At 38.0% G+C, this 144,179-nt stretch overlaps 1 protein-coding gene across 3 annotated transcripts; it reads right to left on the bottom strand.

The window, feature by feature from the left end:
- Nucleotides 1–44,959: 44,959 nt before the first annotated feature.
- Nucleotides 44,960–119,789, bottom strand: XIRP2 (xin actin binding repeat containing 2). Of its 3 annotated transcripts, none has more exons than XM_055396958.2 (9): nt 119,626–119,789; nt 91,680–91,840; nt 86,046–86,183; nt 63,988–64,098; nt 63,536–63,608; nt 62,463–62,593; nt 52,495–61,801; nt 49,989–50,122; nt 44,960–45,097 (listed from the first exon to the last, which is right to left on the bottom strand). In XM_055396958.2, the coding sequence occupies exons 2-8, from the start codon at nt 91,734–91,736 to the stop codon at nt 50,028–50,030; spliced, it is 9,912 nt and encodes a 3,303-aa protein (XP_055252933.2). In that variant the 5' UTR covers nt 91,737–91,840; nt 119,626–119,789; the 3' UTR covers nt 44,960–45,097; nt 49,989–50,027. The 3 variants fall into 3 exon arrangements, with proteins under 3 accessions (XP_055252933.2, XP_055252934.2, XP_055252935.2); XM_055396959.2 differs by having other exon boundaries at nt 91,729–91,840; XM_055396960.2 differs by lacking the exon at nt 63,988–64,098.
- Nucleotides 119,790–144,179: the final 24,390 nt, after the last annotated feature.

Below are 144,179 nucleotides of genomic sequence, written 5' to 3'. Positions count from 1 at the left end.
AAACTGGTGGGGTGGATAAACTCATAAACCAACTTAATTGACCAGGTTTCTCAATTTATTTTTAAATTGTCTTTCCTAATATGCAATGGCCAGAGTCAAGTTTGTCAAAACTTTCAGTTCAGTTCAGTTCAGTCGCTCAGTCGTGTCCGACTCTTTGTGACTCCATGAATCACAGCACTCCAGGCCTCCCTGTCCATCACCAGCTCCTGGAGTTCACTCAAACTCATGTCCATCGAGGCGGAGTCACCAATTTTTTAGTCTTCTGCTTTTCATTTCTACTTATAAAACAGTCAATTTGTAACTAATTTTAGTACTTTGCTAAGTTTGCTGCTGCTGCTGCTAAGTCGCTTCAGTCGTGACCGACTCTGTGCGACCCCATAAATGGCATCCCACCAGGCTCCCCCGTCCCTGGGATTCTCCAGGCAAGAACACTGGAGTGGGTTGCCATTTCCTTCTCCAATGCGTGAAAGTGAAAAGTGAAAGTGAAGTCGCTCAGTCGTGTCCGACTCTCAGCGACCCCATGGACTGCAGCCTACCAGGCTCTTCCGTCCCTGGGATTCTCCAGGCAAGAGTACTGGAGTGGGGTGCCATTGCCTTCTCCATTGCTAAGTTTAGCTATAAGCAAATAATATACACTATTAAAACTGCATTTTCCAACTTCTCTTAGTTCTAAAGAAAACCTCAGTGACTGTTTGGTATTGCTTATCAACAGCAATTTCCCCAAATATTCTGTCTGCAAATGGCATCATTCTACATATTCAAACTCATAGTATTAATTATTTTGTAGCCTACCACCCAACTCTTGGAGGGCACAAACAAAACCTTGTGCACACCAGGACCCAGGAGAAAGGAGCAGTGACCCCACAAGAGACTGAGCCAGACGTCCCTGTGAGCATCCAGGAGTCTCTGGCGGAGGCATGGGTCAACAGTGGCCTGCCATGGGGTCAGGGGCCTGAATATAAGAGTCTGGGCATAAGTCCTTTTGAAGACTGTCACCATTACCGCCATTACCCCTACCATAGTTTGGTTTCAGGCCAAACTACAGGGAGGGAACACAGCCCCACTCATCAACAGAAAATTGGATTAAAGATTTACTGAGCATGGCCCAGGCCATCAGAGCAAGACCAGATTCCTCCACAGACAGTCCCTCCCATGAGGAAGCTTCCACAAGCCTCTCATCCTTATCCATCAGAGGGCAGACAGAGTAGAAACCACAATTACAGGAAACCAACCAAACTGATCACTTGGATCGCAGACTTGTCTAACTCAGTGAAAATATGAGCCATGCCATGTAGGGTTACTCAAGACGGATGGGTCAGGGTAGAGAGTACTGACAAAACGTTGTCCACTGGAGAAGGGAATGGCAAACCACTTCAGTATTCTTTCCTTGAGAACGCCATGAAAATTATGAAAAGGCAAAAAGATCTGACACCGAAAGGTGAACTCTCCAGGTCAAACAGGAGCTGGCAAGAGTGAACATCAACATTTTAGTAATCAGTGAACTAAAGTGGACCAGAATGGGCAAATTTAATTCAGATGACTATTATATCTACTACTGTGGGCAAGAATCTCTTTGAAGAAATGGAGTTGCCCTCACAGTCAACAAAAGAGTCCAAAATGCAGTACTTGGGTGCAATCTCAAAAAGGACAGAATGATCTCTGTTCGTTTCCAAGGAAAACCATTCAATATCACAGTAATAAAAGTCTATGCCTCAACCACTAATGCTGAAGAAGCTGAAGTTGAATGGTTTTATGAAGACCTACAAGACTTTCCAGAACTAACACCGAAAAAAAAAATATCTAAAAACACACACACACAATGATGTCCTTTTCATCACAGGGGACTTGAATGCAAAAGTAAGAAGTCAAGAGATACCTGGAGTAACAGGCAAGTTTGGCCTTGGAGTACGAAATGAAGCAGGGCAAAGGCTAACAGTTTTGCCAAGAAAATGCACTGATTATAACAAACACCCTCTTCCAACAACACAAGAGACGACTCTACACATGGACATCACCAGATGGTCAATACCAAAATTAGATTGATTTTATTCTTTGAAGCAAAAGATGGAGAAGCTCTATAGTCAGCAAAAATAAGATCAGTGGCTCAGATTATGAAGACCTTATTGCAAAATTCAGAGTTAGATAGAAGAAAGTAGGGAAAGTCACTAGGCCATTCAAGTATGAACTAAATAAAATCCCTTAAAATTACACAGTGGAAGTGACAAATAGATTCAAGGGATTAGATCTCATAGAGTGCCTGAACTATGAACGGAGGTTTATAACATTGTATAAGAGTCAGTGATGAAAACCATCCGCAAGGGGAAGAAATGAAAAAAGGCAGAATGGTTGTCTGAGGAGGCCTTACAAATAGCTGAGAAAAGAAGAGAAGCTAAGGGCAAAGGAGAAAAGGAAAGATATACCCATTTGAACGCAGAGTTCCAAAGAATAATAAGGAGAGATAAGAAGGGCTTCCTCAGTTATCAGTGCAAAGAAATAGAGGAAAAGAATAGAATGGAAAAGACTAGAGATCTCTTCAAGAAAATTAGAGATATCAAGGGAGCACTTCAGGCAAAGATGGGCTCAATAAAGGACAGAGACGGTATGGACCTAACAGAAGAAGAAGATATTAAGAGATGTGGCAAGAATACACAGAACTATACAAAAAAGATCTTCATGACCCAGATAATCACAATGGTGTGATCACTCACCTAGAACCAGACATCCTGGAATGTGAAGTCAAGTGGGCCTAAGGAAGTATCACTACAAAGCTAATGGAGGTGATGGAATTCAGATCCTAAAAGATGATGCTGTGAAAGTGCCGCACTCAATATGCCAGCAAATTTGGAAAACTCAGCAGTGGCCACGGGACTGGAAAAGGTCAGTTTTCATTCCAATCCCAAAGAAAGGCAATGCCAAAGATGCTGAAACTGCACAGTTGTACTCATCTCACACAGTAGCAAAGTAATGCTCAAAATTCTCCAAGTGAGGTTTAAACAGTACATGAACTGAGAACTTCCAGATGTTCAAGCTGGATTTAGAAAAGACAGAGGAACCAGAGATCAGATTGCCATCATCCATTGGACCATAGAAGAAGCAAGAGAATTCCAGAAAAAACATCTCCTTCTGCTTCTCTGACTATGCTGAAGTCTTTGACTGTGTGGATCACAACAAACTGTGGAAAATTCTGAAAGAGATGGAAATACCAGACCACCTTACCTGCCTCCTGAGAAATCTGTATGCAGGTAAAGAAGCAACAGTTAGAACCGGACATGAAACAACGGACTAGTTCCAAGTTGGGAAAGGAGTATGTCAAGGCTGTATATTGTCACCTGCTTATTTAACTTGTATGCAGGGTACATAATGCAAAATACTGGACTGGATGAAGCACAAGTTGTAATCAAGATTGCAGGGAGAAATATCAACAACCTCAGATATGTAGATGACACCACCCTTATAGCAGAAAGCAAAGAGGAACTAAAGAGCTTCTTGATGAAGATGGAAAAGCTGACTTAAAACTCAATGTTCAAAAAACTAAGATAATATTATACGGTCCCATCACTTCATGGCAAATAGATGGGGAAACAATGGAAATAGTGACAGGCCTTATTTTCCTGGACTCCAAAATTACTGCAGATGGTGACTGCAGCCATGAAATTAAAACACACTTGCCCCTTGGAAGAGAAGCTATGACAAACCTAGATACCATATTAAAAAGTAGAGACATTACTTTTCCAACAGAGATCTGGGTAATCAAAGCTATGGCTTTTCCAGTAGTCATGCATGGGTGTAAGAGTTGGACCATAAAGAAAGTTGATCACCAAAGATGTTTTTGAATTGTGCTGTTGGAAAAGACTCTTGAGAGTCCCTTGGACTGCAAGGAGATCAAATCAGTCAATCCTAAAAGAAATCAGTCCTGAATATTCATTGGAAGAACTGATGCCAAAACTGAAGTTCCAATACTTGGCCACCTGCTGCGAAAAACTGACTCATTGGAAAAGACACTGATGCTGGGAAAGATTGAAGGCAGGAGGAAAAGGGGATGACAGAAGATGAGATGGTTGGATGGTATCACCAACTCGATGGACATGAGTTTGAGCAAACTCTGGGACATGGTAATGGACAGGGAAGCCTGGCGTGCTGCAGTCCATGGAGTCATAAAGAGTCTCTAAGCTGAACTGAACTGAACTGCCAACTGCTAAGCCAGTGCCACATATTTTAAGTTTTTGCTTTGTAGCATCCCATTTCTGACACCAGTTTCTGTGTTAGTCAAGGTAACACCAGTTGCTATGACAGAGAAATCTAGAAATATCATTGGCTTAAATTAGTGGATGTGCATGTCCTGCTCACATAAAGTTAACTAGGTGTGGATTATGGTGGAAAATGGCCGAGAAGGAAAGTAGTAAATTAGAAAGGATATAGATGAGGCACTGGGTGCTGTTGAACATGGAAACTCCTAAGAAGAAACCAGCCAGCTCTCGTGCAAAGAGGGCCAGGGTGACAGAGAGTTCTGCCACCAGCCTGCAGAAAGGAACGAAGTTGGCAATACTGGATCCATTCAAGAATTCAGACTGATGGAAACCCAGGGGGAAAAAGGGAAGGAGATTACCCAGCTGATGTTTATGAGCAAGGCCTGGAAGTAATATGTAGTTATGGCTTATTAACTGTAAGGTAGGCTGAGAAACAGCTTCCCTGGTAGCTCAGTTGGTAAAGAATCTGCCTGCAATGGAGGAGACCCTGGTTTGATTCCTGGAGTAAGGGATGGATACTCACTCTAGTATCTTTGGAATTCCCTGGTAGCTCAGATGGTAAAGAATCCGCCTGCAGTGCAGGAGACCTGGGTTTGATCCCTGGATTGGGAAGATTCCCTGGAGGAGGGCGTGGCAACCCACTCCAGTATTCTTGCCTGGAGAATCCCCATGGACAGAGGAGCCTCCAGGCTACATGCAGTCCATGGGATCACAAAGAGTTGGACACGGCTGAACGACTAAGCACAGCACAGTCTGAGAACGTGGTCAACCTGTCCAGAGGAAAGGGAGACGGGTTTCCTGAACAGCTTAGTAGTTCCTCATGAGTTTACCTCAGTTCTTAACTGATTTTCATTACACTCACTGTGACACCATCGGAGATGCTTTTTCATCACACCAGGATCTATATTTGTGTCAATTCTTCCTCATCTCCATCCAAATGAGAACTGTTTATATACAAACATAAAACATATAGTTGATTCCTATTTCTGTATCGATAGTTGAGAAAGCTTAGGCTTTTGAATCAGTTAGTCCTGTGTTCAAAATCTAGCTGCACCATAAATTAGCTGTGCCATTGGGTTACTGAACTTTTCAGAGTATCAGTTCTCATTTATAAAATGGGAATAATAATAGCTACTTTGTAAGGAATTTGGGAAGATTAAAGGATATAATGGCAAAAGATAAGGTATATTTTTCCCCCAGGTACAGAAAGTGAAAGTGAAACGGTTAGTCTCTCAGTCATATCCAACTCTTTGCGACCTCATGGACTCTAGCCCACCAGGCTCCTCTGTCCTTGGAATTCTCCAGGCAAGAATACTGGAGTGGGTAGCCAGTCCATTCTCCAGGGATCTTCCCAACCCAGGGATCAAACCCGGGTCTCCTGCATTGTAGGCAGATTCTTTACTGTCTGAGCCACCAGGGAAGGTACAGAGTACATACTAATTTACTTGATTAAATTATAAGAATTGAAAGGCAGTTTGCTATAAAATCTAAAGTGGAATAATAAATGTAAGCCTTTAATTTACAGTATATCTTTGCCCTGACTATTATCAATCAAGGGTAATCTAAGGGACTCAAAAGACCCATAACCTTGATCTTGCTTGTAAGTTTTACCTTTTAAAGATAAAAATAATTCAGTGACGCTATGATTCAAATTCATTCCCAAGTTTTTTTCTTTTCCTCTCTGAAGTTCCATTCTTAGATTTTCAAGCCTTCTATTTTATACCTCAAAGAACTAGGCTATACTTTTAGAAGCATAACCAAAGACATGTTGACATTCTGATAATCTTTAAGCATCCAGCTTGTCAGTGTCACAGAGGTAGCAGCAGAATAGAAATTAAATTAAGAAGAGATAATCAGGAAAATACAGAGACTATAATGGGAGTTGTGTGTCAGATGACACACTCATTTATTCATAAAACCAAAAACAATTTTTTTGTACCAATTTTCTGTTTAATGATCTTAGAAAACATTTCTTTAACACTCTTTTCTCTGTTTGAAAGTGTTTTGTTTTTTATTCTGGATTTTCAAACTATAAGAGTATATTTATTAGCAAGGAATATGCTCAAAATGTACTGTTAAGTGGAAACAGCAGGTCAAAAACAACAAGCTTGATCCATGAAAGAGAAAAATTGATGTTGGACTTCATTAAAGTTAAAAACTCTGCTCTGTGAAACAGCCAGGAAAAAGAATGAAAAGACAAGCCAAACACTGGGAGAAAACATTGGTCAAACACATATCTGATAAAAGACTTTTGTATGCAAAATATACAAAGAACTCTGAAATCTCAGCAATAAATTGATACCCCTATTTTTTAATGGACAAAAGTTCTGAACAGATACCTCAAAGAAGATATAGAAATAGCAAATAAACATTTGGAAATATCCTCAAATCATTTGCTACTAAGGAATTGTAAATTAAAATGATTAGGAGATGCCTGTACATGCATGTTACAAGTGACTAAAATCCAAAAACCAACTGCTGGTGAAGATGCGGAGCAACAGGAACTCTCATTCACTGCTGCTGGGAAAGTAAAATAGTGCAACCACTTTGGAAGACAGTTTGGCAGTCTCTTACCACACCCGACATAGCTGTGCTTTGTTTGACGGTACGGTAAACCCCCATACAATGTTTATGCTTACACGCTGTGCAAATGTTGATGGTGTCTTTATTCATAACCACAAACACTGAAAGCAACCAAGATGTCCTGCAATAGGTAAGTGGATAAACGAGTGTAGTAATCCCTAAACGGAATAGTATTCAGAGAGGAAAAGTGAAAACGATGAACCGTGAAGATACACAAAGACAAACCAATAATGCTACGTGAAAAAAACCCAGTCTGCAAAGGTTACACACCGTGTCATTCCACTTATGTGGCTTTCTAGAAAAGGCCAAACTGTGGCGATAGTAGACAGATGAGTGGGTGCCTGGGGTTCAAGGTGGAGGGTGCTGAATAGTTGAGATACAGGGGAATTTGGGGGATGGTGAAACTATTCTGTACGATTTTATAATGATGGCTATATGACATGATGCATTTCTCAAAACTCATAGAACTTTGTAGCAGAAAGAGTGAATATACTAAACTAAAAAAAAAAAATCACTGAGGGTTGGCGGATCCCAGGATGAAAGTCATTTAAATATTTACCTAGAAACAGCAATGATTATCTCTTGACATTGACTTTTAAAGAAAGTTATTCTAATTATATCAAATGGGAGGAATGGACACCATTACAACATTTCCAAATCTTGCTTGAGGCATTCCTTGGCTTGTACACAACTTCTACCACTCAGAATGCAGACTTGAGGAGACTTCCCCAGCCCCCATCCTGAGGCAAGTGTAACACATTTTATACCTTCCTCACCCAGAACAACATGCTCCAAGTGAGTTTCCACAATCAGAGCCACTGCACTCATTTCTGTCCACATCTTCAAAAGCTGTAAAACAGGAAAAGGTCTTCCCAGCTATGTTGCCAGCTCTCACCACCTGGGGTCATTGTCACTGAGTAAGTTCTGTCTAGGCTGCCAGTTGGCTTCCGCTGCGTAGCAGCAAACAGCAGTTGCCAAGATCATCCTTGCTTTCCTTGGTGCCTGAGCTGCTGGACTGTTCCCTACTCCGATCTGTCCTGACTGCCTTGCTGCTTTGGGCAGGTAGTCCTCACTTCGCTCAACATGTCCTCTTTACTCAAAGTGTATAGAAGTCCCTTGACTTTTTCTGTTTCACTCTTATCTCTTAAAAATGACAGAGCTTTTTGGGTTGGAATGAATGAATACACTCCCGCTATTACTGAGGGTTCTTTGGCTCCAGAATTGTTCATCCCATCTTTAAGACAAAAACCTTTTTTGGTGATTCTGTCAATTTTTTTGTATGTGAATGTATTTTTAGAAAACTTTCAAGGAAAACTGATGGAATAGTGGAGAGAAAGATTTATAAAACATGGTATTATATTTTAAAGCTCGAATTCACTAGCTGTGTGCCTTGCAGCAAGCCACTAAACTCTTACGAACACATGCATAAACTCATCTATAAAATGGACATAGTATCTCCCCTATCTCTTTCACAAGGCTATTTTAAGGCTCAAGTATGATCATGAGTGTGAAAATGCTTTAAAGAGCATGATACTGTTAATGTAAGGGATTGTTTTTAAATGGAAAATAGACTCTCAAATGTTAATAAAGGAATGAAATTCAGGTATTTGCCTAATTTTTATGGTCTTTCTGCTATCTATATTAGACAGAATAATGTCTCCCCAAAGATATACACATCTTCGTCCTCAGACCCTGTGAATATTTTATTTACATGGCTAAATAATATTTACATTTACATTTGCAGATGAGATGAAGTTAAAGATATTGTGATGGTATGCTTATCCTGGATTGCTACTCTGCTGGCATACATGAGCCAATGAATGCCAGCGGGCTCCAGAGGCTGGGAAAGGCAAAGAACCTGCTTCCCAAAGTCGCTGGAAGGACCACAGTCCTGTTGATATCTTGATTTGGGGACTTGTGTCCTCCCAAAAGAAAAGATTATAAATTGGTACTGTTTTAAGCCACTAAATCTGCAATTATTTATTATAGCAGCAATAAGAAACTAACACATCCTCATTCATTCAGAGTCTAAACTTAAAAAGTGAAAAGGAATCATCCCACAAACATTATATCCCTTATTGTATTATTTGGAAATTTGATGACTGTTGTTTTAATCCTAGTCTCACATGTTTTAGACATGCACATTTATTCTTTATCTGATTATCCTACTCTGATTTTCATAATCAATATCCTATTGGCATTCCCCACTCCAATATCTTATCCAAGTCTCCTCTTCTTGGTTTATCCAATTATTTCCTCAAACCTTGCTTCGTATTTTGTCAGAGTGAAACCAGAGTAGTAATCTCTACAAGACTTTGGGTGACTCTCATTCTTTATGAATTATGTTACTCATTGAGCATGTGTATTTTCATGCTCCTGTTTTATTTGGTTGTGGTTTATTAGTCTGTCAACATCCAGTGTTATTTGTCTTAAATCTTGAGCTCATAGGTACTACACATAAAGCTCAATCATTTATTTTTGCACACAAAACATATTGTCATGCTCATGCACGATTCTAATGTTTTCAATTCATCAGTCCTTATATATTCTGCCTAGGCAATTTCATCCATACCCATATCCATTTTGTGTGGATGAATCCCAATTTGATGCCTCTAGTTTTCAAGCCCTGACTTACTTTATTCCTATCACTGAGAATATAGACAGGATAAAGACACATTTTTCCAACCTCAAGATGTTTGACAGTTTGTTTTAATTCCACACACACAAACAACAGGGTATAAAGGATAGGCACCTAAGTCAGTCTAGGGTGGTAAGGATGTTTTCAAAATGAAGTGAAGCTCAAATTAATCTTAAGAGACATGTATGAGATATGAGTTAACCTAGCGAAAGGCAGAGAAAGGGCTTCCAGGGGGAAAGGACAGCATGAGGAAGACAGAGAGAGGGAGCAGACAGACCAACAAGACAGAGAGACAAAGAGAGGAAGAAACAAAGGATGGTCACTAGCTTGCTTTGTTGACTCTTAGCATGACCATCTCCCTCAATTAACACACCATGAAACACAGACAAATAATCACATACACTAGAGGTCAATGTCTGCGCAGAATATACCAACCTACTGTGTTGAAGGTCTTTGTGGAAGACCAACCAATTAGAAACAAGGAGCCAGAGCTCAGGAGGAAGGTCCGGTCTCGAGAGCTGGAGACACAGCTGTAGGATTTACTCATGCAAGGTGAATATGGAAGTGAATAGACTGGGTCTGGGCAGAATGTACAATGGAGAAAGCTGAAAAGTCAAGTCTGGGGAATACACATTCAAGTGAGAAATAGAGGAGGAGCTGGAGAAATGGCAAGGGATGAATACCAAGAGATTGGGAACAGAACCAGGAGAGATGTGTGTTGCTGCTGCTGCTGCTGCTGCTAAGTCACTTCAGTCATGTCCGACTCTGTGTGACCCCATAGACGGCAGCCCACCAGGCTCCCCTGTCCCTGGGATTCTCCAGGCAAGAACACTGGAGTGGGTTGCCATTTCCTTCTGCAGTGTGTGAAAGTGAAAAGGGAAAGTGAAGTCACTCAGTCATGTCTGACTCGTAGCGACCACATGGACTGCAGCCTACCAGGCTCCTCCATCCATGGGATTTTCTAGGCAAGAGTACTGGAGTGGCTTGCCATTGCCTTCTCCGGAGATGTGTGTTAGGAGAGCTAAAGTAGATGGTGGATTCAAGGAGGGAGCCGTATTCTTGCCTGGAAAACCCCATGGACAGAGGAGCCTGGTGGGCTATAGTCCAGGGGGTTGTAAAGAGTCAGACATGACTGAGTGAACTTGATCAGAACAGGATGAAGATTAGGTAGAAGTTCTGGGAGATAGGAAGTATCATTGATAGAACAAGATCCCCGAAGAGGCAGGTGGATGAAAACCAGAAGAGAGAAGGAAAGTTTAACCATAAATTAGCTTTTGAGATTTTTGATATGGGGCAAAAGAGAAAAACTTCATTTCCTCCATTTTTCAATAACAATGTTGAAATTAAGGAAAATATAAAAGCATAGTGTGAAAGCCTTGTTACAACCCTTAGAGAAGTTTATGCACAATATATTTATACCTGTAGATACAGTGCAGCATGTTTTTCAAAAATAGTATATTAAAAAGCACAGACATTACTTTGCCAACAAAGGTCCGTCTAGTCAAGGCTATGGTTTTTCCAGTGGTCATGTATGTATGTGAGAGTTGGACTGTGAAGAAAGCTGATCGCCGAAGAATTGATGCTTTTGAACTGTGGTGCTGGAGAAGACTGTTGAGAGTCCCTTGGACTGCAAGGAGATCCAACCAGTCCATTCTAAAGGAGATCAATCCTGGGTGTTCATTGGAAGGACTGATGCTAAAGCTGAAACTCCAATACTTGGGCCACCTCATGCGATGAGTTGACTCACTGGAAAAGACTCTGATGCTGGGAAGGATTGGGGGTGGGAGGAGAAGGGGACAACAGAGAATGAGATGGCTGGATGGCATCACCGACTCGATGGACATGAGTTTGAGTGAACTCTGGGAGTTGGTGATGGACAGGGAGGCCTGGCGTGCTGTGATTCATGGGGTCGTGGAGAGTCGGACACGACTGAGCGACTGAACTGAACTGAATTGAACTGAAAGCTCATTCACTATGATAGATCAACAGTTTTAAAATCAGCACAAAGTCAACTCTCTAATAAGTTGACAGCAGTTCAGTTCAGTTCAGTTGCTCAGTCGTGTCCGATTCTTTGCGACACCATGAATTGCAGCACGCCAGGTCTCCCTGTCCATCACCAACTCCCGGAGTTCACTCAAACTCATGTGCATCGAGTCATTGATGCCATCCAGCCATCTCATCTTCTGTTGTCCCCTTCTCCTCCTGCTCTCAATCCCTCCCAGCATCAGAGTCTTTTCCAGTGAGTCAACTCTTCACATGAGGTGGCCCAAGTATTGGAGTTTCAACCTCAGCATCAGTCCTTCCAAAGAACACTCAGAACTGATCTCCTTTAGGATGGACTGGTTGGATCTCCTTGCAGTCCAAGGGACTCGCAAGAGTCTTCTCCAGCACCACAGTTCAAAAGCATCAATTCTTCGGCGATCAGCTTTCTTCACAGTCCAACTCTCATATCCATACATGACCACTTGAAAAACCATAGCCTTGACCAGACGGACCTTTGTTGGCAAAGTAATATTTCTGTTTTTTAATATGCTGTCTAGGTTGGTCATAACTTTCCTTCCTAGGAATAAGTGTCTTTTAATTGCATGGCTGCAATCACCATCTGCAGTGATTTTGGAGACCCAAGAAATAAAGTCTGACACTGTTTCCACTGTTTCCCCATCTATTTCCCATGAAGTGATGGGACCAGATGCCATGATCTTAGTTTTCTGAATGTTGAGCTTTAAGCCAACTTTTTCACTCTCACTTTCATCAAGAGCTTTTTAGTTCCTCTTCAATTTCTGCCATAAGGGTGGTGTCATTTGCATATCTGAGGTTATTGATATTTGTCCCAGCAATCTTGATTCCAGCTTGTGCTTCTTCCAGAGTAAATCATGAGAAATGTTGGGCTGGAAGTTGACATCTAAATCTGTTAATTATATTCTATTTCATGCATCCTGTCACTTATTTATTTTATGGGGAAAAATAAACAACTCCTCTTTCAGAGGTGAATGTATCCCTTTGTTTTTCCTTGATCCTTTCAACCTATTACTCGCAGTGGGTGCAAGTAATTTCATATCCAATAGAACTGAATTAACTTGTTAGTTAACATGTTTGAAGTGTATTTCAGCAATGAGAATTCAAATAAGCTTTAGAAAACACCTGTGGCCTACTAGATATGAAAGCCAAGGATCTCTATAAACATTACTGCATTTAAGACTTGAAAAGAAAGATAATGTAGTCATATACCTGTGCACACACACACATACATACTCATGTATATAGAAGAAGAGTATGAGGACCCGGATGGAGAGAAAAGACTACCCCTGCCAAATTATTCCCAGGTTTTTGCATCCATGAAACAGCTAGGCACTGATTTGAATATCTGCCAGGAAAAATATTATGAAGAAACACACAAAACACAGAGAGAGAACTACAGGACTAAACTAAACTGCCTCATATGGCCAAATACCAAGAGGTACCCAGGCAGAAGGAGGAGGCAACAGCAGTAACTTGGTCTGTGATCCATGGGCCTGTCGTTTGCCATTGACCGTGTTCCCAAAGTATGGAACTATCCATCATCTACCCCAGCAAAAATTCAGAGGTCAAGATAATGCAAAGCAGTAGATAATGCCAGTGCCAAACCTGTTCATTTTGGGATTTAGAATGCCTTCTCCCTAGCACATCTATCTAAAAACACTAATGATTGACTTTGGAAATCCTCCCTTTTTTTCTCAGAGATTGGAGCTGGTGCTGTATCTTTGCCTGCCCATCTGTAATCTTTAGTCTCATCATTTTTTTGCCTCTTCTATTCTTGTAGGTTTAGCAGCAATCCTCCAGTCTCTGGCAGGGAGTCTTGAAAAATGCCTGCAAGCAAGGCTGAGAACAGTAGTCAGTCCTTTCCCAGGGCTCACACCTGGGCTCTCAGGTTGTTCTAAGTGAGTGATATTCTGCTTTGGGTCTTGGCCCTCAGAGTTGAGTCATTATTGTAGTGTCTGCCACGTGCCTTCCACTGGTGCAGCTTCTTGACCTTTCTATCCTTGGGGGTGCTTTGAACTCTCAGGTCTTCCAAAGACCCATGGTGGTTTGAAATGGCCCAGTCTGCATTCCTGCTTGAAGTTCTGGGCTGTAACTTTCCTGCCTGCCTGGTCTCCACTTTGCCTGATCTTAACTCCTGAACCAATGAGCTGCAAGCCTTTTGAGATGACCCTGAGCCCAGTGCTCGACCTCCCAAAGGTGGTCTTCTTGTCTGTTTTGACTTAGATTTATCCATCCATATCATTACTCAGTCATTAAAAAGAATACATTTGAACCAGTTCTAATGAGGTGGATGAAACTGGAGCCTATTATACAGAGTGAAGTAAGTCAGAATGAAAAACACCAATACAGTATACTAATGCATAAATATGGAATTTAGAAAGATGGTAACAATGACCCATAGAAGCCTCCCACTGCCAAACTGCACTCCTGCTTTTCCTCTTTTTGCTGCGAGACAGCAAAAGAGACACAGATGTATAGAACAGTCTTTTGGACTCTCTGGGAGAGGGCGAGGGTGGGATGATTTGGGGGAATGGCATTGAAACATGTATATTATCATATGTGCAACAGGTCCAGGTTCAATGCATGAGGCAGGGTGCTCGGGGCTGGTGCACTGGGATGACCCTAAGGGATGGGATGGGGCGGGAGGTGGGAGGGGGGTTCAGGATGGGGAACACATGTACACCCATGGCTGATTCATGTCAGTGTATGGCAAAAATCACCACAGTATTGTAAAGTAATTAGCCTCCAATTAAATAAATAAATTAAAAACAAACAAAAAAACCCAAAAAATATTTATGGTGGATTTCTAAATGAAAGGCTATAACCCATACAGGTACAAATTTTAAAGAATAACGTTTAGTATAAAGGTTCTGAAAAATAGATGTGGTTGGGTGTCTAAAAGTCTGGACTTCCTTATATCTCACTGTGGCAGATGTTCAGATATAAGCATGTTTTTATTTTCTTCCTGGGCCCAAAGTTGAGTACATTTCCCAGGCTCCCTTACTGGCAGGTGTGGCTATAGCATGGAGTTCTGGACAATGAAACGCAGGTGAAAGTGATGCGACCCACTTCCAGGCCTGGCTCATAGAAGCCTCCCACTGCCAAACTGCTCTCCCGCTTTCCTCTCCGTCTGCCGGTTCATGACGCTCCAGGGCTGTGCAGGAGGGCAGAGCCAGGACACTAGGTTCCTGAAGGCCTGTTTAGAGCAGAGTTTCTTCCTCACCAGCTCCCAGTGGATTGTGATAGAAGCAAGAATTAAACCATTCTTACCGTACACCACTGAGATTTCAGGGTCTATCTGTTACACCTGGAGTCACTGACAGTAACCAATACGTTCCTCCAACTGCCTTCCTGGCTTCTGGGGTTTCAGTCCTAGAATCTGAACCAATCTGTTTTTACTGACTGAACCCCAGTTATGCTGGTAAACCCATTATTTTTCTGTCATCCGCTCATGATCACCCACATTTAAGTACAAAACAAATAAAAACATATATTTTTTTCATTTATTAGTTTATTGAAGGATAATTGCTTTACAGAATTTTGTCTTCTGTCAAACCACAACCTGAATCAGCCATAGATATACATATATCCCCTCCCTTTTGAAACTCCCTCTCATCTCCCTCCTCATCCCACCCATCCAGGTTGATACAGAGCCGCTGTTTGAGTTTCTTGGCCCAAATTCCCATTAGCTGTCTATTTTACATATGGTAATGTAAGTTTCCATGCTATTCTTCCCATACATCCCACATACCCTGAGGAAACCAAAATACATATTTTTAAAGCTGTTCCTCTGGGTAAGTTTCTGTTTTACTACATACCTCTACTTCTCAGCTCTCCCAAATTTGGTTTAGGAATACTAATTTTTGGCCAGTGTTCCCATGGTCTTTCATCATTTATTGTGATCTGCCACTTTCTAGGTGGGTGACCTTGAGAAAATAGTTTAATTTTCTTCAAGATGTAAGTTCTTTACATAGAGATAATAATTTCATCTCAGAAGTATGTTGTTAAAACTAAATGAGCCTCAATTGGTTACCTCAATTACAAAAACATGATACTAAAATATATGCCAAACATTTAAATATAAGTAACACTTGGATATTAACAGATATTTATTTTGGAAAAACTGAATTTTGGCAAAATGTAGACATCCACCTGAGTTTCTTCCCTCCTTTTCTTCTTCCTGCTCCCTTAACTCTCCATTATTAGCTATATTGGGGAACAAAGATCTGAAGGTGCTTTTGCAACATGCTACCATTTGCTGTCCACAGGAACATACGCCATTCATTCATTCTTCTATCAAGCATTCACTGAACACTCATCCTGCCTTAGTATTAAGGGAGACAGAGACAGGATGCCATGGTTAATGAAAAAAAGCCGGAAAAAGTCGTGTGGAAGTAAATGGATGCATGCCCTGGGGGCAGGAGAAAGAGGGAAAGGAAGTCCATGGGGACTGTCTTTAGCAGGATCTCGTGTAAGATTGCCATTGAAAGCAGAAGCAGCAGAAATCCAGCCTGTGTCATTTATGCTTACAATTCTCTTCCTTCTTCTTTGGCATAAAAATATCAGAGGAAATTATTCTGTAAATGCTGCCATTATGTTTTACTTCTGCTGATATTGAAGTACGTTCTTATTCCCGGAGGGCACAAGTGAAGGTGGAAGGGAGCCAGTGGTCTGGGTAGGGTGGAGACGCCAGCCTGGAATTGAACATTTTCTGTAGGCAATCTCTTCATGGGTAATTGAAAGTGGGCTCTTTGAAATACTAGTGATTTAATAACTTTCTTATGAATTAAAAAATAGGCACATGTTCTTCCTTTCTTCTTTATAAAGTAGCCATTTACACATCCTCCTGTGTTGGAAGTATTTCTAGCTTAAATATTTCAGTACTTTGAAAATTAAAAGGTTTGGTATTTAGGGTGAACAGTTCCTGTCCTGTTTCACATGACTGAGGCTGAACCTTTCACATCCTGACATTTCCTGGCACAGGAGAAAACGCTGCCATGTTTTACAGCCACACGGAGAGTGAGGTAATCAGTAGCAGCAGAAGCCTTGATGTCTTTCTCTAAGTTATTCACAGTCTTCAGGTCCCACATGTGCTGATTCCTACCTGACATCTCCGCTCTGCCACATGCAATTGCTTTTGTTAATTTCATCGATTTAAAAAGAGCAGTTCTGCTTGCTGCTCGGCTTTAAGGTAGGCGGGCGAATTGATGTATTTCCTTCACTTTCATTGCCTGAGGTTGGTGACATTTTCAGTAAGTAATTTTTCTCTACTTTGCATTATAAATGTGTCTTTGGACTGTATGGGCATAAGTACCTGTTAGTAGTCACGTAATAATACATGTGTGTGTGTACAAACACACAATTGCACATAGATGCATTTACACAAAAAAATGCAATAAGTATATGTATAACACATATGTATATTCATTGTAATATCTAAATATAGTTATAAACATAGTAGTTAGGCACACTTGTGCTCATAAGTATGTATGAGAACATTTGGTGCATATGTTTTACACACACAATAAAGGGCTGAAAGGCCAGAAGAAGGCGACAAGGCACAGTTAATGGACTTTTTAGTCAGTTAGGACTAATTTCAATCTGTGTCTCTGTACTCACAAGCTGGATAACTCGGTAAAACTCAGTCAAGAAACTGAACTGCCTTAAGCCATAGACCCTTATTTCATGTCATACCCGTGGAACACTTATGAGAATTAAATGAGATCAGGGACCACGGTGCTTGTCCTTGCTGTGAGGTTGGAACACAGCAAAAGATGAATACTATCTGCAACTAATTTATGTTACTTTTGTGTGGACAAGCATAGCTGCTTATTTTCTAATTAATGGCAATTGCTTCTCTGCCTATCTGTAATTTCTGGTTAAACAATGCTTAATCCAGACTCTTTTCGATTCTTGTTAAAATCTTCCAAAACGAATGTACTCCACAGATAATCTGAGTTCATTAAAATGATCAACACATGAAATTTCTAAATATATTGAAATTATGAGCATTTATATAAAAGCTAATACTTTTCAGCCAAATCATGTGTAGGAGCTTGTTTGAGCAATAGATGCTTCAGATTTGGTCCTAGAACATTAGTATGTGTGCATACACATGTATATGCACACATAGATGTACATGTATGAACAAGTCACACACACATATACATACATCACCAATTATATACAAAGATAAATGAAAGGGCAAAAAACAAAGTCAGAGAATAAAAATTAAATGTTTGGTAGCAAAATCATCAGACTTTCAGAGACTGTTTCAATGGAAGAAAGGGTATGGAACTTCAAACAATAACCTTTTTCATGTTCTTAATGTAATGTAATGAAAGTTGCTCAGTCGTGTCCAACTCTTTGCGACCCCAAGGACTATACAGTCCATGGAATTCTCCAGGCCAGAATACTGGAATGTGTAGCCTTTCCCTTCTCCAGGGGATCTTCCCAACACCAGGGATCGAACCCAGGTCTCCCTCATTGCAGGCGGATTCTTTACCAGCTGAGCCACCAGGGAAGCCCTTTCATGTCCTTACATTACAGTATTAAATGCGTAATCTTAGGTAACTTGATATCTCTAAATCTTGTTTTACTCAAATATAAATTAGGAATACTAAAATCACTTTCTTTTCTAATTTACTGGGTTGAGTGCTAAGTTACTTCAGTAATGTCCAACTCTTTGCGAGCCTATGGACTGTAGCCCCAGGCTCCTCTGTCCACAGGGTTCTATAGGCCTGAATACTGGAGTGAGTTGCCATCCCCCACTCCAGGAGATCTTTGGAAGGACTGATGCTAAAGCTGAAACTCCAATACTTTGGCCACCTCATGCGACGAGTTGACTCACTGGAAAAGTGTCTGATGCTAGGAGGGATTGGGGGTGGGAGGAGACGGGGACAACAGAGAATGAGATGGCTGGATGGCATCACCAACTCGATGGATGTGAGTTTGAGTGAACTCCGGGAATTGGTGATGGACAGGGAGGCCTGGCGTGCTGTGATTCGTGGGGTCGCAAAGAGTCGGACACGACTGAACGACTGAACTGAACTGAACTCCAGGGGATCTACCCAGCCCAGGGATAGAACCCTGGTCTCCTGCATCTCTTGCATTCACAGATGAATTATTTGCCACTAAACCACATAGGAAGCCCTGAATTATTTGGGGATAAATATGTAACCTCTCTGATCCCCAGTTTCTTTATAAGTCAAATGGAATAAAGATTTACTTGACATGATTTACAAGTTACAAGGAACTATATAAACTTCTATAGTTAGTCAAAATAATAGAGATATTACCATATGCATTCTTATACTTTAAATATGCTTTTTAAAATTCCAACTTTAACAGCATTTTATTTATATGTGGGTATTTTTTTGAAATGTGACCTCCAAATCAAGGACTTATCATCATGCCAGCCTTTAATTATCCAACCAGTATGTTCTATACAAGTTATTATACAAAGTTAACTAGTAATACGTGGGAAAATTCATACTTTAATGTAATGAATGAATAATGTAATTAATACAGATTTTAAATATATGTATGTATTTATATGAATGATTTTGTCTATCCTTAGGTATTGGATTAATTTTGTCAGTCTTTAAGAAAATAAACATGTTTTCCTGTTAAAAAAAATCAGCCTAGCCTTATTTGCAATAATAAAGTTTACCCATTCAGCTGTTATTCTAGAAACATGCGCAACGGTGCCACTGACATTTGGATATACAGTCTGGGAGTACAACTGCATTTCTTTCAGAAGTGTTGCTCTAACATATTATCAACATGGTCTGTGATTGATACTTAGTGTTTAATCCAAAGGTGATCCCAGAAAATATCTTTATCCATTTCCATATGTTATTCTAAAACAGAATGTACAGTGGCTCAAGTTTTAGATTTAGATCGGCTCTTTACATTTTTTCTTCAAAATTTATTAAATGCCTACCATATGCCTAACTTATTGCTGGAATTTGAGGAAATGTGGAGAGTAAAATTAGACCTAGTCCTGTCTTTGTAAAGCTTCCAGTCAGTGTGGGAGGGGTGAGTGGAGTGCCACCAGCATTCATCAAATAATTTATTAAAAACATGGAAAATGATCAATACAAATGTGATTTGTGCTAAGAATAGATGAGTTTCCTAAGCAGTAAAAGTCAATTGGATTTGGTGAAAGATTTTAATTGTGAATGGATGAAAAACTAAGAATATAAACTATGAGGCCTAGTTTTTTTGTTTGTTTGTTTGTTTTAGTAACTGGATGTTATAACAGAGTCTGAGATAGGAAATAGCAAGAGACCCAAGTTTAAGGCTGGAGGTACGGAGTGGGTAATGCTCTGATTTGGACATGCTGGATTTAATATGCCGTTGAAATACCCAAGAGAAACCGTCAAACTGGCAGTTGTGTATGATTCCAGCATTCAGAGGAAAACTCAGAATATAAATATAAACACATAATATAAATGTGGGAGTCACTGATACTAAGAAGACGATCGAAGCCATGGGCATGGATAAAACTGCTAGGAATCATATAGGTGAAGAAATAAAAGAAATCAGTAAGACATTTTGAGTAGCTATAGAATGGTTATAAGAATTATGTTAATAGACACACACTTGCTTACCAGTACTACGTCTACATTAACAATAAACCAATGAAGGTATTAACAAAGAAGAGAAGAGTAAAATGCATTGTCTGAATGTTACAATTGGTAACATAAATGTTATCCAAGTGATAAATATTTATCCAAATAATGTTGTTATTAACTTCTAACAATGAAGTATTCAGAGTTGGTGATTTTGACAGCATTAAGATTGAATGTTCTGTGCTAAAAATAGGCTCAAGAGCATAGAAAAGAGCTGATATTGATGTTTTTGAAATTTGGATATTAACTATTAAACACATATTCAGAGGAATCTTGCAACATTTTGGTTACATCAGCCAACTTATCTCCAACCATCTTCTGAATTTCATTTTTTTCCAAACAAGTCCCTGACCTTGGCAAATCTTTAAGCTTCCATAGGGCCCAGCTACTCTTACAATTATGCTACATTTAGCCTTTAATTGTTGATTGATAATTTCAGGTTTTTGTTAATTCCCCCACAGAGTGAAAGTGTTTAATAATGGCCACTCAATTTCATTTTCATTTTGTAGTTGCTATTTTTCCTACACATCTTAAATATCTGACATATGGTACCAGTTAAGCACTTACTTCAATTAGTACCGCCATTCTAGATCAGCAATGCTGGGATTTTTAACAATTGCACTGCCATCTTGTGCCCAGTGTCAGGCAGCAAATATTTTAGCTCCAAAATATCATGCCAGTGTCTGTGTTCTGGGGTCATTCCTAGTACCAGCTGGTCAAGGTGGGTTCTCAGAGACATAGATTCTGCGACAGAGACTGATGTGGTGATGGTGTGATTAATGTGATCAGAATGTGCTCTTGGTACCAATGGAAGGGAAGGGACGGGAAAGAATGGAGATTGGACAGAAGAAGGTGAGTTGTGATGCAGGCTCAGTGGAGAGCTCAGCCAGCTCTACAGGGAGATTCACACTGGAGTGACCCTTCAGAGTTGTGCCAAGTTGTCCTTGAATTCATCACTTATTGAATACAGTCTGTGTTGAGGGAAGTGACTTTCTTTAGCTAAAGCAATCCTGGCATGGGACTGAAAGTGGAGGACTGTCTGTGGGTAGTATTTCTAGCTTTGGGGGAAATAAGTCCTTCTTCCTGTAGGGGGAATCTTGGCTGGGCATCACAGAGTCCACAATTCCATCAAAATAAATTGATTTTGGCAATATGAAGATAATTTACCTTTCAAAGTCCCAAATTTCTCACATGTTTAATTACTATTATTTTGAAGTACTCTAATTTAAGAGACTCTTTATGGTTATACCTTTTCCTAGGTTGGTTCCCTCTACATCTATAAACATCAGTTCTAATTAGTTTTTTTTGTCTAAAATTCAAGTCTGAGACCTTATATGGAAGATACCATGAGTTATTCTTTAAAAAATCACTCTGCCACCATATACTGAGTGTGCTTAGTTTCTCAGTAGTGTCAGCCTTCGAGGCTCCTCTGTCCATGGGGATTCTTCAGGTAAGAATACTGGAGTGGGTTGCCATGCCCTCCTCTGGGGATCTTCTCAACCCAGGGATGGAACCCAGGTCTCCTGCATTGCAGGCAGATTCTTTACCAGCTGAGCTACCAGGGAAGTTCCAATATATACTAAGGATTCTATAATATTTGCAGAATGGCTGTTGACTGGGTCCTGCCACAGTATATATTAGTCAGGCTTTCTATCCATCAGGTTACTTTTACAAAGTACTATATGCAAAGGTAATGGCCACATCGTAGACATTCTATGACTATTACTTTCCTTCGATCACTTCATTTGCATATAAATACAGTTTTAAAGTTTTAAAATTTCTCATAATATTTTAGGGGGGAAAAAATCCATGATAAACGAATCTTGTTAGGGAGCTTAAATTAGTCTTTCCAAAGTACTCTGTCAAAGCTGAGATTAAATTACTTGTGGCTCAGATGGTAGAGTCCACCTACGAATGCACAGATCCAGGTTTGAACTCTGGGTCAGGAAGATCCCCTGGAGAAGGGCATGGCAACCCACTCCAGAATTCTTGCCTGGAAAATCCCATGGACAGAGGGGCCTGGAGGGCTACAGTCCACAGGGTTGCAAAGAGTCAGACACGGCTGAGTGACTAACAGACACACAAAGTACTCTATCAAAGTTGAGATTAAGTTACTTTTAGATTACATTTATCCAAAAATATTTTTTGTCTTTTATGAGAGATAATTTGCAGGGCATTGAGACTTAACTCTTCAGCACTCTCATGTACTCTCATGGGTCTTGTTTTGAATCTGAGTATTACATTCATGGTCTATTTGTGATCTCCATGTAAATTTGATTTTTCTAAAGTAAGATTTTATATTACTGCTAATATATGCAGATTTAAAAATTTTATATCAGATGTGGCAAGAACTCCTGGTTCTCAATAGCATTTCCAGAGAGAAAAAAAGATGCATTGTACTTTTATTTCACTGCAACATCTGTGACTATCTTTCTATAAGTTCATTTTGTTTGAAATGGGGAAAGTTTTCTCCTCCTCCATTGGCTTATAACTAATAGTTATTAAAACATAGCAGAGAAGGTACACTTTTTCTATCTTCAAGTCCTTAAAAAATTAATGTCCCTTTAGAAATTACTCTAGAGATGTTTATAGAAAACTGCTAATCTAGGGGAAATTATGGTGGATGCACATGATTCTCGCACATCAGAGATGGGGTAGTGGGTGTACATTCTGAAGTTTCATTGCACTTTGGGAAAATCATGGTTCCAAACCAAAAAATGTGCTGCCCAGAGTTCCAAATATGTCAAAAGGATTGATTATGTGGAAGTTGCAAATGATAGTTCAGCACAGTTTTCTGGGTAACATAACATTTTTATAATAGTCATTGGAAGGTTCAGTCTTGAAAAATAATGCAAAACCCCTTATATGCTAAGCTCTGCTATCGTACAGATTCCTTTGGTAAAGCACACATCTATCATAAACCCATTTGATTCCTTTGAAAGAGAATTATGTTCCTGGAAATGTTAATTTTTATAGCATAAATCTATGAACAGTTCTTTGAAGACCTACAAGACATTTTAGAACTAACACCCAAAAAAGATGTCTTTTTCATTTTAGGGGACTGGAATGCAAAAGCAGGAAGTCAAGAAACACCTGGAGTAACAGGCGAATTTGGCCTTGGAAGATAGAATGAAGCAGGGCAAAGGCTAATAGAGTATTGCCAAAACAACGCACTAGTCAGAGCAAACACCCTCTTCCAGTAACACAAGAGAAGACTCTACACATGGACATCACCAGATGGTCAACACAGAAATCAGATTGATTATATTCTTTGCAGCCAAAGATGGAGAAGCTGTATACAGTTAGCAAAAACAAGACCAGGAGCTGACTATGACTGAGATTGTAAACTCCTTATTGCCAAATTCAGACTGAAATTGAAGAAAGTGGGAAAAACCACTAGACCATTCAAGTATGACCTAAACCAAATCCCTTATGATTATACAGTGGAAGTGTAAATAGATTTAAGGGACTAGATCTGATAGACAGAGTGCCTGATGAACTATGGATGGAGGTTCGTGACATTGTACAGGAGACAGGGACCAAGACCATCCCCCAAAAAAGAAATGCAAAAAAAAAGCCAAATGGCTGTCTGAGGAGACCTTACAAATAGCTGTGAAAAGAAGAGAGGTGAAAAGCAAAGGAGAAAAGGAAAGATATAAGCATCTGAATGCAGAGTTCCAAAGAATAGCAAGGAGAGATAAGAAAGCCTTTCTCAGCAATCAGTGCAAAGAAATAGAGGGAAATAATAGAATAGGAAAGACTAGAGATCTCTTCAAGAAAATGAGAGATAACAAGGGAATATTTCATGCAAAGATGGGCTCAATAAAGGACAGAAATGGTATGGACCTAACAGAAGCAGAAGATATTAAGAAGAGGTGGCAAAAATACACAGAACTGTACAAAAAAGATCTTCATGACCCAGATAATCATGATGGTGTGATCACTAACCTAGAGCCAGACACCCTAGAATGTGAAGTCAAATGGGCCTTAGGAATCATCACTACAAACAAAGCTAGTGGAGGTGATGGAATTCCAGTTGAGCTATTTCAAATTCTGAAAGATGATGCTGTATAAGTGCTGCACTCAATATGCAAGCAAATTTGGAAAACTCAGTATAGAGGCCTCAGGACCGGAAAAGGTCAGTTTTCATTCCAATCCCGAAGAAAGGCAATACCAAAGAATGCTCATACTAATGCATAATTGCACTCATCTCACATGCTAGAAAAGTAATGCTCAAAATTCTCCAAGCCAGGATTCAGCAACACATGAACTATGCACTTCCAGATGTTCAAGCTGGTTTTAGAAAAGGCAGAGCAACCAGAGATCAAATTGCCAACATCTGCTGGACCATCAGAAAAGCAACAGAGTTCCAGAAAAACATCTATTTCTGCTTTATTGACTATACCAAAGCCTTTGACTGTGTGGATCACAATAAATGGTGGAAAACTCTGAAAGAGATGGGAATACCAGACCACCCAACCTGCCTCTTGAGAAATCTGTATGCAGGTCAGGAAGCAACAGTTAGAATTGGACATGGAACAGCAGACTGGTTCCAAATAGGAAAAGGAGTATGTCAAGGCTGTGTATTGTCACCTTGCTTATTTAGCTTATATGTGGAGTACATCATGAGAAATGCTGGGCTGGAAGAAGCACAAGCTGGAATCAAGATTGCCAGGAGAAATATCAATAACCTCAGATATGCAGATGACACCACCCTTATGTCAGAAAGTGAAGAACTAAATAGCCTCTTGATGAAAGTGAAAGAGAGTGAAAACGTTGGCTTAAAACTCAACATTCAGAAAAGGAGGATCATGGCATCTGGTCCCATCACTTCATGGCAAATTATGGGGAAATAGTGGAAACAGTGTCAGACTTTATTTTTGGGGGCTCCAAAATCACTGCAGATGCTGATTGCAGCCATGAAATTAAAAGACGCTTACTCCTTGGAAGGAAAGTTATGATCAACCTAGATAGACTATGAAAAAGCAGAGACATTACTTTGCCAACAAAGGTCTGTCTAGTCAAGGCTATGGTTTTTCCAGTGGTCATATATGGTTATGAGAGTTGGACTGCAAAGAAAGCTGAGTGCCGAAGAATTGATGGTTTTGAACTGTAGTGTTGGAGAAGACTCTTGAGAGTCCCTTGGACTGCAAGGAAATCCAATCAGTCCATCCTAAAGGGGATCAGTCCTGAGTGTTCATTGGAAGGACTTTTGTTGAAGCTGAAACTCCAATACTTTGGTCACCTGATGCGAACAGCTGACTCATTTGAAAAGACCCTGTTGTTGGGAAAGATTGAGGGCAGGAGGAGAAGGGGACGACAGAGGATGAGATGGTTGGATGGCATCACTGACTCAATGGACATGAGTTTGGGTAAACTCCAGGAGTTGGTGATGGACAGGGAGGCCTGGTGTACTGCAGTCCATGCAGTTGCAAAGAGTCGGATATGAGTGAGCAACTGAACTGATAGCACAAATCTGCATGTGACATAATTCTGTGATATAAATTAGAGAAAATTATTGGGAATTTTGAGTGAAAATTGAATGAAAAAATTATTGGGAATTCATAATATTCAAAGACATATTAAAAGAATCAAGATAAAATGTAATTACTGCTGTTATGGACTGAGTTGTGTCCCCCTAAAACAATATGTTTAAGTCCTAACACTCATTATCTGGAAAAGTGACTATATTTGGTTGTTGGGTCTTTGAAGCGGTAATTCATGTAAAATAGGTCATTAAGATGGACCTTAATCCAGTATATCATGGGAAATAGATGGAAAAACAGTGGAAACAGTGTCAGACTTTATTTTTGGGGGCTCCAAAATCACTGCAGATGCTGATTGCAGCCATGAAATTAAAAGACGCTTACTCCTTGGAAGGAAAGTTATGACCAACCTTGATAGTATATTAAAAAGCAGAGACATTACTTTGCCAACAAAGGTCCGTCTAGTTAAGGCTATGGTTTTTCCCGTGGTCATGTATGGATGTGAGAGTTGGACTGTGAAGAAAGCTGAGCGCCGAAGAATTGATGCTTTTGAACTGTGGTGTTGGAGAAGACTCTTGAGAGTCCCTTGTACTGCAAGGAGATCCAACCAGTCCATTCTAATGGAGATCAATCCTGGGTGTTCATTGGAAGGACTGATGCTAAAGCTGAAACTGCAACACTTTGGCCACCTCATGCGACGAGTTGACTCACTGGAAAAGACTCTGATGCTGGGAAAGGTTGGGGGTGGGAGGAGAAGGGGACGACAGAGAATGAGATGGCTGGATGGCATCACCGACTCTGTGGACATGAGTTTGAGTGAACTCCAGGAGTTGGTGATGGACAGGGAGGCCTGGCGTGCTGTGATTCATGGGGTCGCGGAGAGTCGGACACGACTGAGCGACTGAACTGAACTGAATCCAGTATAAATGGCATTATTACAAGAGGAAGAAATCTGGACACAGATCTATACAAAAGAAGACCATGACAGAGAGAAGATAACCATTTAAAGCTAAATAGAGAGGCCTCAGAAAAAAATTGTTTCCTACTTTATCTTGGACTTCAACCTCCAGATTTGTGAGATTTCTGTTATTTAAATGACTTCAGTCGTGGTACTTAGTTATGGCAGCCCTAGCAAACTAATACCCTGTTTGCAAAAACAAAATAATTTGTTGAATTTGGATTTGTGTGTTTATCTGTAGTTTAGGTCCTAAAGCTTGCTATTTATTTAGCTGAAAGATTTTATCATAATTAGAGTGAACCAATACTCATTACTAAATAAAGCAATATTTGGACTTCTTCAATATATCTGAATTAAAAAAATTTTTTTGGCGTGGGTTTCTTTTTTTTTTTGAAGGATAATTGCTTTACAGAATTTTCTTGTTTTCTGTGAAACCTCAACATGAATCAGCCATAGGTATACACATATCCCTCCTCCCCTTTTGAAACTCCCTTTCATCTCCCACCCCATCCCACCCCTCTAGGTCGATACAGAGCCCCTGTGTGGGTTTCCTGAGACATACAGCAAATTTCCGTTGGCTATCTATTTCACATATGGTAATGTAAGTTTCCATGTTACTCTTTCCATACATCTCACCCTCTCCTCCCCTCTCCCCACGTCCATAAGTCTATTCGCTATGTCTGCTTCTCCATCGCTGCCCTGTAAATAAGTTCTTCAGTACCATTCTTCTAGATTTCGTATATGTGCATTAGAATACGATATTTATCTTTCCATTTTTGATTCACTTCAGTCTGTATGATAGGTTCTAGGTTCATCCACCTCATCAAAACTGACTCAAATGCATTCCTTTTTATGACTGAGTAATATTCCACTGTGGATATGTACCACCCACAACTTCTTTATCCATTCATCTATCAGTGGACATCTAGCTTGCTTCCATGTTCTAGCTATTGTAAATAGTGCTGCAATGAACAATGAGATACATGTGTCTTTGTCAATTTTGGTTTCCTCAGGGTGTATGCCTAGGTATGGGATTGCTGTGTCATATGGTGGTTTTATTCCTAGTGTTTTAAGGAATCTCCATACCATCTTCCATAGTGGCTGCATCAATTTACATTCCCACCAACAGTGCAAGAGCGTTTCCTTTTCTCTTCACCCTCTCCAGCATTTATTGTTTCTAGACCTTTTCATGATGGCCATTCTGACCAGTGTGAGGTGATATCTCATTGTAGTTTTGATTTGCATTTCTCTAATAATGAGCAATGTTGAACATCTTTTCATGTGTTTGTTAGCCATCTGTACGTCTTCTTTGGAGAAATGTCTGTTTAGGTCTTTTTCCCCCTTTTTGATTGTGTTGTTTGTTTTTCTGGCATTTAGTTGTATGAACTGTTTGTGTACTTTGGAAATTAATCCTTTGTCAGTTGCTTCATTTGCTATTATTTTCTCCCATTCTGAGGGCTTTCTTTTCACCTTGCTTATAGTTTCCTTTGCTGTGCAAAAGCTTTTAAGTTTAATCAGGTCCCACTTTTTTTACTTTTGTTTTTATTTACTCTAGAAGGTGGGTCAAGAGCATCTTGCTGTGATTTATGTCATCGAATGTTCTGCCTAAGTTTTCCTCTAAGAGTTTTATAGTTTCTGGTGTTACCTTTAGTTCTTTAAACCATTCTGAGTTTATCTTTGTGCATGGTGTTAGGAAGTGTTCTGATTTCATTCTTTTACATGTAGCAGTCAAGTTTTCAAAGCTCCATTTATTGAAGAGGTTGTTTTTTCCCCATTGTATATTCTTGCCACCTTTGTTAAAAATAAGATACCTATAGGTGCATGGGTTTATTTCTGGGCTTTCTATCTTGTTCCATTGGTCTATATTTCTGTTTTTGTGTCAGTACCACACTGTCTTGATGACTGTAGTTTGTAATATAACCTGAAGTCAGGAAGGTTGATTCCTCCAGCTCCATTTTTCTTTCTCAAGACTGCTTTGGCTTTTCAGGAAATTTTGTGTTTCCATATGAATTGTGAAATTTTTTGTTCCAGTTCTGTGAAAAATGCCATTGGTAATTTGATGGGGATTGCATTGAATTTGGAGAAGGAAATGGCAACCCATTCCAGTGTTCTTGCCAGGAGAATCCTGTGGACAGAGGCACCTGGTGGGTTGCTGTCCATGGGGTCACACAGAGTCGGACATGACTGAAGCAACTTAGAATGCATGCATGCATTGGAGAAGGAAATGGCAATCCACTTCAGTATTCTTGCCTGGAGAATCCCAGGGACAGAGGATCCTGGTGGGCTGCAATCTATGGGGTCGCACAGAGTTGGACATGACTGAGGTGACTTAGCAGCAGCAGCATTGAATCTGTAGATTGTGTTTGGTAGTATAGTCATTTTCACAATATTGCCTCTTCCTACCCAGAAACATGGAATATCTCTCCATCTGTTTATGTTTTCTTCGATTTCTTTCATTCAGTTCAGTTCAGTTCAGTTCAGTCGCTCAGTCATGTCCGACTCTCCGCGACCCCATGAATCACAGCACGCCAGGCCTCCCTGTCCGTCACCAACTCCCGGAGTTCACTCAAACTCATGTCCACAGAGTCGGTGATGCCATCCAGCCATCTCATTCTCTGTCGTCCCCTTCTCCTCCTGCCCCCAACCTTTCCTAGCATCAGAGTCTTTTCCAGTGAGTCAACTCGTCACATGAGGCGGCCAAAGTGTTGCAGTTTCAGCTTTAGCATCAGTCCTTCCAATGAACACCTAGGATTGATCTCCTTTAGAATGGCCTGGTTGGATCTCCTTGCAGTACAAGGGACTCTCAAGAGTCTTCTCCAACACCACAGTTCAAAAGCATCAATTCTTCGGCACTCAGCTTTCTTCACAGTCCAACTCTCACATCCATACATGACCACGGGAAAAACCATAGCCTTGACTAGACGGACCTTTGTTGGCAAAGTAATGTCTCTGCTTTTTAATATACTATCAAGGTTGGTCATAACTTTCCTTCCAAGGAGTAAGCGTCTTTTAATTTCATGGCTACAATCAGCATCCGAAGTGATTTTGGAGCCCCCAAAAATAAAGTCTGACACTGTTTCCACTGTTTTTCCATCTATTTCCCATGAAGTGATGGGACCAGATGCCATGATGTTTGTTTTCTGAATGTTGAGCTTCAAGCCAGCCTTTTCACTCTCCTCTTCCACTTTCATCAAGAGGCTTTTGAGTTCCTCTTCACTTTCTGCCATAAGGGTAGTGTCATCTGCATATCTGAGGTTATTGATATTTCTCCCAGCAATCTTGATTCCAGCTTGTGCTTCTTCCAGCCCAGCGTTCCTCATGATGTACTCTGCATATAAGCAAGGTGACAATATACAGCCGTGACGTACTCCTTTTCCTATTTGGAACCAGTCTGTTGTTCCATGTCCAGTTCTGACTGTTGCTTCCTGACCTGTATACAGGTTTCTCAAGAGGCAGGTCAGGTGGTCTGGTATTCCCATCTCTTTCAGAATGTTCCACAGTTTGTTGTGATCCACACAGTCAAAGGCTTTGGCATAGTCAATGAAGCAGAAATAGATGTTTTTCTGGAACTCTCTTGCTTTCTCCATGATTCAGCGGATGTTGGCAATTTGATCTCTGGTGCATTAGTGTCTTATAATTTTCTGTGTACAGTTCTTTTGCCTCATTATGTAAGTTTATTCCTAGATACTTAATTCTTTTTGTTGCAATGGTGAATGGGATTGATTCCTTAATTTCTCTTTCTGATTTTTCATTGTTAGTATATAGAAATGCAAGTGATTTCTGTGTATCAATTTTGTATCCTGCAACTTTGCTAAATTCACTGACTTACTAGAACTCTAGTAATTTTCTGATACTACCTTTTGGATTTTCTATGTGCAGTATCATGTCATCTGCAAACAGTGAGAGTTTTACTTCTTTTTCGATCTGGATTCCTATTATTTCTTTTTCTTCTCTGATTGCTGTAGCTAGGACTTACAAAACTATGTTGAAAGACAGTGGTGAAAGTGGGCATCCTTGTTTTGTTCCTGACCTTAGGGGGAATATTTTCAGTTTTTACCATTGAGGATAATGCTTGTTTAGGCTTATCATATATGGCCTTTATTACGTTGAGGTAGGTTCCTTCTATGACCATTTTTTTGAAGAGTTTTAATCACAAAGGGGTGCTGAATTTTGTCAAAGGTTTCTTTCTGCATCTTGATGCTTTTGAACTGTGGTGTTGGAGAAGACTCTTGAGAGTCCCTTGTACTTCCAGGAGATCCAATCAGTTCATTCTAAGGGAGCTCGATCCTGGGTGTTCATTGGAAGGACTGATGCTAAAGCTGAAACTGCAATACTTTGGCCACCTCATGCGACGAGTTGACTCACTGGAAAAAACTCTGATGCTGGGAAGGGTTGGGGGCAGGAGGAGAAGGGGACGACCGAGAAAGAAATGGCTGGATGGCACCATCGACTCTGTGGACATGAGTTGAGTGAACTCCAGGAGTTGGTGATGGACAGGGAGGCCTGACGTGCTGTGATTCATGGGGTCGCGGAGAGTCGGACACGACTGAGCGACTGAACTGAACTGATTGAGATTATCACATGATTTTTATCTTTCAGTTTGTTAATGTGGTGTATCACATTGATTGATTTCCATATATTGAAGAATCCTTGCATTCCAGGAATAAACCCAACTTAATCATGGTATATGAGCTTTTTGATGTGTTGTTGAATTCTGTTTGCTAAAATTTTGTTTAGGATTTTTGCATCTATGTTATCAGTGATATTGTCCTGTAGTTTTCTTTTTTTGTGTTGTCTTTGTCTGATTTTGGTATAAGGTTGATGGTGGTCCCGTAGAATGAATTTGGAAGTGTTTCTTCCTCTGAAATTTTTTGAAAGAGTTTTAGAAGGATAGGCATTAGCTCTTCTCCTCTCTAAATGTTTGATAGAATTCTCCTGTGAAACCATCTTGTCCTTGGCTTTTGTTTTTTGGGAAATTTTTGATCACAGTTTCAATTTCAGTGCTTGTAATTGGGTTGCTCATGATTTCTATTTCTTCTTGGTTCAGTCTTGGAAGATTGAACTTTCTAAGAATCTGTCCATTTCTTCCAGGTTGTCCATTTTATTGCCATTTAGTTGTTCATAATAGTCTCTTATAATCCTTTGTATTTCTGCCTTGTCTGTTGTAATCTCTCCTTTTTCATTTCTAATTTTGTTAATTTGATTCTTCTCTTTTTTTTCTTGATGAGTCTGGCTAAAGGTTTGTCAATTTTGTTTATTTTCTCAAAAAACAAGCTTTTAGCTTTTATTAATCTTTACTATTGTTTCTTTCATTTCTTTTTTATTTATTTCTGCTCAGATTTTCATGACTTCTTTCCTTCTACCAATTTTGGTTTTTTTTAAATTCTCTTTCCAGTTGTTTTAGGTGTAAAGTTAGGTTGTCTATTTGATGTTTTTCTTGTTTCTTGAGCTAGGATTATATTGCTATAAACTTCCCTCTTAGAACTGCTTTAGCTGCATCCCATACATTTTGAGTTGTCTTTTTTTCATTGTCATTTGTTTCTTGAATTTTTTTGATTTTCCTTTTGATTTCTTCAGTAACCTGTTGGCTATTTAGAAACGTGTTGTTTAATCTCCGTGTATTTGTGTTTCTTACAGTTTTTTAATTGTAATTGTTATCTAGTCTCATAGCATTGTTGTTGGAGAAGATTTTACTGAGGTTTGATTTGTGACCCAAGATGTGGTCATTCCTGGAGAATGTTCCCTGTGCACTTGAGAAGAAGGTGTATTCTTCTGCATTTGCATGGAATGTCCTGAAGATATCAATGAGATCCATCTCATCTAATGTATCATTAAAGACTTGTGTTTCCTTATTAATTTTCTGTTTTGATGATTGTCCATTGGTGTGAGTGGGGTGTTAACGTCTCCTACTATTACTGTTGCTGTCAATTTTTCCTTTTATGTCTGTTAGTGTTTGTCTTATGTATTGAGGTACTCCTTTGTTGGGTGCATAGATATTTACAGTTGTTATATCTTCCTCTTGGATTGATCCCTTGATCATTATGTAGTGTCCTTCTTATCTCTTGTAATCTTTATTTTAAGGTCTATTTTGTCTGATATGAGGGCTGCTACTCCAGCTTTCTTTTGCTTCCCATTTGCATGGAATATATTTTTCCATCCTCTCATTTTCAGTCAATATGTCTTTAGGTCTGAAGTGGGTTTCTTGTAGGCAGCATATATATGGGTCTGTTTCTGTATCCATTCAGTCAGGGTCTTTTGGTTGGAGCATTTAATCAATTTACATTTAATTATTGATATATATGTTTCTATTGCCATTTTCTTGGTTGTTTGGGGTTGACTTTGTAGATCTTTTTTCTTCTCTTGTATTCTTGACTATATAAGTCCTTTTAATATTTTTTGTAAAGCTGGTTTGAAGGCACTGAATTCTTTTAACTTTTGCTTGTCTGAAAAGGTTTTTATTTCTCCATCAATTTTGAATGAGATCCTTGCCGGGTACAGTAATTTTGATTTAGATTTTTCCTTTTCAGTACTTCAAATATATCCTGCCAACCCCTTCTAGCCTGCAGAGTTTCTGCTGAAAGATCAGCTGTTAAGCATACGGGTTTTCCCTTGTATGTTACTTTTTGCTTCTCCATTGTTGCTTTTAATATTTTTTCTTTGTGTTTAGTCTTTGTTAGTTTGATTAGTATGTGTCTTGGCATGTTTCTCCTTGGGTTTATCCCGTATGGGACTCTTTGTGCCTCTTGGACTTGACCGACTATTTCCTTTTCCAGGTTGACAAAATTTTCAAGTATAATCTCTTCAAAAAATTTCTCATATCCTGTCTTCTTCTCTTCTTCTGGGATCCCTATACTTTGAATGTTGGTGCATTGACATTGTCCCATAGGTCTCTGAGACTATCCTCAGTTCTTTTCCTTCCTTTTACTTTATTCTGCTCTTCACAAGTTATTTCCACCATTTTATCTTTCAGCTCACTGATTTGTTCTTCTGCTTCAGATATTCTGCTATTGATTCTATCTAGAGTATTTTTTCCACAGTTTATTGTGATCTGAAAGAGATGGGAATACAAGACCACCTGACTTGCCACTTGAGAAACCTGTATGCAGGTCAGGAAGCAACAGTTAGAACTGGACATGGAACAATAGACTGGTTCCAAATAGGAAAAGGAGTACGTCAAAGTTGTATAATGTCACCCTGCTTATTTAATTAAATGCAGAGTACATCATGAGGAACGCTGGGCTGGAAGAAGCACAGTCTGGAATCAAGATTGCCAGGAGAAATATCAATAACCTCAGATATGCAGATGTCACCACCCTTACGGCAGAAAGTGAAGAGGAACTCAAAGGCCTCTTGATGAAAGTGAAAGAGGAGAGTGAAAAGATTGGCTTGAAGCTCAACACTCAGAAAACAAAGATCATGGCATCTGGTCCCATCACTTCATGGGAAATAGATGGGGAAACAGTGTCAGACTTTATTTTTTAGAGCTCCAAAATCACTGTGGATGCTGCTTGCAGCAATGAAATTAAAAGACGCTTACTCCTTGGAAGGAAAGTTATGACCAACTTAGATAGTATATTAAAAAGCAGAGACATTACTTTGCCAACAAAGGTCCATCTAGTCAAGGCTATGGTTTTTCCAGTGGTCATGTATGGATGTTGCTTCCTGACCTTCATACAGGTTTCTCAAGAGGCAGTTCAGGTGGTCTGGTATTCCCATCTCTTTCAGAATTTTCCACAGTTTATTGTGATCCACACAGTCAAAGGCTTTGGCATAGTCAATGAAGCAGAAATAGATGTTTTTTCTGGAACTCTCTTGCTTTCTCCATGATCCAGCGGATGTTGGCAATTTGATCTCTGGTGCCTTTGCCTTTTCTAAAACCTGCTTGAACATCTGGGAGGTCACGGTTCACATATTGCTGAAGCAAGGCTTGGAGAATTTTGAGCATGACTTTACTAGCATGTGAGATGAGTGCAATTGTGTGGTAGTTTGAGCATTGTTTGGCATTCCCTTTTTTTGGGATTGGAATGAAGACTGACCTTTTCCAGTCCTGTGGCCACTGCTGACTTTTCCAAATTTGCTGGTATATTGAGTGCAGCACTTTCACAGCATCATCTTTCAAGATTTGAAATAGCTCAACTGGAATTCCATCACCTCCACTAGCTTTTTTCGTAGTGATGCTTTCTAAGGCCCACTTGACTTCACATTACAAGATGTCTGGCTCTAGGTCAGTGATCACGTTATCATGACTATCTTGGTCATCAAGATCTTTTTTGTACAGTTCTTCTGTGTATTCTTGCCACCTATTCTTAATATCTTCTGCTTCTGTTAGGTCCATACCATTTCTGTCCTTTATCGAGCCCATCTTTGCATGAAATGTTCCCTTGGAATCTCTAATTTTCTTGAAGAGATCTCTTGTTTTTCCTATTCTGTGTTTTCCTCTATTTCTTTGCATTGATCACTGAGGAAGGCTTTCTTACCTCTCCTTGCTATTCTTTGGAACTCTGCATTCAGATGCTTATATCTTTCCCTTTCTCCTTTGCTTTTCACTTCTCTTCTTTTCACAGCTATTTGTAAGGCCTCCTCAGACAGCCATTTTGCTTTTTTGCATTTCTTTTCCATGGGGATGGTCTTGCTCCCTGTCTCCTGTACAATGTCACGAACCTCCGTCCAGAGTTCATCAAGCACTCTATCAATCACATCTAGTCCCTTAAATCTATTTCTCACTTCCACTGTATAATCATAAGGGATTTGGTTTGTCTAATGGTTTTCCCTACTTTCTTCAATTTAAGTCTGAATTTGGCAATAAGGTGTTCTTGATCTGAGCCACAGTCAGCTCCTGGTCTTGTTTTTGCTAACTGTATAGAGCTTCTCCATCTTTGGTTGCAAAGAATATAATCAATCTGATTTCGGTGTTGACCATCTGGTGATGTCCATGTGTAGAGTCTTCTCTTGTGTTGTTGGAAGAGGGTGTTTGCTATGACCAGTGCGTTCTCTTGACAAAACTCTATTAGCCTTTGCCCTGTTTCATTCCATGCTCCAAGGCCAAATTTGCCTGTTACTCCAGGTGTTTCTTGGCTTCCTACTTTTGCATTCCAGTCCCCTATGATGAAAAGGACATCTTTTTTGGGTGTTAGTTCTAAAAAGTCTTGTAGGTCTTCATAGAACCATTCAACTTCGGCTTCTTCAGCATTACTGGTTGGGGCAAAGGCCTGGATTACTGTAATATTGAATGGTTTGCCTTGGAAATGAACAGAAATCATTCTGTCATTTTTAAGACTGCATCCAAGTATTGCATTTCGGACTCTTTTGTTGACCATGATGGCTACTCCATTTCTTCTAAAGGATTTCTGCCCACAGTAGTAGATATAATGGTCATCTGCGTTAAATTCACCCATTCCAGTCCATTTAAATTCACTGATTCCTAGAATGTCAGGAAGCAACAGTCAGAACTGGACATGGAACAACAGACTGGTTCCAAATAGGAAAAGGAGTACGTCAAGGTTGTATATTGTCACCTTGCTTATTTAACTTATATGCAGAGTACATCATGAGGAATGCTGGGCTGGAAGAAGCACAAGCTGGAATCAAGATTGATGGGAGAAATATCAATAACCTCAGATATGCAGATGACACTACCCTTATGGCAGAAAGTGAAGAGGAACTCAAAAGCCTCTTGATGAAAGTGGAAGAGGAGAGTGAAAAGGTTGGCTTGAAGCTCAACATTCAGAAAACAAACATCATGGCATCTGGTCCCATCACTTCATGGGAAATAGATGGAGAAACAGTGGAAACAGTGTCAGACTTTATTTTTTGGGCTCCAAAATCTCTTCGGATGCTGATTGCAACCATGAAATTAAAAGATGCTTACTCCTTGGAAGGAAAGTTATGACCAACCTTGATAGTATATTAAAAAGCAGAAACATTACTTTGCCAACAAAGGTCCGCCTAGTCAAGGCTATGGTTTTTCCCGTGGTCATGTATGGATGTTAGAGTTGGACTGTGAAGAAAGCTGAGTGCCGAAGAATTGATGCTTTTGAACTGTGGTGTTGGAGAAGACTCTTGAGAGTCCCTTGTACTGCAAGGAGATCCAACCAGTCCATTCTAAAGGAGATCAATCCTGGGTGTTCACTGGAAGGACTGATGCTGAAGCTGAAAGTCCGATACTTTGGCCACCTCATGTTACGAGTTGACTCACTGGAAAAGAGTCTGATGCTGGGAGGGATTGGGGGCAGGAGGAGAAGGGGACGACAGAGAATGAGATGGCTGGATGGCATCATTGACTCGATGGACATGAGTTTGAGTGAACTCTGGGAGTTGGTGATGGACAGAGAGGCCTGGCATGCTGTGATTCATGAGATCGCAAAGAGTCGGACACGACTGAGTGACTGAACTGAACTGAAATGAACTGAAAATCTTTTTAATTTCAGTAATTGTGTTTTTTGTCTCTGTGTGTTTATTCTTTAATTATTCTAGGTATTTGCTAATTGATTTCTGCATTCTCCCCATTTTGTTTTCAAGGTTTTTGATCATCTTTACTATTGTTATTCTGAATTATTTTCAGGTAGTTTATCTCTTTCTTCTTCATATTTGAACTTCTTTATTTCTAGTGTGTCCCTTCATTAATCTAGTATTTCTCTGCCTTTCCACTATTTTTTAAAAAACTTACTGTGTTTGAGGTCTCCTTTTCCCAGGGTTTAAGGTTGAATTCTTTCTTCCTTTTGGTTTCTGCCCTCCTAAGTTTGGTTCAGTGGTTTGTGTAAGTTTTGTATAGGGTGGGATTAGTGCTGAGTTTTTGTTTGTTTGTTTGTTTTTCCGCTGATGGGAAAGACTGAGTGAGGTGGCAATCCTGTCTCTGATGATTGGGTTTGTATTTTTGTTTTGCTGTTTAGATGAGGGGTCCTGCGTAGAGTACTACTGGTCATTGGATGATGATGAGTCTTGTATTCAAATGGGTTCCTTTGCTTGTGTTCTCACTATTTGATACTTCCTAGGATTAGTTCTCTGGTAATCTAGGGTTTGGAGTCAGTGCTTCCAGTCCAAAGGCTCAGGGCTTATCTCTGGTAAAGAACAAAGATTTCACAAGTGGTTTTTTTATGGCATTGCTGCTGCTAAGTCACTTCAGTCGTGTCCGACTCTGTGTGACCCCATGGACTGCAGGCCAGCAGGCTCCTCCATCCATGGGATTTTCCAGGCAAGAGTACTGGAGTGGCTTGCCATTGCCTTCTTTGTTTTGTGGCATTAAGTGAGATTAAAACAAATATCCAAAAATTAGTAACCAAAGATGAACTCCAGAACAATGGCAGTTACAAAATCAGGAAATAATAATTAAAATAATGGAATATACACATATACATACACATCCATGAGCAAAGTCAGAACAGTCCAACAAAAATAAAATACAGTAGATTGGCCTCTTGAATAAAAGAAATCAGAAATTATATTTACCAGTTAAGAATAAAACTAACTAAAGCACAAACTGGAAAACAAAGCTAATGCAAGGTGCCAAGTGGGGAATAAAGCAATGAAAACAAAACTAACAAATATGTTGAGAGGACAGGAAAGAAAGAAAAGAAAGAAAGAATAGATATGCAAAGTTAAATAGAGGTAGATGAAGAAGATTTATATACATTAAAGATTAACTACAAGGGGAAAAGAAAAGGAAAACAAAGGAATAAATGTAGAAAAAATATAATAGGTTTTAAAAAATTAAAAATTAAAATTATAAAAAAGAGAAAAGAAGAAAAAAAAAAAAAACAGAAGAAGAAATAAAAAAAGGGAAAAAAAGAAAACTTCACACAACTGCCAAAGCCCAGTGCAGCGGCAGAAGTTTATAACAACAATAAAGTGTGACTGAATATACACATATACCTATTCACCGATAAGGAAAATTAAAACAGTCCAACTAAAATAAAGTATAATAGATTGACCTGGCAAACAAAGGAAACCAAAAACTATATCTACCAAAACAAAACTAACTAAAGCACAAACTGGAAAGCAAAACTAAAGCAAGGTGCCAATTGGGGAATAAAGCAATGAAAATAAAATTAACAAATATGTTGAGAGGAAAGGAAAGAAAGATAGAATAGATATGCAAAGTTAAATAGAGGTAGATGAAGAGGATTTATATACATTAAAGATTAACTGCAAGGGAAAAATAACAGTAGGAAAAGCAAAAAATGAATAAATGTAGAGAAAATAATAATAGGTTAAAAATTAAAGTTAGAAAAAGAGAAAAGAACAATTAAAAAAAAAGGAAAACTCTACAGAACTGCAGAAGCTCAATGCAGAGGTAGAGGTTTATAAAAACAATAACAAATGTGATTGAGGGAAAAAAAAGTTCAAAAGCTTAATTAGATTTCATAGTGCCAATAAAATCAACTACTACAATGGGAGGGGGGAGGAAAAAATAAAAAAATTGAAAAGAATCTACAGAACAAGTCAAAACATAAGAAAAATAGTTTTTCTTGAGTCACTGCTTCAGATTCCTTTCCCTCGCTGAGAGTCACAGTCCACCTCAACTCCCTAGGATGCCCTCAAACACTGTGTTGATCTCTGGACGCATTGTGGGGGCAGCTCAGATTCTAATCTGGTTTGACTCCCCCGTGTTCTTGCCTCCAATGTCCACAGCTATCAGAACCAGTGCATTTTCTTTTTTGGGGAGCTCTCAATGACCTTTTTTATATTCTGTAGATACAGAGTCTGCCTAGTTGATCGTGTGGATTTAATCTGCAGCTTGTACAGCCAGTGAGAAGGGTTTGTGTCTTCTTCCTTAGCTACACTGCCCCTGGGTTTCAACTGTGGTTTTATTTCCACCTCTGCATGTGGTTCGTCCACTGAGGTTTGTTCCTGAGGCTGCCCTGGAGGATTTGGGTTTGCCCCTGTGAGGGCCAGTTGTGGAGTTGGTGCAGCTGCTTGGGTCTCAGAGGTTCTGGCAGCCTCAAGTACTCAGGGGAGTTAATGGCTAGGGAAGCAGGAAATATAGTGCTTTAGAAGGGTATGGGAACCAGTATTGGCCAATATGCTCCAGTATTCTTGCCTGGAGAACCCCATCCCTGACAGAGAAGCCTGGCAGGCCACAGTCTACAGGGTCACAAAGAGTCAAACACTACCGACTGGGTGTGTAGATGCAAGACTTTTGCTTGCCTGTGGCAGCTCTGCCCCAGTGAGAGTTGAGTGTGAAGATGGCACAGCTGCTTGGCTTGTGGGGACCCTGGCTGCGCCACGTGTGCAGGGCCACAGACTGCCTCTGCCACAGGAGTTATGGCCCTATCAGATTTTCAAGCCTCCTGTAGCTGGCGATCAGAAGGTCTCTTTGGCCAGTCTTTCTCCATATCTCTGCCCATCCAGGCACTTAGAGGGCTCCCTTGCCTGGAGTCCTTCTCTGTTGTTCAGCATGTCAGGCACATAGAGAACCCCCACCCCCCACCCCAGGCTGGGGTCCTACCCTGTAAATCCGCACATCAGGCACTTAAAGGGGCACCCTGGGTGGGGTCCTACTCTGTAGTTCAGTGTGTCAGGTGTTTGATGGGCCAGCCTCTCTATTGTTCAGCTGCTGATGCTGGCGTGTGGGGAGAGAGAGGCTAGGCTTAGACGGTGGCTTCACCGTCTATGCATGACTCAGCAGTACTGCCTTAGTTCCATGGCTGCCAGACTTTCCTCCACAGGCATTTCCCACCAAAGTCTCCTCCCTCACATCCCACTGATCTGTCTCTCTGCAGTCAATAGCAGCCCTCACCCTGGGATTGCTCCACAGTCCCTAAACTCCAGCTCCCAGCTGCTGTGCCTTCCAGGGGACCTGTGTCCCTGTCTGGGGTATGTATGGCTGCGGCAAGGACTAACTGATTCTCATTCCATTTAGGCTGCCACAGATCAGCTGTTTCACTTTGGGCCTTAAATGTTTCTCCTCTGACTCAGACAGTTTCCCCGATGTGGTTGTATTCCTGTTTCAGTTCCTCCACCGGCTGAAGGCAGGTCCAGTCCTACTAGCACTCCTGTGTTTCACCTAGTTCCTTTGTCCTACCGAGTTTTGCGTGGCTCTATATATACTTTTACACTGGTCAGGTACTCCTGTCTGCTCCCAGCTGGTGTTCTGCATGCACTTCAGTGTCTGAAGGTGATTTCCTGATTTATCCATGGAGAGAGATATACTCCACGTCCACCTACTCCTCTGCCATCTTGTTCTCTCCCCGAATATATCTGAATTAAAAAAAAAATCTTACATGTTACCCAAGCAAGGTGAGGCAGTCAATAATTATTTCTGATAAAGAAGGTTTTAAAGCAACACGTTGTTGATTGAATGAAGGTTAAATAAAAGAACAATTCATATTTTTCTATTGTCTTCCCTGATATCTACCTTAGCTAATTTTAATCCCAAGTTTTAACGTAACTGACAGCTATGTGGACTGGGATACCAAAATTAAATGAGCAGAATCCCAAGGTAGAAATTTTGTAAAGCAAACCACTTTTGTAGAAGTTCAACTGACATTAAGAAACTAAATCTCAAGATATTGCCGTGATCATTTATAAATTATTTTTTCTCTATGGAAACTTCTGTGTAATCTTGCCATATATTATCTCACAAGATGTAATTAAAGGTTATGTGTGCCACAACTAGAATCCCAGATGCCACAACTAAAGATGCTGCATGGTGCAACAAAGATGGAAGATCCCACGTGTCACAATTAAGACCCAGTGCAGCCAAATGAATAATGTGCGCATGCTCAGTGGCTCAGTCACGTCCAACTCTTTGTGACCGCATGGACTGTAGCTCACCAGGTTCCTCTGTCCATGGGATCTCTCAGGCAAGAATACTGGAGTGGGTTGTCATTTCCTTCTCTAGTGGATCTTCTCGACTCAGGAATTAAACTTGTGTCTCCTGTATTGCCAGGCAGACTTTTACCACTGAGCTAACTGGAAGCCAATAAATAAATAATAAAGATTCAAAGAGTAGATCAAAAGTGGAATGATTCAATTTAAACAATGATTTTGCTATTGTAGTACCTCAGTTAAATGTTTTCTTTGCAGATTTTCACAGTACTCCATCAAACTGGGTAAATATATTCCCACAAAATGTATATGTTGAAAACGTATCCCCAGCATGACTATATATGGAGGTAGGGTTTGTATTAGAGGTGATTAAGGTTAAATGAAGTTACTGGAGTGGGACCCTAATCCAATAGGCCTAATATCTTTATAGGAAGAGGAAGAGACATCAGCAGTACACCTGCATAGAGAAGAGGCCATGTGAGGACGCAGTGAGAGGGCAGCTGTCTGCAAGTGAAGGAGAGAGGCCTTAGGAGAAATCAATCCTGCAGACACCTTGATCTTAAATATCCAGCCTTCAGAATTGTGTGAAAGTAAATTTCTGTTGTCTAAGCCATCTAGTATGTGGTACTTTATATGGCAACCCTGGCAAATGAGTGATGTCTTAGAAACCTGTTGAGAACATGCTAACAAGAGAGAATTATGATAATTTCTAAAAAGAATGAGTTTTCAACATTACATTTTGGTTTTATACTTGATAGAAAGGCAATGGTTTGTGCTCATGTAGAGAAATATAGGATAAGGCCTATTTCACATATGTACATTTTACGTCAACATGCCTTTTCATATTCTTGACAACAAAGGACGTTTGCCATCAAAGGTCAGTCTAGTCAAAGCTATGGTTTTTCCAGCAATTGTGTATGTATGTGAGAGTTGGACTATAAAGAAAGCTGAGTGCCAAAGAATTGATGCTTTTGAACTGTGGTGTTGACTCTTGGGAGTCCCTTGGACTGCAAGGAGATCCAACCAGTCCATCCTAAAGGCAATCAGTCCTGAATATTCATTGGAAGGACTGAAGCTGAAACTCCAATACTTTGGCCACCTAATATGAAAGATTGAAGGCAGGAGGAGAAGGGGATAACAGAGGATAAGATGGTTGGAATGTGTCACATTCGATGGACATGAGTTTGAGTAAACTCCTAGAGTTAGTGATGGACAGGGAAGCCTGGTGTGCTGCAGTCCATGGGGTCTCAAAGAGTCGTACATGACTGATCGACTGAACTGAAATCAACATGTAGTGGCTCATTTATATTCACATTATTTTTCTTCTCAGAATTATCACATGTATTTGAGAAAAGGAAAATTCAGAAGTGAAATTTTCGAAAGACAGTGTTTTGTAACAAAAAATTAATATCCATTAAATAGGGTAAGAAAAAAATCTGACAAAATATAGTGATATTATTTATATGTTCACCAATTGCATATATAGTAAGCATTAAAAATGTGTGCCATAATTTTTTAAAGTAACTTCTAAAACTTTTTGAGTTCAGTTGATTTCTGAGTATGGACTTCACATTATTTTGATGAAAAGTGATATTTTTTCATTAAATGTTTATAGGCATGTTCCATGATAGTTTAACATAGGTAAATAAACAACCATAATAGTTCTTGTATCTTTATAAAAAGAGCAAAAAAGAGAAAGAATATTTTATATTTTCTAATAATACTGTGGCTCTGGCTTAGTATTTAATTTTTTCAGGAGTGTGTGTTTGTGTATTAAATACTTGCCGCAAGACAGATATTTCCTAAATCATGAAAACATACATGCTGAATGAAAATATACATTGAGAAAAGAGACAAAAGTGTTTTGGTTTGCACCCCAGGTGATTCAATTTTATTTCAGCAGAAATTATAGAGAAAGTGTAAGAATTGGTGATAAATATCAGAGTACAGAATGTCATCATGATGTTATCTGGCATGTTGAAAAAACAGCAATACACTTAAATACCATTTGACAAGAAAACATTCAAGAATATTTCATCTCTTGATTCCATTCAGACTAAAAGTAGATTCAAACCGATTATGAAAAATATCATCTAGTGTAATACAAGGAATTATCATATCCATTGTGGATCCAATGGATATGTTATATCCATTGTGATAGACATGAGATTTCTGAATGTTTACAAGTTCAACAAAAGGTTATCAAAACCCCCAAAGTGTTCTTCCAGAACATTGATATTTCTCAGTGCCTGAGTGTGGACTGCAAGTGGCCAGAGACATTCTATTCAGTGTCACTGTAGTGTCTATTCCTTTTAATTTGCTCCTCCACTGTGAGTTGTTCAGACTGGACTTCCACTCTGGGAAATGGAGGCTTGGCTGTAAATTCACAGCTCGGAGCATCAAAATCTGTGTCTCTGTTGACGTGTGCTGCTCCTATTGTTTGCCCATTCCAATGTTTGATGTCCTTCCTCAATTCTCTTAAATACAAACATGGCATATTTTTAATATGATCTACAGAATCTGTTAAATTATGCTTAAAAATGTTCTCATTCCTTTTAGAAAAAGCAGCAATTTTCACAGTGTTTGAAAAGAAGATATGTAGGTTTTTATTATTTGAGTGGTTTCTTTTGGTATTTAAAATATTTGTCTCAGAAGAGGGCATGGAACTTTTCCTGTCATTGAGGCCTGACCTGGGGACAGACTGCACAGGACTGCCAGCAGTAGCACCGTCAGTCTGTTTATCTAGAGTCATAGCCAGCACGTTTCTTGAGTAAGTCTTTTCAGATTCAAATATACCAAGTAACTCCGAGAGTTTAGAAGCATTTTCTAAGTTTTCAATTTGATACTCATTTGCAGTATAGTATGCTTCGCTTGACAGTGGCAATAGACTAGGAAATTCTAAAATAGATGTCTTCTGCCTGCAATTATTCAGATATGACGCTGCTACATAATTGTTATTATTATTCTTATTCAAATTCTCTTTATGATTTTCTGGTACCACCTCATCATCAGTGTTAGTAACCTGTAAAACTTCTGCACCATCAGGTTCATTAGCTTTTCCATTTTTCTCCTTCTCAGCACTCTGCACAACCGCATTATTGTTGTCATTGAGATCCATTTCACTTTTCCTCTTTGTCTCTTCAGCCTCAATCACCTCATCTTGTACATCCTCATTTCCTTCCTTCTGCTCTTTTCTTGCTTCATGTGCTTCCATTTCTTTGATTCCTGTAGTGTCTTCTTTCTGACACATGTGGATGGACTGCAGGCATGGCTGCAGGAAAGAAATGTTATCTCGTTCTTGGCTTTTATTTTCCACAGTTTTCAGGTGTTCTATCAGTGATCCACTTTTAAATTCAGCAGATGCAGGGGTTGTCATTTCCGGTGGCCATTTAGGTTTACTCATTTTGAGCTCTTCCTCAAGGGGGAAGGTTTTCTTAGGTATCTCCCTAGAAGGAGGCCAAATGATTTTTAATTTCCCTCTCTGTCCACATTTTTTCAAATCATCCCTTTGCCCTTCACTGTTACCAGCGTCTAAATGTTTATTAAGTTCTCCAAGCATGAGGGTGTTTTCCACATTGTTTTTACACATATTTGGTTCTTCATTAGGAGTAAAGTCAACTGAGCTGCTTTGATTTTTGCAGTTCCATCGATCTTTATGCTGTTTGTGTCCAAAACCTTCATCATAATTTCCTTTTGATTTGAAAAGTTGTTTAAAGTGAGGTTTACAATATATTTGTCCATGAAGTGAGGCATAATTTCCCAAACTGTCAAAAAGAAAAAACACTTTTTAACATTTTATATATACACTGCAAATTCATACAGCGTTAGAGAATTGATTGTTTTGAGCAATGAATCAGAGGTTGAGTACAATTAACTTACTGGCAATAGGAGCGTGCCTATTAATTGAACATTCCTATTAGATAATATTCACCACTAATGCCCTCTATAATACTTGTCTCGCAGTAGCCAGAATTTCAAGCTGCATGTCAGGCACTGTACGATAGGTGATACAGTGTAATGCATATGTAGTTATAGATGATGTCAAATGGTAGGACTAAATTTTTGCTAACTCAGAGGATTGTGAGGGGCTGCAGTTTTCAACAAATCCTGAATAGCATACAAAAATTAACTATTTGAACTTCCTAGTTAACTGGACTTTGAATGAATGAATTGGAAATCTTGTCTATGCAATTTTTTATCTTGTCTCTTTGGAAACATTAACAAATAGAAATGCCTGTTAAAATTAACATCAAATTTAGTCAGAGGCAGCAGCATCATTTTTTAATATTTCTGAATCGCTACATAAAAATGGAGAGAAAAACTAAAAACCCAAGGATAAAATTACAACGAAACTAAGTGACAAGGTATCCTCATTAACCTCAAAATAGAAGGAGGTAAGGACAAACCAACATCAGCTACAAGACTAGCACAATAGTCGCATGTGTATGGATGACCACAGAGGGAGAAAGGAAGGTGTCTGATGGACCTGAAAATATGAGACGACAAAATAGTCAATATTTCCTGGAAAGTATCACATGCCAATCGGAGAGCAGCAGCTCAGATTGGGAGAGGTTTTGGCATTTCAATAGCCAGTGAGAGTGCAAAAGCCCTATGACAGGAAAGTCTGAAGAGGCTGGAGAAATTAAACTCAAAACTGACCCACTAGGATCCTTTAGATGCTTCACTGTGAAAAACAAACGTGGGAGTGGAATAAAAAGTGAGGTGAACAATGATGACAGAAATCAAAGGTCCCAGTCAACATGAGGGAGAGAATCCAAGACAGGAAATCCCAGGAATCAAGGCACCATAGTTTTTTGAACAGTATAAGAAAATTAGAAAAGGTAACCCTGTGAAGTTGGGAAAACCATCCTGAATTTTGGTTCCTTCCAATATTTGGGTAAACTAACTCCATATAAAAATAAGCAACAACAAAGTCTCAAGTCCAAATGGCATATAAACTTATTACAAGAAGTGAAAGAATAAGGAGCATTATCATTGTAGGCAACGAAAACATGGCAAAAAAACATGTTCTTGAAACATCAAACTTTTAACCTACTATTTCAAAATGAGCTAAAAGACATTAAGAAAGTGGTAAAAGACCCAAAAGAACAGCATGAATTGTAATCAGAAAAAGTAATAAAGAAGGAGTCTGGTATCAAGAAGAAAACAGAAATAAAAGGAAAAAGTCAAACACGTCAGCAATAAAAACCAAACTAAAAGAAAAACAAGAGCAAATCAATAGGAAACATCTTAAGAAAAACACAGCTTTCCTGGTGGCTTGGATGGCAAATAATCTGCCTTCAATGTGGGAGACCTGGTTTCAGTCCTTGGGTTGGGAAGATCCCTTGGAGAAGGGAATGGCAACCCACTCCAGTATTCTTGCCTGGAGAACTCCATGGACAGAGGAGCCAGGTGGGCTACAGCTCATGGGGTCGCAAGAGTTGGACACGACTGAGCACCTAACACTTTCACTAAAGAAAAATAGGAAAATTAAAAGATAAAAATTAATAATCATAAATGAAAAATATATAATAGGAGTTCCTGAATAAGAAAATAAAATTATGAAACAAGTTAAATACTAAAAAGCTATAATTTAAAGAGCATTTCCCAATATAAAAAAGAATGAAATTACATACTGAAAGATTACAAATTGCTATCAGTGTGTAAGAACTAAAGGAATAAACTTTCCATGAGCCTTTTCTAAGGAATCTACTTGAAAATAAGCTTGAGCAACCATAATGGCTAAGGAAATGTCAACATAAGGATTGTGGGTTAGATTAAATACATTGTTATATAAAAACTGAGATGAAATGAGGGCACACAGGGAGGTACTATAACATGTAACAGCTACATATGATGACACCAAAGACTCAGTACAACTATTTTAAAAAATGGGGTGTGAGTGATCAGTGGAGCAAATACAATTTTTAATGCTTTGATAATCAAACTAGTGGTGCTGATAGTTTTGTTTTTCTAAAACTGTTGTTCAAATGAATATGGGATAGTCTAACTCTGTTATCTCCTTTGTCTTTGAGAACCAGAAGCCCTGAAGTAGAAGATAGAGCTGTAACAGAGAAGAGGCTAAACAAAAGCCATGAAATTCTGAATTCAATTTGGAAACAACATTATGAATTCCTATTTTTTTCTGTATATATAAATATTTACTAGATCTTGCTGAAACTCCAATACTTTGGCCACCTCATGCAAAGAGTTGACTCATTGGAAAAGACCCTGATGCTGGGAGGGATTGGGGGCAGGAGGAGAAGGGGATGACAGAGGATGAGATGGCTGGATGGGATCACCAACTCAATGGACGTGAGTTTGGGTAAACTCCGGGAGCCGATGATGGACACGGAGGCCTGGTGTGCTGCGATTCATGGGGTCGCAAAGAGTCGGACACGACTGAGCGACCGAACTGAACTGAACACTAAAAAGCTTAGAAACAGTGATCAACTCAGTAGAAAGAGCATCAAGATTATAGTCTTGAAATATTTTACGTTTCTCACCAGAAGAAACCACGGCTTAGAGAAATGACTGATTCTGCATCTGGGCCAGTATATGTATAAGATGAGCATGGGACATCTAGTCCTATCAGATAAAGAGGAAGGGGTTCTGTCACAGGGACTCAGGAGACAACTTGAAGGAGCTTCCACTGGCCAGGTATAGAATAACTGGAGTTTCAGTAATGATGATAATTGTTTGTGTAAACATGTGTAAACCTGTGAATTTATAGACATTAAAATATCTTAAAAGTAGTTATCTCTAGGAGATAAGAAACTATTATATTAAATTGTTAAATAAAAAATTGGTACACTGACAGAACTGATGAATAAAGGAAAAGAATTATGGACTTATTCTGCCTTTTTAAAAATTAACTGTATCACCGTGTAACCAAATACCAAACACAGGGAAGCATCTTCTGTGAAAGTATTCTAATAATAAAAAATAAAGAACAAAATTTGAGTATCAGCATTTTGCAGACATCATTGAATGGATATAGGTATTACAAGCTTCAATATCTGCTATGTCACAAAATGAGAGAAAAGCTGACATAATGTGTTATGTATACTCTTGTATACTTAAAACTCTTTTAATATTCCCTATGTTCTTCCAAAAGGAATCAAATCTTATTTAAAATGAGAATTAATCTAGAACCTGGATTCAACTGACAGTTTTTGAAAATACAGAGGATAAAGGAGCATATAAACTGCAGTATGAGTGTGTAATCAGCAATTCCAGACTGTGTAAAACTCCACAGGTCAAATGTCCTGGGTCTTTCACAAGTAAACAATAAGAAATGAAAGGAATGGATGGAAAGTCTATAGATTATTAAAAAAAAAGACCTGAAAGACTTGAGAGAGTTTTTTAAAAAAGGAAAAAACCAGAGTACAGAATTTAAGAAAGCACATTTGGGTATATAAAACTATAAAATGCAAGGAAACAATTACTATAAAGGATGATATTTACTCACAGGCAAGAGACTGGTTATGTTTGCATAGGGCAAAGGGAGGAAGGAGCTTCTGGAATGGCTAACAATGCTGTATTTCTTGATCTTGATAGTGTTTATGAACTGTTCACTTTATAATTTAGTGAGCCACATATTTGCTTTGCTTGGTTTCCTGTATCTGTGGGTGTTATATGTGCTGTTCTGTGTTTAATTGCTCAGTTGTGTCTAATTCTTTCTGACCCCAAGAACTGTAGCTTACTAGGTTACCCTACTCCACGGGGATTCCCCAGGCAAGAATAGTGGAGTGGGTTGCCATGCCCTCCTACAGGGTATCGAACCCAGGTCTCCCGCATTGCAGATATTTACCATCTGACCCAGCAGGGAAGCCTGGGTTTTATATAATGCTTTTAAAAAATAGCAGTCATTGAATATATATTTTTGAGTCCTTATTGTATATTTGGGTTTACTTGGTATTGACAAGACAACCATTAACACATTTCCTACAGCCAGGGACAATTACACTAGACTGTGTTAGAATGGGGCGAGCACAGGAGATGCCGTGATCCACATACAGGGGTAAAAGCAGGTCACTTCAAAGACATAAAGTCTCAGTCGAGGTCTGAGAAATGATCTGGGGATGAGGCATGGGAAAACTCTTCCAAGGAGCAGCAACAACATTTGGAATCAGCTACATGTGAGAGAAAAAATAACTTTGAGGAACTGAAATTCAGTCTTCATGAAAAGCAACGTGGAACAGGAGGAAGGGGTGTTGGGAGATGAGAAGGGAGAGGATATTGAATTGCTTTTTAATTCATATTTATATGTTAATTTTGGGAATAGAGGAAGCCATTATATGTTTGAAACTGGGAAGTGATCCCAGATTTGCATTTTTAGAAAGATCATTCTTCTTACGCAATGGAGCATGGCATTGGGAAAGGTTGGTGGTGGTGAGAGTTATTTCTCTTATCTATGTGATCATCATGCTTGGACCAAAGGGCCCCTTCTGAATTTTATTAAGAAAGCAAAACGTCAAAAGGAAAAAGGTAACAGCCATTCTGAGCAACACAGAAAATGACCACATTTCCATTTGCTGTTTTAACTGATGGCAACAGGATTTGGAAAAACTGACGTCTTTGTAGAGCCATGATGTTATAAGTATACTGCAGGCTCTTTGAATATTTGTGCCCCAGGCCACAAAACAGTTTTACCTCAGTTTACTGTTGCAGTGGTGGCAGCGGAAGCAGGATTTATGAAAGCTCCGCCCGTCTGCTACCAGGCGCTCCACTGGGTAAACCGTCTTTTGACAAAGTATACATATTTCCTTGTCTTGGAGTTGCAGTTTCTAAAAATAAAAATGTATAAGAGCTTATGTAATACTGTTTTCAGTCACACTGTAAAAACAAAACAAACAGCAACAGCGTATTAACTGGCCATGCAGTTAGTGTAGAAGCTCTAACACTACTGGTCTCAAAGTTTCTTCTCTGGACGCAGGCATCTACCATTAGGCTTAAGGTTCTGGTACAATCACCCTTATTCTGGTTTCTGTACTATTTATACATGGTACAAGTTAATTTTTATTATTTTAGGACATAAACATGAGTAAAATGTGTTCACTAACTTTAATACACTGAAAAGGATATATAGGAAAATCGGCCATGAGGAGACCTCCTGAGACCACTTATCATTCTAAATGACTGAACTTTCCATATATAAAAGTTTATACCTAACTTGGTCTAAAGTTTTAGCCTTTAAAGTATTCTGTAGAGATTTTTCTAAAATATATCCATATATATTTTTTCAGCTGATATTTTATTCGTTTAGGTATTTTCTTGATGACTTAGTGTTGACTCTGTGACACCAATTCTTAACAATAAGACGAGACTCCTAAATACTGAACTATTCAGGGCCATTTGTCCTCAGTCTTAAATAGCTTAAGATTTCAGGGCTTTGGGATTCTTATCTCTGCCTCTTATGATTTCCCTACCTCTACCAAAGTCATGTGTGAATGCCAGTTCCTATGAGTAATAGTAGTTATATTACCAAGCTGTTTGCATAGTTATATTACCAGTGTTTGCATAGTGGTTCAAAACTGACACAACTTTTGCCAGAGTATTGTTTTGATTCTCACAACTATTCTGGAAGAATAGGATTTTGTAGTAGTTTTATATATGAGCATATATGTGCACTGTTCTTTATATAAATAAATATTATATACACACACTTTAATGTTTTGATGCTCAATTTGGGCTACTAAGAAATCTCCTTTGTTTATTTTGTTCTAATAGGAGACACACTTCGATACTTAACACCAGTTTCCTTGTATTTTTTATGTCTTTAGTTAACAGAAACTCAGCATTTGAAATTAGACAGCTTTGCTTAATTATGCCAGAAACCAGTACATTAAGAAATCATATTAACCTGATAAAGTAGACACATATGTTGCAAATATGATAAGGGCAGAATTATTAGCTTCAGCAGTTTTTATTTTTAGGCTTGCTATTTCTTTCAATCTATCTAAAATAATGGGCTACATTAATTATGTCAAATCTTTTTATTGTGAAGCCTCATTAATTGTAAAAAGGAAGAAAATATAAAGAAACGAGCTGTTCTCTGATGTTAAAAAATCTGTACTAAGTTCATGTGTTTTAAATCTCTTCTTCCTATATTTTAAAATTATTGTCCATGTTTATCTGTGAATGAGGCCAATTGAGCTATAATTTTGGGTTTAAGAAAGGAAAAGAAAATCAGCTATGGGGGAAAAAATAGCAGTGGCATTAGAGAGCCAATTCCACCCAACTCAGCAACAATAATTAAACATACAAAAGAACTAACTCCATACCTACACTTTTGTCAGAGATCCCAATCAATGAAAATCCTTAAGGCACATATGCAGAGTGTAAATTGTTTCTTGGGATTATTACCAGGTTGTATTGAATGCAATCTCAAACACCACTTAAGTCTGGCAGTTAAAAATCTATCAATAATAGGTCAAGAAATATTATCTCATATTGTCTTTAACAAGTGTATAAAATAATATTTTAATAAGAAATACTCATAATGTACTAATGGCATACAATAATTAATAAATATATAATTCCATATATTAATTAATGCTATCACAATAGCTGCCGCTGCTGCTAAGTCGCTTCAGTCGTGTCCAACTCTATGTAACCCCATAGACAGCAGCCCACCAGGCTCCCCCATCCCTGGGATTCTCCAGGCAAGAACACTGGAGTGGGTTGCCATTTCCTTCTCTAATGCATGAAAGGGAAAAGTGAAAGTGAAGTCGCTCAGTCGTGTCCAACTCTCAGCGACCCCACGGACTGCAACCTACCAGGCTCCTCCGTCCATGGGATTTTCCAGGCAAGAGTACTGGAGTGGGGTGCCATTGCCTTCTCTGATCACAATAGCAGTTATTATTATACCTGCTGCTTTATCCAAAGCCTTATTTACCTTGACAAACACAGGTCTCAATAACCTATATAGTAGTGTTGGTTACTCTCACACAGGGCTGGTGAATCATATTAAATGCTTTTGTAAAGAGAAAGTAGAAAAAGCAAGCATGGTAAAGGGAAGGATAGCAACAACCAGGGAAAGCTGTTAGTTTTACGTTAGGTTGTTTAGTTCTTTCCATGTACTCTTTTAACTGCAAATCGTCTTAGTTCTGTGCCTTTAGAGGGTTAATCTTATTTCACTCCTTGCAAGGTCATTTACCACGTATAAATGCAGATTCCTCTTGGTAGGTTGTTTCCATCTCAGCTGCAGAAGCATCTGAGGTTGAATATCCCAGGTTTTTAAAAACTCTTTCACTCTCCTGCCACGTCTGTTGAAAATTCCTCCTGAGTTCTTTAGGTGAATCAGCAACATCTAAAATGTGGCCGGCGATGACATCCTCATAGGTGGGTGGGGCGTGCTTGAAGTCAAAGCGAGATCTTCCAGCTTCTGAGCCATGTGACGAAGAGACTGTCGTCTTAGACCCAACAACCTGACTCTCAAATGCCTCCACACCTGAGAAATGTTCACTGAGAGACCTTGTTTCAGAGCGTATGCTGGGCAGCTTACCAGGCATCATTTCTTGCAGCTCTCCAGGATGACTGTGAGAAAAACCCGTAAAGCTAGTGCTTTCTGAAGATGTTAATCCAAATTCCTCCGTAAATGAACGGCTTTCTTGTTTTATATTATGATTTGCTTCTCCATTTACATAAACTCTTCTATTTGACTGCGTGTCAAAACTTAGGCCATCCTCAAATCCCCTGAACCACCTGTTTATTTCATTTTCATGGTCACTCATGAAATTTTCAGCCATTTCAACAGTCCTGTTGGCTGCTTCGTATCTCTGCGCGTGCTCTGACAGGCGAGGTCCTTCGACTTTGCGGATGATTTCCACTGCGTCAAAACTCTCAGTATCAGGCACTATGTCTTTAGCGGAATTTACTCCATCTTTGTGAACGTAAGTCGACCTTTTCTCTACTTTCCTCACTTCCTCTTGAGCTTCCATGGATTCTCTGAAAGAATCACTGTCAGCATGATTTACAGTTATAGGTATTGTGATTGTAGGTGGAGAGTCCCTCCCGCGAGCCTCTATCTTAATTTGACGGCGAAGTGTTGCAGGAGACGTGATGATCTCAGACCTCTTCTCCACAATGGGAACCGGGGTTATCGATGAACATGGGATGACGCCTCTGGATAACTTCGCAGTGGTGTCTTTGAGTTTCACAAGTTGTTCAGAGCGACTTTTGGGTGGCGAAGGGGAGGTATTTGCTCTGAGGATTCTAGTTGGTTGTGATGGTCTTGGCGATGGTTCAGCAAAGCTGTCCTTTTTAGGGGACTGGGAAAGCGCATCCTTAGGAGAGGTTTCTGTTCGCCGGGCAGTAGACTCGATCGTTATGAAAGTTGGTGACGGTGGGCGTGTTTTTAAAGATGGAGGAGGAAACTTGGCATCATCTAGTTTAATTTCCTGATGGGTTTTCACTTGATGATGAGCAGTAGTTTCTTGATGAGTTGCTACGTGGTGGTGCTCTGCTTTTTCCACAATTGTATTTTCTTTCTGCTGGGTATTTTTATTATAACTGACATTAGCATTAGACACTTTAGATAATGTTTCATTAAGACTGGTAGCTTTATTTCTCTGCTTTCCTGCTTTAGATGATATCATGGCTGTTTGAATTGTATTTTCACAGGACACAAGCATATCCTCTGCCTGAGTCTTAATGTGTGTTATTTCTTCTTTGATTTTTTCCATGTTATTCTCCATAGCAATGCGAACTCCATATTCTCTTTTTTCTTCACTTAATAGCCATACTGGAATAATATTTAACAGAATCTGAAATGTCTTCAGGCCATTTTTATCTGGCTCTGCTTCAAACTCTTTTACCCTAGACAGAATCTGTTGTAGTTCTTCACGTTTTCTCAAGAATTCCAATACATTTACAGCACGTTTTCCATCATCCTGCTGGGATTCTTTCGTAGAGGAAAATAAAGATTTGTTCTGTGTAATCTCTTGCTTTGACTCTTTAGTATTAGAAAAGACTTGTTTCTGTTGTATGCCCTTGACGCGAAGATATTTTTCTTCCTGAAGATTATTATTTGGCTGGGGCAATTTTTTATGTTCAACTTGACTTTCAAAAGACTGTGTATATGTTTGCTGAAAATTCTGAGTCTGAGAATCAAGATGTGCCTCCGCAACCTTTTGTTCGACTACCTTCTGAGCTGATTTATTCAAATGTTCTTGTTTTGTTTCAACTATTAGACTTTCTTTCTTTGGACCAATCATTGGTGGTCCCTGAACTGTTTCTTCACTTCCTAGAAGTTTCCCACTCTCAGATTCTCTAAATTCTCTTTGCTTCTCATGAACTATATTGAGCTTACTCTCATGGCTTTTCCCTGTGGTTTCTGTAGGCAATTGTATTGTTACTCTCTTCTCCTTTGCAGGTAATTGATAATATTTTTCAGTCACTGATTGCTTATTGCTACTACCTTCAGTCCTTGCTTCTGTTCTCTTGGTTTCCTGGTACTGTTGTTTGGTAATGGTTTGAATATCAACTTCAGATTGCTTTTTATGATTTTCATAGCTGTGGTTTGTTTCATTTAACTTCTGACCTAGAATTGGAACCTTGATGGTTTTAACTTTGAAACTGGGGGAAACTGGTTTGCTTTCAGGCAAGTGCAACTGCTCCAGATGCTTCTGTTGTGTTTGCTCTGTCCTACATTCTTGCTGACTCTGTTTAATTTCAAAAGCTGATTTAGATTGGATCATATCCTTTGAGCTCTGCAAAACTTCCTTTTTCATGGTATCTTTGCCTTCCAAGGTTGCTGGAACATATTGGAGCCTTTTGGCAGAGAATGTCACTGCTGGTGTTGTGGAAAGCTGGTTATCAGTACAGACCCCTAGGTCTTGAGAAAGACTTTGAGAGACTGGGTTGGTTTGGGCCACAATGACCTCTGAATCCATTCCAGTTAGGGGGACCTCCTCCTTTGTTTTTTGTAACAGCACTTCCTTTTTCAACTCTGATACATTTTGAATTTGGCTTTCTGTTCTAACTATGTTGTAGCCCGAACTCCCCTGTCTCTGTTTTTCAAGCTCTTCTCTTTGTTGTCTGTATTTTTCTTCAGCAATCATTAAAGGTGTTTTAAATTTTCTCATATAAGGTTTTGGACTTTGCTGTCCTGAACCTGCTGGAAATGAATGAGATTTTATGAGAGGTGCTATAGGTTTTTTCTTGGGTGGTGAACTTTCTGGAACTGCCTGTGAGAAAGACCTTGTAGAGTCCATAGATAGTTGTTTGCTTTTATCAAGACTTTTGCTAGATACATTCTGCTTTGTCTCTATGTGTTCACTGCTAGTTGACATTATTACTCTTTTTTGATCCTTTGAGGGAGTCATTTTACATTCTGTATCTGGCAGAGAATTTTCCAAATCAACTTTTGGGGAACTATGATTCTTTATATCTTCTATCTGCTTGGGAAACTTGGGTTTGGGGAGTGTGGGAGGTGGCAAACGTCTTCCAGATTTTCCTGTTATGATTTTAGCCTGAGAGCTTGAGGCTTCTTCTTGGGAGTACTGTATGAATGTTCCATTATGCTTTTCTTGAACAGAAGAGGAAAGGTGATGTGCTGGTTTTAGAGCTGGAGTCGGAGGAGGAGGGGGTGGTGGTGGTGACATGGATAGACATTCTCTTTCAAATTTCTCGTCTTCTGGTGGTGGAGGGAGAGGGAGGCCTGGAAAATTTTCAAATTCAGCCTGTATCTTCTCAGTGGACAGTGAAGGAGGAAACACATTTTTTTCAGGCAACATCATTAAAGGAGGTGGAGGAGGAAGAGGAAATTCAATTTCAGATGATGCATTGGAAGGTGGAAGAGGAGGTGGAGATGGAGGTGGAAGAGGGAACTCATTTTCCTTTGAATTATTTTCAGGGTTAAATTTGATTGGATTAAAGGACATTTCCATTGCCATTTTTAAGTCTTTGGAGGTATTTGTCTTCATTAGAAAGTCCTGGCTCTTCAGATGAATATCAGTCTGCTTTTTATCAGTTGCCTTAAGTTGATTGTGGCTTTTTTGGGAGACTTTCCCTTCTGTTACATTTGACATGTCTTGATTCACAGGCCAAGTCTCCCACCCTGGTTTAGGGGTCACATTCTTTTTCATTATACCTTTATTAGAATATTGCTTTTCTTGCTTTAACAGAGTCTGCTTCTGAAAGTCCTCTGAAACCTCACATGTTTCTCCAACCATCTTGTAGACTGGACCCTGGGTTAAACCAGGCCTAGAGCTTTGTGTATCTGTTGATGTTTTCGTGTTTTTGGTATTTTTAGGACTCTTGACAGGGAAAGCCTCAATCTTCTGGTCATTCCTCAGTTCGCAAGTTTCAGTCTGTTGCTTTCCAATTGTTTTATCAATAGATTGCAAAAAGATAGCCTCCTCCTTCTGTTCTCTCACTGTCTCCTTGGTTTTTTGATGATCTCTAACTGACAGGGTTGAAGTCAACTGTCCGCTCACATGTTCATCCCTAAGATGTTGCTCTGTCGTGTTTTCAGTCCAGATACCCACTTGGTGTGAATTAGATAGTTTTCTAAGGTTTTTCTCAAGAGCATCATTGTTTTGTTCGCGATCTATGACAATCTTTACGGTGCCTTTGGGGGCTTTTGGAAGATTAACCTCAGTTCTTTTTTCCTTTAAATCTCCATGACAAGATTTGTCTATAGTCTGATTGAGAACGTCTGTTCCCTCCTGCCACCTGGCTGCTGGCTCAAAGGGTCCTGGTCTTGGCTGAAGAATGGTTTTTTTGTCCCTCTGGTCAGCCACCTGATGAATCCCTGTTTTCTGCTCTTCTTTGGATCCTGCCATCACAGTCTGCACATCGTCTTTGACTGCACTTTTATTTACCTCTTTGAAAGCTCTTTGTGTTTCTTTTAGATTCCTTAATGATGCCTCAAGGTCATCTAGGATAAGCTCCTTTTTCAGTATTTCCGTTCTCGTCTGTGCAGTCTTCTCAAGGCATTCAATAGCTTTCTCAATATCCCCAGGGATGACATCAGGCTGTTTAGAGTCTTTCCATTTTTGACTTGATTCCTTAAGTGACTTGAGGGTGGTCAGCATGTCACCTTTTATAATTTCTTCTGTTTTAGCCACTGTTTTCTGACTTACGGCCTGGCTGAGGGAGTTTAGGGTTGACTTCACATCACCTTTAATAATTTCTTCTTTGGGTAACTTACAAGATGTATTCTGAGGCTCTGTCAGAAAAACCTTAACTGTATTATGCACATCTCCTGGGATGATGTCAGTTTCATTAACAGTACGTTCAACCTGAGATTGCCTTTTCTTTAATAACAGTTTTGTGCCTTCTACATCACCACCAATTATTTCTTCCTCTTTTTCTTGTTTCCTATCTGTTAGTATTTCATTTGAGCCTGTCTGGAGTTGTTTGAGATAATCCAAAGCTCCAGTTTCTATGCATGTTGTAAAAAACTGAACATTTCCTCTCTCAGAGGCATCAATTTTAGCCCTTTCAGATATTTTATTGTTTGATACGGAAGATAGCAAATTATGAATCGTACGTTTTACATCACCCCCTACTATTTCTTCACGCTTAATTGTGTCACCAGCATTTTCATGAAGAAGACAATAGATAGTCATGTTAATATCGCCTCTTTCATCTTCCTGAATCAAAATACCTTTCTTTACAGATCTTTCCTCAGAGAACAGGTTTTTTATTGCTTGTTGGACATCACCACTCACTATCTCTGCTTTTTCAGCATGGAATTCTGTTGATCTATTTAATAATTGAGTTTTGGTTAGATTAACATTTCCCTTCTCTTCTTCACTGACCAAAATCTCTCTTTTCTTACAGTCTCTTTTGGAAAGAAGGTTCACCATTATATTTCTGAGGTCAACCTTGATAATTTCTTCTTTCTGTATCTCAGGTGATGCTTGATTCATCAGCTTGTATTTTGCCATTCGAACATCCCCAACCTCATCAGCTTCAATGATGATTCCAGGAGCCTCGATAACTTTTTGAGAGTACAGTTCTCCTAAGGTTTCTTTAATGCTCTTGCCAATAATTTCTACCTTTTCTACCCTACTTTCAGTAAATCTGTGAAGGGGTGTGGTTTCAAAGAGCCATGTAGTTGTCTTGACATCAGCAGGAGGGATTTCTTCCTTGGTGATTTTTATGATGCTTTCATCTGCTTCCTTAATAGAATCCAAAGTTTGATTTTCAAAGAGCCACACTGCCTGCTTCACATCACCTTTCTGCATATCTTCCTGGATGACTGTTTTGATATTTTCATATTCTGACCCTTCTCCTCTCAGTTCATCTAGAGTATGGGTCTCAAATAGCCAAGTGGATGTTTTAACATTGCCCTTCTGTATTTCATTGACACTTACTGTTCTTACATAAGTATTCTTATCCAAATTTTCAGACTCAAAGAATTGTTTACTTGTCCTTACATCCCCACCTTGAATACAGTCCACAGTGGGCACAATATCACATGATTCTTTTGCAATCTGATCCAGTGGCTGGGTTTCAAATCTGTATCTAACAGAACTAACATCTCCCTTCTGAATGTCTTCTTGTGTGACAGATTTAATCACATACACAGTCTCAGATTCATTAATTGAGTCTAATGGTTTTGTTTCAAAAAGCCACCTTGTCCCTCGTACATCTCCGTGAATTACCTCTTCCTTTTTAACTGTAGTCACTTCATGATAAAACCCTTCTCGATCTTGAATTGCATAGAGTGGCTGGGTTTCAAAGAGCATTCTATAGCTTTTAACGTTGCCCTTTATTACTTCTTCAGTAATTGTTTCCTTGGTGCTAATATAGTCCGATTCTTCTTTAATCTCATCTAAAGAAAAAGTCTCAAAAATAAAGCACCCCTTTCTTACATTTCCACCTTGTATGTCTGTCACTGTCTTAACTAATTCATCACCTTCTTGAGTTTCTTTTATCATATCAATTGGTTGGTTTTCAAAGAGCCACCTACAATTTAAAACATTGCCTTTCTGAATATCTTCAGCCTTTAGGGTTTTGATCTTTCTCAAAACCTGCTCTGAACAGGAACTTATAGAATCTAAGGACTGACTTTCAAATTTATGCCGCATGCTGGAGACATCCCCAGCTTGGATATCCATTTCCATGGCTTTGATCTCCTTTCCTTCTTCTCCTTGTATGCTGTCCAAATTTTCTGTCTCAAAAAGGAAACATGTTGTACGAACATCCCCACCATGGATTTCCTCTTGTTTCACAGTTTGCAATTTGACTGTTGCTTCAGAGTCATCTTTTATGGTATCAAGTGGCTGCGTTTCAAAGAGCCAGGTACAGGCTTTGACATCTCCCTTATGAATTTCTTCACTGCCAGTCATTAATGAAACCTTTTCATAAAGAGATTCCATTGGCTGGGTTTCAAAAAGCCATCTACAGGTTTTGACATCCCCTTTAACAATATCAGTGACTTGTTCAGTTTTACTTTCTACTTCTTCCATATTGCTAAAATGTTTAATCGAATCAAGTGGTTGGGTTTCAAATAGCCACTTAGCAGATTTTACATTCCCAGTCTGTATTTCTTGAGCAGATATTCCTCTAATTATCTGATATTTATGAATGCTTTCATCAAACTGATCAATGGGCCTTGTTTCAAAAAGCCACCTACAGCTTCTTACATCACCTCTTAGGATTTCTTCTTGCTGGACTGTCTTTACTTGATGGTATTTTCCAAGGTGATCTTGAATGGCATATAATGGCATTGTTTCAAAGAGTGATTTATTTAACTCTACAGCACCTCTTGTGACTCCTTCCACCTTTATTTTATGTGATGCGTCAAATTTAATCAAGTTGTTCGATTCAAAGATATGTGTATAATTCCTTACATCTCCTCTGTCAACTTCTTCAAGTTTCACTGTTTGTATGTACTCTTTTTTATCTTCTCTAATCTCTTCCAGAGGTTGGGTTTCGAAAATCCATTTTTGGTGCCTGACATCCCCCTTTTCTTCCTCAGAAGCAGTAATTTTTTGAAGTTTTCCTACATCAGGGCTATCTTTTAAAGCCTCTATTGGAAGTGTTTCAAATAGTTGCTTAGTAGTTTGTACATCACCCCCTATTATCTCTTCAGACTTTAGATGGTCTGCATCAGGAACTTCTTTCAGAATATCTAATGGCTGTGTTTCAAACATCCAACACTTTTTAGAGACATCTGTACCTATCACTGTTTCCTTTTCAACAATGACCTCTTCTGTCTCTTTGATTTTCTCCAAAGGTTGAGTTTCAAACAACCACTTGGCCCTACTCACCCCACCTTTGACATCTTCTTCCATGGATATTCCTCTGACGACTTTAATTTCTGTTATATCTTTGTTAATTGTGTCTAGGGGCTGTGTTTCAAACATCCAACGTGCTGTTCTCACATCCCCCTTTTCAACATCTTCTCTGTGAACAGTTTTAATTTCTAGCATTTGACCTGAGCCATCTCTAATAACGTATAATGGTTGTGTTTCAAAACATTTTATACTTCTCTTAACATTCCCCTTAATTTCTTTGAGCTCAGATCTGAGTTGCAGTAGGTGCCTCTCATCTACTGAGTGAAGTTGTCCAAGTTGATCCAGATGTTGAGTTTCAAACATGTATCTCACAGTCTTGACATCCCCCCCGGTTATTTCCTTTATGGAAGTTGCTACTGATTCTTCTTGACTTTGATGCAATTTATTCATTGAGTCTAATGGCTTTGTTTCAAACATCCACCGGGCTGTGTGGACATCTCCTCTGGCTAGCTCAGGAATTTTCTCAGTATGTTCCTCAGTGCCAGAAGAATGATCCCCCAGAGTATCGATGGGTTGGGTTTCAAACATCCATGTGGTATATTTCACGTCACCACCAGCGATGATTTCTTGATCAGCAATGCCCTTGGAGATGTTGTCTTCATCTGGAGAGCTATTGTTGATGGAATCTAATGGCTGATTCTCGAAGATCCATCTCATGGACTGCACCTCCCCCTTCAGAATTTCATCCCACTCCAAGTGTTCTCTTTCCGAGTTCAGACCTTTTTGAGAACTGTCATTCGTATTTTCAAAAACATACCGGGCTTGTTGCACATCTGCTGAAACTGAGCTCCCCGCATTCACTTGACGAGAAACAATCTCAGAAACTTCACTGATATAATCTTTTTCTAAGTTTTTCCTTAACTCAGGATGGATGTGTTTATATAAACGGTTTAATTCATACAAATTTCTTTGTTTGGAGTATAATTCTTTGGGGACTGGCGCCATTCTAGGAGGGTTGGGGAGTTCAGGGGACTGGGAAAATGCTGTCACATCTACTGGAGGTTGAAGCATGTCTGGTGGGGGAGGAGGAAGTTCTTCTGTCTTTTCCGAAGGAGTGGCATTAGTTTGTGCCAGAGTTGAGGAAGTGGCCCTGTGGTCACTGTATCTGGTGGTTGATGTTTCCTTCCTCTGGCTGGTTGAAGTGCAAGAAGTAGAAGAGGTACCCATAATTGATGATGGCTTTAAAGTCTCTTCAGATTCACTTTCAATCTTTAAGGGAGAGAAAATCAAATCTTATAAAGATGAGTATAGTGGTGGAGACTTTCTGGGCACTGCCTTTCACCTGCCCATGCTATGATATCTCCATTGGGAACAACAGCTGATAGACTCCATTTAGAGACCTACTTCAAAGCAACATTCAGTATATGTTACTATCTTTCCTATAATCCATTTGCACTTTTTAGAATTATATTCCCTACTCAATACATCAGGAACTCAGTACTTTAACATTTGCCCATAATCTTGACTGTCTTTCCTTCTTTACTTAATGTGCTATGCAGAGTAATCTAGAGGGAAACAATTAAAATCTTAAAGTACTTTTCAGGGTTGTTTTGCTTTCCTTGGAATTTTAAACACAACAGAGTAAGTAGATGACATTTAAAAACTGGCTTTATTACTTTATCTAATGTTAATTATTAAATTTAAGTGCATACATAATTTTTTTCTTCCCTAATTTGCTTTAGTGAGAAAAGTTTTAATTCTCTCTACTGCTTTTCTCATGTAGGATAATATTCTTCTTGTGGAACAAAATAAGTACTGGTTCAGGATATTTTTGCTATTGAAAAACCTCTTCATTCAATAATTTGAAAATGTTATGCATTTACTTGTGGTTTTATACTTAACATGTCTCTGTGCAGAAAAATTATCTTACCTTAATCTGCTTGGCTGGGGTCAATTCTTTGTCAGAATAAAGGACCTTTTCCTGGACAGACTTTTCAAACTGTTCTTTTAAAAACTTAGTTGAAACCTTTGGAATCTCTTCATCTTCAGGTGTATCTATGACTATAAACAGAAATGAACACCATGGATATTATGTAACTAATAAACATGATGTTTGAGAATTCATTATAATACTATGGAAAGCTTCTTATAATGTAAGTTAAAGTATTCAGGATATAAGTGTATACATATGGCACTACTTCATTAGGTAAGTTAGTAAATGTCAAGAAATATAGGAATAAAATGATGGTGGTAACTGGATGGAAAGTCGTAAGTTATGAAGCTATTATTTATTTTAATTGTATATATTTTCCAAATTTTCTACAAGCATGTTTTACTGTTGTGCTCAAATAATAATAAAAGTTATAAAACAAGAAAAGAACAGCAGAAGAACAGAAAAGGATCTACTTCCTTAAGCAAAACTACAATAAAACCAAATTCAGATATAGTTAAGTAACATTTGGGTCACAGTTGGCTTAAATCTTCCCTTTTAGCACTTAGGAACAGCAAAACTCATTCCCTTTTTACAGTCAAGACACTCTGTACCCATTTTATGTGCAGATCCACAGATCTTCACAAGTTTGCCTGGAATCTAATCTCATATTTGTAGGTTGGAGAATTAGACTTAAACATGCTTGAATCTATCGTAAAAATTAATACAATCTAGATAACTTTTCTGTTCCCAAGGAGCTTGATAAACATCAAGTTTATTCTAGATCCCTAAGGCAAAAAGAGTTCAGAGGTGACTGGCTTATCACCTTCTAGGCTTTTTAGATACATCATAAGGTTGAAGGGCAATGAACTATTTTAGAAGCTTATTGCATCTCTTAGCATAGACAGAACCTAATTATATACAGAAATACTGCCCTGTTTCCGTTAGAATCATGAGTAATAGTTACTAACTTTATTTAGTGGGGAGGCTTGTGCTTTGGAAGTCCTTTATTCAAACACAGATGCATCAACAGTAAAAAGGTATATTCAAATCAAATAATATCAGATTCTTACCTGTTTCTTGAACATATTGATGGAGCTGAGAAGCTTGGTTTATTTCCTCAGTGTGCTTTTCAAGATGAGAGACCTATGTTTAAAGATAATTTTAAATAAATAATTGTTTTTAAGAACTCAGTTATTTCAGGATTGCACATGTATTCTACATTGCAGAGTGATTTTCATCCAAGACTTCAGTACACATAGAGAGGTGCAAATTAAACACTGATCATTTATTTTAATGCATGAGCTCATGCTGTAGCAGAACATATACGAATGGGCATCTAAAGTACCCTTATATTTTCAGGGTGCTCATTTTATATTTCAAAGACTTCAAAATGGGGAAAGAGACACTGATGTGTATTGGTGTTAAATACATAAAGGAATATAAAGGCAATTGTTTATAACAAGATCAGAATGTCCACACAGTTCTGGAAACTGTGTGGAAAGTGTTTTTTCTAAGTAGTTACCATTTCTGTTCCAAGAACATCAATTTTGTGTGCTTTGGAAATTTCTGGTTCATTTCTTTCCATTTCCTGGCTGCATCTTGAAATGTCGACCTGGCTGCTACGGATTACCTCCTGAAAATGAATGAATGAATAGACAGTGCCTTAAGAAAATTCTGAAATTTTTAACTTTTATTTTATCAGTGCAATTTCAGTGAAAGAGACTTCTAAAAAAATTGTTTGCTCAGTATATTGCTTTGCTTGACTGTTGTAACAAATGAGCACAAACTTAGTATCTTACAGTTGTAGAGGTCAGAAACACTGAATGGGTCTTTCTGGGTGTTGGCAGGTGTCATTCCTTTCTCCAGGCTCTAGGGGAGGATCCATTCTCTTGCCTCCAGCAGTTCTAGAGGCTGCCCACTTTCACTGGCTCATGGCCTCCTTCTTCTAGTTAAATTTTTTCTCACTCTGCCATCTCGCTGATTTTCTCTTCTGATCCCCCTTTCACTTTTATGGACCCCTGTGATTACATTGGACTAATCCACAGAATCCAGGATTTTCTCCCTGTCAAAAGGTAAGCTACTTAGCAGCTGTAATTCCGTCTTCAACCTTAATTCTTCTTTGTCACATAACTTAACATATCCACAAATTCTGAGGATTAAGATACAGGTATCTTTCAGAGCCAGTATTCTGTTTACCACCCTCAAAAAGCAACAAATGTTAAAGAGGCAACTCATACCCCATATGACAAAGATGAATCTCAAAAAGAAAATGATAATCCTTGATGAAAAAGAAATATATTAATATTGTTGTTTATAAGCCAGATTTTCATGTTACAGAAAGACATTCCTGTGTTCAAGTTGACCTTCTGATTTGGTGGTAGATCTAGAGTCTAATATAAGAGTATAACCATTACATAAAACCAATATAAACAGGCCATATTATGCTAGCATATCTCCATCATCATACATCAGGCTACTTTTGATTTTAGTTAAGTTAGCAGAGGTGATCCTGACCGAATTGGATGGTTGAAACTGCTACTAAATTTGGTGATCAATCCCTGCTGTTACTATGGGATGGGATCTGACACAAATATATGATTGATTGATTGATATGAAGCATTTGACATACTGCTAAAAATCTTATCATAAAAAAATAGAATGTAACAGATGACTCTTCAAGAAAACATCTATTTGAACACCTTTGAAGTTGGGATTTCACTTTACTTTTGATAATTTACATGACTAGCAAGTACTGTTTTTGATATGGGATTTCATTAATAAAAATTTTGTCTTAATAAAGAATAGTCAAGTATGCAAAGGTGAATTATTATTACTAATCAAATAGAAGCACTAAAGTTTTTCTTTTTAAACATGGAGTTAAATAGTTTTAAGTGATTAAGTTCTAAACCTTTAAACCAAGAATAAGTTTATATTAAAGTTAATTCATGAGATCTTGACTTGTGATTTTTTTTTTCTTGCTAGTATACTTGCAGTGTTTGGCTTTTCCCCCCCAAGTCTATTTGGTATATAGGGTCAAAATTAATAAAGTAGCAGTCATATATTTGCATATATATATATATGTGTGGTTTAGTTGCTAAGTTATGTCAAACTCTTGTGACCCCTTGGACTGTAGCCTGAAAGGCTCCTCTCTCCATGGAATTTTCCAGGCTGGAATACTGGAGTGGGTTGCCATTTCCTTCTCCAGCGGATCTTCCTGACCCGGGGCTCAAACTCTGGTCTCTTGGATTGCAGCTGGTCTCCTGCATTGCAGGCAGATTCTTTACCAACTGAGCCACCAGGGAAGTTGTATATATATATATAAAACATGACTTGATCTTATTACACTTCTCTCTAGGAAGGAGAATTAAGACAAAAAATTGATAACCTCTCAAAAGTCCTACAGAGAATTGATCCCAAAATCTAGGTTTGCACTTTAAAATGTAGATTATATTCCATTCAGTTCAGTTCAGTTCAGTCGCTCAGTCGTGTCCGACTCCTTGCGGCCCCATGAATTACAGCATGCCAGGCCACCCTGTCCATCCATCACCAACTCCCGGAGTTTACCCAAATATTTTTGGGTAAACCTAATATTTACACCTAATATTCCATTAGGCTGTTAATTAACTAGATGGGAGGAATCCTTTCACAGTGTATAAGTATACCAATTATCACTGTGTATGCTTTAAATATCTTAATAATTTTTTCAATTATACTTCAGTAAATGTATAACTGAATATCTGAAAAAAGCATTCGAAAAGGTACCTGAAAAAATTTAAATTATACCTCATTAAATTAAAGACCAGTGTAATATTTTCCTAAGCAGAATGCACTTCCAGCTCTAGTCATTTATCACATGATATTTATTAACATGCTTGATGCATAGTTTATACTAAGGAAAAGTTTACTTAATGAATGAATGAATGAATAAATCAAAATAAAACTTCCATTAATGAATTAATTTCATTCAACCTATTTGCCTGAGAATGTCCTAGGACCTGGGGTTAGAACAATGAACAAATGTGTACTTTACTTTCTCAAGAGGAAATATAGAAAATAAATAATCCATATTCTTTCCTTTCAGTTCAAAGAATCATAATTCTATATAATAAGAAGTTGTGCATAATCAAGTTTTATTTAAGGTTATTAACATTAGGCTGGAGGAAATAATAAAAGTATTATCTTTTATTGTCATCACCTAGGTTCCCAGGTCGGAGAAGGCAATGGCAAGCCACTCCAGTACTCTTGCCTAGAAAATCCCATGGATGGAGGAGCCTGGTAGGCTGCAGTCCGTGGGGTCGCTAAGAGTCGGACACCACTGAGCGACTTCACTTTCACTTTTCACTTTCATGCATTGGAGAAGGAAATGGCAACCCACTCCAGTGTTCTTGCCTGCAGAATCCCAGGGATGGGGGAGCCTGGTGGGCTTCCGTCTGTGGGGTCACACAGAGTCGGACACGACTGAAGTGACTTAGCAGCAGCAGCAGCAGGTTCCCAGGTGGTGCTAGTGGAAAGAAACCCGCCTCCCCAATTCAAGAGACATAAGAACCTGGGGTTCAATCCCTGGGTCAGGAAGATCCCCTGGAGCGGGGCACGGCAACCCACTCCAGTATTCTTGCCTGGAGAACAACCCCATGGAGAGAGGAGCCTGTCAGGCTACAGTCCATGGGGTTGCAAAGAGTCAGACATGACTGAAGCGACTTAGCATGCAGGGAGAGAATAATAACTGTCATTGAAGACCACAGAGAGAAAGCAATGCATGGGTACAAATAACATTTCTTTGTGTAAAAGCTGCAACTATGGCAGATCTTTATATCTATCAACATATAATGGGGATATTCTATGGGTTTCTTTTGACACACTGAGAAATAGGAAGTACTGATTAAACAGTGAAAGAGCAAAGGACGTGGGAACTTGATCAGTGACAAGATCCTTATTGAAGGGCACTTTGATCATTACTACAGAATCATGTCTCTGCCTAGAGGTGCATATGACAAGCTGTGACCCAGAGACCCATTTATTTGACCCACTCAATGATTTTAAGGTTTTGAACTAGTTAACACCTACAAAAAATCAAGATTCCTGCTTATGTTTGAAAATTTGAAGATCTGGCAACACTGGATTCACATTCCAACATGGCAGTGGCTTACTGGACAAAGTAGTGGCCACCTGTCTTAGTTGGGACATACACTTTTCAGTTGGTCACTGTTCCTATCACTTACTAATGTTTAATACCAAACCTGCCTCGAACCATAGAAATTTGAGTTTCTGATACCTGCTGCTAATTGTCAGGCTGAAAGAATAAATTCAGTAAGTAAACTTGATGTGTTGAGAAAGATAAACGCAAAATGTTGAGAGTAGAAAAACAGTAAATAAATATATTTTGACACATTAAAAAAATTATCATTTTCTAGGGCAAACACTTTATACTTAATGTGTATCTACTTGGTTTAAAACAATCCAGGCCTATCATCTCTAAATATATTTTCTTGTGGGAGATGACACAACATAAACACATAAACAGTACAAGGATACATAAATTTAGTTTAGAGTTATAAGTTTCTACTTCAGCACTTATGTGCTATTATGGCACAGAAATATAATTGTTACACTAGTTCGGTATGTTAGTGTCAATGCATCAATTTTACTGCCCCCTGTTTTCTGTAATTTACATAAAGCCGGTCTTAAAATATTCCAAGATTTTGTTTCCATTATTTACTGTGTTTCATATTTTGTAACTAGTCGAGTTGGATTTTAAATCTGACTTTCTTTCTTCCCAAGTGTTGGTGTCTATAGACTGAAGGGTTAGATAAAAGGATGGATCATCATAATAATCAGGAAGAAATCAAATTACACAAATAAATGCAATAAAGAATTCTGGCCAGAACACCATACATAAATTCACATGAAACAATTCATGAAATTGGTATTAATACTTAAAAATTAAATTCAAATAGAGATTGGCTGCAAGAAGAAAAATATAATTTTGGGTTCATAGGGGAATTAACCAAAATCAGTACTCACACCCTCCTTTATACTAGGTATGTTATAAAAAATCTCATTCATCCCTAAAAAGAAACATATGATATATATGCTCTAATTTTGGAATCTAGACAACATTGGGCAAAATTAAAAAATGTTATAATGTTTGCATAACTCATGCCAATCTGATATAAGCTCATAGATTAATCAAGTATATTAGAAAGTTTCCATGGATGTACATTTCTCCAAAACGGATTTCTCCAGCACAGAAAAGATTCCACACTTTGCCTACTAAATTTGCCATTGTTCTTATCACTGTAAGAAAAGGCATTGTACATTTCCACTGATAAGAATGCAAACTCATGCTAACATAATGAGTAAGGGAAGAAAAAGGACAGTCTTTTTATGATGACTCATTATTATTGTGACTCTTAGAAGTACACCCATTAAAATAAAGTGTGGTGTAAGACTGGCAGAAGAGTAGATGATAACTGCCTCACTAAAATGGAAAAAATAGCTCATTCTCAATGCTAGTAATTCAGCAATTTTACCCATCACTAAGCTCATTCTTAATAAAACCAGGAAGGATTTGTACCATTGTCAAACAGGCAGAAATAATATAAAAAATGTGCTGTTTATGTTAACAAAAATGTCAGTTCCTTCAAGACTTGAAAGAATAATCAGTTCTTTAAGTTATGAATATAAAAATGTGTGGTTGATATATTGTGTTTGTCTAGATTTGGATATATTTGAATTCCAACATGTTTTCTTTTTGCCCTGAGTTTTCTCTCTTCACTTTTTAAAAAATTTACTTTAAAAATTTACAGCATAAAGTTTGATATCCCTATAGTTTGAGTTTCATGTTAGGGTTTTTCCTCATTCACTACACACTTTTGAGTCTTGGCTCAAAAATTGTTTTTTCTTTGAAACCTTTCCTGACTTTTATATACAGAGTTACCTGTTTCTGCTTTTATTATCATATTCCTATATGGTCAGTACATATCTCTATTACATACCTATCACATTTCACAATCATTAGTTGATAATATGACATTCTCCTTTAACTGAACTCATGTATCTTCAAATCTTGATGTTTATCTTCCTGGTACAGAGTAGATCCTCCCCTCTAAATTTCAAGAAGTGAATGCATGGATAAAAATCACTTTTTTCTTAGGAATGTGAAAACTTTATGATTTCATAAAAATATAGTTTAAAAATTAAAGTTCTCTAAAATCCTATTATTTTATTTTTTGATATTTCAGTTGATAATCTTTGATACTGAACATTTCATAATTGGTAGGCGGGGTTACTGAAGCTGATGCATATAGCAATAATATGTCAATCATTGACAAAATATACTTAGCAGAGTTCTCCTGATAACACTACAAATGGTTGGAACGTTTACGGAAGAACATGGGCAGTGCTGTTATGCTGTAAAGAGCAATTGAAATCTTTAGAGGAAAGAAAAGCCTGTATCAAGAAACCCAAAGATACACAAAGGCAGCAAACACGTACAGAAAGTAAAGAACCTTTCAAAATAGAAAAATTTATTTTCAAATGTTCTTTTTATAAAAGATCTTATTAGTGATAAACGAATTTGTATGTTCTTTTTCTTTTGTAAATTATTATTCATTGAGTTGGTAAATCTATGCATTATCAAGCATTATGTAAAAACAACAGTAGAATGCATTGGGCAGAATTACTATGATATCAACAAATTAAGTTGATATATTTGTGATGACAATAAAAGATAATATTTTATCCTTATTTTCACTGTGAATGGGAAAGAAGAGTCAAGGCAAATGTAAGCCCTGATCCTTTCTATAACTGTGTATACCTGGAAGTGAAGACTCCAGTTTTCCTTCATTTAGTAATAACGCTGCCTGAAGCTATGAATGCTCCCTGAAGCTGGTTGGACTATTGGATCCTAAGAGACTCATGATGCAAAACATTTGTAAAAAAAATTAAAGTAGCAACTTTTTCCTTTGAAATTACTGCATCTCTAAATGTGAGTAACCTCACATATCACTTCACCTATATATTTATTTATTCTACCAACAGCTACTGAGCACCACCTGTCTCTATATAGCATTTTGCTAGGCATTGTCAGTATTGTTTTAATAAAATTTTCTCTACCAACCTATCTACATATCAAGAATCTGTCAGTCTCTCTGTATCTGTGCAATACATAAAAATGTGTACATATATATCTGATTGAATAAAAATAGCTCACTTAACTTGAAATTCTCGTAAGACAAGATCTGTAATATATAGCCATGCACAAATTATGTAGGTTTGTTGTATAAGTCTTTGAGAGAATTGAACTCATACTTTATTGAATTCATACTTTAATTGAATGCTATCATTCAATTAGCATCAACTATTTCCTGACGCAAAACAATGATGCTTTGGTCACATCTAGCTATAAAGAGCAAAATATCATTTTTAATAAAAACACTTAATTTAAAATTAGAAATATTTGACTTCAAAGAAGAGGTTTCTGAATAAGTAATGCCAGCTTTCACTGCTAAAATTCTGTCCTCTTCTTTCCCCAAAGTGTTATTTATAGAGTCATATCTCAGCATCTAAAATGCTAAAGATTCATAAAAAGAACTTGTAAAAGATGTACTCTCAACTGAACCATCAAACATATTAGTTATATAAATGGCAATACTTATTTGACAAACTAAAAAAACAGGATACATAAAACATTTGATTTTCAGTAAAAGACACCTAGAAGTTTTAAGTAGAAGTACAATATATAGATTAATACATACACACACACACATACATGTATACAACATTTCAGTCTAACATAGAAGTAAGGCATCTTAAAACCAAAAGGGCATTTGGACATAAATAAACATAAAAGTACAATAAAAGAGGCTAAAACATGGAGTCTCAAGGAGTAGTGAAATTGCAAGTAAAAAGCTTGCAAAAAGAATGAAAATAACTTAAAGAAAAAGAAAACCAGGGGTAACATGTATATTATGTTAATTAGTACAAACCAAAGTAGAGAAAAAGAAGAATTTTACCTTTTCATTGCACAACTCCTCTTCACCAATATTGTTGATTTGTCAGTAAAAGCCCTGCCAATTGTACCTTTAATTACCTTTTGAGTCAATGTCCCCTTAATTCTAGAATTTCTGACCCATGTAAGCCCTCATATATTTAATCTGCTATTTCAGTAGTCTCTTAACTTACCTTCTTCAATCTAACTTTGACACCTTTACATCAATCCTATACGGCTAGGAAGAACATTTCTTAAATGCATATCTATTCATCTTACTCCCTGGATTGTTTCTTCAATGGTTTTTGATTGCCTTAGAATAAAATAAAAATTATAATTTTTTTTCTCTTATGCAGGCTTTGGCTACACTTCCAGTCCCATGACTCAATTATGTTTCACTATATTCATAAATATACTATTTTACCTGTGGCATAAGCTGTTTCTTTCACCTAGAGTGTAGTTCTACATTTATAAAAAAAATATTTTAAGTCTCAGCTGAAGCATTCTCCACTTTCAGATTCCCCTCCTCAATCATCCCTCATCCAGAGTAAAGTTTATCACAACCTTTGTGTCCTAATAAACCTCACTTATATTTTCTATCATAGAATCTACCGTATTGCACTTGTAATCATTTGTTATATGTCTGTCTCTCTGATAGACAGAGCTTCTTGAGGGCAAAGTAATATCACTGAATCTTTTGTGCTTGACATATGGTGCATGCTTAATGACTATCAGCAGAATAAAAAAATTACAAGGCACAGACCCTGGAATTAGCCTTCTTGAGTTTGGATCACATTTGCTCACTTTCTTTGGGCAAGTTACTTAGCTCTTCCATTAGTTCATTTCTTGTCCAAAAAAGTGTGTGTGTGTGTGTAGGGGGCAGATGAAATACTGCCTATCTTGGAAGGTTACTGCAAGGAGAATCTGAGTAACATATGTGAAAACCTGGCTTATAAGTGCTACATTAATATTTGCTATCTTTGCTTAACAAATATTCATTGTACACTTACTCTGCATCAGCTATTTCCCCAGCAGTTCAAGATATACAGTAAATAAGGCAAAAGAAAAAAAAAGCGTGAATGAAAGTAGATTGTCTCTGGCTATGTCAATATATTTTGCCATGGATTTTTTCATTATAGAAATAAGTCCAGAAACAAAAGAAAAAACAAGTTGCAATATGTATATTCTTTTTTCCACCAGAGAAGAAGTGGATTTGTGAGGTTTATTGAAAGAGAAGCAAAAAGGTGCCTGTGCATATTATAACCCTTCTAAGTCATTCTGGCCTCTAGGACATGGAAATTTCTATAGAGGTATGGCCAGAGAGTAGCTTTCAGATCACCGATTTAGTTTTTCTCTGATTCATCTTTCATGAACTGATATCCAATGAAGAGTCAGTTCACAGTGATTTGATCTACTATTATACAATTCTTTTCACACTTAACCCTTCAATAAAAGGTCCTGTTTTGTGCCTTTCATGTAAATAATAAATTGAATGTTAAGATTTGTAATTTTCCCTCATAGCTCAGTTGGTAAAGAATCTACCTGCAATGCAGGAGACCCAGGTTCAATTCCTGGGTCAGAAAGATCCCCTGGAGAAGGAAATGGCAACCCATTCCAGTATTCTTGCCTGGAGAATCCCATGGACAGAGGAGCCTGGCAGGCTGCAGTCCGTGGGGTCGCAAGAGTCGGACACGACTTAAGTGACTAAACCACCAAATATATATGTATATTATCAGTCACAGTTCCCAGTGTCAAGCATCAGAGTCTAACTGATATATACAGGAAAGGTACTTTGTTAAAGAAACAATTCACAGTAGAAGTGTATTTCGCAGAATCTCCAGGAATAAGATTCCTGAAATATTCTCAGAGAATGAGACTTGGAGGTTTTATAGCGAGAAACTGTGCTGAATAATGCTGCAGAACCTTCTAACGAATCCACCCTTGCCAAAGCCATTGATACTATATCATGAATACCGTTTTTACAGTGACTATTTCTTGAAACTTGATGTGGCTAATCTGCTACCAGGCATCACCAGAACTGATTCTGCATAGTCCTTGCTTCTCAGGTCGTTTCACTACTTCCTTATGCGAGCTTGAATTGGAGGTGTCTGATTGGTGCAGTCTAGTTGACAAGCTTGAGTCCTAGATACCAGAAAGGCCAGGTGAGTGAGTGTATGGTATTTGCAGCTTCTGCTAGTGGAGACTGGTTCTGCCTCATGGGATGGTGAAGTCCCCAGGGGCAGACAGAGGTGCAGATGTCCAAAAGAATGAAAATAGGACATTGTCTCTCCTAAGAAAGTGTTAATTATCAACACTGCAGTCTTATTAATCGGACAGAAACCAGTTAAAAACACAAGAAAGGGGATGCCACTCTTTGTAGAAAGCGCTATTCATGTCTTATGATGAAATTGATTTGGGCTGATTTCTTGGCAATATATGTTCCATTTGACTATACAAATTCCTTTGGGAGGACTGAAACAGTAAAATTTCTCTGCTAAAAGGATCATGAAGAGTTCCTGTTATACACACCTGCCTCCTTCTTTCACCATCCCTCTGAGGCTTTATGGTCATCAGTCTTACTCACTGGAGGGATACATTTTAATTCCTTATATAAAAATCCAAGCAGAAGAAAGTGCAATAAAACAGATTTAGCTCTGATGTAAGCACTCCAAGATAATCTGTGCAAACAAAGCCTTTCAGGGTAATTATTAATTATGATTACAAATTAATTACTCTGATCACTTAAGTTTTCTTCAAAATGAGGGAAACTTCTGAAAAAAGGGTAATTAGTTGCAGTTGCACTGCTGAATGTATCTACTAGTAATATCAGGAATGGAAAGATAATGAAGTGGAAATAGGAATGGTGGATTATGAGCTGGAGTTTGTCATCAATTCAAGTGAGAAATCAGGTAAGTAAATGACAGCTAATTTCAGTCGCAGTGAGAATCCTGATTTGTAATCTGCTGGGGTAGAGTGTAGGGAATATTGAAGGAGACATTGAAGAAAGACCTACCACTGACTGAGTGTTGTATATGTCAGGAAATACAGAAGGCCCTTCACACTTTATAACATCTGATTTGTTAAGAATTTTACCATTTTTAAATTCTACATGTTGATTACCCATGGACTTAATCAGTAAAAGGAGTTGAAGGGAAAATGCTGCACAAGATTTGAAAATTCTAAACATATACCATGGTACAAAGGTTAACAAGAATTCCATCAGTATAGAATCAATGCTTTTAACACCTAAAAGCAGTAAGTTATGTGCTCAACATGCACTTGTGATGTACCTAAAGTGTGTTTAAACTAGGAACGAGAAAGGAGAGTCATTATTCTCAAGTAGCTAAATATGCTGAAGAACTGCACTGAAACACCTTCAAAGAATTAAAAAATTAATAGTCATGTGCTGTAATTTTTATTGCACATTGATTTCAAAAATCAGGTAACTGCACAATTTTCTTTACTTCTTTTAAGGTTGGTGATTCAGTGAAACATCTTTTCTATCAATATAATACTGCTAATCACGTGCAAAGATTTAAAAAATACAAAACTTAGAGGGGTCTCAAAATTGAAAAGAGACTCATAAAAAAAAGGACAAAGAACTATTTGCTTTAAGTAGATGTTTAAATAGTTTCATTTTGCCTAAAAGTATACATCTATAGCTTTTAAAAATTGAGCCATTTAACTCCTATACATATATAGAAACAAATCAGATGAAATGAAATTTAAGGACATAGCCTTTGATCTGTATTGGATTTTCCTCCAATTATACTTATCAATTCCAGGGCAATGTAAAGGGTAGAACACCCACCCACCTCCTGGAGATTCATGACTGAAGATCAAATTAGTTCTGTAAGGAGGGGTCAGAGCAGGTGAGATTCAAATAGACTTTGCTAAAAAGGGGTGATAGTCTTTAAAACTTCAAATATAGTGGTCTAGGAAACAGCAAAAGATAAATACTTGATTACATATCTCAAAATTATAAGAGAAATTATACTACACATAAGTGTTAAACACAGAGACAATGATCATTATATTTAAATAAGTTAACCTGTATTTTGCCTGAAATGATATTGTTTGTCTCACCACTATTTTTACAGGAGGAAATCAACACATTTGCTTCTGATTCTGATATAGAAAAAGTAGTTGTGTATGTAAGTGTCTCTAATTCTCTCACCCATATTTCTTTACATCCCCTCATCCCCATAAATTACTGCTTTTTCTTTCTCTATTTTCTGTACCCAGACTTGCTGGTACACTCTGTCATTGTCATAATCCCCTTTTAGTAATGAGAGGGCAGGAAACAATAAATACAGGAAAGAAAAGAAATTGAGGGGAAGAAAGGAATACTCCTTTTTTAGATCCTCTAAGAAAAACAAAACAACGCAAATATGATTGGGGGAATTTGTTGTTGGTACTTTTAGAATAATGATAAAAAATGCTTATGATAACAGGTTCACAAACTGGACCCCAGCCTAAAGTCTTGACTTCACTGAAGCCTCAAAAATCTTCCCCAAACATATTTCTATACACTGTGCAATATGATGAATTGCATAATCCAATGGAGGGATTTCAAATGCCAAAGCAGAATGATGTCTCTAGAAGACCATGGCATATACCCAAGGATAAGGAAGATGGATTGAGTACTTGGCTCCCCCTTTTGGTGTCCACCTAGTGGCTGGTACCTGAAGTGCTCTGTACTCCTGACGAGGTTCAAAATGAAGACTCTTCGGGAGTTGCTGATGGACAGGGAAACCTGACATGCTGCAGTCCGTGGGGTCACAAAGAGTCAGACACGACTGAGCAACTGAACTGAACTGAAAGAGCTGTTTATTGGACCATGCTGAGTAGATCACTCAAGACGTAGAGGGATAAAGAAGAAGCACAAAAAAAGGCTGTTGGAAGGAGATGTAATCTTACTTTTGGGTTCTGTGATTTTGAGATTTGCAAAGAAACTGGAAAAAAATGAAGAATTTCCTAAACGTATCTCCGCAGAAGCATTTTCTCTAAGCACAGAATCTCTTTATGCTTCTTCTTCTTTGCTCATGCCTTGTGTTCTTCCCGTTTTGTTTATTTTTTAGCATGAAAATTCATTTGTAATTATGCAAACTAATAAATAAATGAACATCCAAAAGAACAGACAAGCTTGACTCAATCCAGTCATTTTCCGGGACCCAAGAGGACAGGTTTATTTTGAGAAATATCAGATCCAGAAGCAGCAGAAAGAGCTAATGATATATCTTCTGATGTCAAGTGCTTACAGAAAACACCCATTTTCATAAAAGTAGTTATATGGAAAAAAAAATTTTTTTTGCAGATTTTACTAAGTTCTGAAAACATAATCATTGTATAATGTTAATGATTTCTATTGTTATAATTTTCCTTGCTCTTCACAAACTAGCAAAATCTCAGAACTTAAAATTCTGTATCGTGCCATTCTATTATTAAATTTAAAAAGAAAGTATATTTAGTAAATATATTATACTATATTGTCTACACACTTGAGAAGCTTTTTAGGTGTAATTATACAAAGAGCACAGTTATAATTTTAAATTAATAGGATACTTCAGATTGAAGAAGGGGCTATACAAATACATATTATTTTTCTATTCCAACTTTCCCTAAATGTCTACTCTATCCCATAAAAGAAGATATACAACTTGATTAGGTCTAAATAATCTTTACATCTTTATCAACATCAAAAGCTTTTTCAGATCATGTGTTGAAGCACTGAGAATATGAAATTCTGCTGTGATTTTGTCTTTGTGAAAAGGGTCCAGGTGACACTCCCTCAACAACCACAGGCCCTATGATAAGCACAATGCCACTCCTTTTCTCCTGAGCAATCCTAACTCCTTTTACTTGAAAGAAGTGAAGGGTATATCTGTAAGCACACTTGTCTTCTGTAAAAGAAACTGAAAATGGGTTCTATAAGAACAAATAGCTTACAGAAATGGAAAACTCACAGTACCATTCACAAGAAGAGGAACTAGGGTCATAATACTCCAATAACTGGGATAAATCTTGTTCCTACAAATTTTGTTTAGGAGAATCAGTAAGATGATCATAGAAAGAAAAGCAACCAGTTCAAGATATTTTGAAAGTGTTGAATCTATGCTTGTAACTTAGTCTTATTTATGAGTATTTGTACTATCCCCCAAGGTCCTGACTGCCTGAGAAACAAGGGGGTAGGGGTGCGGCTTCATATGGTAATGCTTCTAAATCCCTCTAAGCCACCAGGCAGATTAGTTCCTTTGCTCATTTTCAGCACAGTAAAGTTAACAGAGATTTGTCAAGAGAACACATTGATCATAACAAACATCCTCTTCCAACAACACAAGAGATGACTCTACACATGGACATCATCAGATGGTCAATACTGAAACCAGATTGACTATATTCTTTGCAGCTGAAGATGGAGAAGCTCTATATAGTCAGTGAAAACAAGACCGGGAGCTGACTGTGGCTTAGATCATGAACTCCTTATTGCATAATTCAGAATTAAATTGAAGAAAGTAGGGAAAACCACTAGACCATTAAGGTGCGACCTAAATCAAAGTCAGGAATAGATTCAAGGGATAAGATCTAGTAGACAGAGTGCCTGAAGAAATATGGACGGAGGTTTGTAACACTGTTAGGAGGTGGTAATCAAAACCATCCTAAAGAAAATTAAATGTAAGAAGTCAAAGTAGTTGTCTGAGGAGGCTTTACAAATAGCTGAGAAAAGAAGAGAGACAAAAGACAAAAGGGAACGATATACCCAACTGAATGCAGAGTTCAAGAGAATAGCAAGGAGAGATAAGAAAGACTTAAGTGAACAATGCAAAGAAATAGAGGAAAACAATGGAATGGGAAAGACCAGATCTCTTCAAGAAAATTGGAGATACAAAGGAAACATTTCATGCAAAGATGGGCACAATAAAGCACAGAAATGGCAAGGACCTAACAAAAGCAGAAGAGATTAAGAAGAGGTAGTAAGAATACACAGAACTATACAAAAAAGGCCTTAATGACCTGGATAACCACAATGATGCGGTCACTTACCTAGAGCCAAACATTCTGGAGTGTGAAATCAAGTGGGCCTTAGGGAGCATTATTATGAACAATGCTATTGGAGGTGCTAGAATTCCAGCTGAGTTATTTCAAATCCAAAAAATGATGCTGTTAAAGTGCTGCATGCAATATGCCAGCAAATTTGGAAAACTCAGTAGTAGCCACAGGATTAGAAAAAGTCAGTTTTCATTCTAATCCCAAAGAAGGGCAACGCCAAACAATGTTCAGATTACCACACAATTGCACTAATTTCACATGCTAGCAAGGTAATGCTCAAAATCCTTCAAGCTAGGCTTCAATAGTACGTGAGCCAAGAAACTTCAGACAAGCTGGATTTGGGAAAGGCAGAGGAACCAGAGATCAAATTGCCAACATTCACTGGATCATAGAGAAAGCAAGAGAATTCCGGAAAAACATCTACTTCTGTTTTACTCACTATGCCAAAGCTTTTGACTGTGTGTATCACAAAAAAACTGTGGATAATTCTTAAAGAGATGGGAATACCAGAGCACCTTACCTGTCTTCTGAGAAACCTGTGTGCAGGTCAGAAAGCAACAGTTAGAACTGGACATGGTTTCACCAAGATGTCCAGAGCTATAGGAAGGTGGACATGAATAGGAAGAGAGGAGACAGATGGACACTGGGTAGCAGGAGGTCACCAGTTGCAAAGTATATTCAGGGATGTTAATGTTAAGCTAATATTTAATTGCCTAATGAGCTCCTAGGAAATGATTCTGTCTCTCCAGGCCAAAAAGGGGAAAAGAAAGGTAAGGTGTGAGGCATAGAACAATGCCATCCTTCTTTGTCATTTTCCTGCTGCTGCTGCTAAATCACTTCAGTCGTGTTCGACTCTGTGTGACCCCATAGGTGGCAGCCCATCAGGCTCCCCCGTCCCTGGGATTCTCCAGGCAAGAACACTGGAGTGTGTTGCCATTTCCTTCTCCAATGCATGAAAGTGAAAAGTGAAAGTGAAGTCGCTCAGTCATGTCTGACTCGTAGCGACCCCATAGACTGCAGCCTACCAGGCTCCTCTGTCCATGGGATTTTCTAGGCAAGAGTACCGGAGTGGGGTGCCATTGCCTTCTCCACTTTGTCATTTTACTTGTAAATAAAATAAGTTTATGAATTGTATTCTACTTTGAATGGCAAAGCAGTGGCAATACTGTCATTGATAGTAGCTGGTGTTTACTGAACTGTTCATGTCTGCTGGTCAACTCTGGTAAGAATTCTACATGAACCACCTCATTTTATTCTTAACACACACGTTACTTAATCCTCATTTTAGAGAGGAGGTTATGTGGTTAACTCAGGAGACTATGACCTGGGCTGTCTGATTCTGGAACTGATAGGCTTAACCACTCTAAACTGCCTCAGTTTGATTGGGTTACTTTAGTTACAATAGTCTTTTAAAAACCATGCACACAACTTAAGAAAAAGCAAAACATTTCAAGACATATTTTTGGTCACAATCCTGTGTACTGATAGAGATACAGGTTAGGTTGTGGTTGTTAATAGCAATCCAGGCCCTTGAAAAATTATGTATGTGGCAGAAAGCTAAAGTCAGGCTTGAAACACTTTTTATGAGAAATGCTTTGCAATGTGGACATACAGTTGATAAAAATATGTTTAGCTTGCTAGAAAATAATTATGGGTCACCTTTAAAGAGTCTAAAACACACAGATGTCAGATATGTCACAAGCTGTCAAAAATGTTTTCTATCAACCTAAAATTGTCTAGAGATTGCTTCAAATCCACATAATCTTAATAGAGTACGACTGTTGATGTGAGGCTTTTTGCAACAGCAGATGTGTGTGGAAAGATCCACCCTGTCTTGCAGCTCCCTACTGGTCCGCAGCAGACTTGGCAGCAGGGAGTGGAGGTCAGGCTTGCTTTAGACTCTTGACATAGATTCAGTGCAGCCGTTCTCATACGAAAGCAATTACCCAAGCACAGCATCGCACTGAGTACTTACCAGATTTTTGGAGCTCCATCTGTTCGTCCCTATGTAGACCACTTAAAATGGGGAAAAAAAGAAGCAACTCCAGAGAAAAACTGCTAGGACTTCACAATTAATACGCAAAGAGCTACTCAGTACTGTGTAGATACAAAAGAAAGAAAATGAAGAGGAAATAATCATGAGAGGATGAAGATCAAATCCTGAGTGTGAGAATATGGCACAAAGAAGGAAGGTCCTAAGATTGCTAATGGGTCCAAGATTTGGCTTTTGGAGGAATGGGAACGTTCTAAAATTAGATTGTGGCGACGCTGCACAACTTTGTAAATATATTAAACAGCCTTTGAACTGTATACTTAAAATGGGTGAATTTTATGGAATGCAAATTATCCCAATAGAGCTGTTAAAAATGAAGAAAGAGAGGATGAAAGTCTTTAAAAAGAACAACAACCCAGAAACCATACAATGGGTGAGTGAAAATAAACTCTGACAAGACAAATGGCATTTTCCTACCAACAACACAGTTATCCTAATATCTGCTCCATGTACTTCAAGATCTCTTTTTAAAGATGAGGGGATGGGTTATTCAGAATGTTTTCCCAAGTGGAGCCTGTGGTGGTGAGTGGATTAAAAATATCCCTCTTAAGCAGTCCTTTCCATTCTAGAACTAAGAACCTACTGCTTTTCACTGGCATGGAATTCTGAGAATTCAGTCCTAAGACAAAATGAGAAACAATGCTAATGTGATATTTCAAAAATAAATATCAACAGGACACATGCTGAAGGGCTCATAATCCCTTACGGAGAGTTGGATTGCATCCTTATCTACAGGAATCAGTAATGGATGCTTTGAAAAACAGACTCTAAATGGTGATATTAAAAACAGTACTAACTACCAGAACCACTGATAATAATAAAGTTTTCCCCAACACATTCTTCTAAGAAGTTGAACTCCATACCTCTGTTACCCAGAGACCATGACTGTCCAGAGTGTCTTCTTTTTCTAATGTACATAAGGATACTCCCACAGGCTAGCAGTGATTTGCTAACTGTTAGGCAGAACCATAAAGTCGAACTCTAGAATACATAAATAGGACATTATTCCAAGTTTAAAATGTTTGGCATAGTGAGTGTTCCTGTATCCTGTACCTGCTTCCCCCCACTATTTAGAACCTCTTTTTCAATAGGTATAATCAATTAAAAAAGGGAGGGAACTTTACCCTCAGAGATAGCTTAATTTTCCAAACCTGTTTAGTCCTGTTGCCTGTCTTCTGGACAAACTGCTTCCAAATAGCTAATTGCCTTGAAATATCTGACTTCGGTACATTAGGAAGAAAAGAGGCGGATTGGAATTCATATTACACCTTATGAAATTATTGGAGGAGGGAATGGCAACCCTCTCCAGTATTCTTGCCTGGAGAATTCCATGGACAGAGGAGCCTGGCAGGCTACAAGTCCATGGGGTCGCAAAGATATGGATACGACTGAGCAACTAACATTTTCACTTCACTATGAAATTATTACTAATTGTGATGTTAAATATTGTCAGAAATCCAAAACAAATGTTCTTTCTTTTAACTCTAATTAAACTTGATTTCCAAGTTAATTTATATATGTATTTAATTTATATATGTTAGTAAACTATTTTTCTGGCCATGGGCAGAACTTAGCAGAGAGATAAATCTCAAGTACTTTAAACAAAGAGACAGAAAACACTCTCAGGCATGACAACAATGTGGATAAAGCAGAATTAACTGTCTACCAATAAATGTTTGGTCCTCAATCCCTGTTGATAAAAGAAGAGATTTTTAGAATGCATTCAGAACGCTTTAAACATTTAAGGGAATATCTAAAACATGATTTTTCTACATTTTCTGCTCTATAACCAAATTTGATAGATATCTCAAATTTCCATTAAGGATTATAAGTCAGTAATTTGATTTTTTAATGACAGATGACTTGTTTCTTTTCTTTCCTTACAGATTTCTGTGTAAGGGTCGATAAATGGTATTTACTTGTTTATTCTCCCACGTTTCCTTTCTATTTTATTTATATTGCATTGCATTATGACTTAGATTTAGTCATTCCTCATGGAATTATGGGGTATTATTAGTATGTCTAAAGGCAGATAATGAAACTGAAGTTCAGAGAGGTCATTACAGGCCTAGAATCATGCAGCTATTCAGATTTTTAGTGCATTTTTTTTTTAATACTCTTACATACTTTAGTATTTCATGTTCTCAGAGCAGGGATTATATCCTATAATAGTACACTATATTTGCAAGGAGAAAAATACATCTGCAATACACACACACACACATTGCTTGATTGCTTTGATTTTTTTTTGATTTGATTGTTTTACCCAGGTTTGATTTGTTTTTGATTGGTTGATTGTTTTGGTTTGATGGTTTTTACCCAGCCTCTATTTATTGTTTGTTCCTAAGGGGATGCTGAGGACATGCAGAGGCTGCTCAGCCAATCAGCATCCTCTGGCTATAGTACTTTAGTTCTAGGGGAAGCACGTGTATTCCATTTAGAGCCAATTAGATGTTATGAGGCTTTTTCTTGGGGCTTCTGGGAAAAGGATTCTCCTCCTTTTTCCCCATCATTTTTAGTCTTTTCTGGAGAAAATTTGAGTGAAAATGGGGCCAACTCAGAGGAAGTAAGGCTGAGAGGTTAAAAAAAGAAATATGATCAAGGAGATATTCAGTTTTTAAAACAATCACTTGGAAAGTGCTTATAAGGTCCAAGCACAATCTTAAGTACTTTACAAAAACAGCTTTTATAATGTTCTTAACAAACCTATGAGGTGGGTGCTATTCTAATCTTGGCTTTATAATTGAGGAAATTGAGACACAGAGATATTAAGAAACTTGCCTAATGTCACCAGCTAATATGTTAAGGAGGGCTTCCTTGGTGACTCAGCAGTAAAGAATCTGCTTGCCAAAGCAGGAAATGTGGGTTCGATCCCAGGGTCAGGTAGATCCCCTGGAGAAGCAAATGGCAACCCACTCCAGTATTCTTGCCTGGAAATCCCATGGACAGAAGAGCCTGGAGGGCTATGGTCCATGGGGTCCCAAAGAGTTGGACACGACTGAGTGACTAAACAACGAGTTAAGGAGCAGGGATGTGGACCCAAGTGGTCTTGCTCCATCCAAGTGCTCCTGGCTACTGTGCTAGACACATACTGTGAATCCTTAGTTAAATCAATGGTAATATAACACATGCTTAACAATGGGTTCTCAAAGAAAAGACAGAAAGAGGAAAGGGAGGAAGAACAGAAGGGAAGGAAAGCAGGAAGGAAGGGAGGAAAAATATTCCTGATTTGTTGCCGATTCCCTTGGTATTAATATTCATAATATGGCTGATTTCAAGCTATTAACATGATACTATCTGGTTTTCTATTCCTACATGTTGTAGGAATAATGTGGACTTTCTTGAGTTTTACACATTCATAAGTAAATGGTTTGTATCTCGTGCCTTTGTTGGTTTTCTGTGAGCTGTAGTTTCTGGGAAGTGAGCAGCTCTCATTCCTGTAACTCTTGTAATCCAGTCATTCGTGTGCCTCCTTCATGAGGATTCAGTACGGCTGTGGTGCTGTTATCCCTCTGATAGGAACTCTAACTCTGTGTAAAGCCCCAAAGTTCTGATACTATCTGGTTTTCAAAATTCCTAAAAATGTAACAATGAAAGGATTGGCACAAGCCAGCTGCTCTAGTATACCTCTGGAGATTACAAAAAAATCTCCCTTCTACAAGATTGCATTTTTATGAATCTGTAATATTCTTTTTAGTTTAAGACGTTTGTGGTTGGGATTTTGGAGTCCTAATTGATACCAAATTTTACAGATGATGAAATGCTTTCACGGAAATACCCTTTGTTATCTTTGACCACTATAGTCATCTCATGAAATAGACAAATCACTCATCGGTTTCTCCATCTTAACAGAAACTAAGGCTTGAGAGGGTTATGAACTTGGACTATGTAGTACTGGCAACATAATTTGCCATACTCAGTGTAAAATGAAAATGTAATGTTCCTTGTTCAAAAATCACTAAGAATTTCAAGATAACAGCAGAGTATGAAACTCAGTGCAGGGCCCTTCCACCCAAGGGGTCCTGTGCAACTGCTCACCGTGAAGGTGGCCCTGGGTCTATGCGACTCAGCTGATAAATGTCAGAGGTGGTGCATGCACTCATGTCTACAAGTCTCATAGTTCTTATACTCTATCACACCGCTTTCCTATAAACTAAAGGATCTGTAAAAACCTATACTTCTATGTTGGATTTATTTAAATTATTAATAATGACTGTATATCATGTAGTTGATCAATTTTAAGTAAACACACATACTTGATTCACTTAGATTCCTATGTTGCAAAAGCTATATTTTAGATCACAAGTATATCCAATCCCAGGTTTCCTTGGTGGCTCAGTGGCAAAGAATCCACCTGCAAGTTTTATCCCTAGGTCGGGAAGATACCCCTGGAGAAGGAAATGTCAACCCACTCCAATAATCTTGTCTGAAAAACTCCATGGGAAGTCCATGAGGTCACAAAAGAGATGGGCATGTCTTAGTGACTAAACAGCAACAATATCCAATCTTAATTTATTTACGTTTCCTTTAGGCAAAATTAAAAGAAATCTTACCCTAAACTTGAGCTACTTATAGTGCACCTTAAAATATTTTTTCAAACAAAGCCAGAAAAAGAAAACAAATACTATTTCACATATCAGACTTTTAATTAATCTATCTGATATAACTTCCCTGCCACCCTACCATCATACACACTCGACTGCCCTAATATTCAAAACTTAGACAACTCTAAATATCCTAGGGATTTTTCTGAAAAAACAAAAAATGCTTTTATCTCCTATGAGACAACATTTCAGAAATGCCCCAGTTACTTTCTTTCTCATAGAAAGGCTATTTACAGTGCAATTACTATTTTTCACAGTGCCAGGCTCAATCTAATGAGTTTCATTACTAATATTTTCACATTCAAAAATCATTATAAGCCATGACAATATTTGGTGATATATGACAATGGAGTAATGAAATGGGAAAAAAAATCTTTTATGTAAGATAGCATTTAGAGGTTGCATTATTAAGTTTTATATAACATCTGGGTTCCACTACTCAATTTTTGATGATTTTAAGAAAACAGAAAACTCATCAGAATAAGCAGCTGAATAATGCTTCAAATTTAATCTATGCAAACAAATAACAAGTAGTTTATCATGAGTTATAATGTAAAGGCAGAGGTTCAATGTAAATATTTTTCTCAACATTTCTGTTTACCTATTGACTAACTTAGACTATTTAATTTTCATTTTTGAGACATTACAAGCTCAGAAAAAAATATACCAGTGTGATTTTCTAGAAACATGTCAAAATGCTCCAATAAGTCAATACACTGATATGCTTTCAGGATGATTTTCAAAACATTTCAAAATTACCATTTTTGAGGAGTAATGAAAACGAATATACCACCAAAGAGGGCAGGGGTGTGTGTTTTATATTAGCACTGAAATAATAGCAGTTCAGCCAGACAGGATTTATCCTTTACTGATAGTAGTATTACCTGCTCAGATCTGTTCTGCTGTTGGTGTTGGTACTGAGTGAAGGTATTAGAGGAAGAAGCAATTTTGTCCTTCTCAAATTGTTTCTTCACTCTGGCCAGACCACCAGGCACTGTGCACATTTCTGATTCTTCCAGCATCTAAGACAAGTTAAGAAAAAGGAAAATGAACTTTACATCATCTCAGGGTGGGATTCTCAAGCTATTTAAAAAAAAAATCATTGACAGTTATTAATGGGTGGTATAATAGAAAGACAGTAACATAAACAATTATCTCAGAAGGGCTTTATTACGGAAAACCTTAATGAAAATAATTTATCCATGTTGGTTTTTCATGTGTCAGTCTTCTGATATAAAGTTAAAAGAATCTTCAAAGTATTGAGTTAATTTTCTTTATCTCAGATTTTGATGTCTGGAGATTAGACCTATTAGAATGTTTTCTCCCATACTACACAAACTAGCCAGAAATTAGAATAATGGATTAACTTTAATCCATAATAATGTTGTCATTAAAATTCCAAATTTCTAGATAGGTAACACATTATTAAGAATATTAAAAAACATTTGACTTATTCCCAAATGTACTTAAATCATTAAGAACAAACAAAATAGCTTTGGAATTATTTTAGGGGAGCATATTTTTAATCACATGTAAAAATATTAAAGTTAATAAAAATAACCACTATTTAATACATAGTGCTGAGTGATTTTCTTCTATATATTCACATGTATTTTTTCATTTGATGCTTCTCCATATTCTGTGAGATATGAACATTTATCATCTTCACTTTAAAATGAGGAAATTGAGATTTGGGGAAGTAAGACATCTTGTTCATTTCTCACAACTAGGGTGTGAGTGTGGGAGCTGGAGTTTGAACCCATATCTGCCTGTCTTAATCACAGCTGTCTGTCTTAACACTAGCCTTTTAAAAATAGGCAGAAAAACAGATACTCCGGGATGGATGTACCTTAGGACTCAGCTCTTAGCATTGGTATATGAGACTCTGGGTTGGGGGGAGGGTCTAAGTTTAGAAAGATCCTGGTCTATCACTGGCAGTTTATGGATGAGAAAGCTCATTCTAGTAGGAGTCACTTGGAACAACCTGAACACCTTGAGAAGTTGTGTCAGATACTCTGCCCCTGTGGGAAGCGCAGTAACTCGAAGGCTTTGGTTTTGACAATTCAAAACATTCCCCAGCCCATCAGGCACTCAAGCCCAGGTGGGATGACAACTGTTAAGCAAACAGGCCCCAGGCCAACCCACTCTCCTCTAGGATGTGTCCCAGTATGAGACCGGGAGGAGATTCAGTGACACTTCATGCACAGAAGGTCTCCTGAGGTCTGGCCCAGTCCTGACATAACCCTGGAAGAATTGAGACCTGAGAGAAACTGGATACTTGCGAGCTGAGGTTCCCTGGACTGTGGATTCTCACGATTCTGAAATCTTGACTGAAATAGTTTCTCAAACAGGTCCTAAAAGTACAACGTTATATTGAGGTTTTCTATACACTAAAATGGGTTTCCAGAGGTGGCAGAGTGGTAAAGAATCCACCTGCCAACGTAGGAGACACAAGAGACGTGGGTTTGATCCCTGGGTGGGGAAAATCCCCTGGTGGAGTAAATGGCAACTCACTCTAGTATTCTTGCCTGGGATATCCCATGGACAGAGTAGCCTGGGGGGCTACAGTCCGTGGGGTCACAGAGAGCTGGACAGGACTGACTATGTGTGAATGTACACACGCAGGCAATACTCTAAAATACTGGAGATGAAATTAATATTCAGGATTGTCTGAATTACTGGCAGATACTCAAGTGAACTGAACTGAACTCAAGTGGTTGCTTTATCAAGTTTATAACCTTTCCCCAGTTACAGCACCTGCCAAATATTTAAGAATAGCACATTAGCTCAATGGAAAGAAGGGATACATTCTATCAAACTGTTACAAACTTCATGCATAAATCCTGGTCAATTACTATCACTTGATACATGTTACGAGCATAAGAAATTATGGCATCTCTTTTGAAATTTAAGATAAAGAAAGGGAAGGGTAAATTAAGGCTACAGTATTTCTCTTATCTCCTCCATCATTTAATTTACATAAATGACCTTCTTCAATTGATCATGTATAGATAATATATAAACATCAAATTACAGAAATCAAGCCAAATTTTGTTAAGAAGAAAGTTACCTTTTCCAACAACTATAAACAATGTCCAAATGATGTGCAAATTAATCTGGTAGGTCTGATTAATTATGCTAATGAATGGATACTTTCCTAGTGTTTGCACAAAAATATCAGTTCTTACACTGAATAGATTGCCTCTTATCTACTAAATGAATTAGAAAAAAAATGAATATATCCATTCATTTCCTTTAGCATCGTGCTTTGGAATTAGACTGTGTTACACATGCAACAATGCATACAGTTTGTTCATATTTTCTAGTAATACTGTCATGACCCAGTAATCTGAGGACACTTGCTGGCCCTTTGAGCTATAGTTTAGTTAGTGGGAGTGAAAAGGTTTTCTTGATTAGTTCAGCTTGTGAGTGCAAGTTTAACTATGTAAGATGGCAGGATTTACTCAAGAAGCAGCCTGTGACTACGAGCTGGAGTGATGTTTCTTTGCTTAGACTGAAATCATTTTGCCGTGGTTAGCACCATGTACTGACATACCAACTACTCCATGCAACTGTCAATGACCATATAACTTAGATTGCTTTGCGCTGAAACTTTAAAAAAATGTTTATCCTTATTCTATATTTCCTATTCTTGGACATAGAAATAAGATTTGGAATTTAATGAGTACACCAATAATAATTATTCTATTAACAAGTCAATTTAAGTACCTAACACAAAATCTACCTAATGTTATTTTAATAGTAAGTTAATTTAAATATATAACATTTAAACCTAGGCAAGCTATTACATAGAGAATCAGCAATTTTGTTTACAAAGAACTGTTCTTGGAGAGCATAATAGAAATGACATAATTTGGGGAGTAGGACAAACAGTGATTCTGATCCCATGTATGAGCCTTGAAACTTTGGGCTAGAGTTCTTTAACCTCAGTTTCTTTCTTATAAACTCGGGGGAGTAGCAATATATTTCTCACAGATTTCTTGCAAGTGTTAAAAAAGAAGATAAAGGAAATAAATTTGCACAGCACAAACTGTTTTGTTTTGTTGCTTAATAAATGTCACTTCTTGTTTCTTTTCTAGGGGGCTTCTGTGGACTGATGCTTTTTCATAGGCAGGCCTTTCCTTTGGTGGTGGTGGTGGTTTAGTCCCTAAGTAGTATTAGACTCTTGCGACCCCATGGACTGCAGCCTGCCAGGCTCCTCTGCCCATGAGATTCTCCGGGCAAGAATACTGGAGTGGGTTGCCATTTCCTTTTCCAGGGGATCTTCCTGACCCAGGGATTGAACCCCGGTCTTCTGCATTGCAGGCAGGTCCTTTACCAACTGAGCTCTAAGGGAAGCCCCAGCCTTTCCTTTATGTTCAACAAAATACCATCTGACTAATTCTAGGACACAGAGAAACTGATCTAGGAGAAAGAAATTATCTCAGTGTGATTCAGATATAATGGATTCAGTTTGGGGGCAAATCAATGACTTCCAAATTCCGCACATAAAATATTTGGTTTATTTGTGTAGACAAAACTTGGCTATAAGTAGTTTCCATGCTTTTTTGATTAAACAAACATTTGATACAATTGACCAAACGAGGCAGTTATTTTGCTGTATCTTAGATATTTATCATGATTTATCTGAGATAATTTATATGCTCATTTTTCTCAAAATATTAGCTTAGGGGCAAACCAAACATTAGGGCATTTTTTGGACCAAAGATGCTTTCCTGTATAAGAGGAGGCAGTTGAATATAGTTAAAAGAGTATAGAGTCAAGAAACTTTGAATCTAGTCTAGCTTTGTTGCTATCTAATTACATGACCTCCCATAAATCTCTGTCCCTCAGTTTGTTTTATCTGTACGTGGGCAGGAAAGACAGGGACTATTAAATTCCTTTTACATAGACTTTCTTCAGAATAGCACTGAAATTAAATTTTTTTTATATTAAATAGTGAGAAATTTAGTTTCCCATGTCCCCGATTTAAATGTTTTCCTTATAACATACTATAAATACAAATCGTGCCTTGTACACATTTGTTTTATGGTATATTATCCTCGTGCCTAGCAAGATAAAAGTCTTCCTAGATAAAAGATAGCTTAGTAAATAGCTAGTCTTTATCTAGGTATATTCAGTCAGCTTGTTTCCCCAAGAAACATTTTTCCATTAATCTAACTTGTGGTGAAGTTGCTTAATGATCCAGCAGGGGGTGCTATGTAAGAAGACTGGCAGGAAGCGCTGGAGATTTGTTTTGGAAGTATTGAGATACTTACTTCTCTACATTCATTCAACATCTATGCTGCGTCTAAAATGTATTTTAATTATGATGTAAAATCTTAAATGTCATCTAGAATTGCAATATTGTTAATGAGTTTGGCACAGTCATTCTTGTCTCTGAATAATTTGTAAAGAAAAATGCCGCTTCACAGTAGCTATTTTTAGAATACCACCCTTCTTGGCTATTCTCTCTCCTTTTGGATAAATGAACATCTTTGCTAATTTGGAGATTATAATTATAAAAGAATATCCTTACATTCCATTAAACTGTAAAGCTTCTACTAATAAAATGACTTCTCAAATCCTGTGGCTTGAAGGCCACAGAATATGGAGCCCAACAAACTCTTTTGAATATGACTTTATTATGCATTGGCTCTAAAAATCGGTGGTCTTACTGAATCCTGCTGTTTCCTATAATCATAATTGGTTTAGCAGAGTGCCTACATTGCTAATCTCCCTCATTTCTATGTTGATTAAGCTACTCGTAATGGATTTAGTGCATACAGAGAAATGAAAAAAGTCAAAGAAATTATATTGCCAGTGAATTTAAATTAACTATACATGTGAACAAGGAGGGTGGGAGGCAGACCCACATTATTAAGATTTTGAAATTAATTCCCAACCTTCCTGAGGAGAATAGCTATAGGTTAAATGATAATTGTGGCAATAATAACACATTTATACAGTGCCTTACGGCTTACATGTAAATTATCTCTTTGACTCTTCACAGAAACCCTCTGCAGTAGGTGGTTTTTCCCATTTTTCAGTTAAGGAAACTGAAGTTCAGAGAAGGGTTAAGATAGTAGCCCAAGTTTATACAATTGGTAAGTGGCAGCGTGCATGCTAAATGGCTTTAGTCATGTCTGACTTTTTGTGATGACCCTATGGGCTGTAGCCTGACAGGCTCCTCTGTCCATGGGATTCTTCATGCAATAATACTGGAGTGGATTGCCATGCCCTCTTCCAGGGTATCTTCCTGACCGAGGGATTAAACCTTAGTCCCTTACGTCTCCTGCATTGGCAGGCAGGTTTTTTACCACTAGCGCCACCTAGGAAGCCCCTGTAAGTGGCAGAGCTGAAGCTTAATTTCAGATACCCCGAATTTGATACACATTATTTCTGTTTTCTCTACTTTATCCAATTGTCCAGTAGTATTCTTATATTGCTATGTAAAGAGGGCATGTGAAAGGCAGACAATCAGCCGACCTAATGCAGAAGCACCAGGAGCAGCTTACATTGGCGGAGAAGCTGCGGCAGTCGCCCCTGGAAACAGCTGCCTGGTACCTTGCCATCCGTTCCTTCAAGGACACCACCTCTTGGAGGTCTGACACACTCTTGCTCTGCACGGCAGTGTCTTCTGCAAATCCACTTGCAGACTTATTAGGGCCAGCAGTCACTAAAAACAAACATAGCATGCACAGATATGATTCAGGTTTTGAAAAGAAAATGACATCATCTTAGGAACAGTGAAGGCACTTAAAACATCTGGTTTTGGAAAGCAGACTGTAATATTCCACAGTATTTTCCATGTTTCATGGTCACCTTCTTTTTTTTAAACTTTCAAGCAAATCTACAAACTGCCAATAGAAAAGCATCTGCTTATGCAAACAGCAACTAAAAGTACTGCCCCACTCCTCCTGCCATTATTCCGATAAACAGTAAGTATTTATTAAGAGATGCATAATGTTAATGAAACGCCTGAAGCATTATGTGTTGGATTTATGCTAAATGCTATTAAAGCATAACCTCATTTACTTCTCCAACAACCTCATGAAGTATGTTCCATTATTTTCTAAAATTTATAGATAAAACGAAGAATCAGAGTAGGTAAAAAACTTTCCCATGATCACACAATTAGTAATTGTCAGATTTGGTGGTTTGACTAAATCTTTAGCAAGTCTAAAAATTGCTCTTTGCCTCTCACCTTACCCTTCAACCCTCAAGGAGATAGATCTAGAAAGATCTATTGAGATAGATCTAAAATATGTGAATGCTATGAGAATCATAGACTGGAGTTTTTCCTTTTACTTCATAGAGGCATGTGTTACATAAGACAGAATTAATAGTTCCCTTTAAAAAAAAAGTTTTACCAGTCATTCCAGATCACCTGATATTTTCCCATGAAAGCCATCTACCTGATAAAAATATAGGGCATTAGATATTACATATTTGCAAACAGAGCAAAAGGCTGATTGCATGACCACAGAATAACAGATGTTAGAAGCAGAATCATCTTCAGTTCAGTTCAGTTCAGTCGCTCAGTTGTGTCCGACTCTTTGCGACCCCATGAATCACAGCACGCCAGGCCTCCCTGTCCATCATCAACTCCCAGAGTTCACTCAAACTCATGTCCATCGAGTCGTTGATGCCATCCAGCCATCTCATTCTCTATCATCCCCGTCTCCTCCCACCCTCAATTCTTCCCAGCATCAGACTCTTTTCTAGTGAGTCAACTCGACGCATGAGGTGGCCAAAGTATTGGAGTTTCAGCTTTAGCATCCATCCTTCCAATGAACACCCAGGATTGATCTCCTTTAGAATGGACTGGTTGGATCTCCTTGCAGTCCAAGGGAGTCTCAAGAGTCTTCTCCAACACCACAGTTCAAAAGCATCAATTCTTCGGCGATCAGCTTTCTTCACAGTCCAACTCTCACATCCATACATGACCACGGGAAAAACCATAGTCTTGACTAGAGGGACCTTTGTTGGCAAAGTAATGTCTCTGCTTTTTAATATACTATCTAGGTTGGTCATAACTTTCCTTCCAAGGAGTAAGCGTACTATAGTCTTATCTGGCCTAATCGGTTCCTTTTAGGCGTATGGAAACACATCTAAATGTTGCCTGATGTGAAAGAATATAAGGACCCTCCCTGGTTAATGTGATTCTCCATGTTTATTTAAATATAGGTGCCAGAGTTGATTTCAAAACTAGTTTTTGTTATGTAATTCTGTGTTCTTTGCTGCTATCACTCTGTTTGTTGGTTTACTATTCACTCTTTAAATATTGTAATTCCAAAATCCTTTCAAGGGCTCCTCCTAGGACCAACCAGTGAATGGTGTGTGTGTGTTTTGATATGGTTATCACTCATTCATACACCCCTGCCTTTCTCCTTAGGGCTTGTTGTTGTTTGGATTCACAGGGTAGTGGTCTTTGGTGTACTTTGGTATTTGAATTGGTTTACTAACACTGACTCAAAGCCCCAGACAACCCCAGTCAACAGACCACCAAGCTGTTTCCTCCCTGCCCTGTTCCCTATCTCCTCACTTTGTCCCCACACTGAAGCATCTTATTACATTGTTTTTTCTATCAGCTACTTCAAAGTTTATGTACACACAGCAATTTGAGAATAACATGCATGACCCAGGAGAGATTAAAAATCATTTGTAGTTTGACTCTGTATTTGGCTTTCCTTAAGGACTTCTTATTATATTAAATTATAGATATATTTTTAAGTTTTAATCTTTTAATATTTTATTTCACACATATCAAAAAGAAACAATATAAAGCAACAAGACATTGTATCATATGCATGCTGTGATTGTATAACCGGATATTTACAATAAATGTGAATTATTTTTTAAAATTCATCTGTCTTCCGAAACCTCTTATATCCACACAAAAGTATAACTCCTCCAGATAATCCTGACAAAAAGGGATTCCCACAAACTACTGAAAGTCTTTCACATGCTGAAGAAAATATGTCTTTATTTTTCTCTGTGCATTGTCTATTTGTAAAGATGAATTCTGTTTATGTTCAGGCATACTCCTCTTGTTGTAAATGGTCACTATATAAATTTTATTGAACATGAATCACTAAAGTTTTTCCGCATTATGATATAAATTTCATTTTGCACATTATTCATAAAATATGTCATTCTTTTATTAATCTTAACAGAAATTCAGTAGTTTATTTTTGCAAAAATTTACAGAGTATTTACTTTCGAAATATTTTGATTTTTATCAATTTTTATCTTACTGGGAAATGCCTAAGATTATTAATGGTCAGGAAATCAGTTGCGTGAATATTAAAGAGATTTGGCTTCCATCGCCTTGTGGCTCTTTATTCTGATCACAGAAAAGACATTACATGTTAATCTTTCTGTTTTTTATTTTTCTCTCTCCCTCTCTTTTCCCCATCAGTGACTTTGCCTGTACAGGCAGGGTAGTGGAGTAGAAAACCTACCTGGAGCAAATAAATTGTGTCCATGTTGTTTTTTAACCTCCTAAGTCAATGTCTTTTAATTTCCTCATCTGAAAAACAAGGTGATGCTTCCTGTGAGGCAGTGCACCCATCTGTTCCTATCCTGATGCCGATGACACCTGATGTAAATCTGGAAGGTTCATAAAACAGTCTCTTTTTTTTCTTTTTAATTTATTTATTTATTGAAGGATAAGTGCTTTATAGAATTTTGTTGTTTTCTGTCAAACCTCAACATGAATCAGCCATAGGTGTACATGTATCCCCTCCCTTTTGAACCTCCCTCCCATCTCCCTCCTCGTCCCACTCCTCCAGGTTGATACAGAGCTCCTGTTTGAGTTTCCTGAGCCATACGGCAAATTCCTGTTGGCTATCTATTTGACGCACCCCACTCCAGTACTCTTGCCTGGAAAATCCCATGGACAGAGGAGCCTGGTGGGCTTCCGTCTATGGGGTCGCACAGAGTCGGACACGACTGCAGCGACTTAGTGGTGGCAGCAGCATCTATATTACATATGGTAATGTAAGTTTCCATGTTACTCTTTCCATACATCTCACCTCCCCTCTCCCCATGTCTGTAAGTTTATTCTCTGTGTCTGTTTCTCTACTGCTGCGCTGTAAACAAGTTCTTCAGTACCATTCTTCTAGATTCCGTATATGTGTGTTACAATACGGTATTTATCTTCCTCTTTCTGACTCACTTCACTCTGTATGACAGGTTCTAGGTTCATCCACCTCATCAGAACTGACTCAAATGCATTCCTGTTTATGGCCGAGTAGGTGCTGGAGAAGGAAATGGCAACCCACTCCAGTGTGCTTGCCTGGAGAATCCCAGGGACGGGGGAGCCTGGTGGGCTTCCGTCTATGGGGTCACACAGAGTCGGACACGACTGAAGTCACTTAGCAGCAGCAGCAGGTGCTGGAGAAGACTCTTGAGAGTCCCTTGGAATGCAAGGAGATCCAACCAGTCCATTCTAAAGGAGATCAATCCTGGGTGTTCATTGGAAGGACTGATGCTAAAGCTGAAACTCCAATACTTTGGCCACCTCATGTGATGAGTTGACTCACTGGAAAAGAGTCTGATGCTAGGAGGGATTGGGGGCAGGAGGAGAAGGGGACGACAGAGAATGAGATGGCTGGATGGCATCACCGACTCGATGGACATGAGTTTGAATGAGCTCCGGGAGTTGGTGATGGACAGGGAGGCCTGGCGTGCTGTGATTCATGGGGTCGCAGAGAGTCGGACACGACTGAGCGACTGAACTGAACTGAACTGAATATTCCATTGTGTATATGTACCACACTTCTTTATCTATTCGTCTGTTGATGGACATCTAGGTTGCTTCCATGTTCTAGCTATTGTAAATAGTGCTGCAATGAGCAGTGGGATCCATGTGTCTTTTTCAATTTTGGTTTCCTTAGGGTATATGCTTAGGAGTGGGATTGCTGGGTCATATGGTGGTTTTATTCCTAGTTTTTTAAGGAATCTCCATACCTCCATATCTTCCATAGTGGCTGTATCAATTTACATTCCCACCAACAGTGCAAGAGTGTTCCCTTTTCTCCATACCCTCTCTAGCATTTATTGTTTGTAGACTTTTTGATGAGGGCCATTCTGACCGGTGTGAGGTGATATCTCACTGCAGTTTTGATTTGCATTTCTCTAATAATAAGCGGGCGGGAGGAGACAGGGACAACAGAGAATGAGATGACTGGATGGCATCACCGACTCGATGGACATGAGTTTGAGTGAACTCTGGGAGTTGGTGATGGACAGGGAGGCCTGGTGTGCTGTGGTTCATGGGGTCGCAGAAAGTCAGACACGACTGAGCGACTGAACTGAACTGAATAATAAGCAATGTTGAGCACCTTTTCATGTATCTGTTAGCCATCTGTAAGGACCGTCCCTTTCCTAGTGATGTGTGAAAAGAAGATAGGAACATTGGTTGCCTGACCTCATGATATGCTCTTTCAGAATACGACTGAGATTGGAAGCAGTGTTAACTGAGTTTAGGGTGACTTTAAAGAGAAAGGTAACAGAACAAAGTGGGCATAAGACAGACTGAAAGATATCCTGCACAGCACAGGGAATGTAGCCAGTATTTGGTAATAACTGTAAATGGAAGATAACCTTTAAAAATTAAATAATTAAAAAATTACCAATAACTGACTGAACACTAAAGATGCTATTGTCATAAAATACTTGTAGAAAATAGGGAATAATAGAACCTGTAAGTATTCTAATAGAAAACAGAGTATGGAGGAACATGCTATAAGGCTACAGTGGTCTGTGAAAAAGAGGAAGGGAAAATAAAATTTTAGATCACTATTTCTGATAGAAAGCATTATAAATATTTACATCACAAAACCATTGTACTAGAAGTTATTTTTCTCTGGGATTTAGAGGTAATTCACTGTGCAGATGAGTAAATAAACTTTTTTAAAAGTTCAATGAATTCTCTCAAATATCCAGTTAATGAGTTCTCCAGCCCAGCCTAGAATCTATTGTAATCCTATATATAGAATGTTTTATTTGCTGATAAGAAAATAATTGCTAATCCACCCCAAAATTAATTCTTTGTGTAACAGAATATATCCTGTAAAGCAGAAAGAGCATATAGGGAAGCACTTGGAAAGAATACACAACCAATAACAAATCTAAGCTGTTATCATGAGACTATTAGAAACCAAGGGTAAGAATGCCTTTTCAAAGAATTCTGAGGTTCTTAGGGAAAATATTTCTATTATTACCTTTTGTAATACAAGAAGTTATATGCTCCAGTTAGACCCCATTTATGTCCACTTCCTATTTTCTTAAATCATGAGAGAGTGTGTGACTATTTTTCATGTCTCTATTTTCCATGAGCCCCAAACATGTGCTTTTCTTCTGCAGTTTTTAAAAATGAAGAAACTGACTAAACCAATTGATCAATCAAGCAAATTTACCTAGGTTGCAAAATTTATTATGCCTCCTAGAATTTTACTTCCTGTGGAAAGTCCTTGTTTAAGGAATTTTTTAAAAAGCAAAGTAGTACAAGGTAAGGCAGAATGCCCTGACTTTGTTGAGCAATTATTCATCTGCATGTAATCAGTCACAGAAGGGTTTGCATAGTCAGCCTTCTGTGTTCTCTTGGAAGTGATAATAGTTTTAAGATACCAGATATAGAAAATGATGAGGAATAGTCAATGTATTGAATACACTTTGAAATTTTCTCCTAATTTCACAATTTCTTTTTTCAGTGAAAGAATTCTTAGAAATATGCAGAGACTAAAATCAAGAGGCATTTCAAAAGGGTCACTGAGACATTTGCTATGAACTAGTCTTTGAATTAGCTATGCAGGGATTTTCAGAGATGCAATTCAGTGTTTTTATTTTATAAATGATATGTTCCTAGAGCATTAAAAAATGACAAATCTATCCTTATTTCTCATTAAACAAATGTCTAAAAGCTGAAATAACAAGTTATAAATATAATTCTAATGTCTTTTTAGAGTTATGACTTGGAAATAAAGGTTAATGTCTAGATACATAGTGGTAGGCTCAGTGTATTGCTTCAAAATACTGTCAAAGTCATTAAAGTGTTTATTTAGAAAACATCTACCGTGGCAGGATTCACAGGGCCAAGTGCTTTGTCATGATCTTATTTCTAAAGCAAGATTCAATCTCAGCACATTTTCTAAATTTAAATACATCTTCTTATTTTCAAAATACAAGAGGCCCATTCCCAAATCGTAGTTGTGGGTAAATTTTTATGGAAAAGACGCTTATGTCAATGGATGTTATTGGATGAAAGACTGATACTGAACACCAGGAGCTTTAAAACTGGCTTGCACAAGGATAGTGTTCATTTTTGTGAGTCACCTCTTTACTTCTCCCTTTTGCCTGCGCAATACGAGCTATGTGAAATAAAGTAAAACAATACTTTGACCTCTTTATTTCACTAAGAGACTGTTTGCTAGAGTCTGAGTTGTGAAGCTGATATTTGGTCTCTCTGATTTAGAGCACAGGTATAAGCAGAGGTGTGTCTGATTTCCCAGCTGTGGTGAAATCAGAAAGAAAGTTATCAAAGGTGGGAAAAGAACTAAAGGTATAAAAGTTTTTTAGAAGAATTAAAGCACATATTGAAGGCAGTTAATAGAGTTACTGTATGCTGCAGAGGGCTCCCCGGGTAGCTCAGATGGTAAGAAAATCTGCCGGCAATGCAGGAGACCTGGGTTTGATCCCTGGATCCAGAAGATCCCCTAGAGAAGGGAATGGCTTCCCACTTCAGTGTTCTTGCCTGGAGAATTCCATGGACAGAGAAGCCTGGCGAGCTACAGTACATGGTGTCGCAAAGAGTTGGACATGAATGAGCGACTAACACTTTCTTTTTCATATGCTGCAGAAGAGAAAATCCAATAGCATACTAATGACAATGTGAAAGAAGATGACAAAGTTAGAGAAAAGACAGCAAAATTCAAAATGCTACTACAAGATAGTAGCATTTCAGTGGGAAGGTGGAGGAATGAGCAGAACAAATGAAAAATAGAATTTTTGCTGAAAATAGAAGAAATATTTGCTGAAAATAAAAGTTGGGCATTGGTAGATTTAAAGTATTTACCATAATCTAGGATAAAAAGTAATTTAAAAACACCGATAGTAAATCCTGGTAAAGCATTTCAGAATCAAGGAAAAGGAATTATTCAGACAGATGAAGGATTTCTGTGATAATGAGGCAAAATTCAGGATGTCTTCTTTTTCACACTGAACACTTAAAGCAGTTAGAGAACTGATTACTGAAATTTTAGTTCTGAGAACGAGTCTATGTGAATTCAAGTTGTTACTCATGTGAAAAGTCAATAAAAATTAAAAAAAATCCTTTTAACAAGTCAGCCAAAAAGAAAACAAAGAGCCTTAACAAAATCAAATGGAATAGTGTAAAACCAAATGTAAATAAACATGTGCCAAACTTCACCTAAAAGACAAAGACAAATATTAATAAGCCCAATCATCTGCCACCTGCAAGACAAAATTTAAAAAGAAAATACTGGGCAAGAAATTGCCAGTCAAAAATAAATGAAGAGGAGTTATCATGGCTATATTCCTTTCATGCAGTAGCATTAAAAACAAAAATATGTTCTATGAATTAGAGAGCTATTCTATAAATAGAAGATGCCACCCCACTATGAAGCCATAGCAACAATGGGCTTCTGCATGCTGACTAGCATAGAACAGAAACATATGAAGGTCATCTGTAACAAAAAGGAGAATTTTTATATAATTGTTGTGAATATAATTGCTGTGGATGACTTTAATTTTTTCCCATCTTTGCCATATGAAACTTCAAAAATAAATTAGCTGAATTATACTTTAATAAGGTTTATTTTAATGTCATTTATGTATTCTTTTTTATTAAACACATACTGATTATAATAAACATGACATATTCACTATGCTCCAGAGCCTCCAGTCTAGTTGGTAAGACAGACAGGCAATTTTGGCCCAGAGAGTTTATGGTTTTCCATCAGGTTGAGTTGGGAGCCCCTGGGGTGGGGAGAATCTAGTCTACGTGGGTGTGTCATTATATTAGGTGTCAGGAAGGCATCCTGAGAAGTGGAACATCGGTACTGAAACGAGAGAGCTGGCATGTGACTATGTGGAAGAGAAGAAGATGCAGAAAAGGAAGGAAACAGCAGCATTACCATCAAATCATGTTGGGAAAATTAGGCAATGCTTTTGAGGAAAACATTAAGAGTTTCTCACCACATGTCAAAGTCAGGAAAATATTTAGAAAACACCTAATGTGACCAGATTCACACCACCAAGTGCTTTGTCATGATCTTATTTCTAAAGCAAGACTTAACTGATTTTTAAAATGATGAGAATTCCTTAGATAGATATAGCTAATTCATAAAATGAGTTCAGTTGGATTTTCTCAGCATAAAAATTCAAAGTGACAAAATCTTTCAAAATATGTATGAGACAAAAGAAAACTGGAGGACGGACAGGTATAATAAATAAGCTGAAGTGTTACTTTTCTAATTTTCTGTAAAGAACACTGGTTGAAAAAAAAGCTAACATTATTGAAAAGACAAATGACTCAAAAGAATGATTCACAAGCAAAAAAGCAACAGAGAATATACATAAAGCGCTTTCTACGTGTCAGTCTCTTTAACGCTCGCAACTGCCTTATAAGGCAGAGATTATGTTTATTGTTAATCTACATTTTACAGATAAGGAAACAGAGACACAGAAAGACTGTCAAACTTGCTCAAGGTCAGGTGGCTAGTAAGCTTCAGAGCTGGAAGCGAAGCTAGACAATCTGGCTCTGGGTTCTGTGACTTAAGTACAATTCTACATATTCTATATCTCAAGAAGTACAAGTGTCCAAAAACCGAAAGACAAACCCAAACAAATACCTTCCAAAGGAAAGAGATGAAATAAAATTCAAACAACAAAATGATGTCTTTTTTTTTTTTTGGCTAACTGACTCACTGCATATGCAATAAGAACATATAAAATAAACAAATAGCCCTAGAAAACTGATCTGATGGATAATTGTGACTCAAAAGAAATTCTAAGGTTTAATAGTAATTTGAACTCTCAGGCAGAAAAATAAGAATTTAAAGATTTTTTTTTATTAGAAATTTTCTAAAATCAATTTAAGAAACCTTTATTTAATCTAGACTAAAAGCCAGGCAGAGAATGAGCTGGAGTGTCACATGAAAGTCCACAAAGCTGATGCAAATACAGATGTCAGTTTCAAGAAGGCAAGTGTACTTCTGGAGACATCAATAGCCTCGCTATTATATTCTGGATGCATTCTAAAGAAGTCAACTACTTAGTACTCAGAAAATTGACTTAGAACTAAATTGGGAGAATGATGAACTAAATTCCATAAAATCTAAATATATGATTTATAACCCAGCTCAAATTTGTATATACCAGATCAAATCTATGGACATACCATAGACTCAGAGCCATTAGCATGAATAAATTTTCTATAATTCTTAATATTTGCATATCCCTCAGCTAATAATAAAATTCATCTCTTTTAAACATTCAGAATGCTGCTGCCAAGTCAAATTTGTACTCAATTTGAGTTTTTTACCCTCATTTGAATATTATAAAACCAAGAAATAGGTGGATAATAAAATGAAAGAGCAAGTGTATAGCAAATCTTGCATTAATTTACAGTGTTTTAAAAAAACATGAAGAAGGGCAGAGAGTTAACTGAGCAAATGTGTTTGACGTGACAGCACGAAAGGCATGCTGCGGCATATGAACCCAGTAAATCAGATCCCACCTTTTAAACTAACCTCCCTCGGGCCCCGTTCCCCCCAGAAGCATTGTGTTGTGTGTACTCTAGTCACCTCTCCAAAATCCATTCATTCATGTGATTTGCACGATTTATACATTAACAAGAACAGATCATCTCTCAGGGTAATAAAAAGGATTAGTTCTTGCCTCCTTAGTAAATCTTCCCTAACCACTATTGGGGGCAGGAGGAGAAGGGACGACAGAGAGTGAGATGGCTGGATGGCATCACCGACTCGATGGACATGAGTTTGAGTGAACTCTGGGAGTTGGTGATGGACAGGGAGGCCTGGCGTGCTGTGATTCATGGGGTTGCAAAGAGCCGGACACGACTGAGCGACTGAACTGAACTGAACTGAACCACTATTCTCCTAATTCAGGTACTGGAAGAGATCCTACAATGCCTTATGGAAGAGAAAGACAAGGTTTAGCAATGTGGTAAACAAAGTATAAGTTCTCAAAAGATGTGTACATCCTTATCCCCAAAATCTGTGATGTGTGTGTGTGTGTGTGTGCACGCGCGCGTATGTGTATGTTCAGTTATGTCTGACTCATTGCGACCCCATGGACTGTAGCCCGCCAGGCTCCTCTGTCCATGGGGTTCTCTAGGCATGAATACTGGAGTGGGTTGCCATTTCCTTCTTCAGGGGATCTCCCTGATCCAGGGATCGAACCTGTGTCTCTTGCTTTTCTTTCATTGGCAGGCAGGTTCTTTACCACTGCACCACTGAGAAGCCCCAGAATCTGTGAATATGATATTTTATTGGCTTGACCGAAAGTTTGTTCAGATTTTCCTGCAAGATCTTACAGAAAAACTTGAATGTACTTTCTGGTCAACCCAATACATGACAAAGGGGACTTTGCAGATGTGATTAAGTTAAGAGTTTTAAGGTGGGAAGATTATCCGGGATTGTCCAGGTGGGTTCAGTGTAGTCACAAGGTTTCACATGAAGGAAAGAGAGGCAGGAGAGTTAGAGTCAAAAAGGAGAGGTGAGAGGGGGGGAAAGGTGAAGAAGGAGAAGAAGAGGAGGAGGAAGGAGGGGAAGACGAAGGAGAAGAAGAAGGGGAGTGAGAGGGAGGGGAGGAGGAGGAGAGTGGGGTGGGGGAGAGAGAGGGAGAGATGGAATACAAACTCTAAGCTGCTGGCTTTGAAAGCAGAGGAAAGATTCCATGAGTCAAGGAACGCAGGTAGATTCTAAAAGCTAAAAAGTAAGCTTCCCCATAGAACTTCTAGGAAGAGGGTGGTCCCAGCCAACACTGTGATGTTGATCCAGTGAAACTCATTTTGGACCTCCAGAACTGTAATAGAATGGATTTGTGCTATTGTAAGCACAACTGTATTAATAACTGTTTGCATTAGTTTGTTACAGCAGCAATAAAAAACTAATACAAGCATCCACTATACATATACACACACCTCACCAAGTCGGAAATCACTACACAGTAAATTCTTTTTATGGCATATTTCAGTTCTGGCTGCCCCAAATTTCATATATTTATATACACAAACCATGCTTTGTTGGAAACATCTTTGAATTTCTTCGTGCCCCAGAGAATAAATGTCCACCTACTCATAGATAAGACTCAGTATAAAAGTCCACTTAGATTCTAATCTCTCTGAGTAACAGAACTGCCATTTCTAACTGTAATAACAACTTCCTGTATAGACTTGTCTTCCCTTTTCTGCAGCCCCTAGCATATCATAAGAAGTTCTCCTGGTACAAGAGCAGTTATAAATGTATAGAATTTAGACAGAAATTAAAAAATCATTAGTGCTTAATATTGCTAGTTTGGACATATTTGAAAATTCAATCATATTGCTATTAAATATTTTAAATTGATTGCTTGAAGTATTGGCCAGTTAAAAATCAATAATTGAATTAAATGACTTAAATTTCTTTGAAATGGTCAAATAAATTGAAACTATTAAATGCCTATAGATGATGCATACTTTTACAAAACAAGTCTCGTTAGATATTTCCCTAACACAATGAGACTTATATTTCATTACAACGGTAACTACTTGTTAATAAGTATCAATTATGTGTTAGCCATTTTACATGTATATTCTTACACATCATTTTATGTCTAAATCTTATAACAACTCTACCTGATGTGGTATTATTTCCAGTTTACTAATGGCAAAAGTAACATTTAAAAAGATAAAATCATATAGTAAGTGGTTAAGCTTGAAAAAGTTCAGGTATTTCTGAGTACAAAGCTGTTTAACTCTTCACAGTCTTTTATGTAAGTATTTTTCATTAACATACAACATTATAAAGTAAACTTTTAATGAAGGGTATGAATCTCCCTTTCTGCTTCCTAAACATCTACACACAAATCCTTTATTTCAGAGTATCTAGGGATAAATCAAAGGGAAACCAATAAGTTGAATTTCTGTGCCTCTAAGTGAGTTCTTTTTTGTCTTTATAAGCTTGAGTTTAGAACTGGAAATCAAACAAATTCATCTATATTTCTTTGGTCACTCACTGTAGAGCTCAAACTTGAGATGGGGTTAGGTATTGATCCAAGCCAGCAGGGACAGAGTCAAGCTTTTCTGTAAGGGAAGAAAATGCAAAGCCAGGACTGCTCTCATAGCTATTGATTTGTTTTGCCTCAGGGCATGGGAGGTGGTGGCATGATTCCATCAAAGTTACTTCTTGTTTAAATCTGTATCCCAGGTATACAGTAAGGGTATTTGATAAACTCTCCCCTTAAGGCTTTCAGCATACATTTGGTAAACATTTATTACTCATCTACTGTTGACCATAAAAAAGGCTGAGCCCCGAAGACTGATTCCTTTGAACTGTGGTGCTGGTGAAGACTCTTGAGAGTCCCTTGGACAGTAAGGAGATCAAGTCAATTCTAAAGGAAATCAGTCCCGAATATTTATCGGAAGGACTGATGCTGAAGCTGAAGCTCCAATATTTCGGCCACCTGATGCTAAGAGCTGACTCACTGGAAAAGACCCTGATGCTGGAAAAGACTGAGGGCAGAAGGAGAAGGGGGCAACAGAGGATGAGATGTTTGGATGGCATGGCCTACTGAATGGACACGAATTTGAGCAAACTCCAGGAGATAGTGAATGGCAGGAAAGCCTGGTGTGCTTCAGTCCATGGGGTCACAGAGAGTCAGACATGACTTAGCAACTGAACGACAATAACTGTTGACCAAGCATAGTGCTCAGGGCAGGGCACAAATTAATCACAGTTGTATTTAGTCCTGTTCTACTTGAAAAGAGAAGAAAAGAAAAACCTCAGAGTGATCCTCAAGAAACACAGTGTTCTAAGTGTTGATCTGGCCTTGTGTCTAAAAACAGAACTACAACAGCTTGCATCATTTCCACATGCTGACTTAGGAATAAAAAGTTCCCATATGGCTGGCCCTGCCAGGGAAGTTAGCTTTTGTGAATATGCAGCAGATGGAGTCCTCCTGGGGTGGGGAATCCTAAAGGAACTTGGTGACACACACACCACATCCCCATCCCCCAAACCACATTCATTTATACTGAGAGGAAACCGAATTAAAATAGATCAAGACTAATCATATTGATGGGGTTGAAAAGTTCCTCACATGTATCCTCATAATGCCTTAATTTCTCTTCAGATTTCCCCACTTAACCCAAGCAATGAGTAGGTCTCTCTACTGTGCTCTCCCGATGTTCGAAAATTACACTTCTGTGTGTATTATGTGCTACTATTTATTGTACTGTTGAATCTGTCTGTCATCCCTACTTCTCTCCCCTTCCACCTGTATGCAAGTTCCTCCAGCGCAGGGCTGGGTTAAGCTCATTTTGAAACCCATTTTATACCCGTTCTGCCTGGGTTTCATCCTGCATGAGGCAAACCCAAGGGAGTCTACTCTGGACCCAGAAAGCCTGATATTTATTCTGTCTCTGACACTTACTTTTGACTTTAAGCAAATTTCTTAACCCCTGGAAGCCTCCTTCTTCTTACCTATAACAAGAAAATGATACCAGAACCTGAATGCCTGTGAGGACTGAGGGATATCTGATTAAAGTAATGAGTTTTACATAGTATCTTGCACATAGTAAATAATATATGTTCACTAGCTTCCAGTCTCCTTCACTTCAGTTCAGTTCAGTTCAGTCGCTCAGTCGTGTCCGACTCTCCGCGACCCCATGAATCACAGCACGCCAGGCCTCCCTGTCCATCACCAACTCCCGCAGTTCACTCAAACTCATGTCCATCGAGTCGGTGATGCCATCCAGCCATCTCATTCTCTGTTGTTCCCTTCTCCTCCCGCCCCCAACCTTTCCCAGCATCAGAGTCTTTTGCAGTGAGTCAACTCGTCTCATGAGGTGGCCAAAGTATTGCAGTTTCAGCTTTAGCATCAGTCCTTCCAATGAACACCCAGGATTGATCTCCTTTAGAATGGACTGGTTGGATCTCCTTGGGTGGTGTTACATATCCTAGGTATTATTATCGAGATAATTTGAGATGATACAAGTCTGAGAATAATAAAAGTTACAAAGTTCCCCAAATCTCAAAGCTAGTAAGCAGAAAGGATAGGACTTGACTGATCCATATAAATCTCAAGGCTATTCCATTCCTTTCTAAAGTCAAGTACCTGTCATGTCACTTAAAATAAGGAGAATACAATAGATCATAAAAGAGTAGATAATTACTGGGAGAGATTGGGACAAAGAAGGTGTACAGTCATGTTCATATGGCCACAGGAATGGAGAAAGTATTTAAATGAGAAGAATGTCAGTGAATGTGATATCCAAAGTATTAGTCTGTCTGTGTTTTTGGCACTAGCCAATGAACCATCAATTTTTCACCAGGAAACAAGAGGGCATTCCCCTAGAAAATGTGAAATGTGTGAAAATCACTCTAGTATATCACACTGTGGGGATGGATCTACTCCTTTTCTCCCTGCAAATGGTTCCTCACATTTCCCCCTGCCCTCTGTCTTTTTAGTAATGTCATGAAATCATCACTAAAAGCTATTCACATGTTTTATTTCCCTGTAGTGTCTCTGAGCAGTGGGCTCAGTACAATGAACCCTGGCCTGGACCAGTTAGTTAGTGCTGACTGGGCTGCTCCTTAAGACTCTGCCATCCTTGTTGCTGCCTTCCAAAGGCAAAGAAAGAGAAGGATCCTGGATTCCATGTTTAACGATCCATTCCATTGCTGCTCTGGTAAGTACATCAACATTGCTAGGTACCTCTGCTAAGTACCTCTACATTTCTAGATACCTCTGCTAAGTTTCTCTTCTAAGTACCTTACTGAGATGTTTGATAACTGCTAAAGGAAGAGGGGTTTTTATATTTGGTTAGTTGGAATATAGGTATTCTTTCTATTTCATCTGTATATTCCTTCTACTTAAATTGATTTCCATCCCCTAAGGTCTTGCTCTAGAAACTCTCCAAAGTTGATATGTTTCTGCATAATTCACCTCTCCCTAACTCATTTCCTCTTTGATGTAACTTAACTTTTTCTCACCCATTATTTCCTAATGTGTTCCTTTTATATTCCTACTGCATACTAGCTTAGAATTGGTTCTTTCTCTAAAACAAACCATTTTTATTTCTCAGGCTTGGAAAAATTTCGTGCAAAGCTAGTTCATGTGCATGGAACTACTTTATTTAGTTCCAAGCATGCTGTTGTCACTCAACAGATCAAAAATAAGCAACAGTAATAAAATGCAGATGAACCTTTAATCATCTGCAGCTTTGAAAAACATCTTCCCAGTATGCCTACCTTTAAAACAAGCTTGGGCAGAGTAAGAAAGTTATTTACTGCTTAAATCAGTTCTATGCTAGCTGCAATCTGGAAAAGCCAGACATATCCAGATCCATTTTTAGGAATTCCTCAATTCTTCATCCTCTTTCTAACTTTCCCCTTTCCACTAAGGTTAGCATCTGAGATTTATTCTGACAGAGGGCATTAAAAGAAAGCCTGAATCATTCAATTCTGAATCTCACTGACTTAGATAATTGTGTCAGCTTCTCTCTTACTGACCATACTTTTCCTTTGAAAAACAAAATGCATTTAATTCAGTCTGCTTTTTGTCTGAGAAATTCAGTCTCTGAATTTACACAAACTCTTTTCAATTTAAGTAAGTCTTTGTTTAAAATGCTTTCTCTGCCTAAGTCCACAAATAACAGCATACTTTGATATGGTTTTCTTTTGAACTAAATGGCTAACAGACTTCATCGAAGAAAGGAAACCTCACTAATTCCACGCAGTTTCCCTACTGAACATTATTTGGAAAGGCTTAGCAATCAAGGAGAAAAGTGAAAATGCTTAAGTAATGCAACATTTTGCTTGCTAAATAACAGACTCCTCTGGAAGTAAATTCACTCTTTCAGAGCAGTGATATACTAGAAAAATTCTACCTAAAGAAACAAACACATTCCAAACAATGTGATCTTTAATTATTTAAATGTTTCCTGGGTAGGAAAATAAAATTGTGAATGTTCAGCAGAACATAAGAATCCATCCAGTCTATGGGTTTGCAAAGAGTTGGACACGACTGAACAACTAAGCACAGCATATAAGATACCATTTTTCTTACCAAAGTTCTAGGTTCTCCTAATATGCTATAAAATGAAAGGTAACCAGCACTTGTCAAATGTTTGTAGTGGCATGACTCCTTTATGATTATTGCCCCTCGTAATTGCAAAGGACACTTGATAATACTGGATACATTTTGAACAGTCTTTTAATTTAGAACAAGGATGTTTATAAATTAAAACTATAATAATTTTAATTACATCAAAACTTTGAATCAGCCAGGTGCTGTGTTACTCTCCCTGTCACCATTAACATGCCCTAAATACCCTTTGCATATCAACGCAGCCTGTAATTTCAAAGAAAGAGATGATGTCAGTTTCCTAATGATATCCTGGTCCTAGAACAGTCCAAAGAGTGGAAGTAATTTAATAGTCTTCCCTGCTTAAGATACACATGGGACACATAGTCAGTCAGTCTCATCATCCCTTAATTTTATTTATAGCTACTATCTTTAAAAATTTGGCACTGGCATTTGTTTCTTTCCTTTCAGATCCAAAACCTAATCCTATCAGGCCCATAAGTGGTGGAACTCAGTTTATGCTGCTTATTTCACTCCTGTTTTTAAAGGGCAAAGTGTAAAAATCAGTCTCTAATGTTATTCAGATTGAAACTTGCTCTTTTCTGTGCACAATAAGACAGTAACATCTGTGAAAAATGAATTTAATTAAAACTTGCAAACAAAAGTTTTGGTAGACTTTTTAAACTCAGGTGTGGTGGTAGGTAAGGGGAGGAAAGTTGTGGGGGTGGGGTGGGAAAGAAAAGTAAAAAGGAATTAAAAATTACATATTGTTCTTCTTTGTAAGATTCCACACGAAGCTAGGCTTTCACAGCTTTCAAACAGAATCACTTTCCAAGACTACTCCCTTTAGGCACCAAAAACCTTAGGCAGCCGGACAAATCTCTTCAACTTAGTGTAACCTTCTACTGTTTTAAGACAACTTACCTGAAAAGGAACTCAGACTATAAAGTTGAGTATCTCCTTGTTTATTTTTAAAGATTATTTAAAAATCTAGACACTTAACTTCAGCTACAGACGGGGACTGTCAATCACTAGCCAGGGACTCAGCATCAGTCTCCATCTCTTAAGACTTTTAGGAGCATACATCACCGTGCTTACCATTATTTCAGTCAAAGAATCGCTTAGTCTCATCAGTTTACAAAAGGGTCATACCCACATTGTGAATGTGAAAGTCTGGTCATCAAACAGTGGCCAGAAATGATCCCCAAGGGCCTTGATATGGGGATAGGAGAAATACAATCCATTTGTAAGAATGATATTCTTGTGCTTTTCCTAACAATGAGTGCCAGAGCCTCTCCTAAATTTTTGTTGTTTTTGGAAGAACTGGTTATCTGCAATTTTTATTATTACCAGGAACTAAAATTCCTAGAAGCAAACTGACAGGTGAGATGAATATGGCCAGCTTCACAGGTATTTAACATATAACATTATAACTTGCCCAGTAAGCATTTATTGAATGAATTTGCCTTGCAACAATACTGCAAAATTCAGTGCATATCTTTTTAGGGTTCCTGTTGACAGATTTTAATTTCTCTCTTGTAGGTCTTTTTAAAGAGTAGAAAACAAGTTCCAAATTCTGTAACAGAAGTTATTTAAGCAGAGCAGTGATGTGAAATTTGGGATTAGAGCTTCCAGGAGGGAGGAGAAATAAACTTCTTGCCTGTGAACCTGTGAGTCTCCCACAATGAAATCCAGCTCATCTCCCAAAATGCTCAGCAAGACACCACATGAGCAGGTGAAAATTAAAACTGCATAAAATCATGTATTTGGAAAATGAAACAAGTCAACTTTGGGCTTTCTGCCCAGTTTCATTTCTGTCAGAAACTCTCTCATTATTACATATCTGCAGAAAGAAATTAGGAAAGTGTTATAGCTAAAAAATTTCAGATACATTCATATCTCCACCACAGTTTGGTCCAGAAGAAAATAACTAGCTTCCTCATTCCAGTGGGTAAGTACAAGACAACAGATAGAACATGCAAGTACTAATACACACACACACACACACACACACACACACTTTTCTTTGGGAGACTATGTAATCACAAGTGGTATCCTGTTTGCTTTATGAGATGGAAGAGGAAAACCTCAGGAGGTTTTCAGACTGTCCCAGTGCAGCTCTGAGTTGGAAGCCTGCCAAGGAAAACATATGGGGCAGAAATCCCCAGGCCCCATTCACCAGCAGGACCTGAGGAAAACATCATGAAACTCTGAGCCTAACACTTGCTATTACAGGAAGTATCTCAGGAGAAGGAATTTAAAATGTTGATGCATTGCAGCGCTCTCTGCATGGTGCTTTATAAAATCTTAAAACTGAGTGTGGACTTGGTAAGTAGCTTAGACCAGACAGAATACTCATCTATCGTGACCAGTCTCCTGAAACACACACACACACACACAAACACACAATTCTCGACACCCAATCGTGTACATTTTTCAGGGTTCCATCCCCAGTCTTCTGTTTTTGTCTTCAGTTCAGTTCAGTTCAGTTCAGTCGCTCAGTCGTGTCCGACTCTCCGCCACCCCATGAATCACAGCACGCCAGGCCTCCCTGTCCATCACCAACTCCCGGAGTTCACTCAAACGCATGTCCACAGAGTCGGTGATGCCATCCAGCCATCTCATTCTCCGTCGTCCCCTTCTCCTCCCGCCCTCAACCTTTCCCAGCATCAGAGTCTTTTCATACATTCTATTAGCTCTCAGTTTCATCCATATTATATCAATGTATATCTCTAGTAACTATTTAAGACTCAATCTTAACCTTGCCATACTTTTGAAAATTCAACGTGACTTTTAAAAAGAATATTACTTACAAACTTCTTTTCATTTTCAAATTTCCCAGTTGTATATTACAATGGAGAGCATGTGGGATTGTCAGGAATAATGGTGAATGTTACATACAGTCAATTAAAAGTGAATAAAATAATTGCTGGATATTAGCATATATGCAAAACCACAAACCTTTAAATATATATATATATATGCACACACATAACCTGGGAATACGGCAAATATATCAGATGATGAGGAAAATGTTGAACTGGCTTTTGATAAGGTATATTTAGCTCAAGAATGTGGGGACAGATGAAATGGGAGATCAATGGAACCTCTAATCTTGCAGCTGACAATGGGCCCAGGCTGAGTGGGCATTGGGTCTGACATGGGTCCTTTAAGCTTTAGACCCATGCCTGAAGCCTGGAGTCAGGAGCGCTTAACACCAGGCCACCAATACTCCTGAACTGTTCTTGGCCTCTGTTGAAATGTGTGCCCTAATCCATCCTAGGCTCCATCCTGTCTTGTTCTTAGTTTTCCTTATTTCTGACCTTGTGATTTATTTTCCTGTTTATAGTTTAGCTTCATCCATCAAACCTGATACATTGTACCATTTCACTGGCTCATAAACTTTTGCTTTCTCTTCCATTAATGGATTCTTCTTGGGCTTTTCTGCTTTAGATTCTCCTGATGAACAGGTGCCCACAGCTGCATCTTTCAATGCCTTCCTCCCAAGTAAGAGTTCTCCCTTCATCTTTACTCAGACACTGTGGGTGGATTCAAAATACAGAGAGAGGAGGCAAAAGAGCAGAGGGGCTGGTGGGCAGGGTGTGTTGAGGATGGGAACACTATGCTGGGGGTCAAGGTTAGTTGCAGCTAAAAGAAAAAAGACTGTGACCTAAGAGCATTTTGAGAGTTAAGAACTAAGTCAGAGTAATGAGGGGGTCCAATGTGTGACTATGAGCAGCTCCATCAGAAAGGAGACAGACTCATTATGGTTGAAGTGGTTGAAGAGTTCAGTTTCTTGAAGTAATGTGATATTGACATCACTGAAGATAACCAAAAAGTTATTAGTTTCAAGTGTTGGCATGATTATAATAGAAAAAGGATATTTAATAGCTTTCTACAACTCCAAAGAGGACAGAAATTTAATTTGAGTTCAAGAGTGCACCTTTGAAAAGGAAGGGCGCCTTTAACAAGAGAACAACCTATTAAATCAGGTAGATAATTTTCTCTCTTAAAAAGTTTTTATTTAGTATGGTGTTATTTTGAATTTGCAGCATCAAGAATAACCTGGTACTTTAAATTCTTAAGTTGTTCTCTGGGAAAGACATAAATGTTATTATATTAACCCCATATATTAGACAGTAATAATAATGATGATAATAATAGCAAAAACTTATGTAACGTTAACTGTATACCAGGCACTACTGTTTTAGTCATTTTACAAATATGAATTTATTTAATCCTCAAAACAGTAATCTATGAGATAGATTCTATTAGTATCTCCATTTTCAGATGAGGAAATAAGCACAGAGATGGATTAAGTAATTTGCCCAGGATCAACCAGGTGGTTAGGTTTAAGAGCCAGAATTCAAACCCATACTGTCTTGTTTCAAAGTCTGTGCTCAACTAGTTAGAGTTTACGTGACACAGCATTTTCTGGTTTCCTAGTTTGGAGAAGGCAATGGCACCCCACTCCAGTACTCTTGCCTGGAAAATCCCATGGACGGAGGAGCCTGGTAGGCTGCAGTCCATGGGGTCGCGAAGTCAGACACAACTGAGCGACTTCACTTTCACTTTTCACTTACATGCATTGGAGAAGGAAATGGCAACCCACTCCAGTGTTTTTGCCTGGAGAATCCCAGGGATGGGGAGGCCTGGTGGGCTGCCATCTATGGGATCTCACAGAGTCGGACACGACTGAAGTGACTTAGCAGCAGCAGCATCAGTAGTAAAGTGTTATGTGGGTTTTCTTTGAGATCTTTTCTAGCTCTAGAAGGTGATGTTCTTGTGATTTTGGTAAACTGAGGACACTCCATAAATCTTAAGGATAGTGATAGCGGTAGGTTTAAGTAATATATTCCACAGGTCTTTAAGAGAAATGAAATAAAAAAGAAGGAAGGAGAAAGGGAGAGAGAGAGAAAGCAATGCACATCATTCGTGAAATCTTTCTAATTTTGAAAAATTTTCAAAAAACTTTCTAATTCAAAGTATAAAGAGGATTATCAATAATGAAATTTTATATATCAACTCCTAGAATGCCTTTTATACAGCTATCTATGGGAGAATAATCTTATAGAAAATGTTTATTATTGTTATAGTTTTTATAAAACTATAGCTTTATACTTTATCAGTACAAATGTTTACAAAACTGTTAAGTTTTTAAAGCAATGTTACACAAAAGGTAAAGTGTCACTATAGATGATATTGTGGTTATTGGTTATTGTCCGAAGACTACTCATTGTTTTTTTGAACATCTAAATGGACTTTGAGAACATAAAGGGAAAACCATATGGAGACATAGGTGACACTGTGCCTTGTATGTAATAAGGTACACATATACATGTGCTCAGTTGCTCAGTCATGTCTGACCCTGCAACCTCGCGGCCTATAGCCCACCAGGCTTCTCTGTCCATGGGACTTTCCAGGCAAGAATTCTGGAGCGGGTTGTCATTTCCTCATCCAGGGGATATTTGTGACTCAGGGATCAAACTCACACCAGCAGGCGGGTTCTTTACCACTAAACCACTGGGGAGGCCCATACAGATACATACACATACATATATATACACATACGTGTGTATACATGATCATAATGGAACACAAATTAAAAGAGATGGTAACCATATAACTAAACGACATAGTAGAGAAGCTGGGACCAGTTGGGTTGAAATGATGAATTAAAAGAAAAGCAGTGAAAATTGAAATTTGAGGTAATTTGTTGCTTCCAGTTAAAGGGTGGACTATTAGAAACTATAAATTGTAGTTTTGAGCCAACAATTGAAATAACTGAACTAGATCTTTACAGGGAAAAAAAAAAACGATTGCAACTTAAATACAAACACATGTATTTCAAACTTAAAATTTCATTTCTCTGATACTTTATAGAGTTAAACTTGTGGTTGTTGCCTAACTTTGGATGACGAAAGGATGATGAATCCTGAAATCATTCCCATTCCAGAATAAGTCAGTGACTGAAGCACACATGCATAATACAGTTATATTCCTCAAAATAAATGCTTTTGAGTCCTCTGAGATCCAGAGGGTTAGTACAGTCTCCACTGAAGACGTCAGGGCTGTAAAACAGGGTTCTGTTCTTACTCTGAGCAGTCTGGGAGGGCACAGGGGACAGAAGGAGTGACCGAGCGGCTGATCGCCATCCACTGCTCTTCCTTCGGCACTTCTAGCTCTAGCCCCTGTGTTTCAACTGGGACCCGGGCTGGGCTTCACCCTAGTTGCCCCAGCAGACTTTTATCCTGTACAATACACAGGAGTCTAGGTCAGGATCCAACAGAAGCAGAGGCAGTGCGTCTAAACAAAGTTTGTAGCTGGAATTGACCACCCTTAAATAATGTGAATAAACTCATTTTATTTTTATCTCTTTCCAGAATTTTCCAACTTGACAATAAGATGCTCGGGTTGACAATAAAACTCTAACTTATAAGACACATAAATTAAAAGCTGATCCTTAGCTTTACACAAAGATTTCTCCCTGTTTCCCTGGAACACTTATTTACTATAGCTACTTCTGAAGTCTAACTACTTGACAAAAAGGCTTAGTGGTTAGATAAGATAAAGCTGAATTCTTGTTATGACTGTATGGACTGAAAACAGTCAACAACAACAGAGACAGTGATAAAGCACCTGTGGATTTTAATGCAATTCAGTGGGGAAATGTGACTCTACTCACCAAAATTTCACATATATAGCTTTAAAAAAAACCCCACCACTTTATAAAGTGAGCTCTGCCTACATCTTACTTCAGTGCAATTAACTTCTTATGAATTAAGTAAGAAAATAAAGTAATTATTATCTAAATATTATTTTATATTTATGGTTCCTGTTTGTGAAAGTTTACATGAAAAGTATTGACATGTTTTGAAACCATTTATAACACTGGACTTAGCTTTTAAAATTAATGGTGATATAATTTTTTTTTTCTTTTAGCTTTTCTATGTTGTTGACAAAAAGTAAATGCATTTAGAAACACATATGCTGATATATTCAGATTTGGGGGGAATTGGGTCTTTGACAAACAAAAATTTCCTAAAATAAATTATTTTAGTATTATATTCATTTAAAGTCATATGTATGCCTGGAGCAATTTGGCAATTATTTACTTTTGAACAGCCAGACATATCTAAAGTATTCAGCTCACCAGGCAACAGGATATATCCTGCATACAATTAGAAAAATGCAGAAGACACAAACCTACTTGAAGGTCTGCCAAAAATAACAGTGAAAAATGATGTGTCCAATGACAAGGTGAAGGTGGTGGGTGGGGGACCTGGGGCGGAAGTACTGGGGAAGATGGTAAGAGTTCATCTAGCACAGATGACAAGCAAACTTAGATGCTTATTAAAGTTAAAAAATAAACCAAGCACCATTTATTAAGTTGTCAATAAATATGTGGATCAGGCCTCTTTTCCATAACTTACCTTAAATTTGAGAGAAATATGAAATGAAAAATAAAAAGAAAAATAATAACCTGGGAAAAAAAGACTTTATCAAGTTGTACTTTGAAATGTATTCCAAGACATGGGGGTGGAGTGGGGATGGAGTGATGGTTGCACGAAGCTTTGCAGAATAAAATACAGTCAAGAGAGTGGGGTTCTACTTCTCTCTGCCTAAATCTTGTAAGTTACTAATTAATGTTCTCTGCCTCAGTTTTCTTATCTAGAACTTAAAAGTGTTAAGTCAAATAAATCAGTGGGGTTCTTTGTGTTATCTATGTGACAAATTCCTTTTATCGTTTGTGACATTTTAAGAAGTACAGCCACTCTACCAGGAATTTGGATTACCTATTGCACTGCTCACCGCCAGATTATTTTTACACCATCATTTAGGCCCATGGAGTCCCAGGAGTCATTAAATATAGCCATGCTGTCATTTGTTGTATCCAACTGACACAAATAACTCATTGAATTTGCTGACTCTCAACTCTTTTAAGAAAGCAAAATTTTTGTTCTTTACATTGACTGTCTGATTGTCACTGTTCTTTGTGTTTTTCTTGACTATAATGTACAAATAGAAAAATATCCAGGTTAGTTAAATTTGCAAAAGAACAATTTCAATGATTAGAAAAGTAAATACTATGAATATTTTACTCTGGAGTTCATAGGTAGCATTTCACAGAGGAGTAATATTGTGGGACATATGTGAAATAATTTAAAAATATATATATATTTTGCTTGTTTCCCTGATTCCTGGCATAGAGTGCCTAAAACTCTTGGAATTTGATGGTGTCTTTGGTATGTGAACTAATGAGGTAACTCCTGGCTTCATGTTGGTTGTGGGGGGAAATAGAGAGTTTCAGGGCAGGGTTTGTCATCAGAAAAACCAACTGAGTAATTACAGAGTTGGAATATTCAGCTCTACTTTCCACTTTAAGAAAGGGGGAGAGAGATTAGGCACTGAATCCTATTACCAATGGCCTTGATTCAGCCAATTTTCCCACATAATGAAATCTCAATTCTAAACAACAGCATTTAGTGAGCTTCCAGGCTGGTGGCCATGTTGATGGATGGTGAGCCCAGAGAGGGCATGGAAGTTCTGTGCACCATCTCCACACACACACATTACTCTATGAATCCCTTCCACATGACTGTTCTTGAGTTGGAACCCAAGTTAGAGGCTAAAGTGGGGGCAACCCGTGGGTTGTGCTCCAACTCTGGAAATTAGTATGAGTATTGGAATGAATTGTTGTGCACCCAGTTGCAATCAGAGAATTGGAGAACTGGTTGCTGTTAGAAAACACCAGTTATTTGGTATCAGGGAAGAAAACCAACAATATGATATCTTACAGAGTCACATGAAGACCATTTACCTAGGGGAATTCCCTGGTGGTCCAGTGTAAGGGGTGTGGGTTTGACCCCTGGTCGGGAGCTAAGATCAGATCCTACATGTCTCACAGCCAAAAAACACAAAACATAAACAGAAGCAATATTATAACAAATTCAATAAAGACTTTAAAAAATGGCCCACATTAAAAAAAAATCTTAAAAAAAGATTGAATAAATCAGTGTTCTAAAATAGTTATTCCTGAATCAGAAAAGTCTGAAGTTAACCACACTCTGCAAAGGATGAAACTGTAATTTGAATGAGCAAATGGTTGTTTCAGAAACAGGAAAAAACAAATTACAATTTAATTAAATTTCAAAGTGTAACTTGAATGCTTTTAAAAGAAGAGGTGGAAAACAAATAAAAAGGACAACATATTGTCAATTAAGTACTGTTCCCCACAGATTGTTCAATCAGAAGTCTTGAAATTATACTGCCAGGCACTTATTAAGTTGCTGCCCTGGTCTATAAATTACTGAATCTAGACATGACTTTGAGCTAACAAATAAGTGTTACAAAATGGTCTCTTACTGCCCAAAGTTGTATATGTGTATGAGGAAGAAAGGAGAGAGATGGATAGAAAGTGAGAGAAGAACCAAGTATCAATTCCCTGTTCCAAGGTTATCATAAGAGTCCAGCCCCAAATTGTCTCATCATTAGTAATATTTTACCAGACAAATAAAAAAGAATACTGATGTGCAGAAGCTTTTCAATTGTGGTAAATGTGAGAGGCAAAATGCTTGACTAGCAGACAGCTATCCATGGTAAACAACAGTAAATTATATATGAACTTTGTGGTCTTTTTACCCAAAAGTCAACTTGAAGAAAGAGAACGAACCCTCTCTCCTGTGTAATCACCGAAGACTAGAGGCCTGCCTGACATTTCCTAAAGTGATGCTCTCCGTGATCAGTAAACAGGGCCTCTTTCTATTTTTCAGGTAGTTGTGGGAAGTGGTATCAAAGATGCCCAGTACTTCATGCAGAAACATTCATGCCAAACTCCAGACTACATTTTCCCCAAACAGCTGGCTCTTTGCCATATTGTAGACATTTGAAATGCTGACTGACTTAAAAAAAATAGGTCTAGTTGTTTGTTTATATATTAACAGTGAAAAAGGTAAACGAGTCAAAGATTAGGCAGAGAAGTAGAGAAATGCTTAAGCATAGAATTCAAGACTTTCCCATTTTTGATCCGGTACTTTTGCTTCTAAAACTCAATGGTAATAGCTTCTAAAACTCAAAACAGGTGCTCTTTCATATTAGAATTCATGACTCTGAAGGTAGCCGAGGTAAATATTTTACTCGTCCTTTGGCACTCTCTACATAAAATTTTAAAATAATTCAAACAACCACCAACTTGTCAGTGACCAAATAGAGCTCTGATAAAAATAAAATATCTTTCAGTTCAGCACCAGCTGGCTAAATTTAAACCCTGTATTATGTAATCTTAAAGTGTCCTTGCTTTTAGTTGTTGTCTTAATTTAAGAGAATCTGTTATAATGTCCCTTCCAAATCACTTTAGTCTCTAACATTCTAAACATTTAAGGCACAACAGGACCAAATTAAGGTGTTCACAGGCAACTGAAGACAAAAAAAATTCATTTGAAACAGTATATAGGGCATGCTACTTTTAAAGTAAAATCTGTCTTCTCTCTTTAAGTTTGTAGTTACTATAATTAGGGCTGGCAGATCCTACTGGCTGCGCTTTTCTTAATTCTGGAAAACATGTAAGAACCTGATTCTTTAATCCTTACTCCAGTAATACTCCCAGAGGAGATGAGACTGTGGCTGGGGCAAGTACAAAATCAGGCTGGATAAAGAATACATTTCATACATTTCTCTGAGTAAGCTGCAACAGTTGAGAATATTTTAAGTTCTCTTTTTCCCTCAGCAAATTTTAAGAAATGTAGCTGAGAGTTTTAAACATATTCATTGTATAGATGATCAATTTATGCTCATAAAAGATGAACTAATTTTTTCAGTTTTCTTTTAGCTACAAACTGAAGTATAACTTCCACTCATGTCTGTTTATCAAATTTGGCTCATTATTCTGTAATACTAAAAATAAAAAAAGGCTAACTATTAATCTGTAAAGAGATTAATAGATGAAGCCCTAAATGTAATAATCTGAAGTAGCGCTAAAAATTGTCATCAAAACAAAATCTGACTGAATATTTCCTCTGCTAACAAGTACAGTTTGACCTATGGTCTTCATTGATCTTAAGCAATCAGTAAGAACATATTACAGCTATGGAAGTAGACATTTATCAATGACGACGTAACACATACCTTCTATAATATTTAGACTTAACCCCAAGTTCGTGGAAATATCATATATCTTTATAGTTCTTCACAGACTAGTTTCCTCCTTTGTACAGCAAGTTTCCCAGTCCCCTGAAAGCAATCGGTGGAGTGGAGGCCAGCTCCACTGAAGGTCTATCAAGCAAGTAGATGGGACGGCTGAATTTATTTTAGCCCTGCGTTTAGAGGATGTAACTTAGCACCTATTTTTAGGAACTGAGCTCTGTATAGGTGGGGCCTGAGTCAACTACTCTTTTCGGAAGTGTGTCTCTGAGGGCACTCTGCCTCGTAGTTCCTCAGTAATGTATGCATGGTATTAACACATGTGCAGTCAATCAAACCACCTTCTGCAGCCAGGACCATCAAGCCAACTCTCCACTTCCGAACAAAGCCTGAAAAATAACCAGCACCGATGAGGAGAAGGACTGACAGTCCTTGAATTAGTTTCATTTGTTTTAATAATTTCAACCTTTTAAGAGTCAAGAATCTGAAAGTAAAGCATAGAGGAAATGTTCTAGTTTATTATGATGAAATTTGAGTTTTCAGGAAGCAGAAACACTGTTTTTATTTGCAAACAGCTGTTAGGTATTGAAAATATTGGTTTGCTTATGAGGCTTCACATGCAAAGCAAAACACTGCTGTGGTATATTTGTAAGTAAGAAAGTGCTCTTGTTTAAAAAAGTGAGAGAGGAAGGAGTGATAAGGCATTCTAGAGAAAATAAAGGGCACTTGGCAGAAGGAACAGCAGGCCAGGGAAAGGAGTCAGTCACCTCACATGCTCCTGAGAGAATCATATTTAGTGTCCTTTGCTGCCACACTCCTTACTCAGCACAACCTGGAGACCTGACCTGGAAGGAAGTAGGAGAACTCGCCTAGAATTGCAATTTAGCTCCACAATGCCAACACCTAATACCTTCTAAGTAAACATAAAACAGGCAGCATCCTCTATCTTTCCTCTCTCCTATGATTTGCCTCTGAGAGGTTTACTGTGTACACTAATAGCCTCACAGGAAGCCGAAATAAAGAGAAAAGTCACCCTTTGACTTAAAGAAATCACTTGATTTACATATTATTTCATACAAATGCTTACAAGTAAGCTATTCATAATGTTTACTAATGAAGACTAGTATACACGTTACATTGTCCCATATACAATATTCCATATACATGTACTTTCTATTAAAAATAGGTCAAGGAGTGATATTCCAACTGATTAACTCTAAGAAAAAGCTTCTAAGACAGTGTTCTTGTATACCCCACAGATTTTTCAGGGACAGGAGCCAATACAATCTAATTATTTTAGAGTTGTGCTGTCCAGTGTGGGAGGTACTAGACACATGTGATCATTCAAAGTTTCAGTTTCAGTTTAGTCACTCAGTCGCGTCTGACTCTTTGCGACCCCATGGGCTATAGCACGCCAGGCCTCCCTGTCCTTGACCAACTCCTGGAGTCTACCCAAACTCATGTCCATTGAGTCAGTGATACCATCTGACCATCTCATCCTCTGTTGTCCCCTTCTCTGCCTGCCCTCAATCTTTCACAGAATCAGAGTCTTTTCCAATGAGTCAGCTCTTTGCATCAGATGGCCAAAGGATTGGAGTTTCAGCTTCAACATCAGTCCTTCCAATGAATACAGACTTTCGTTGGTAAAATAATGTCTCTGCTTTTTAATATGCTATCTAGGTTGGTTATAACTTTTCTTCCAAGGAGTAAACGACTTTTAATTTCATGGCTGCAGTCACCATCTGTAGTGATTTTGGAGCCTCCAAAAATAAAATCAACCACTATTTCCACTGTTTCCCCATCTATTTGCCATGAAGTGATGGGACCAGATGCCATGATCTTAGTTTTCTGAATCTTTAGCTTTAAGCCAACTTTTTCACTCTCCTCTTTTACTTTCCTTAAGAGGCTCAGACTTTATTTTTTTGGGCTCCAAAATTACTGCGGATGCTGATTGCAGCCATGAAATTAAAAGATGCTTACTCCTTGGAAGGAAAGTTATGACCCACCTTGATAGTATATTAAAAAGCAGAGACATCACTTTACCAACAAAGGTCCGTCTAGTCAAGGCTATGATTTTTCCAGTGGTCATGTATGGATGTGAGAGATGGACTGTGAAGAAAGCTGATTGCCAAAGAATTGATGCTTTTGAACTGTGGTGCTGGAGAAGACTCTTGAGAGTCCCTTGGACTGCAAGGAGATCCAACCAGTCCATTCTAAAGGAGATCAATCCTGGATGTTCATTGGAAGGACTGATGCTAAAGCTGAAACTCCAATACTTTGGCCACCTCATGCGACGAGTTGACTCACTGGAAAAGACTCTGATGCTGGGAAGGATTGGGGACAGGAGGAGAAGGGAACAACAGAGAATGAGATGGCTGGATGGCATCACCGACTCTGTGGACATGAGTTTGAGTGTACTCCGGGAGTTGGTGATGGACAGGGAGGCCTGGTGTGCTGTGGTTCATGGGGTCGCAAAGAGTCGGACACGACTGAGTGACTGAACTGAACTGAAAGAGGGTTTTTAGTTCTTCTTCACTTTCTGCCATAAGGGTGGTGTCATCTGCATATCTGAGGTTATTGATATTTCTTCCTGCAATCTTGATTCCAGCTTGTGCTTCACCCAGCCCAGTGTTTCTCATGATGTACTCTGCATATAAGTTAATAAGCAGGGTGACAATATACAGCCTTGACGTACTCCTTTTCCTATTCGGAAACAGTCTGTTGTTCCATGTCTGGTTCTAACTGTTGCTTCCTGACGGCATACAGGTTTCTCAACAGGCAGGTCAAGTGGTCTGGTATTCCTGTGTCTTTCAGAATTTTCCACAGTTTATTGTGATCCACACAGTTAAAGGCTTTGGCATAGTCAATAAAGCAGAAATAGATGTTTATCTGTAACTCTCTTGCTTTTTCCATGATCCAGCGCATGTTGGCAATTTGACCTCTGATTCTTCTGCCTTTTCTAAAACCAGCTTGAACATCTGGAATTTCACAGTTCATGTATTGCTGAAGAGAATGGCTTGGAGGATTTTGATCATTACTTTGCTAGCATGTGAGATGAATGCAATTGTGCGGTAGTTTGAGCATTGCCTTTCTTTGGGATTAGAATGAAAACTGACCTTTTCCAGTCCTGTGGCTACTGCTGAGTTTTCCAAATTTGCTGGCAAAAGTTTCCTTGATTAAAATGAAATAAAACTGAAAGTTCATTTCCTCAATTGCACTAACCACATATCAAGTACTTAATTTCTACATGTGGCTGGTGGCTATGTATTAGACATTGCAGTGATAGCACATTCCTATCATTGCAGACAGTTCTATGCTGATATAGAGCACAGGATTTTAACATAGCTTTTTTTTTTTTACAGTTAATTTTATTTTATCTATTTTTTTCAGATACAACTTTTTATTTATTTTTTTTACTTTACAATATTATATTGGTTGGTTTTGCCATACATTGACATGAATCTGCTCCAGGTATACATGTGTTCCCTTTCTTGAACCCCCCTCCCTCCTCCCTCCTCCTCTTATCCTCCTTCTGGGTCATCCCTGTGCACCAGCCCCGAGCATCCTGTATCATGCGTCGAACCTGGACTGGTGATTTGTTTCACATATGATAATATACATGTTTCAATGCTTTGATTTGGCCACCTCATGCGACGAGTTGACTCACTGGAAAAGAGTCTGATGCTAGGAGGGATTGGGGGTGGGAGGAGACGGGGACGACAGAGAATGATATGGCTGGATGGCATCACCGACTCGATGGACATGAGTTTGAGTGAACTCCAGGAGTTGGTGATGGACAGGGAGGTCTGGCGTGCTGTGATTCATGGGGTCGCAAAGAGTCGGACACGACTGAGCAACTGAACTGAACTGAAACTCTGTGACCTGACAAATTGCATACATTATTTATGTTTCACTTTACTTTTCTATACTAAATGGGACGCAGTTTACCTACTTTAAATGGTGGTTGTGAAGATTAAATGACTGTGTGTGTGTGTGTGTGTATAATACTCAGGATCTTCCTTAATGGCTCAGTGATAAAGAATTTGCCTACCAATGCAGGACATGCAAGTTCAATCCCTGGGTTGGGAAGATCCCTGGAATAGGAAATGGCAATCCATCCCGTATTCTTGTCTAGGAAATCCCATGGATAGAGGAGCCTGGTGGGCTACAGTCCATGGGGTCGCAAAGCAGTTGCACACAATTTAGCAACTAAATGACAACAATATGCATGAAAGTCTAAATCTAGGAAAAATATTTATTTTAAAATTAATATTATTATTATGACTTTATCCTGCTATATGGTTAAGAAAATGGCACTTAGATCTATAATCACAACACAATTTAAGTCATGAGGAGATTGACCTACAAGGTAAGTATAGTAATCTTTACTTTTGTTTTTGATTATAGAAGTTAATGATGCCTATCATGGTTTTAGTCTTTCAAAATATTGTCAGTTACTCAAAGACAGGACTTGTAGCTTTGCATTTTCTCTTCTTATTCAAAACTGCCTACTTTCTCATTCCATTGTATTGATAGGTTTCTTCACTTGTTTCTGTAAGTTTCATTCAAGATAATATTTCTTCAAACTTTCAGCTTTTGGCCCTTCCAGGAAAGAAATATATTTGATTTAAATACATAAATAAATTTTTTTTTTTCATATTTCTAGTGTTTGTTGTTGTTGTTTAATTGCTAAGTCATGTCCAACTGTTTTGCAATCCAAAACAAAGGTCTGTCTAGTCAAAGCTATGGTTTTTCCATATGGTTGTAAGAGTAGGACCATAAAGAAGGCTGAGGGCTGAAGAACTGATGCTTTTGAACTGTGGTGCGGGACAAGACTCTTGAGAGTCCCTTGGGCTGCAAGGAGATCCAACCAGTCCATCCTGAAGCTGAAGCTCCAATACTTTGGCAACCTGATGCGAAGAACTGACCCATTGAAAAAGATCCTGATGCTGGGAAAGATTGAAAGCACTAGGAGAAGGGGACAACAGAGGATGAGATGGTTGGATGGCATCACCAACTCGATGGACATGAGTTTGAGTAAGCTCTGGGAATTGGTGATGGACAGGGAAGCCTGGTGTGCTGCAGTCCATGGGGTCACAAAGAGTAGGACATGACTGAGTGACCGAACTGAACTGGGCTGAACCTAAAAGCTTGATAAATCATTTCTAGAAACTCTGATGGATCCTTAGTTGGTTTTTGTTTTGTCTCCTGAATTTTTTTAAGCTCCTTTGACTATGTGCCCTTTTGGGTTTTCTCTTAGACCTCCATACCATAATATGGTAGTCCTCTGACTCCTTTTTCTCCTGATGCAATAGCATAAATGCTTCTATATACGGAATCTCATCTCCTTTCTCTGCTCTTTTGCAAAACACTTTTGTGAGATTGTATGATAGCTGAGTGGAGGTTTGGAAGATCCCCAGGAGAAGGAAATGGCAACCCACTCCTGTATACTTGCCTGGAAAATCCCATGGACAGAGAAGCCTGGTGGAATACAGTCCATAAGGGTCATAAAGAGTTGGACATGACTGAGCGACAGCATGCAATGTTCCCATTGAGAACAATTAGAAAAGTTGAATCAATTCCAAAATATATATGTTAAAGGCATCAAGGATCAGCCAAACAGTAAGGACTAGAGGGAGAACCTTTCAAGAAATATGATTTTTCAAATGTGAGCTAAGAATCTGAGGCTGTCCCTGGAGGTTATTTTTCATTTCTATATGCAGATGAAGTTGACAATCCAGGTTCAACTCAGGAAGAGCACTGAGGCTGGGGGACAAAAGAACAATAGTTTTGGCAGTTGCATGGGACTGGGGTAACAAAACTGGAAAGGAGCAGGACCTCAGATTTATTTTGCTCCTCTTGATATTGGCTAAGTTTCAAAATTTCACAGGACAGCAGGCTATAGTCATAAGCCCAAACACAAAAAAGTGGAATAGCCTACATTTTCATGATCTACTAGGAGGACAGGAGACAGCTCAAAGCCCTCAAAAGAAAGGGGAATTGACTTTTAAATAATCTTCAATAACTGCTTTGTCTCTGGTGGTGCTTGATAGTGCAGACTGAACTGGAGCTGAGTGAGGATCGTGTCTCAGCCCCTAGAAGATGGAAGATAGATGAAATAGCAAAGGCGGACCTGTTCAGGCATCAGTTCAGTTCAGTTCAGTTCAGTCGCTCAGTCGTGTCCGGGTGATAAAATTAATGACATGAATAGACTTAACAATAGCCAGTCTCTCTTCCTCAATTTACCAAACTCAGAAGCTTCACGGGGTGTGTCACTACATACCCAAGCTGAAGACCTCTGAAAAGTAGAGCAGAGGTAGGATCTGACAGATTCTCAACAAAAACTTAAAGTAGTCAGCCTCTCTACTTCCTCTGCTCTGTCTGCCTAGCAGAGGAGAGGCTGACCTCTCTGATTAAAGTATATCATCTGGAGGTTTTTATACCTTTGTTTTTTGAAAACGCAATGCTTGACTTTCAACTAAAAAAAGTACTTGGCATACGAAGAGACAGAACATTGTCTTTACATACAAAAGGGAAAAAAGCAGATACTAATAGGTGGTAATTAGACGATAAGGACTTTAAAACAATCACGATTTATATATTTAAGAAAATATAGGAAATATCATAGGATGTATATAAAAATATGGAGAATTTTGCAATAAAATCAAAATTACAAAATAATAATGAAATGGACATTCCAGTGCTGAAAATACAATATCAGAAATTAAGAACTTGAGGGATAGTTTAACAGCAGATGGGAGACAGTGAAAGACAAGATTAATAATCTGGAAGACAGGTGAATAAAAAATAGAAAGGTTTGGTTTGAATATTTTATATTGAATATCAAAAAGTGTTTATGAGATTTTCTGTAGACATATGCTATTGTTGAATCATATAACTACCGTTCATTAAAATGTAAGCCTTTTTTTTTTGCATATGTTACTGACAAGCCATATTACATTCTCTTATTTTTTAAAAATTTATGTCTAAGTGAATGGTAATGGTGCCACCCCATTTGTCCAGCATGCTTCTGCCATTTACCATAGTTTTCTCTTCACAAACTGCAACATATGTTTTATCTAAGTGAATGATGAAGAATATTTAACAGAAAAGAACCACTGACATATTTAATGTCACTGGTTAATGTCACTCCTGCTAAAGACCTCCTTCTGAGGGGGAACTGATGTATGAGTTTAGGTTCACTTATGTATATATAATTGTATAGTTCTTGGTGACTTGATATAAACTATATCAATTAGGAGATTTAAAAATTTTATGTGCTTCTTTACTAGGTCATCAGTTATCTTGAATTTATTCCCTATTCTACTTTTCCTGGTACCATTTGTTGGTTGAAGACTATTATCCTTGACAAAAAGTATAGACACTCTCTGGGAATTCATTTGGCTCACTTTCTTTTCTTGTTCATTAATAGTACAAATTTCCAAGAAAAGCAGTGAATCTTTTTTTCTTTAATTTTCCCTTAATAAATATAGACTTTACGAAAAAGAATTGTATCAAAGTGATTTATATATATTTTCTTTTATTGTCACAACACCACCAAGATTTTTGGTATTATCACAACTTCATATTAGGAAACTGAGGGTCAGTGAAATTAAGGAACTCCTTCAAAGACAAAAGTTAATAATCAGCAGTATTGGAAATTAGATTCAATTTTGTTGATTTCGTATGTTTGGATCATTTGGGATATATTATTTATCCTGACCTTAATCTACACAATCTATCCAATCACTGTTATGTATGCTGGATGACATGCTTTGAGAGGGATCACCTTGTTCAGTTCAGTTCAGTCACTCAGCAGTTCTGTCCAACTCTTTGTGACCCCATGGACTGCAGCACGCCAGGCTCCCCTGTCCTTCACCAACTCCCAGAGCTTACTCAAACTCATGTCCATTGAGTTGGTGATGCCATCCAGCCATCTCAACCTCTGTCGTCCCCTTCTCCTCTCACCTTCAATCTTTCCCAGCCTCAGGGTCTTTCCAGTGAGTCAGTTCTTCGTATCTGGTGGCCAAAATATTGGAGCTTCAGCTTCAGCATCAGTCCTTTCAATGAATGTTCAGGACTGATTTCCTTTAGGATGGACTGGTTGGATATCCTTGCAGTCCAAGGGATTCTCCAGAGTCTTCTCCAACACTACAGCTCAAAAGCATCAATTCTTCGGTGCTCTGGTTTCTTTATAGATAAACTCTCAAACCCATATATGACTACTGAAGAAACCATAGCTTTGAATAGAAAGACTTTTGTTGGTGAAGTAACATCTCTGCTTTTTAATATGCTGTCTAGGTTTGTCATAGCTTTTCTTCCAAGGAACAAGCGACTTTTAATTTCATGGCTGCCGTCACCATCTGCAGTGATTTTGGAACCCAAGAAAATAAAGTCTGTCACTGTTTCCACTGTGTCCCCATCTATTTGCCATCAAGGGATGGGACCAGATGCCATGATCTTAATTTTCTGAATGCTGAGTTTTAGGCCACGTTTTTTATTCTCCTCTTTCACTTTCATCAAGAGGCTTCTCAGTTCCTCTTTGCTTTCTGCCATAAGGGTGTTATCATCTGCATATCTGCGGTTACTGATATTTCTCCCAGCAATCTTGATTCTGGCTTGTGCTTCATCCAGCCTGGCATTTCGCATGATATACCCTGTATCTAAGTTAAATAAGCAAGGTGACAATATACAGCCTTGACATACTTCTTTCCCGATTTGGAACCAGACTGTTGTTCCATGTCCAGTTCTAACTGTTGCTTCTTGACCTGCATACAGATTTCTCAGGAGGCAGGTAAGGTGGTTTGGTATTCCCATCTCTTAATGGGAATTTGTTGTGATCCACACAGTCAAAGACTTTGGCATAGTCAATAAAGTAGAAGTAGATGTTTTTCTGGAAATTTCTTACTGTTTCCACCGATCCAACAGATGTTGGTAATTTGATCTCTGGTTCCTCTGCCTTTTCTAAAACCTGCTTGAACATCTGGAAATTCACATTTCATGAACTGTTGAAGCTTGGCTTGGAGAATTATGAGCATTACTTTTCTAGCGTGTGAGATGAGTGCAATTGTGCAGTAGTTTCAACATCCTTTGGCATTTCCTTTCTTTGGGATTGGAATGAAAACTGACCTTTTCCAGTCCTGTGGCTACTGCTGAGTTTCCAAATTTGCTGGCATATTGAGTGCAGCACTTTCACAGCATCGTCTTCCAGGATTTGAAATAGTTCAACTGGAATTCCATCACCGCCACTAGCTTTGTTCATAGTGATGCTTCCTAAGGTCAACTTGACTTCACATTCCAGGATGTCTGACTCTAGGTGAGTGACCACAGCATTGTGGTTATCTGGGCCATGAAAATCTTTTTTGTACAGTTCTTCTGTGTATTCTTGCCACCTCTTCTTACTATCTTCTGCTTCTGTTAGGTCCATACCATTTCTGTCCCTTATTGAGCCCATCTTTGCATGAAATGTTCCCTTGGTATCTCTAATTTTCTTGATGACATCTCTAGTCTTTCCCATCTTCTTGTTTTCCTTTTTTTCTTTGCATTGATCACTGAGAAAGGCTTTCTTATCTCTCCTTGCTATTCTTTGGAACTCTGCATTCAAATGGGTATATGTTTCCTTTTCTCCTTTGCCTTTAACTTCTCTTCTTTTCTCAGCTATTTGTAAGGCCTCCTCAGACCGCCATTTTGCCTTTTTGCATTTCTTTTTCTTGGAGATGGTCTTGATCACTGCCTGCAAAATAGGTAGACCCTGGAAAGCCCCTTTTGTGCATTGCGCAAAGTTAACTAACAGTGGACACTCTAAAGACAAAAAGAGAGGATGAGTGAGAACTTTACAGCTGGGACATCTGCACTTCAGTCACCTGATAGATAATCCCTGAACCAATGGGGCCAATCTAACATTTTTAGAATTAAAGAACTACATGTCTAGAATCTGTAGAATTAAATAACTTGAATATATAAAGCCCCAAATTCTATGTTATTATCTAGCATACATGAAGTACTAGTCCACCAATTAGAGTTTAACAATCTGCTTTGAACATTGTTGATGTTTGAACATTGTTGATGAACACTGTTGATGACATGACCCATTCAGTTTTCACGCAAGCAGGGTTAGGATATTAGTAACTAAATTGTAGCTCAATTTAATTAACAGCAATTTTCACCTGCTCAAGTTTAACTCCATTAAAATTACATAACAATATTAAGGAAGCATGAATAAGTCCTTCAAGGCTATATGGCTGACATTTAAATTTTATCTCATAGTGCTATATACAATGATCACGAAATTCATCATGAAAATCAGAATGCTTTAGAGAGTGAACAGAATACTATAAATAATTATGATAACACAATAGCACAATCTGTAACCATTCAGGGCAAACAAAATGGTGGAATGATGTGACTAATAAGGCTAATGTGGACCCTCTTGACTCATCATCAGGGTCTGCGTGCAAGAGACTGGTGACCTGGCTTCCAATATAAAAAATTCCTTTACTATGTACTTCAGAATGTGAATCATCTCTACTCTTTAAATATAATTTGGATAAAACATGTTCCCTATAACAAAATGGAAATGAATTAAATAACTCTAGGGAATCTATGAGATTTGATTGAGATAAAGTTAAAATTAGGGTACAATTTGTTTAAAAAATGACAGATGACTAGGTATTCCTAATAAGCCTCTTATTAACTGTCAATTAAAATAGTAAAAAAGACTAAAGCAGTCCAAAATATCATGGATTGCTAATAATGACAGAGCTAGAATATTAAAGTGATGCTATGTTTGTGTAAGAGAGAAGATGAAGACAAGAAAATGAGAGAAAAGAAGAAAGAGGAGGAGGAAATATGCTGACGTTTGGATAGAATTTCCAACAGTGGTTTTCACTCCGAGTGACAGACATGAATCACAGTTTTGGATGACACATTGCATAGAGAACACTCCGAATCAGAAGGTGACACATAGTTCTCTCAAATAAGAGAGAAAGACTGACTCACTCTGCAGTCTCATGTTGCTCTGACAAAAACTACATCTTCTCTCAATATCACGTGAATACCTTCTGGACTAAGCCGCGTTATAGCCCCACTCATCTCCACTCCTACCCCCTTACTATACACCAGTACATACACTACATCTCTCAGAACAGAGTGGAGAAGTGGGCTGGGTGGTTAGGGTTATAAAGGGGCACTTTAGACAGTAGATGGAGGAATTGTGTGTAGTCTGTCATGCTTTGCACATGCAAAAGCAAGTTTATACATTGTATCCGATGATCTCAGTTTAATTCTGTAAGGTAGAAGCTTCAACCTCTACTCAGCAAATTTGGATAGGAGCAAAAATTAAAAATTTTAGATGTAGTTCAGAGAGAAAATGGAAAAAGTATGGTAGGAATGAAGAATATCCAAGTGTTCCATGATGGCAAAAAAAAGAAAAAATTCACTCACCCTATATGAAGGAAATGGCAAGCCTGAATCAAATCTCAACACAGTGCAAGTAAAGTAAATAAGTCAAGACGTCATAAAGAGGCACTGCTGGAGGCAAAAGTGTACTGACTTGATGAGGCCAGTTGAGAATATAGTTCTGAGAATTAGTTTATTTTTTAGATTGCTGAAAAATTTACAGTTATATTCTTTATTTTTTTTTTACTTTATTGTATTGGTTTTGCCATACATTGACATGAATCTGCCCCGGGTGTACATGTGTTCCCCATCTTGAACCCCCCTCTCACCTTCCTCCCCATCCCATCCCTCTGATTCATCCCAGTGCACCAGCCCCGATCATCCTGTATCATTCATCGAACCTGGACTGGCGATTCGTTTCACATATGATAATATACAAGTTTCAATGTCATTCTCCCAAATCATCCCACCCTCGCCTTCTCCCACAGAGTCCAAAACACTGCTCTGTACACCTGTGTCTCTTTTGCTGTCTCATTACAGGGTTATCATTATCATCTTTCTAAATTCCATATATATGCCTTAGTATACTGTATTGGTATTTTTCTTTCTGGCTTACTTCACTCTGTATAATAGGCTCCAGTTTCATCCACCTCATTAAAACTAATTCAAATGTATTCTTTTTAATTGCTAGGTAATACTCCATTGTGTAAATGTACCACAGCTTTCTTATCCATTCGTCTGCAGATGGACATCTAGGTTGCTTCCATGTCCTGGCTATTATAAACAGTGCTGCGATGAACATTGGAGTACATGTGTCTCTTTTAATTCTGGTTTCCTCGGTGTGTATGCCCAGGAGTGCGATTGCTGGGTCGTATGGCAGTTCTTTTTCTAGTTTTTTAAGGAATCTCCTCCACACTGTTCTCCATAGTGGCTGTACTCGTTTGCATTCCCACCAACAGTGTAAGAGGGTTCCCTTTTCTCCACACCCTCTCCAGCATTTATTGCTTGTAGACGTTTGGATAGCAGCCATTCTGACTGGCATGAAATGGTACCTCATTGTGGTTTTGATTTGCATTTCTCTGATAATGAGTGATGTTGAGCGTCTTTTCATGTGTTAGCCATTTGTACGTCTTCTTTGGAGAAATGTCTGTTTAGTTCTTTGGCCCATTTTTTGATTGGGTTTTTTACTTTTCTGGAATTGAGCTGCAGAAGTTGCTTGTATATTTTTGAGATTAATTGTCAGTTGCTTCATTTGATAATATTCTTTAACATTTACATTCTTGATGTGCTCTAGAAGATTCATGAATAATATGTGTTATTAAGGAGAGAATAGGATGACATAAAAAATGGGAAAAGTGAAGGTTATAATAAGTTGCAAGAAAATGCAAAATTCAATAGAAAATTAAAGTAGCAGTTGAGATAGCAAAGAGTGTGTAAGGAAAAAATGAATCCAATCAATGAAATGGGAAAAGATTTGAGAAATTTTTTGTAATGTAGGAGCAAATTAAAGAGATAAAAATGATGGCCTAGATAATGATGGAAATGAAGGACAGAGATATGATCAAAGAAAGATAACTATTTTGGGGAAGAAAGAAAAAAATAGCAAGGACATAAATAATTAAATTTAAAAGAAAAAGTTTTCATTTTGAAGAAAGATCTGAGAAGAAAAAACCAAAGGCTCATCAAGATACCTGGATATACCCTTATAAATTTTTGAATTTTAAAGATAAAAAATAATGAATAAGGAAAAAGACAAGTTAGTCTCAGAGTTCTCACTGGGACATTATGTACCATGATAGAGTGGAATATTGTGTATGAAGGGTTTTGCTTTTGTTTGTTTTTATGATGGACATAGATTGAATGGACAATTCTCTTTATAGACAAGTACCTGTTATTTATGTTTGAGGAACATAAAGATATATTTTTCAATAAATAAAAAATTTCCCAAAGCAAGTGATTAATATATCCTGAGTAGGGAAGCTGCTAAAATATATCTGTAAGCCTACAAAAGATGATTCAAATCAAGAATTAAAGAATGAGAAATTTACTGAGTTAAAAGCAGACAAATATTGTAATGCAGTTATAAAACTGAATGTAAGGACTTCCCTGGTACTCCAGTAGTTAAGACTCATCTGTTCCACTGTAGGGGAAAGGACAGATTTGAGGTATGAGGTTCCTGGTTTGGGAACTACAATCCCACATGCCACACAGTGCAGCCAAAAAAAAAAAATTGAATGTAAACTTCCCCCAAATCCTTGAAAAAGCATATATGGAAAACAACATTTTAGTATTCATAATATCTTATTTTAAAATATAATAATTCAGGGTTCTAATCACAGATTAAAATAAATTATGTGAGATTAAAAGTCAAGAGTGGAGATAAAGCAGGGAAAATAAAATTGAGTGTGTATTTTTTTTGAATTTGATTAATTTATTCAAATCATTCTCTCATATATTCATTCATTGAGTAGGTCAGTCATCAAATATTAATAGAGCAGTTGTATATCAAGCACTGTGATAGATAAAGTGTTTATAGGATGAACAAAACATCCGTGGGTCCTAGTAAATACACAAATATACTATATAGTGGAATAAGTTGATGAAGGAGAAGAAATCAGCAGTATGAAGAAGAAAACACTTTGGGTTGAGTGGTCAAGGAACATACCTTAAGGTAGTGACCAAATTTCAAATTTTATCGGGAAAATAAATACAAAAATTAAAGAAAAAGAGTGAGTTAAAAAACATGACAAACCAATACGACACACTAGCCCCAACAAAAATGACAATTTACAAAGCTACATTAACTTAAATATAGTGAAATTGGCATTGAAATCAATATGCTTTTAGTGGAATAAAAATAATCATTCTGAATCAAGCATACAAAATGGAATTAGTTTTCCAGAGCATAGAAACTCAACTCAATAACTGGAAAAAAGAAAAAAAGAACACTTCAAAGTCACACCTTATACTTCAAATATATATTCTAAGCTAATAAAATACTTAAGCCTAAATGCAACAACCATAAGAAATAGAAACATGAATTTTTTCAAAGTCATATATAGTCAACATTTCACATAAGAGAGTAAGAATAAAGTTAAATCTTTCTGTAATCCAGACACCCAGACCTTTTTTATGTGGGCAACACATTGTTGTCAAGTTTTTCATGTATCCTGAAATGTTCTTTGTATGTAAAAAGACACATTATGTGAGTGATAATAAATGCATAAACACATGTCTATATGTGTGTATATATATATATATCTCCATACACTCCTTTTTAATAACAAATGGGATAATTTTATACCCAGAGGTTTATATTTGCCTTATTTTTCTGTGAAAAATGATGCAACTCCATTTCTGTCTCCAAAATAAAGTCAGTCACCATAATTGTAGATTAAAAATATTTTAAGTAATTTATCATTCCAGTAACCAAAGAACCATATTTGACAACATTCAATACCTATTCATGATTAAAAACTTTTGATAAACTAAGAATAGCATGTACATAAAATTCTGTAGCCTACATCACACTTAATAATGGAAAGTGAATGTTTTGTCTTTATTAAGATTGTGATGAGGATGTCTACTCTTATTCTTGCCACTTGGCATCATGCTGGAGTGTTTGCCAGCGTAATAAGGTAGGAAAAATAAATATGAGACAAATGATTAGGAAGAAGTAAACCAATCACTATTCAAATAGCACTACTATATACTTAAAAGTCTTCAAAAATTAATATAACTAATAAAAGCAAAACCAAATACCACCACAAATCTAGTAGAATGTGAAATACCACTACACAGCTAGTAGAACACTAATTTCTAAAAACGTATATTTCTACATGTTATTTTACATGTACATCCATTGAGAAAAAACTAGGAGGAAATACACCTGATTCTCCATGGTAGGAATATCAGTAATTTTTATTTTTTTTAAACTGTGTCTCACAATGGAAAATCACATATTATGTTTATAACAATAACAAAACAATAAGCCTCATTAATGTTTTTCAAATAAACATGCTGTCATTTGCCATTGAAAATATAGAAGTGGAAGAAGCTAGAATTTTTTATGTCTTTTTTTTCTGTGTGTGTGTGTGTGATGCACCGTGTGGCATGTGGGATCCTCCCTGACAAGAGATCGAACCTCTGTCCCCTGCTTTGGGAACATGGAGTCTTAACCACTGGACCTCTAGGATTCTATTCCCTAGATAGTCAAGATGTTAGAAACAACTAGATTGCTTATAGAATTATTTATTAATAATCTCTTCTCCCTCAAACCTGCATACATCATTCTACTGTTTTCTAGCAGAGCATAGGTGGGAGAAAAATTCAGTACTTGACAGTGTTACTTTGTATATGACTGATTTTCTTCTCAGGATGCTTATAAGACTTAAATTTTTATCCTATATACTTAAGATTTGTAATGGAAGAAATAATAATAATATATGAAAATAATAGCAGCAAATAATAATAACAGCAAGTGAGCATATGTATGTGCCAGTTGCATTCCAATTATATTGCAAACATCATCTAATATAATCTTCATAAGAAATATATGTAGTAAGTTCTGCTTTTTTTACAGCAAAGAAACCAAAATACAGAGAGAGGTTAAATATTTTTCCCAACATATTTTGCTTAAAGTCTAACAGTCAAAAATTGGATCCAAACAGTCTGGTGCCCAATTCAATGCTTTTGATTACCAGGTTATAAGTCTTACTCTTTACAGTAATGGGCAAAGTAATTTAAAAATTTTTTACCTTTTAGAAATAAATACATGAAATATATTTTAAAAAATGATTTAATCCATCAGAGAAGAATAAAATATGTATCCCCTTAGTGAACTGTGACAAATAAATGATATCATGTAATTCATCTAAATGTTCTTGATATACCAATGTGTCATTTATCATTTTATTCCTCTAAGCTCCAAATCTACCCTCGGTGGCTCTGCTTGCAATGCTGGAATATTTTTCTCTTGCCAGCTGGCAAGATGTTAGGCTTCATCAGTAGAGAACCCTGGAGGGATATTGGAAGAGAAACAGTTCTTGGTTTCTGTGCATCCTCTCTCTTGGCAAGTTTCTATAATGCTTTGTGGCCAGGGCATATGGTACCTCTCCATGGTACCTCCCTCAGAGGCCCAGTTTCCCAGTTTCCCAATGCAGCCCTTCTATGAACTTCTCTGCCATCCAGTGGGCCGCAGTAGTGCGCTCTCCAGGGAGGTCTGGATCCCAGCCTTACAGGGCAGAGGACGCTTTCTATATTTGTTAGTTTCTTGGGTGATCTGTGTTTTACCTCTAGAGGTTGTAGTTGCTTTCTATATTCTATTTCTGTATTCATTAGAGTTTTCTTTACCCCTTTATGTACAATTCTCTTTTGCTCCTATCTCCTGTTATAGTTAATGATTCCCTATTTTAAACTTTCCCTGTTAAAGTTACTGTATATTTCTTGTCTCCTGATTGAAATCTTACTGGAAGAACCATTAAATACAATAAAATACAAATGGATGTATCAATTTACATTCTCAACAGTGTGAGAGGATTCCCTTTTCTCTACATCCTTTCCAGCATTTATTGTTTGTAGATTTTGTGATGATGGCCATTCTGAAAGGTGTAAGGGGATACCTCATTGTAGTTTTGATTTGCATTTCTATAATAATAAGTGATGTTGAGCATTTTTGCAAATATTTGTTGGCCATCTGTATGTCTTTGGAGTAACGGCTATTCATGTCTTCTCATTTTTTTTTTATTGGGTTGTTTCTTTTTTTGATATTGAGCTGCATGAGTTGCTTGTACATTTTGTAGATTAGTCCCTTGTCAGATGCTTCATTTGCAAATATTTTCTCCCATTCTGAGGGTTACTTTCTTTGTCTTGTTTATGGTTTCCTTTGCTATGCAAAAGTTTTAAGTTTAATTAGGTCTCATTTGTTTATTTTTGTTTTTATTCTCATTATTCCAGGAGGGGCGTCAAAAAAGATCTTGCTGTGCTTTATGCCAAGAGTGTTCTGCCTATGTTTTCCTCGAAGAGCATTATAGCATCTAGCCTTACATTTATGTGCTTAATCCATTGTGACTTTATGTTTGTGCATGATAATAGGGAATGTTCTAGTTTCATTCTTTTACATGTGGCTGTCCAGCCACTAGGTAGAATAACATGGAGTTTCCTTAAAAAAACTAAAAATAGAACTACCATGTGACCTACCAATCCTGCTACGGGACATATACCTGGGTGAGTGAAGTCACTCAGTTGTGTTCGACTCTTTGTGACCCCATAGACTGTAGCCTACCAGGCTCCTCTGTCCATGGGATTTTCCAGGCAATAGTACTGGAATGGATTGCCATTTCCTTCTCCAGGGGATCTTCCCAACCCAGGGCTCGAACCTGGGTCTCCCACATTGTAAACAGACGCTTTAACAATAATTTAAAAAGAAACATGCAATCCAATGTTCACTGCAGCAGTATGTACAATAAACATGGATACCAAGGGAGAAGGGGGGGTGGGATGAATTGGAAGATTGGGATTCACATATGCACACTATTGATACTATTGAGAACCTACTGTGTAGCACAGGGAACTCTACTCAATGCTCTGTGGTGGCCTAGATGGGAAGGAAATTCAAAGAAGACAGACTCCATGTATACGTATAGCTTATTCACTTTGCTTTGTAGTCGAAATTAATACAATATGGTAAGGCAATCATATGCCAATAAAACGTTTTTAAAAATATATAAATGGTTATTTTTTGAGATTGAATATCCTCTGCACATATCTGTAGTTATCTCTGAACCTCCAAGCCTTAAAATGTTCCAGTTTCAATAATCTCATTTACATGTTGGGAATAATAACACTTATCTCAAAGGATAAGAAGTAGATAACACAAATGTTTATAAAAATGCATTACATATTGTGAAAGCACAATAGAAATGTGAGGTATTATTACCACATGGTAAATGCTGTGAGGACAGGCCCATTTCTGTCCTGCTGTTACTGGATACCCAGTGCCTTTCACAGGGTTTGGTACACTGTGGGTGCTCCATAAATGCTGGTTTGGTGAACAGATGCCTGAACACATCTCTATCATTCCATTTCATGTTTAAGTCCATTTGAGCTAAATTTAAAAAACGTAAGATAAAGACATTGAGCAAAAGGTAAATATTATACAATAAAAATTTACTTTGCATCCTTCAACAGCATCTCAAAATCTTCTTGACTCTTGCCTCAAACACATTTGTACTTATAAAAGAGGTAGAAACATGGGAAAAAAAACCTATGTAGCCCCAGAGGTAAAACTGTGATGTAGTTTAATTAATGATTTTCAGGTGTATTTCGTAAGAACAGTTACTGTTTGTAGCCTGCTTTGGCCACCTAATGCAAAGAACTGACTCATTTGAAAAGACCCTGATGCTGGGAAAGATTGAAGGCAGAAGGAGAAGGGGACGACAGAGGATGAGAAGGTTGGATGGCATCAGTGACTCAATGGACATGAGTTTGAGTAAACTCCGGGAGCTGTTGATGGACAGGAGGCCTGGTGTGCTGCAGTCCATGGGGTTGCAAAGAGTCGGACACGACTGAACGACTGAACTGACTGAAAACATATAATTGTGTATGAGTCTTCTTTTGTTATCTTTAAGCAAATTTTAGGTTATGATGCCAAACTGTTTATGTTACAGCACAACTAGAACACTGTTTTGAGTTATTATGTGGATAAATAACTTCACATTTGATGCCCTTTATTTTCAGGGAGAAAAGAAACAGCTTTCATAGATTTTTTTCCCCCCACTCTTAATAGTCTCTCCTACAATATTTTCACCCAAAAGACTAGACAGATACCAAGTTAAAATATGTCACTATGCCCAAGATGAAGCTCTATGATTTTTTCTTCTTACATCCGGCCATGGGCTTGTATACACGTATACTGTTTGTTCCTCCTATTGCAACACTTTTCATAATGATCTTCAGCTGCCTTGTCAAGGAAGTTTGTTGCTTTTTTCTAAGAGTATGGAATTAGTAACACTTCACAAGCTGCTTTGATCACAGGGGTGGATGGGGAAAGACAGGCAAAAATTCTGGATTCTCAACATTTTTTCTTAAAGTAATGAAAATCACTTATTTTTTGGTGGACTTCTTTCTCTGTGTGTCCAGTGTTTTAAAAAAAATGAAGACAAAGGATAGTCTCTGAGCTGTTATACATGTATACTGCATACAGCATATGTGTAAGCTTCTTTCCTTTGCTTCAGGTAAATGAAGAGCAATGTCCATATAAAGTAGATACTGACTTTGTCACATAGGAATATCCCACTGAACACAGTAAGATCACATGTTATCCCAAATATGTGCATGTGTGCTCAGTCCATTGTGAGACTGTAGTCAGCCAGTCTCCTCTGTCTATGGAATTTCCCAGGCATGAATACTGGAGTGGGTTGCCATCTCTTACTCCAGGGGATCTTCCTGACCCAGGGATGAAACCTGCTTCTCTTGTGTCTCCTGCATTGGCAGGCGGGTTCTTCGCCACTGCACCACTTGGGAAGCCCCCCAAAGATAATGAATTAAGTCAAAAGCACACTGAAAACATCTGTTTGTTTTATGACACACAGAATAAATAGATAAGTAAAGGAATGAATGAATCAAAGCTGAGAAGATTTGATGGGAGAATTTAGCAATGAAGACTAGGATCACTGGGCTTTCTCACGAATCTAACACTTTCCAAGCACGCCGTTTGGATGTCATAAACTGCTGTGTGTCTATTGAGAATGCTTGTTTCCACGTCTTTATTGCACTCGATGCATTTTGTTGTTGTTGTAAATAACAAAGCATAGTAAACATTTCTAAGCGACATTTGATTTGTTTATGCTGGGAGTTGGGAGAATGTGTAAGGATGATTTAGCATGTACATTTTTAGACTGTGAATTGAAAAAAAAAACATAAACAAGCTGAAAATAAAAATCTAAAAGAATATCCAGTGGAGCTTGGAAGAGCAAAATCATGAACAGTTAGTTTCATTGTCTTTGAAGTTTTAGACATTCATCTATTTTTATTGACTAACCAAAAAGACATTTATGCTTTGCTTCAGATGTCATTTCAGGTTGATAGGGCAGTTTCTTCTACTCTTCAAGACTTAGTTATTAAAAAAATGTTTTTTCCTATTGACAGGTCATAAAACATGAACATAGCAGACTGCTGCTGCTGCTGCTAAGTCACTTCAGTCGTGTCCGACTCTGTGCGACCCCAGAGACGGCAGCCCACCAGGCTCCCCCGTCCCTGGGATTCTCCTGGCAAGAATACTGGAGTGGGTTGCCATTTCCTTCTCCAATGCATGCAAGTGAAAAGTGAAAGTGAAGTCACTCAATTGTGTCTGACTCTTAGTGACCCCTGGACTGCACCTACCAGGCTCCTCCGTCCATGGGATTTTCCAGGCAAGAGTACTGGAGTGGGGTGCCATTGCCTTCTCCACATAGCAGACTATATTTGATATAAAGTTTTCAAAACTTATTATCTAAATTTATGCTTTAGAAGTGCAATCCATGGTCAACCACCTTGTCAAAAACTGGAAAATCATGTGTTCACACAAACAACATTCCTTGAACATCTATGAAGCACTGAGTATGCGAATACAACTTATCTTGCATTGATGAACTTACAATTGTTTATTGATGCAAAGAACTTGGAAACATCTCAGAGAGATGTTTTAAAATAATTCACTCTAATTATAAATATATCTTATAGAAGTTTTATGGACTGCACTTTCCCTAGCTGGCAAACTATTTCTGTGCCATTTTGAGTGCTATGCAGAGTAACAGGTTATTTTCCTGTAATATTTTAGGCAATACCAACAACATGCCTAAGAGATACATATTATTAACTTTACTATTTTAAAGAACAGGAAACTGGAGCTTAGAGCTGTTAAGTAACTTTCTCAAGGTTGCACAATTTGTAAGTGACCCAAATAGGATTTAACCTGAACTTGCCTATCACCAAATCAGCACGTTCAACACTTTATCATGAGTCCATATATGAAAGAGCATATTGTCATATGCTCACAGTTATAACTAAGTTCAATGATTCTTGGAATTTTAAAATTAATTTATTCATTCAACAAGTATTTTGAGCATATAGTCCATACTGGGCATATATTGCGATGTACTTGTGAATAATATAGACAAATCATAACACAGTGTAGAATCATCATATAGATACTTGTAAAGGTTGTGTGTGCAGTTAGGAAGGGGCTGCATCAGAGGGAGCTTCTGAAGAAAACATCCTGGGATCATTTTATCTGTTATTCTAATGCCAGTGGCTCAGAAAACCAACTTCTCTTTAGGCTGTCTAGGTATGTTCTGTTTTGTAGAATGTTGTACTTCTCAAAGTGATTACATGGGGGAGAGGCATCAATGTGGCAAACAATTCTCTATGGACCCATTTCTTGACTTATTTTAAACATAATTTTATTTCTTTTTGGCTGTGCTAAGTCTTTGTTGTTGCTTGGACTTTTCTCCCATTGTGGCAAGCAGGGGCTTCTCTCTAGTGGGGGCGCATGGGCTTCTCACTGCAGGGGCTTCTCTTGTTGCAGAGCCTCGGCTCAGTAGCTGCAGCTCCTGGGCTCTAGAGCACGGGCTCAATAGCTGTGGCACGTGGGTTTAGTTGCTCTGTGGCATGTGGGAACTTCCCAGATCAGGGATTGAACCTGCATCTCTGACACTGGCAAGCAGATTCTTTACAACTGATCCACCAGGGAAGCCCCGGCCCATTCATTCTTAATGAAATAGCTATTCACCTTATCTCGAGCTGAGATTTTTGTTATATTGCTTTTCTAGCTTTAATTGAATATGATTTGACTTGTCCTCTTGCTCTTCAGGCCCAGGTTGTGTTGGGCGTGAAGACATATCAAATTCATTGCTGTGAGGACATAAATGATTATGTATATATATATAGATAAAAATTAACAACGTAAGCAATAATAACCAGTTGGTCTAAAAAAAGCAAGCTTAACTTGAATGAAATGAAAGTACATGGTCAAAACATTTCTCTCACAGAACAGTCAGCCTCTCGTGCTTACTTTAGGACTAAGTTAATTTAAAAATACAACAGGAAAAGAGAATTGATATCACCTCTATTAATACAATCATTTGACAGCCTACTGACACATAAATAGAAAATAACTTGTCAGACTTAGCTAATTCTTCTGAAATCTAGAGAGAAATTCAATTTTAAAGATTATGTGTAAATGGTTCCTTTGTCCCCAGTAATTCCACAGCCACCTCATACACCCAATTTTCTTCCTTTACTCTTAATTTGTCATTATTTATTTTGTTATCGCTTTATATGCTTATTGTCTACTTTATTCACCAGCAGAAAAGATGCACATGGGCAGGAACCACATATTTGTTCATCATGGTATATCTGGTGCCTGGTATCCAGTAGTCATTTTATTAATGTGTTGCTTGAATAAATTAATAATGACTTCTATAGCTCTACTGGACTTCCCTGTGGCTCAGATGGTAAAGAATCTGCCTGCAGTGTGGGAGACCTGGGTTGGGAAGAACACCTGGAGAAGGGGATGGCTACCCACTTCAGTATTCTTGCCTGGAAAATTCCATGGGCAGAGGAGCCTGGTAGGCTAGTCCCATGAGGGGTTGCATTTGTATCTATATCCATATTCTCTAAATTCTGAGCTCCTTTAGAGCAAGATTATAGTCTTAATTCATATTTGTGTCTTCTGAGCCTAGCCTATAAGAGATGCTCAACCATAATTTGCTAAATAAATTAACTCAACCCAGATGTTGCAAAACTGTTCCACTCACACAAACAACTACAACATATTTCCTTGAATGACTATAATGGGGAGAGAGGTAGGATCCCAGGATCTATTTGAAAATTTATTTCCCTGTTTCTCTCGGTCTGAAGAGAATTTTTGCTAATCTAAAATTTATGGTACTTTTCATTTGCATTCTTGTGCTTTATATTGTTAGTTATTTTCACACTGACTGGCCTGTATCCAAAACTTAAACTTTGATCCCACTCCAGCCCAACTCCTGCCTCTCTCCAAATACAGGATCAATCTTAGTACTGATGAGCTGCTAGAACTCAGTGCAATTTCCCTTAGCAAACAAAAATCCCAGATAATATTGTTTACCAAACTAGATCAGAGTGTGAAGAAATCACTTGGGAAGTTTATTAAAATGCATGGATATTCAGAGTCTAAATCAAAGAGGTAAGCTACATTTTACTGTAAGCTGTAGGTTGCACTGAGAAATCTGCATTTTAATAATCATGCTAGCAGGGTGACTTGAGAAGCTCAAATTTGAAGCCCAGAGTTGAGAGAGGATGTTTTATGCATCCTTGCATTGTCGGTGCCTGTGTCTGACACATAATTGCTATTAACATCCTTCCTCAAAATGTAGATGCCTATGCTTCCTAGACAATCGGTTTTATTCATGATCTGTCTTCTTTTGTTAACCTTTTTTCTGCCCTAGAATCCATTTCCTATCACTTCTTATCCTATGTTATGGCCTAGTCTCAATAGGAATTTAGCCTACTGGTTTATATTTAATGAGAACCTTCTCTATGCCATTAACAATTTCCAATATCACTTAAGATAACTGAGTTGTTTACTAAGAGCAAGTTGAAATGCAAACAACATCCCATAGCCACTGGGACCCAATCCAGATTGCTTGGTGATAAATGACGAACACTGAATTCATTCTTCTTTAAACCTGTAAAAGAATCTAGACCTTGTACTTCACACAATGCTCTGTCATAGATTGAGTTGTGTCCTAAAAAAAGGTTTTTTTTTTTAAGTTACAGGATTTTACATTAACCTCTTCTAAAATACTTTATTCACTAATATTTGTTAAACTTTCAAATCTCTAAAAACCTTCCACCAAAGTAGAAATTGAAATAACAGTAGTCTTTCACAAAATGTGGAATCAAATAACAACAACTGTCTAAACAGCCATATTTTAATATAATAGTTTTTCATTTATATTGCTATTATAAAACTTAAACCTAACTCTTTACAGCTTTTTACAATTCTTTTTGCTGCTGCTGCAGCTGGTGGGGCGCTGTAACTCTTTGCGGGGGGCGGGTCTGCTGCCATGGCCCTCAGCTTTTTACAACTCTTAAGCATATAGACATGCCACTCATGGTAC

The sequence above is a fragment of the Moschus berezovskii genome, chromosome 2, assembly GCF_049115385.1.
Source record: "Moschus berezovskii isolate FMDL1 chromosome 2, NW_MosBer_1.0, whole genome shotgun sequence".
NCBI lineage: Eukaryota > Metazoa > Chordata > Mammalia > Artiodactyla > Moschidae > Moschus > Moschus berezovskii.
Note: the sequence above shows the minus strand (reverse complement) of the source record. Positions and strands in the feature narration are given on the sequence as shown.

Coding starts and splice junctions, on each gene's coding strand:
- XIRP2 (XM_055396958.2), bottom strand. CDS start 91,736: ATGGCAAGGTACCAGGCAGCTGTTTCCAGGGGCGACTGCCGCAGCTTC. Junction 64,099..86,045: donor AGCAGAACAGATCTGAGCAG/GTAATACTACTA, acceptor ATTCATTTTCAG/GAGGTAATCCGTAGCAGCCA. Junction 61,802..62,462: donor CCCCAGCCAAGCAGATTAAG/GTAAGATAATTT, acceptor TCTCCCTTAAAG/ATTGAAAGTGAATCTGAAGA.